This window comes from Thermobia domestica, chromosome 3 (assembly GCF_964235325.1).
Source record: "Thermobia domestica chromosome 3, izTheDome1.hap1.1, whole genome shotgun sequence".
Taxonomy (NCBI): domain Eukaryota; kingdom Metazoa; phylum Arthropoda; class Insecta; order Zygentoma; family Lepismatidae; genus Thermobia; species Thermobia domestica.
In genome coordinates, this window is record NC_137456.1 from 16198383 (window position 1) to 16342561 (window position 144179).

General features: G+C 36.1%; 1 protein-coding gene across 1 annotated transcript; it reads right to left on the bottom strand.

The window, feature by feature from the left end:
* Window positions 1-8244: 8244 nt before the first annotated feature.
* On the bottom strand, window positions 8245-94866 carry LOC145681390 (glycine receptor subunit alpha-2-like). The gene is made up of 6 exons (XM_081753041.1): window positions 94650-94866; window positions 76225-76307; window positions 60594-60743; window positions 56564-56762; window positions 11376-11667; window positions 8245-8655 (listed from the first exon to the last, which is right to left on the bottom strand). Exons 1-6 carry the CDS (start codon window positions 94793-94795, stop codon window positions 8431-8433), a joined length of 1095 nt encoding a protein of 364 aa, XP_081609167.1. The 5' UTR covers window positions 94796-94866; the 3' UTR covers window positions 8245-8430.
* Between the last annotated feature and the right edge of the window lie 49313 nt (window positions 94867-144179).

Sequence of the window (144179 nt, forward strand, 5' to 3'; positions counted from 1 at the left end):
TATGTAAAACATTAAGTCGGCATTATTAGTAGTAGTAATCCCTTCTCAGCTTCAAATATTGTTTTATTATTATGCAGAAATTATCAGACGGGCAAAAGAACACAACTTAAATTTTCTGAACTGAGTAGTTACTTCGATGATCCTCAATTCGACATGCTGGAACCTGATTTCGACATTCCATGTCGAACTGAGATTACAACTATCGGAGAATTATGCAACAAATAGCTTTATGAAAGACTTTGAACATACTTGTACGCTTAGATATTCAGTTAAAATTATATTTGCACTACTGAGCATGAATTCGACAACCTTGTCGAAATCCGGTTCACGTTACAAATAAAGGCTCGTGTTTTCGACAACCCCCCGTTCAGTTACATCACAACCTTTGTCATCACAGAAGAAAACAAAACGCACTGATTGAAACTCCTTTACATTAAAGTACCACTATTTGCTTGAAGCAAACCTAACTTTAATAAAAGTCTTACGAAAATAACTTGCCGTCTTATGATTTTCTTAAGATTGTGTTTTTTCTCGAAGAGTGTATCACACACATAACAATGCACTTATTTTCTCCATGCGTATGACTCATCTATTGTAACCGCACTTTTGACACGAGAAAAGACACTCCCATAATGTTGCCACTTCTATGCACGATCGCAGGGATGACATCTTACGCTTATTTCACAACATTTAAGCACAGGTATGTCGAATTCGGATGCCTATCGAATTCAGGTGCGTTTACCTTAGTCGTACGACGTGGACAGACATCATCCAGTGTAAGAGGCATTTCTTCTAAGCACTGGTCTACGTTTAAACTACGCGCGAAGTTATACGCAAAACTGCTCGTATCACATTTCGTGACCAAGAAGACATAGCAAACACATTAGATTATGACCGCTAATGAATAATTCAGCCCGTGGACTTGGCACAGCGGTTACTGTGCAAGTATAAACATATCTCAACTTGCACCAGTGATGCCAATTCCTTCATAGCCGTTTTCCCTTCACAAGCTTCAGAATTTCCCTTTCCCGGACAAAATTTCCCTTCATCCAAACCGTTCAAGTACTGCATTTAGTAAACGTATTTTTAATCGTTTTCCCCTCCACTCCATCTCCCCAATTTTATTACCACATACAAGCAGATACCTGACAGCCTTCCTTTGAACTTACGCAGAATTTGAACTTGAAGTTGGACTGATGATTTAATCGAGAAATATTTCATCTTATTCCATTGCATTTAATTGAACAATGGGAAGATTAATTTTGATAAAAGATTTTAAATAAGCATTGTTGTAATGTTTCGAATTTAACTGAATATGTTGATCGATGTGTAATGTTGATAAATATTAACGAATGCAAAGCAAGATAACTTGTGAGAATTTATGTGAAATATGTGCAACGGATTATGTTTGGAACAAATATGATGTTGAATTCATACTGAATTTTAGTGAGATTAATCAGATACGTAAATATATCTATCAACCTATAAATGATTGAAGAGAGGTTCAAATTTCCCTGCAATACTGAAAGATTACAAGCATTTTCCCTTTTCCCCAAAATTTACTCAAAATTTCCCTGCGTCAAGGGAAATTTCCCTTTAATTGGCATCACTGGCTTACACCAGGAAGCAGACTCCTGCGACACATGGGTGCGTTGTATTGCAAAACTTTCATAGTACTGTTTGTACAATATGTATCGCAGGGTTTGTTGTCCAATGGATTTTTTTTCTGTAATAAACACATTATTTGTTATGAGCATGTTTATAAATTATACAACATGAATTCGAAAGACATAATAAAGACTTTATTAACAGAACAAGTAGCGAAATGGACGTTGATAGTATTTACAAGTTTATAACAGGTGTAATTAGAATCATAAATAACTTCGTTGAATGCTTCAAGAACTACCATATATTCATCTCTAACAGAACGTAACTGTACAATTTATACATATTTAATTGAATGTTTTGCAAATTTACATAAATAACCATTATAAAACACTTTGGCACTTGCAAATTTGTTTGTGCTTCTTTTAATATGTACGTTTTTCATATAAATATTAATATTACAGTATTTTTGCATATTTCTCGGTAAGTTTTTAAATATTTATAGCTTTCTATATAACGCTTTTGCGAATTACAGAGTAAAATTAAGCACACGATCAGTGAGCCCTCGGTTTACGAACAATATTTCGGAGTACGAGCCTATACCGAGTTCCATGCGTGGGCCTTTTGTGCGTTTGCCGTAAACATTAAAGGCCTTATGCAGAGTCGTTTTGACGCGTGATTGGTAGGCTACCATACTAAAGAGATAGACTAACATATGTTTCCTGAAGTAGTCAGGTCTTTAGTATGACGCTAATCATACATCAAATCGACTCTGCATAAGGCGTCATAATTCTGTGTTCAAAATTACTTTTTGATCTGTTCTGAATTTGATTTCTAGCCCTCATACTGTTGTTTTCATGTATTATTGTTGGGTTACTTGACGGCGTAATTACTTGTTTTATATTCATCACAGAGAAACACTAGATGAAAAAAAGAAAAAATAGAACCATGTTTTTGTGGCTAGGACGGATTAGTACCTAGTCTTACCAACTTTTGAGCGTGGTTGTACTTCTGCCCATACAAGCGAGCGACGTCAAGAGCGGTATCGTGAAGCGTAAGTCATTGCTGCATGAGCTGAAGAAGTGTAAAGGTGTCAGTTGTAACTGTTCAAGATAGAATGGAGCAAGTATTAAAATTGTGTGGCCGTGATAGCATTACACAAGGTAGCCAAATCACCAGGGAGATTTTTTTAAACCTTCCAAGCTGCAAATTAGAAAAAAAAAAGTTTACGCACTATCCATCGCTTTGTTGAGACTGGAACTGTGAAAGAGCGCCCGCGGCAAGGAAGACCACGCACAATACGAACACCGAAGCCTGTGAAAGCAGTGGCAGCGGGTATCCGACGAATTCCAGTTAGGAAACACTGTCTGACACGTTAAACAGTGACCTGGAACTGCATACCTACAAACAATGCAAAGGACATCTGACAAGTGAACTGAATCGACACAGGCTCCTAAAAGCAAAGCGCTTACTTAAGCGTTACGCAGCAAATGGGCACCGTCGAATGCTTTTCACTGATAAAAATATTTTTCAGTATTGAGGAGACTTTCAAGGCCAAAGATGACAGGATATATGCCACATCCTCTGGAGAAGTTGGTGAAAAGACTCCAAGGATCCAGAGGGGTCAGCATCCTGCCTGTTATGGTATGGTAGAGTGTGAGCTAAGAGGGCACAACGGACCACCATTTCTGTCAGCTAAAGTGTACCAGGAGGTGGTGCTTGAGAGACTAGTTAAGAGTCTCACCAACACCCTCTTCCATGGATAGAACTGAAGCTTTCAGCAGGACTCAGCCTCAGCACACAGGGCACGAACAAGCCAGCAGTGGCTGGAGGCAAATGTTTCGGACTTCATTTCCATTTCAGATCTGCCTTTTACAAGTCCGGACCTAAGCGCTTTAGACTGAAAATTGTGGTCCAAGCTCCAGGAGATGGCTTACCACAAGAGACATCCCAATATTAAAAGTTTAAAGCGATGTCTTCATAAAGCAGCTGCAAATTTTCCAGTTGATGTGTTGCGTAATGCAATTGATGAGTGGCTACAAAGATTTAAGGACTCTGTGCATGCTAATGGTGGCCATCATAATGCATCCATGTAACTCAGCCTTTCCCAACCAGCGTGCCGCGAATGGGCCGCCGGTGTTCCGCAAGGAAATCGAAACAAAATTAATGATTCTGTAGCAACCAAATTGCAACACATACGGAAAAATGTATATTTGTATTTCACATTACTATGAAGCTACTGTGAGGAGGAGATAAATAATCACAGAAAACATTTCCGTGGTATTTTATATTTACAAATAATAATAATAATAATAATATAATGTATCTATGAATGTGCCGCGAGAATTCAAGTTACACAAGTAGTGTGCCGCAAAGGGTTGGGAAACGCTGATGTAACTTGTATTATTAGGATATTAAAATATCTCTAAGAATTTTGTGTCAATGTACTTTAAAATTTTGCGACAGTATTTATGGTAAAACTAGGTATTTACATTAATTTCAGATGAGGAAAAATAGTTCTGGTTTACGAACATTTTGGTTCACAAACAGTTACTAAACGCTTCTCAGTTTATATTCCGAGGGTTCACTGTATTAAAATAATGAATTTCAGAAAATAAACGATAAAATGTCATCAAAATTTAGGTATAATACTAACGTTGGTTCTTCATGTATTGTCAGTGTAAATTAAGGTGTATCGATGAAAACAGTTTTGTTTAAATCTTACATATGAATGACGGAAAAAATTGTTTAAACGACTGACAGTAAATAAGTTTGAATTGTACTACGTGTGTATAAAGGATTTTTATTTTAAACAGGTGTAATTAATATCTAATGCTTTATAAAATCGTATTAGTACAGTGAGATAATCTGTTGCGTCGTTAGGAAAATAAATTGACCCATTTTACAATGCTTCTTTAAACGAACGAAGCAATTTCAGAGCGGTTTTCCGATACACGGAAAAGTAGAATTCACCGTATGCAAGGTTACCAAATATCATGAAGTCAAAAAGAAGACATTAACGGACCATGGACCATTTTATTTACAAAATGCGAACAAGTATAAATAACCTTTTACGTTTTAATTGACATTTTCTTTACTGCTTTACACAATTTTAAACATAACTTCAGTTTCCGGTTATACACATCCACTTATATTGTTGCTGAGCAAATTATAACTGTCTCTTTCTTGTGCAGTATTAGCAGACGAGCGCCTTCCAAGTTGCGTTCGACAGTTAGGTACTTGCTTTGTGGTCGATAGATACAAATATTTGCAAAAAATCAAACTATTCATTTCACCTTTTTATGTTTCACGAGTCGTTAGAGAACACGGAATTTTGGTAACCTTAATCATACGATATTAAAAAGTATACATTAATTGCTCTGTTCGTTCATGCATGGTGGACACAATCTTTTGCTAGCGAGTATGCAGAAAGATACAGTGGTCATTGCTATTTGTGCTTCTAATTCTTCTAAAAATATATCCGTCAAGTTTTTACTTTGGTCATTTCATTCAATGAAACGTTCAGTCAATCGATTCGTAGGGAACTAGTTCCTCGAAACAGTTTTTCACCTAACCTAACATCAAAAGTAACTCATCACGTGACTCAATACCGGTAACGAATCTAGAAGAACAGATACCTTCTGAAAACCGGAACTAAAAGATTCAAATCACTGAATCGAATAAAATGAATGAAATGACCAAAGTAAAAACTTACCAAAAATACATTTTATTGTTAATAGATACAATTCCTTTTTTTCATTCTTCATCAATGCAATATTTTGGGGACCTCATCTTAAGCTTATAATTTTAACAAATTGTGACATCTGTAAATCTCTTCACTTCGTTATTAAGTATTATTTGGAGGTGAATATTCTGTATACAATTATTACAATATGACTGGTTTAGTGTTTGAGCACATACATTCTTTTATTTTTGTGTATAATTAGTGCATATGCATTGCTTAACCAAAGAAACGTTCGGTGGATAATGCATTTAAGAGACAGTTATACACAGGCGCGGATCCAAGGGGAGGGCTATAGCTCCCCTTGACGCTCAGATACACACCTGATAAAATAGACTCCAATCCTACTTTCTTTACATTGGATAAAGCGGCAAACTATGGTTTAGCCCCTCCCTTGATCATATCCTGGATCCGCGGCTGGACGTGTTAATTTTAATAGATGCACATCTGTAGTGTTATATAGAATATCACGAGGAGGCACAGGCAATAGTGAAGTTCAAAAGTAGATGAGCAGTACTTCAGTTATTGCTTCTAGAAACATAAAATATAACCATCATAGATACTGGCAAGTAGAACGAACGTGTGTATGTAACTTCCTTAAAACTAAAACATGGGTTTGTTTTGAAAGACATTTTTTTTACAGACACTATTTTGTCTCTTAAATATTAAGTAACGAATGCATTTCTATTGGCATTGAATCAAAATGAAGAAAAATATATATTCAATTTATTTTTATCAAATATATTCCGTTATGGTTTAAATTATCGTGTAATCTGTCAAGGATGTTATAAAATAGAGAATTTTCGCATGTATCTTCGTCCTATTAACTCATGAAGAAAAAACGAGCATCTTCTGATTGCCTATTCTCGTTTCCGCCATGAATGTTAGCTCAAAACATTGCGATCCTATTGGGCGGAGAGGGCAAAGAAGGGGTGCGAAACTGTGACGTATGGTTTCATGATTTTGTCGTGTAGGCAGCCGCAGATCCTGTTTTATAACACCCTTGTAATCTGTACTCTACCTGGAAAGCAACTTTTGTAAGATTTGAACCACAAATTAATTTCTAAACAGCGATAATAGATGAAATGGAAGAGGTGTATTTAATAACGATTACTTTTTAACAATTAAGTAATGGAAAACATTTTAACAGAGTTTTTTGTTTATAAAGCAGCCGTAGTACCAGTCATTTGCTAGCGAGTTTTAATGTAAATATTTTAATTCATTTAGGTTTCAAGTTTAACGCTTCTGAGAAAGGGCGATTCAAGCCTAAAAGCCCAGACAAAAAGAAAATATGATAGTATCCAATTTAAGATTTGTTTGTACATAATAGTATTTATTGTTTCAAAAATGGTTTAAAATCCCTACGCAAATTTATTTACATTTGTATTATTGGTTAGAAAGTTATTTTTCAATCTTTACGAGTTGTTAATTAACAAATCAAGACGTATGAGGAAGAGAAGATGGCGTCCAAGTAGATAAGTATAAGAGAGCCTTGCTCTCAATTTTACTACAATTTTTCACTTCAAACAATTTTTACTTTTGACAATTTTAGTTTAATACAATCTTTATAATATATAGTGCATTTTAAATATGCTGGACGCCGTTTCTCTCTCTAACATACAACAAAACCGTGAAAAAGAAGTAAAAACATTTTGTAAGAACAATTTTCATTTTTAAGAATATTTAGCGATATAATTGATCGACTAGAGTTACTTAAGCCACGACTTGCAATAATTATTATCCTCGCAATAGGATTCAAGACTTGTAAATATGGTGAATACAGTGTTGGACAGTTTCCATTGTTTTTAAACATATGTGAAAGATAACTTTCCATTTTCGAATTCAGGGTAAGACAATTATCTAATACTTGAGTAGTGACTGAAAACTCAATGGAAGAAATATTTAGAAAGAATTAAAAGAGCTAGTAACTAAAAATATGCGAGAGATAGGTCATTGTATAACAATTTTCATATTTGACAATGCTTTTGAATAGGAAATCATGGTTTTTGAGTCTTAGAAATTAATATAGATGTGAAAAGGCTCTTTCAGCTATATTCAATTCTATAAAAAGAAGCATACAGTAATTAGCAATATCTTACTAATCGAATATGCTTAAATTTCGTCTCTGGTGATAATTATAATGCCGACAAATTGATGTGTTGATAACATCTTTGTTCTTATAAATTAGTAATTTAAGCGTCATATTATTTTTCACATTGCGATTAGAATAAGATTTATATAATTAAATCCATTTCTGAAGTGACGCAAAATTTGGAGGTCACTCACGATAGTTTGCTCATAGAATACGAAGTGCAAGTTCAACGTATATACATATTCTCCTTTCTGGTACATTTTTTTTTTAAGTTTTATTTATTTATTTATTTTGTCTTAATCATTATTTCACTTAAATTATTCCTCTTTTTGTTTGGGTTAAGACCAGTAATTGATTGTTTGCATTATTTATTGCTTCAAATAGTCGTTTTTAATAAATTGTACGGGAAGTTTTAAATCGGGAATGTCAGTGTTTCATACTGCATTAGCCATAGTGCATCATGACCTGGCAATAGTGCTATTGCCACTAGGTTATAAATATCATGCTTCTCACAGTTCCGCTTAGAGCTTGTCTATCCTTACTGATTTATCCATTAACCTAAGGCTAGTCTCAAAATAATTTCCAAAAATACTAAACTATGACGTTGTAAGAATTATAAATAACAGTAATAGTGATATTTCATTTGAAATTGGCAAGGACCACTGTATCAGAAATTAAAAAAAATATATTGACATAATAGCCTTTGTACTTATGTAGAACAGTTTAATAATTGAGCGTTTAGGTTTGTTTAACTTAATTATTAAAAAAAAAAAAAAAGAAAATATTAAACGAAGTCTTTAAAATAAATGTTCGTTATGATAGGATACACGTTAGCGTATTTAACGGAGTAAAATCACTATCTTAATTCCCTTGCTTTCATCCAGCTTACATCTTCTATTCCATATTTCTGCGCCGTTCAATCCGCTTTAGAATAACGCTTTCAAAATGGATTAATTTAGTTGAGCTCTTCAAAGGACGCTGGTGAACTGTTTCATGTATCAGTTCCCATTCTTCTGTTAGCTTCTGTTATGTACGATACCCAGTAAGCTAGATTGAAAATTACAAAACAAAACGGAAAGAGTCCTAACGATATTTTATCTAATGTTCCTTGTTGAGAACCACAAAACAAGAAGCACCTGTCTCGTAACTCTTTCGCTTTGTGCCTCGTACTGCTAGCAGAAGACTCCTCAGATGCTGAAGGTGCTGCATAAGACTCCTGTAAAAGAATAAATATGTATTTAAGTATCCTATTACATACCGTATTGATTGTACTGTTTATTGCGTTCAGCGTGCCAAATATAATACAAATGCAAATTGAATTGTGGTATAGAAATAGTCAGAACAATATGATTAGTACATATTATGTTTACATATAGTTAATTGATGACAATATATGAACTATTTGCTTAAGTGATATTATGTAAAACAGATACGGGGCTGCGGTGACTCAGTGGTAGAACGTTCACCTTTTGTGCGTGTAGTCTTTGGTTCGATCGCAGCTCGCGCAAACTGAACTTCATAGTGGACAAACACCGTGTGCGTGGGTTTTCTCGAAATTTTGCCGTTTCCTATGATTTTCTTCATTCTGCTATTATCTTCAGTTTCATTATCACCGTTTCCCTTAACCTCGGTGCATAATTGTAGAACGCCATACAAACAAACAAAGAAGAAAATAATATCTATAGTTATTCTAAAACTATGGTTCATGTTCTTTATTAAAAAAAACTAATTGACAGAATAAATGCAACAATTGAATAGAGCTTTTCTTAACTCATTGATAGAATAAAATGCAACAATTGAATAGAGCTTTTCTTAACTCATTGATAGAATAAAATGCAACAATTGAATAGAGCTTTTCTTAACTCATTGATAGAATAAAATGTAACAATTGAATAGGGCTTTTCTTAACTCATTGATAGAATAAATGCAACAATTGAATAGAGCATTTCTTAACTCATTGATAGAACAAAATGCAACAACTGAATAGTGCTTTTCTTAACTCATTGATAAAATAAAATGCAACAATTGAATAGAGCAGTTCTTAACTCATTGATAGAATAAAATGTAACAATTGAATAGAGCTTTTCTTAAGTCACTGATAGAATAAAATGCAACAATTGAATAGAACTTTTCTTAACTCATTGATAGAATAAATGCAACAATTGAATAGAGCATTTCTTAACTCATTGATAGAACAAAATGCAACAATTGAATAGAGCTTTTCTTAACTCACTGATAGAATAAAATGCAACTTTTGAATAGAGCTTTTCTTAACTCATTGATAGAATAAAATGTAACAATTGAATAGAGCTTTTCTTAACTCATTGATAGAATAAAATGTAACAATTGAATAGAGCTTATCTTAACTCATTGATAGAATAAAATGTAACAATTGAATAGAGCTTTTCTTAACTCATTGATAGAATAAAATGCAACAATTGAATAGAACTTTTCTTAACTCATTGATAGAATAAATGCAGCAATTGAATAGAGCATTTCTTAACTCATTGATAGAACAAAATGCAACAATTGAATAGAGCATTTCTGAACTCATTGATAGAACAAAATGCAACAATTGAATAGAGCTTTTCTTAACTCACTAATAGAATAAAATGCAACAATTGAATAGAGCTTTTCTTAACTCATTGATAGAATAAATGCAACAATTGAATAGAGCTTTTCTTAACTCATTGATAGAATAAAATTCAACAATTGAATAGGGCTTTTCTTAACTCATTGATAGAATAAAATGCAACAATTGAATAGAGCTTTTCTCAACTCATTGATAGAATAAAATGCAACAATTGAATAGAGCTTTTCTTACTGTTCCTTTAACGTCTTTATTCAGTTTAATATTTTGTGGTAAGTGATTGAACAGTTCTATGGATGTCAAGATTTTCATACATGTTTCCAGTGTACATGAAGGGACATTAGCTCTTGTATTACGATTAACCCTATGTACATTTGCATTATTTGTTTTTTTTCTTGGTTTTGTTTTATGTACAGTACAGAGTGCAGTATGTAAAACAATGGAAGAATTAGTACATTTAATTTTCTAAATAATTTGCACTGGGTTCTTTGATTATTTCGTGTGATGATGCTGATAATTTTCTATCTTTAGTACGGCTGATCCCCTTCAAATGAATTTTAAATTGTACATGCTTCTTCGAGCAACGCTAAAAGGTTCAGTAGAAAACATATTTGACAAGGGATGAAAGTTGCGCGATCCAATTTCGCTATATACCTTTTTTGTAACTCAAATTGGATCCTTTTCAGCGGCATTGTCAGTTTTAGGGAATAGCCAAAAGTCACGTGAAGTTTTAAAAAAGGAAACCAGAAGATGATAATCATAATGCCTTATAATAATCATATATATATATATATTCCAGTACACTGTTGTTATCGTTAAAGGAAAATGTGAATGAAATAATGTGTGTATTAAGTAGTTAGATGTTCCTATGTTTCCTATTTCCCAAGGATGTTACATATTTAAATATTAAAATCTTCGTAGCAATTAATATATAAATTTTATCATATAGGTCAAGTATCAGATTGACGGCGACATCCTCATCAAATACGCTGAAATATAGGGCCTTATTCAGAGTCGTTTTCAAGCTCGATTAGTGCCATATTAAAGAGTTCGACTAACATAAGTCTCCTGCAGTAGTCAAAGTTTTAGTATGATGCTAATCATACGTCGAAACGACTCTGCATAAGGCGGATAAGGACTATCTTCACAACATGGCTGGACTAAGAATTTTGTCGATGTAAAATTTAACCTAATGAAAGTGAATATTTTAGTTGAACGTCCTGGTTTTATGTCATGTAGAAGGGATATGAAAATTGATATGGATGATGATCGAGCATTGGGTAGAAATTCGCATAGAATATCCTGGAATTGAATACGAGATCAAGTCAACTTAAAACTGTACTTACCCTAACATATGTTCTTTGAGCAGTGTTCCTCTCTTTGAGGTCGGCGCCATCTTCGTTGGAAGGGAATACTTTTGGCTGGAACAGCCGTAAATTCTCCACTCGATGTGTGTGCACATGGTTTACATGGTTTGCTACATCTTCCGGTTTCTTCTCCTTCTTCTGCCAATGTTTTTCATAGCGGATACCAAATAACACAACAAAATACTCCAACAGAGCGAAGAATACGAACAGAATACATGAGATAAGCCATACTTCAATACACTTCAACTCCAAAGCGTTTGGGGAGTTGTTCCTGTGAAAACATACAATAAAATATCCCTTAAGTATTACTACTAACTTAATTATTGTACCAAAAGTATCTTAATTGGTACTATCGTCAATTAAGGTAAACGCACCGGATTTCGACAGGTTAAAGACGTTTTTCAAGATCAATTGCCTATTGTGGCCATAATATTGGTCGGTGTTGGCCCATTTTTTCCCCTTGAAATGTACAGTCTCCACTAATACTAAAAGCCACTTCAAGGCTCAAATGCTAATGTTAAATTTTTTTATGAAACTGGAACTCGCCAATGGAATCCGAATTCGACACACTTCTCCTGGTTTCGACAGTTGCGTTATCTGAATTCAACACCTTCAATTATATCCATGTAAAACATTAAGTTGGCATTATTAGTAGTAGTAATCTCTTCTCAGCTTTAAATATTGTTTTATTATTATGCAGAAATTATCAGACGGGCAAAAGAACACAACTGAAATTTTCTGAACTGAATAGTTACTTCGATGATCATCAATTCGACATGCTGGAACCTGATTTCGACATTCCATGTCGAACTGAGGTGACAACTATCGGAGAATTATGCAACAAATAGCTTTATGAAAGACTTTGAACATACTTGTACGTTTAGATATTCAGTTAAAATTATATTTGCACTACTGAGCATGAATTCGACAACCTTGTCGAAATCCGGTTCAAGTTACAAATAAAGGCTCGTGTTTTCGACAACCCCCTGTTCATGTTACATCACAACCTTTGTCCTCACAGAAGAAAACAAAACGCACTGATTGAAACTCCTTTACAACATTAGAGTACCACTATTTGCTTGAAGCAAACCTAACTTGAATAAAAGTCTTACGAAAATAACCTGCCGTCTTATGATTTTCTTAAGATTATGTGATTTTTGTCGAATAGTGTATCATACACACAACAATGTACTTCTTTTCTCCATACATATGACTCATCTACTGTAACCGTGCTTTTGACAGGAGAAAAGACACTCCCATAATGTTGCCACTTCTATTCACGATCGCAGGGATGACATCTTACGCTTATTTCATAACATTTAAGCACACGTATGTCGAATTCGGGTGCCTGTCGAATTCAGGCGCGTTTACCTTACTTGTTTTGCTGGGTTAGAATAAGAAAAAATAGTAATATGTTCTCGTTAGTCAGTCACTTTTCACTATTACTGAAGCACTGTGTGATTGGATTTAAACGGCATCAAAAGTGTCACTGTTCGTCTCAGAGACCCCGAAAATTATGGATTCGGCACTATCTGTCATTTTCGATCATTTTGATATATGTGCCTCGTTCCTCAAGTTGTGGGGCTGAATTGGGATTTAAACAGCATTGGAAGCATGACTGTCCATTTGAGTGACCCCGAAAACTATCGATTCGACATCAATGTCGATCATTTCCGATTCTTTTTAAATATCTCCCGCCTCATATTGATAAATTATACATTAGAGTCCCGTTTAACCTAATTTGATATGACCAATGGTGCTTCGGTTGAACGAAAATTCGGTTAAATCGGAGTAAGCTTTTCAGTTTTATTTCTATACAAATTAATGAATATTTGAATACAAATCTCAACTGGCAGTTGTCTGTTGGCTTTTACAGCACAGCACAGCGCGTGTGATTACGCGCTTTTTTTTTTTTTTTTTTTTTTTTGCCGTAACCGCTGCACGCGGTACGAGGATTCCCTCATTCTAAAAATAACTGCCCGTAGATTTCTAGTTTAATGGGATTTTATTTAGAAATTTTACTACAGTATAGCCTATGTATCTATTTCTTAAAAACATCAAGAAAATTTCGTAATTGTTTTTGTGCAAGCGCCAAAAGAATCTTTTACAAATATGTTAAAATTGCAAAAGAAAGTTAATTTGTTTAAAACGTAAGCACACGCGGTGACGGGGATTGCTAGAACTTTAGAAATTTATTCTCCTCGTAGCCTCTACTACTGTTTTACAAAAGCTGTCTTTATTCTTACTTGAAACTACGTATGCAAAAGTAGATTATACTAAATGAAAACATACGAAACATTGCAATGTAAACACATTTAGAAAACTAGTATATTTGTAGATTCATGCACATCACTACACACGGAATCCGCAACACCTTCACGATCTGACATAGGGAACGATGGTTGTGGTGGTTCAGCTATGTCTTCAACTTCATATTATATTGAGTTAAACAGTTCTAAAACCCGTCTCTGCTCTTCTTCATACTCCATTTTGATCACAGATATAAGTAACACGAATGTAGTATGATCATTAAAAAATAGACACGCATGCACACGCGGTGAATGCATTTCCCCGCAAGACTTTATCATTCCACAACGAAAGTTAACAGAAAACTGAGCGTGTCATTTACACACAGAAGGAAACAAAGTAGGAAGATAGAAGGTGCATCACCTACGAGAATAAAGCAATTGTAAAGCAATTACTTTTTAAATGTAAATTAGGGAAATCCGTGCTAGCTCGTGTGCGTAAGTGTTAAAATAGACCAATATGAAGCAATGGGTGAGTATAGCCAACTCAACGTAATAGTCAACTTAGTTTTTGATATAATTGTTACCCCAAGACAAATACTGTAGTCGTTGTTGGTGTTTAAATATAATTCGCGTACGAGTAAAGTTTTTTTTTAAGTGATTCCATTAACTCGTAAATTCGGTTAAACAGGACTGTAGGGTTTGAGTGAAATGAAATCTTTGGGTTTTACGTCCCACGGTTATGCCAGTTAGGCTAAAGGAGACGGTGATGATGAGTAATAAATGAAATGGTGGAATGAAAAAAGTGGGAGAAAACGGGAGAACCCCGAGGAAACCCACGCACACGGTGTTCATCCACCACAAAGTTCACTTGGCTGGGGCTGGGATCGAACCCGGGACCCCAAGCACCATACTGTAGTGTTTTATAATAGTGAATCTATAGGAGAAAGAAAAGAAAACGTGCGTTGGCGACATACACTAAGGTCTGCATCAGAAAAAAAAACTTTCTCATTCCAGGAGAAGATTTGGATTGGAAGCATGTACACCCTCCATTCCAAAAGAAACCGAACGTTAAAAAAAAAAAAAAAGCAATGTAATTTTGGAACAAATTATTTTTATTAATCAATGTATTCCCCTTCTGCATCGATACACATATTTGGACGCTCCAACAAGTTGTCAAACGACTTCTCCATGTCCTTTATTGGAATGGTCTTTAGGACGGCGGTCGTCGCCTTCTCAATGGCATCAATCGATGCGTGCCACTTTCCTTTCATCGCCAAATGCAGTTTCGGGAACAGATAGAAATCGCACGGAGCGAGAGCTGGTGAATAGGGCGGATGATGCAACCGAATAATGTTATTTTTGACCAAAAATTCAGTTACAAGTCGCGAACGATGTGATGGTGCATTATCGTCCAAAAGAGTCCAACTGCCGATTTCGCGATATTCGGGCCGAATACGACGAATTCTTGCCAGCAAACGCTTCATGACGCCCAAGTAAAACTCTCCAGTGACTGTCTGGCCGGGCTGAACAAATTCTTTGTGGATAATTCCTTTTGAATCGTAAAAACAAATCAGCATCACCTTAACTTTTGACTTCACCAAGCGACTTTTTTTTGGGTGTTCCTTCATCTGGCGCTCTCCATTCAGCACTTTGCCGCTTGTTTCGGGCTCATATTCAAAACACCACGTCTCGTCACCAGTTACAATCGATTTCAAGAAGTTTCGATCTTGCCGAGCACTTTTAACGATGTCTTTGCAATGCGCAATTCGATCAACTTTTTGGTCTTCGGTGAGTTTGTGTGGTACAAACCGCGAATTAACCTTCTTAAGGCCCAAAACTTCGGTCAAAATGCGGTATGCGGTTGTTTGAGGAATGCCTAATTCCATTTCAATAACTTTCACCGACGATTTTTTGTTATGTTTGATGAATTCACGCACTTTTTCGATGTTTTCTTCCGATAATCCGGTTCTGGGACGGCCTGATCTTTCGTCATCATCCAGCGTCTCTCTACCGATTTGAATCGCCTGAACCACTCGTAAACTTGCGTACGGGATAGACACTCATCACCATATGCAGTTTGTAGCATTTGGTGCGTTTCACTAAAAGTTTTACCCAGTTTAACACAAAACTCAATTGCAGCTCGTTGTTTGAAACTCATTTTCCGACCGATGTACACAACACACTGACAGTTGAAACGCAATAACTTTGTTGCCGTGCATCCAAATGTCATGACATTTATACCAGTTGTCAATTAGGGGCTACGCCATCTACCGGTAAAATATTACAACAGATGGCACTAGTGGTACTATTTGTTTTCAAAAGTTCGGTTTCTTTTGGAATGGAGGGTGTATACGATGGTGCAGATTAATGATAGAACGTACGTACAAGCCTCTGTTCTGCCGAAAGGCTCTTCCGGAAGGACTTCCGTACACGAGCCGCCGTCCTGCCGGCAGGACGCATCTCTTCAACGGAAAAAAGTGAGTTTGTCCTTGCGGAACGACGGAAACCTTCCAGCAGTACGCATTTTAAAAATATACAATAAACAATATAAGATTTGGTTTAGTGTTTCCCTGCTTTCACCGAAATTCACTTTACTCCACACATGATTGGTGTCTAGTGAGTCAAAAAAAAAAAAAAAAAAAAAAGGGAGCGTAAACGTACACACGATCACCTTTAGAAAACATGTCGCAATTATTGATCTATAACAGTCATACCAACATGACATTTTTTGCACTAAAACTTAGGAGTTCATGCTCTTTCTACCAGGAAAACTCTCTGTCCTGCTGGACGTATACAAAGTACTTTAATTTATAGATAAATATGGTAGGACTTTTAGGAGGTTACGTCCTGCCGGAAGGACGTTGTACGTTCTAAGGTTAAGATTACGGGATCACTTTTCTAAATTTAAAGGTAAAATCTATTAGTTCATAAAAGAAGTGTAATAAGGAACTTGCGAAACATATATACGTCATCTTTGTAAGTAGAAACAGTGTTTGAAGTGTGGTTCATTCTTATGTAATTGTAAAGCAAGGCTAAGGGGTGCGATTTAAGTTAAGGTTACTGGCAAAAAGCATGCATAAAACGAAACCAACTCATTCAATCTTAATGAAAGTTTCACCTTTGCTCGTCAGAGTCTCACGAGTGTTCGCAAAGTGCAAACGCGTAAAAGTGAACGGGAAGCAAATGACAGCCGAACAGGCCAAGGTTGTCCGCGAACGGCTTATCCAATTCTACGAGAACCACTGCTCTCGTGACTTTACGGCTGCTTTAAACCATTTTAAGTGTGAATATCCTTATAGTACAGCGTATAGAATATTGAACAATTATGTGGAGACTGGTGGAGCATCAAGAAAGAAGAAATCTGGTTGCCTAATTTCAAAATGTACACAAAAAGTAAAAATTGCGATTAGACGAGAACTCTTGAAGAACCGTAACTTCTCAAACCGTCTTTTAGGACGAAAGTATAGACTTTCTGAATTCAGTGTAAGGAAGATCAAGATAGAACACGAATTTAAGGTTGAAACATGTAAAAGTGCACAATTTTACACAGACAAATAGAAGAGGCGCACAAAGACCAACTGCCGCAAAGTCTCCGACAAGAAGTTCGTGAACAAGATTGTGATCATGGATGATGAAATTTACTGATACCAAAACTTATCGTTCCCACCTGTTTCTAAGTATGTACACATTGATAAACGTCAGGTTAATCCTAGTAAGTTCGTAAAACCTAAAGACAGGTACGCGGAAATGTTTTTGAACTGGCAAATGGCAAAGTTTTGCGTGTTGTTGTTTGAAGTGGGACAATCAATGGTCACCGCTATTTAGAGTACATTGAAAAGGTTTCGATTCCATGTGTACATAAAGAATTCACCGGACATAACATTGTGTTTTGGCCCGATAAGCCATCCTTGCATTATGTGAAAAAAGTGCGCGACGCGCGATTACTGACGCTGTTATAGAGTTTGGCCGCAAAAACGAGAACGCGCTCAAAGTTCTTCTGGCTAACAGTTCAAAGTTCTGTGGACCCATTGAACATTTTTTGGGCTCTAGTTAAACGCGAAATGGCTAAAAAGCATATTTCTATCAAGAATATGAAAGATATGCAAATAAAAGTGGTCGGAAATATCAAAAGAATTGCCAAAAAGTAGTGGACAACGCTTTTCCGGAAGTTCCGGTTCTAGCTTCGAGAAATCGGCCGCAAGGGTGTCTATAGCATGAAATAGTAAACTACTTCTTTTTTCAGATATTATTTGTTTATTATATTAAGATGTGTTATGATTTCTCAAGAAGTAAAAAAGTTGTTACAACAATTCAAAGTTCTCTTAACTTAAATCACACTCCTTATCATGTAGTGGGCACCATGCCAGTGACGAAGTTAGAAGAGGCAAAGGGGTAGGACCCCGGCGGTGCCACTCTGTGCTTCTAGACAGCCTCTAACATGTATTATAAGGTAGGTCAAGCAATGTAAACCTATTAGTTTTGATATACAAAGAAGTAAACCCTTCATAAGAAATAGTTGCCATCTAAAAAAAAAAAAAAAAATACTCTGCCTCATCAATTGCTTCTTCTCCCCGCTGATATTAAAGTTACACCTGCGTCGTTCCTGTATCTTGCACAGGTTGGTGCACGCAGTGGCTTAGCCAGGAGGGCGGATTCTGCTTATATGCAGTATGTTCCATATATAGTTATGATGCTATTTTTTTATAATTTTTAACAAAAAATAGTTATTGTACACTCGTGTTAAAAGAAACTTACTTCTCAGATGTTCTATATTAACCCTTCATAAGATTTCAGCAAAATACTTATATTCTGTGTTCTTAGTCGTTTTCAGATCTTTCTCTGTAGCATATACATCAAAATTTACCATCTATCGGTGAACCGAACTCAAAAGCTCCCAGCGTGAGAAGCCGTGTTACACACAGTCGCCATTTGCCGAGACGAGCCTGTTTCAGGGCGAGCTCGACTACCAAACACTGTATATCGATCTAAATCGTTACACGATAGACTACTTGTCCACCAACTTTAGTTTAGATTCGGTTGGTAGTTACCGAAAAATGAGGTACTGCATGCAAGCCGTGCACTGCCACCGAATATAGCAACCTATTGCTTAGATTAAGATGGACAAACCTTTTAGCAGAGGGTCAAATAAAACTTTAGACGGGTAAATCTAATTTATTTAAAACAATAGTACATTTTACAAAATTATTCTAATACTAAGCCTTATTAGTGTTGGAAGTTTCTCATAATCCAGTTCGAACTGGGATGCATTGATTCTCAGAAATAAACTCGTCTGTCAGTCTGTTTCTAATACAGCTCATTCCAAGCAACCTTATTCTTAGGGAGATCTTAAGTTGACAAAACCAGAGCACCACACAATATGACGTCACTAAATGTGATAGTAAGTTGAGCAGTGTTTGCAACTGATTTGGTGTCAACTTATTAATTTTATACTAGAGTAACAGACCGGTAAAGAAAATACGTTTAAAAATGATTATCTGTTAATGAAGTAATATACTTAAATAGATATTTGTATATTTATATGAAAACATAGCATTTCCACACGCGATATTTGATTATGTGTTCTGCGAAAGATTTGTTGTCACAAAAAATGTGGAAATCCAGAATATATAATTGACATAAACATTAATGATAGGCCTACATGATATTAATATGTGACAGGCCCTTATCCATGGGGTCTAGGGGGGCGGGCCCCTCTAAATTTTTACGGTACTGGTCCCCTAAAATTTTCACAGTACGCTTGCAAATGAACTATAACAGGGTGCAAAATTTCAAAGTCAGACGCACTCGCCAATCCAAAAATATTGGTCGCCAGTACAAATTGAGATGTCCCCCCTCCCCAAACGGCTTTTGGTTTGACAAAGAAAGACTTCACATTCCGTGTTCTCTCTCACTCGGTGACAATTATTTTCTTACGATACAGAAAATGCGCTGCCCTCTGAGTTCAGGCAGAAACCATTCCTACTGAACACTGGTCGCCAGCTCTAAATTTCCAGTCGCCAATTTCTAGTCGAAACTTTGTACGCTGAGCTATAATATGATGATTAACTATAATATGTTTGGATCGGGACTCCCTCACAAACTTCGACTGGGCTTCCCCTAGATTTTTGGGCTGGCTACCAGCCTAGTATGTGATAAGTGACAGGGCCGTAACTTGAGGAGGGAGAGGGCAAATGCTTCCCCAAGGAAGCTTTCCACCGTTTGAGGGGACCCATTTTAAGACAACATTTTCTTACTCCGTATACGATACGAACATGAAATTATAAATGAAGCATCGAATATGCCCACTATATTACATAAACAAAACAACACATAAAAGGTAAATAAAACAAAAATGAGTCGTTGGCCCATTTCAATAAAAAAAAGTTTCGGCTTAACTTTAGAGTTGCCCCTCCAGTCCAGAGTTGCCCTTGGACTTTGCAACATACAAAAAACAGTGTTTAAAGTATTAAAAATTGTTACATTTCACTTAACTTCAGTACACCGTGGGTTTCACAAAAATTTAAAAGGTTTTCTTCATTATTTTTGCGCATCCGTTACATCTATTCGCCATGTTCGCCATATTTTACAACTACCATGCTGCTGACATCTTCCGCGAATGCTTCCGCATCTGGCAAATAGTACTAACTTCCACATATCTTTTCTCGTATTAAACATAACTCTCCTGGCGAAGTTATATTCGCAAACATCAAATAAAAACTTCAAGTTATCATTTCTTACTTCATTTCTCCTGTAAATTTTCCTGATTTTTATTAAAAGCGGAGGGGTAACTCTAAACTTAACCCAAAGTTTCTATTAGGGGCCCTAGAAGTAATGTTTATTCGTATGGCTTTGATATTTGTCAATATTGCCCCCTTAATTAATTTGTCGTGTATGGAACGGGATCAAAGGTGTAACTAACGAACGGGACTATAAAGAGTAAGAGAAAGATGGAAAGGGAGCCCAAGGTTAGAAAAACAACTTTTTCTAGGAGCACCAAATACGCGTCTTAATGTTTACCCCCCTCCCAAGAAAACAATCTAAGTTACGGCGCTGGATAAATGGATGCAGCTGTAGAATACATAAACATAAAAACAGTAATTTATGATTAAAATAATGACTGCGTGTGAAAGAAGACTGTACTACTAATTTTTAAAAATTATATAACGTTTACTGTACGTAGAAAACGATGGCGCTGTCCTATTTTATGAGTTTGAATTTGCAAAATTTACGAAAGAAGTATGTAATATATTTCTAGGGTTCTGTAGGATAACGTGGGACCAAAACTACGTAAAAACACAATGTTTATAGGTGGAATGAGGTCATGTTGCGGAAAGATAATTGATATTGCTATGTGAGTAATTTGTGAACTGAGTAGACTGGAAATGCCGTATGCTGAATGGAAAATGTTGTAATTACTATTTGCTATTAATTATTTGGTCTAGGAATTAATTCGTGCGGTTTTTAATAAAAATTGAAGCTTTATTTCAAAAACAAAGTAAATGAATACGTTAACAAAAATATTGTCCATCGCTAGCCACTACTTTCTCCCATCTTTCAGGCAATTTACGGATTCCGTGTCGAAAGAATTCCTCATCTTTTGACGCAATCTAATCAAAGATCCATTTTTCGATATTTTCTGAAGAAGTGAACCGCTGTCCAATCAAATCGTTATTCATGCATGTAATATACCATTACAGTTGAAAGTAATGGCAATTTTTTTTTACACACCCTGTACCTAGTAATTTTTTTTTATTCAATTTCGGTTTAGCTACACAATTTATTTACTCTCTCTACTTCGAATTAAATATAATGAACCCAAAGGTTTCGTTAGTAACCATATTCCCACTGTATAATATATTTATTTACATTTTGATTAAGTGTAAATCCCATTTTCTGATATATAAGTTGAAAAGTTTCCAGGTTTACCATTCTGACGTCATACCGAAACATAGTTCTGTCATTGGATATAAATTTTCTTAATTTCAGACCAATGTAGAATTTAGTCAGGTACCTAATTTTTCCCTCACCCCCTCTCAGTAGTCCATAGTCACTTTCAGATCCGGTTATATCTGGATTTACCAAATTTCCATTCGCTTTGTAATTTCCGCGGCTAAAGTTTTCTTTCTGATTGGAGGAATTCTCCTACCTCTGGCTTTTTCGGCGCAATGTTATTAGAATAATAGAAGACACCTTACGAGACGCAGCTTATATTTTCGCCTACCTATCTGCGTTAAAAGAACTAGGATTTTAATAGAATTCAGGTAAAAATATGATTTAATTTCATAATTGAACACTGAAGGCTGTGTAGGAGCCCCCAAAACAGTGAAAAAAGCTACATTTTCCGTAAAGAAACAATAAGTTAGTGAAGCATCCAGTTCTGTTTTTCTAGGAAGCCATGTTTGCTGCCCAGCTATAATAGCAGAAGTGAAAGAGTGACTTTATTTTTTTTTGTTATTCCAAATTCAATTAGGGATTAGGGACATTACGACCTGATTAGTGCATGTTGGTCGTGTATACAGTAAATGTGATTTATCATTATTTATTTCGTAATTGCATGTATGTAGTAGGTTTGATAGTATTGTAAATAATCATAATGGCAGCTTAAGTTAGCTTAAAAGGGCTCCTATCCCCTTTTCTAAATTGAACCGGTTCTAGCGGGGGAATGGGTTAGTTATTGTTCGTTTTAGGGCCTTTTCCCCTTTCAGGGGAAGGGTCCCTCCATAAACCTCGTTAAGGTGCCCCCAGGGCATCAATTTTTGGCAATCATTATGTAAACAATTGGTCAGGTCAATTGGACCTAGTGTTACCTTTCTCATTTTTGACCCCCTTTAAATTAAATAGAGCCGACTGTATATATCGACGAGGGAGTAATGTATTTTAAATTTAATGTGTTAGGTTATTTTCGTCAACATGCATGTAACTAAATGGTGCATGTTTAGTTTAGTTAGTTGTCTTTATGTATAGTACTAACAGTGGTGTATGTAGTTACCGTCAAGTGGGGTGAATAGGAACGGTTTTTCAACTTCCAACCAAATTATTTTAAAACTGCTTGGTCAATAAAAATAAAGTTTTGGTCTCAAATGACAGTCTTTATGGGGGCAATAGAACTGTGACAAATATTAAATCCCCTTTCCTTTTATTACATGTTTTATTTTAAAAAATATTGGTTGTTCCTATTCACCTGCCAAGTGGGGTGAATAGGAACAAGCATTTATTTTTTGCTTACTTTCCTATTGTACTGCCCGAAATATCAATAGGAACAAAAATAATAGTTTTTAAAAATATTTATTGAAAAAGGAATGATTCAAAGACATTTATATCACCAACATAAACATAATGAGAACTTGACAATACCGTACTATAGTTATAGTTCAGATACCAGCATTGCAATTGACGGGAAATATCATCATTCCTCTACAGTAAGGCTTGGGCAAGGGGAGTTTCCCTTTTACCTGCCCAAAATGAAAATCGGATGCATCTGGAACGTCGGGAAAACCATACACGAATCCACTGTGTTCCCTAGTAGATCTGCCGCGCAAGAACGTTGCTGTAAGACTTCCATTTCTTTTGGAAAGAACTTTACCGATGAACAACTTTTCAACATTAGCCCTCATAGCTTTTGATGTTTCAGCTACAGGAAAAGACACTAACAGCCAGTCGTCCTCTGAAATGTCGTCATAGTTAACATCTGTTACTACCGGTACAAACGTTTCCTGCTTCCCCTTGTCCTCCTCTTCATAGTCACTTTCGATTGCTTCTTCTTCTAGCTCAATATCGTCTTCTGAAGAATCTAGGTCATCTGGGTCTTCCTCATGAAGGGCAACACTTTTTCCGGCTTCAACAGACAATTTCTTCTTTGGAACTCTTTGTGGAATGCAACTCCCATATCGCATTTCTTTGAACATTTCCAACAGTGATCCGTCCAACGCTGCAATATTTCCTGAAGCTTCAGGATCTGCATCGGGAAGCTGCTTGAGAATCTGATCTCTGTCTATAGGAAATATTCCACATTTGCGAAAACCAGACTTTATACTTGCAGTAGAATGTTCTTCAATGGCTGTCAGAAGCTCTGCAAAAAGCCTTGGGAATATATCTTTCCGAAGAGCTGATTCTCGGATACCAGGGCCTTTTTTCCACTTGGAAATGAGTTCCCGCCATTTCCTCTTGAGAGGGGCAAAAAATGCAACATCAAGGGGTTGAGTTAAGTGTGTTGAATTGGAGGGAAGAAATATAAATTTTATGTTATTTTCAGAGCAAAGGCGAATTGATTCCACTGACAGATGTGACGAGAGATTGTCTCCGATGAGTGCTTTAGGACCATTTAACTTTCTGAAGTATGGGAGGGCGACAGTTTGTATCCAATCGTCAAAAGTGCGACTGTCAAACCAACTCGATCTGGTACAGTTATATCTTACTTCCGGACGTCCTCCGAGCTTCCATGTGTTGTACATGTTTACCGCTTTGTAGACAACGTATGGAGGCAGCAAAACTCCGCTTGCTGATGCTGCAAACATAACGGACGTAGCTGACTTACTATGATTCATCACCCTCTCCGGATACTTACATCCACGTTTAACAACAACTTTTGATCTTCCAGGATCATCTGTAAGATTACTTTCATCATAGTTTACAATGTTTTCAGCAGGAATCCTGTTAAGCTCCTTCTCCAAATTGTCAAAATATGCATTTATGACTTCAGGAGACACTGAAGCCCTAGCTTTCTTGATGTTTTGGCTTAGCCGAACTGCCAATTTTGCCGAATGACGTAGAAGAAAACCACGAGCAAATTCCTTCCCTGGAAAATTATTTTTGAACTTTGGAACTGTTTTCCCACATTTGTCCAGATATCCTTTGATCATAAGCCTTATGTCATATACTTCTAGGGGATAACCCCACTCTGCACACTTTACAATTCTGTCAACAATCATTTCTTCTTCATTTTTTGTTAGCACTGTTTGACCTCCTTGAGACTTCACGTAAGAATGTTTTACATGTCTGTGTAAAACTGTTGTGGGTATGTCGTATTTGTCACTTACACTTCTGTACGTTAATCTGTTAACGATAATGTCCCTTTTAGCCTTTTCCAACAGATCCTTTGGATATTTGCGATATTTTTTGGCACAGGTATCTGGTTTATAAACTCGAGGCATTCTGTTCCTATTCACCTGCCACTCTCAAAAATCCTGTTGTTATTTACAGAAGTGTGTTAAAATCAAATTATCTGATTTCGAAACTAGTTTTGCACGTTAAACCTCGAAGTGCGCTCATAAACAAATGATTTGAAGTAGCATACAACAAATTGCTTAGAGCGCCACCTCTGGAGTGAACAAAGTTAAGCTAAGTTCACAATTGTCAACAACAATGCGGCTAAAAATAGTTGCGGAGAAAAAAATATCAAAGCAAGCCGTAAAACCTATTATTGCACGTACAGCAAGGTTAGGCTATGAAGAGTGTCTCAGACAATTAAAATAGAGTTTATGTTGCATAAATGAAACGTAAGACTGAACAAATTAAAACATGAAAGTTTTGTTCCTATTCACCACACAGTTCCTATTCACCCCACTTGACGGTAGTAGTTTTGTGTGAGTGTGTGAATTTTCGATTTGGACAGTGTATAAATATGCTTTAATTTAGTACCATTTTTCTAACATAAATAAACCAGAGTAAATATTAAATTTCTGATTAATGAGTACAAGTATACATTTCAGTACACGGTAAATTATGCCTCCACTACAGCGCTATAGCGTCAGTTTTCGGTAGTCAATTGTTTGTTGACAGTACGACATCGCATGACTTAGTGATTTAGATTGTTTGATTTTGGACAGTTATTCTCAAATTACTTTCATTGGACATGGTTTTCGGTTCGGATGAGTATGCCTTCGTATAAAATAGCATGAGATCTTACTGTACTGAAAATTTCAGCTTGCTAGGTCCAGTAGTTAATGAATAATCCGCTGAAATAAAGAACACCTATTTTCTTAATAGAAGTAAAGCCCATATGCTGTTACTGTTTGTTTGAAAATGTAATATTAAATTCTCTTTTCCCGTGGCTGTAGAAAATTCCATTGTTGCTTCAGTTTTATCAACAAATCAGAAATAGATTAATCGTTGACAATTTAACTTTCCGTAAATACATGTATGATTTTTTTTTAAACCTGCAAGGTAAATACAATTTGGGTGCTTCGAAATAAAGAGTACGTGGTTCGATGAATGTGATCGTGTGGTGGTTTGAGCGTGATAGATTGTGATAGTTATATATATATATATTTATTACTGCGTAACGTAAATATGTGTATGGCCTGCGTGTAAAATGTACGAAATAGGGTGTTTATAAAATATTACTTCGTGCGAAAATTAGTAGATAATGAATGAATGTAATGATATGTTAATAATATGATATATAATATGAATGAAATGATGACCCCTATATTTAAATGGATAGGCCTAGTGAATTTTATATAGTGAAAATATGAATATGTTTACGAAGAAAGAAAGAGAGAAAAAAAAATCTCTCGCGTTTTGACTTCCACACCAGTGCATTCATCCAACCGAGTTTGCTACTTGGATAGTAAATTATAGTTGGGAATTGTGTGTTACTTTGCATTTATGTACCTCCTAACAACAGCCCCAGATCTTAAGCCTTTCAATAGATAGAGTAGCATCATGTGGGAATTACTTCTAAAGGTTGACAGAAATGATAATTAAGAAAACCAACTGCTATATCCTGTGATCATCGAAAAGTACAGGTTTCGGTCATTTGTACCTTTAGCATTCATTGCCTCTCCGAGATTTTTTTTTTTGTTGCTTACCTTATTTATTTATTGTGCAGTGTTCATATAACTCAGTTCGGACTATCCGATTAAATTAACTGCTACTGAATTTAGCGTACCCGGACGTCGACCCCTAGTCCCCTTAAGTATTTTCATGTCTTTTCTTAGTTTAATTAGATGAGGGAAATTAATGACGTCCCAGACGGTGGCATGTCTGCGCTGGGTAGCCATCGGTGATGTTTGGGTTATTGAAATCACCGATCCAAAATTCAGTTTATTTATTTAATTTTTTTTTTAATTTTGGCAAATCACTAATTAGGGATACCTTAGCTATTACTCTAATTTCATCCCTATTCTGGAATCTTCTAGTTTCCAAGAGGTCGGATGATTTTTTTTTCTTGAAATTCTAAATTAGCGCCTTCTCTAACCTTCCGGACGATTTCCGGGAACCTGCTGGTTTGGGCCGGATACGGGGATCGGATTTCAATCTTACAACCAAACTCTTGTGGGATTGGGATCTGATGGACACAGAACTTGCATCCTTGGCAGCAGGGCGTTCCTTGAGTCTACGTATTTGAGTAGACCACCCTTTTGGCATGTTAAGAATATTTTGGCTATGGATTTGTTGAGATAGAAATTCGACTTTTGTCTTTGTAGCGTTAGTTATTTCTCACTTAAGTCTTTGGCGCCCCTATTCTTCGTCTTCCTTCTTCTCTATCTCTCTCTGTCTTCATTACTTCGAGATTTTTTTTTTTAATTTTTCAACCTTGCCCCCCCCCCCGATTTCTGAAACTCATAAAAATGTACAATATTCCATATCACTTATTTCGATCGTATGTACTAACTGAGACATCGAGGGATGCAATTCGTGGAGGTATTGCAGCACATCTCGGGACCATTTTCGCGATATTCAATCCACCACTGGAGAAATTGATGGGAAGGTACACTATGCTTTTAGATTCCTAGAGACCTTTGTTATTCATTGATCATACAACTTATATCAAATGGATTACTGATTTCTGGTTTTTATTTCTATTGATTGGTCATATAGTGTGTATGTATTAATAGTTTGGGCCCACTAGTTTCGAATAACATTGATTTTTTTTGTTGTATATACATCTATATATATGTACTTACATAGTTTTAAAAGTTACGTGCCTGCTCTATTTGTTGCATTTTCCACTTCTTATGTCAACTTATTAAATAACACCAACATTTTTTTTTTCATATACGCGGATCTTTAGTAAATTGAAAATGATTATTGATTATCGGGTTTATACATATAAAATATAATGTTGCAACCTTATGAAGGAAAAAGGTGAATTTTGATAGTCAGGGTTTTTGTTTTGTCTTTGAGCCAAATAAATATAAATATTTATAAAATATGAATACTTGTCGAATATGAATGGTTATGTAGAAGTTAAACGTCGACGAAATATTAAGATAGATATTAAAGTGAAATTTATTGTATTGATTAATATGAATACATATATGTATATATATGCGAGTATGTATGTAATGGGCTCGATATTTACCCTGGTCTTGTTAGGTTGCCATAGATTTTGACACCCGGTATTAACCAACTATTTGTGATATATAGTATTACCGCGTAAATTGTCATAAATTACTTTTTGTTGAGTTGTTATTAATTTCTGTAACTATTAAAGTGGAATATAATGTTAAATACTGCATGTGAATAAAACAAGTAGCGGGTCGTAAGATAAATAAGAATAACCCTAATCCTTACCCAAATTTACTTTGCGAGTGAAATTAGCAACCTACGAAACAGTGCGCCCCTCCAACGACTTTTTCCATCAGTAAAACATGGAACAAATCCTTCCCCTACGATCGGACACCAAACTATTCAGTATCTAGAATTTTTGACTACAAGATCTATACTAGGGAAAAATTTAGTGATCTTAAATTCAACGAACTGAAATCTGTTTAATAAGTTAATGCGAATACCGGAATATGGAAATATGTTCCCAATATCTGTGACTGGATTTGATAAGTTTTCCTTAATATTGACAAACTTTGAAATTTTAGATAAAGTGCGTCGAGTGACGAAATGAGAAATATAGATATACATATATGTGATATGAAGCAATTAGTTGTCTATAGTTAAGACAAAAACAATTGAATACTCTCACGGACACAAACCACAGTGCATAAAGAGAGTTGAAAAGAAAGAAAAAAAAAAGGAGCTATTATCGACGTGAGAACAAAGACTCATAAAACAGTCGATACGTCTCCTATTGAGACAAAGACTCAATAAAATATTAGTAAAGTTTTTTTTTAATGATTAACCAATTATTTTTTTTCTTTTCCTGCAATGATATGTATTCATTGCACTGAGTTTTAAATATATATTGACCCTTGAATTTTTTTCTTGTCTCGTCTTTGGTTTAATTCTTTTTCATGTAATCCAACTTTTAATATATATATATAAAAAGAGAAATGTGTTATTTGATCTTGTTGAAAGTAGCGAATTTCTGTGCATGTTTATGAAACATTCTTTTCATGTATTAAATTTTTTTTCTCTGTTATGTCAAACTACATCTTCTTCTATTGAAATGTAATAAATGTCTATAGCATTGTAGTTAGGTTAGTTTAATTCAACCAAATACAACCCGAAGTATACATTGTCCTGTATGAATGTGTGTGTGAGTGAAATGTAGGTTTAGTATTAAGTGCACCAATTATCTTGTCATACATATGTGACTTATTATAATTATTGGTAGTTATCAATTGAACTCATTGAATGTTAATACTAACTTAAGTTGGCTCTATGAAGGAGATAAAAAGGACTGAAGTAGCCTGAACGAATGATCATCATGAGAGAACTGTGAAAGTCAAAATCTTCGACACATATGTGATACTCTGATTTTTTTTTCTTTCTGTGGTCGTTTCTAACATGCCATCAACTTCGTCGTTCATTTTTCAAATATTGAATATTAGTCTAGAACTTCTGGAAATATTAAAAAAAAAAAAAAAAAAGGTAAAATTAAACTTTCTCATCTATCTCCGAGCTAGATTGGGATAATTTGGTAGTTGGGGTCAAATGGATCTAGGTCGGGGATGTATGAGTTAACATGTGTCTACCGTTGATCACGTTAATACCAGATATTCAACTAATAGCTATTGGAAATGATCACAATTAGATAATTATTCGCTTTCCTTTACCATATTCCTTAAAATATCTAGTAACAGTTTTCCCTTTATCACCTTCTTACTTTACATCTTTCCTCGTCTATCTTCTTTCTTTTCTTCATCTTCTTCTTCTATTTTTTTTTAATAAAACTGGAAGGGGGGTCGTGACTGGGAATTCTATATGTAATAAACACGGTCATGTATTTATTTATTTTACTTTATTTTCTTTAGAAGTCCGAAAAAAAAGTTTTCTCGTTTCGATCGAACCTAGTATGTTCGAAATTAAGAAATGGAAATTATATTTCAATGTAATTAGGCATAAGCTGATAGCTTCATGAACATCCCCACCAGGGGTGAAGGGTTCCCACTCACGACTTATTTCTGTGCATCACCTTTGTTGCAGATTTTTTTTTTCTCAATCAGTTGTAGATTGACGCGCAGCGACAGGATTCGTTGTTATGGCAACAGTGGTTGCTGTGGCAACGGCCCCATAAGCCAGTTTTAGAATGGCGACCGTGACAGGACTGTTGCCATGGTAACGCATGTTTACTGTGGTAACGGATCTGAAAATGCTTATTGAATAATACCAGTTATCATGCCAATCAGTTTGAATTGGTGAACCGCGACAAGAATGGTTGTCATGGCAACGCTTGTTCCCATGGCAACGGATCTCCGTTTAAATGGCGACCGATAGATTTGAAATTTTTTAAGAATGTTAAAGAGTGAGGTTGAAGGCATGTTGAATTGATTACAACATTGAAATTAATACGAGAAATTTTATAGTGAAACAAGTAGAGTCGTTGGCTACTTTGTCATTTTTGTTTCCTTTTCTAAGGGGGAAAAAGAGAAGGAGTGTCAAAATTTTTCTAAAATAGAACTAAACGCTAGAAGGGTGTCAAGGAAGGAAAGAGAATGGGAGTCCTTTAATTTATGAATAATACTTGTCTGGATAGCGAATAAGTATTTTATAGTATATGTGTATTTCTGATATATATATCTTGTCTTTTGTAAAGTGTAAAGTGTCTCAAAACTATGGCAACAAAAAAGGTTGTTGTGTCACAGGACGAGTGTGATGTCACGTGCACTCAATGCATATTAAACGAAAAAGAGAAAAGATCTCGCGCCCCGCGGATACTTATAAGATGTACCGGTTGTGGACTAAAATGGATCCACTTTGCTTGTTCCAATTTGGACGATACTGCTGAAAATGCAGAAAAAGTTCAAACCGGCGAAATAGAAAAATATTGTGAGGACTGTGAAAAGGACCGAGGCCAAATATCTCCAGCGGAGATATCTGACCTCGACGATGAGGAAAAGAGTGGAAATCAAAGTGATTCTCGGGATCAGACGGCAAACCCGAAGGAAGGAATGTCATCTGGAGGGTCTGACGCGTCTGTATTAATTCGCCAGATGATGGAAATGATGCATGAAAAATTTTCTAACATGGAAGTTAAAATAGAACAGAACGGTGCAGAAATGAGGCGTGAGAATGCAGAAATGAGACGTGAAATAAATGAGAAGTTTGATACCTCGAAACGAGAGACCGACGCTCGATTCGAGGTATTAAACAATAAAATTGACCAGATCTGTTTGGACTTTGCTTCTTCGATGAGCAAATTGAAAGAGCAAACATCTACTGAACTGGAGCAGGTTAGATACCGGGCCCAACAGTCCACCGAGCAGCTCAGAGACGAAACAAATGAGAAATTCAACGAAATAGATATAAGGTTTGAGAGTACAAACAAAAGATTTGGTGACATCGAACAAAAAGTTGAACAGCAGCAGGCTGAAATAAGTAGATTGAATGTTGTAGTATCCGACCTATCAATAGAATCTAAACTAGAGTCGGTTGACCAAAGAATTAGTCGAATTCAAACCGAAGTAGACAGTATTAAGGGGAATATTACTAAATTGCAAATCGCCAAGTCTGATATCTCCTATCCTTTTCCTGATGGCGATTCTCCAGGGAAAATTTTCCCAGAAACAAGTAACGTCCTCCCGGGTAAGAGTCAAGTGTTGCCTGATGCACGGGACACAGCAATGTATTGCCCCCCGCATCAGCCAACCTCGAAATCATGGTTGAGTAATTTTGATGTACCGATGCAGTCGAGTGTTGTGACTACAACAGTCACTAGCGTAAATGCTCACTCTACCTTTGGAATGGTACAATCGTACAGCGTGCTGCCAGGAGGGGAAAGGAGATGTGCCGGACCGTCGGTTACTACCGTGGTGGGTCCTAAGTTTGAACCTTACATGGTCAACACAAATTATAAAACCTCTCTTGGTCATATGGGAGCGTTCAGTTCAGTGACCACTCCGTCGGTGGCAAATCCGGTGACAACCCCAACTGCTCAGGATAACGCGTTGATTCCACTGGATTATTTTCCTGCCCCGTATAGTATGAGCTCTAAAGTTTCCCTCCGGGATATTGAACGTTTTCCCACTTTCGATGGGAACATTACTAACGGGTTACCTCGAGTTTTCCTGCGGAGACTGCAGCAATATCTAGACATGTACAAACTTACTGATGGAGAACGCCTGCAGATAGTTGAAAAATGTTTGATCGCCGCTTCGGGCGCATGGTTTGCTTCGGTTAAATACCAAATCCGGACGTTCGGTGATTTTTTGATTCTTTTCAAAGAAGAATATTGTAATGAGCACATCGAACGGCTCCAAAAGAGAAACTTACAATCACTCCGGTATGATCGCTCCAAGTATGGGTCCCTCTTGGACTATGCTTGGAAAATTATCGAACTATATTATCAGATAGCTGAACATCCCTCTCAGGCCGAACTGGTAGATATTATAGTTAACGCTCTTCCACCCGATGAGTCCCGGGCCATAGCGTCCCACTTGTGCCAAACGGTGCGAGAAGTCACCTCACGTTTAGCTGCCTTGTGCGGTAAGGAAGTTGGTGGTCCACCAAAACGATACTTCGCCCGACAGGCAAAGATTCTAAAACCGACGAAGACGAAGGTAACGGCAAGTTGCCAGACGGATTTCCTGAGTTATACCCAAGCTGGATCTCGTTATCCTAGTGGGTATGGCTCAGAAAACAACAATAATGGCCGGCGACTATTTAGGAATCGGCCCATGTTCAACAATCGCCGGAGTTATCGTCCCTATGACCGTACCAACATGGAATCGAACCCGGGTAGGGGCGATAACACCAGGAGGAATTTTAACAGGGCGTACGGAAGAAGGGAGAACGGTAATAGTCAGAATAATAGTAACAATAATGTAAATCGACCCCAGAATTCAGTCCCTTCGCAAGTGCGTGGTAACGGTGAGCCTAGAACAATATTAAATGGGAGTGATAGTCGCGAAACGGCGGTAAAGTCGACAAACTAACGCCGCAGTTACCTGATGAAATGGGGGAGGATAACTGCGGGTACATACACCCCATTAACTACAAAACGCAATATCCTAATAATAATAAATCCGAGTTTCAGATACAAGAATACCCCTCATCGAATTCCTTAGAATTTATAATAAAATTCGTAATCGATGAAGAGCCATTTGCGGTGGGGGAAGAACGTTATTTCTCGGCATCTCCCAGCCTAAAAGGAAGTATCGGTGGCGTTGAACTTGTTGCTACCATTGATAGTGGTTCAGAGCTCTGCCTAATGGACTGGGAGGTGTGGAGAAGATTGAAACAGCGCTTCCCTTCTGCAAAATTAAGGCCGTACACGGGTCTTACACTGGGTGCATTTGCTGGGAAGGAAAGTTTTTCAGTTCAAGGGGTTCAAAATTTCAATCTTAATATTCAAGACCATATTTTTGAAATAGCTATTTTTGTTATTAAGTACTTGCGAACGGATTTAATCTTGGGTTGCCCATTCTTAGATAAGTTCCATTGTATCATCGACCGTGAAAAGAAAGAAATTCGTATGAAAGATAGTCTCGGGAATGCAGTTACTGTTTCAACTAATAAACCAAATGTAATGTTAGTGGGAATACAGGAAAGAGAGATTGCAATCGGTGAGTCAGGGCGGCCAGTGATGGATCAGCCCATGCTTGACCCCAGGTTTATCTGTCAAGCTGCCTGTGTAGCGACACCTCTCAATGGGGGAGAGGTTAACAGGGACGATCAGCTGGATCCATTCCTGAATGCCGAATGCAATGTCTCTCCACAAGACATCGACACTTACATTACTACTCGGGATGACTTACCACCACCAATTAGATCAGGTCTCCGTAAACTATTATTACAGTACAGATCTCTCTTCTCCGAGTACCCACGTCGTGTTAATGCGCCTCCATACAAAATTCAACTAAAAGATAACGAACCAGTTGTCGGACCTTGCTATTCTGTCCCACAAGCAATGCAACCCGAGTTTGAGGCCGAATTAAATAAATGGTTACGGTTAGGAATTGCTATAGAACAGATGTCCCCATACAGAAATCCTATTCATGTTGTCAGAAAGGCCTCTGGGGGCGTACGTCCCGTTTTGGACCTCAGGGCTACCAACTCAAAAATTATTTCTCCACAAGCACAGGTTGAACCGATAGACGATTTATTACATCGTGTTTCACAAGCCACTTGGTTCTCATCTTTTGATGCGTCTAGTGCCTATTATGGGATCAGTTTACACAAAGAATCATATCAATGTACTAGCTTCGTGTATAAAGGAAGGCAATATTGCCTTACCGTTTTGCCACAGGGATTGAAGAGTAGTCCTGCTGTTTTTCAATCCGTTATGACTAATTTTTTCAACGACTCAACTCGTTCTTTTGTAGTTTTATACCTTGATGATGTTATGGTAAAATCGGTCACGGAAGAAGAACACTTATCTCATTTAGAAAGAACCTTTGAAATTTTCAAGAGGGCAAATTTTTCCTTAAATTTTCAAAAATGTAAGTTCTTCGCACGGGAGATAAAATTTTTAGGTCATATTATTAGTGGCAAAACGATAAGGGTCGACCCTAAATTAAACGAACCCATTCGTTGTTTCCCGGTTCCGAAATCAAAGAAGGCATTACAAAAGTTCCTAGGCCTCATAGGGTGGAGGAGAAAGTTCGTACCAAACTTTTCTGGACTTACCGCTAAATTATATCAACTACTAAAAAAGGATCAAAAATTCACATGGAACGATGAAACATTGGAAACTTTCCATAAGTTAAAAGAGCTTATTAGCAATCCGCCTGCTCTAAGTCAGCCAGATTTCTCCTTGCCATTTCACATACACAGTGATGCGTGTATGGAAAATCTGGCTGGCTATCTTGCACAATATCCCCCAGGTCAAGAAGATCCTAATGTCATCGGATATGCTAGTCGACGGGTAAAGCCTTACGAATTGTCTCTGTCGATCTCTCAGTTGGAACTACTGTCCGTTCTGTTCCTATGTGAGCACTTTGAACAATATATTATGGGTCGTATCACGTATGTTCATACCGACAATGCAGCAGTTACTCATGCTTTCACTCAGAAGAACCTTGAACCAAGAACCACCAGGATCCTACTTAAATTACAAAAATTTGACTTAACATTTCAGCACTGTCCAGGCCGCGAGAACAATATCGCCGATACACTTAGTAGGTATCCGCCCGAGGTATTGCTTGAACCCGAAACCCATTATGTGCATTTCCTAACGAAAACACAATATGCTGACATTGATTTAAATCATATCAAGAAAAATCAAGAAACGGATGAATTATGTCAAACGTTCTTAAGGCAATTTGAAAATAGTGGTAATCAGAATAGAATCGCAATGCATTGTGGGTTAATGTACATAAAACCGTTGCGAGTTCAAAAATGGCTTTTAGTAATACCTCAGGCTTGTATTCACCAAATTATCAGTATTGTTCACTCCACAGGTCATTTTGGAGTTCAAAAATGTTATCGCTTTTGTCGCGCAATCTTTTATTGGAAAAATCAAAAGGCTACCATAAAAAATTTCATCCGAAACTGTATCCAATGTGCGGAAACAAAGTTCGCAAACCGAACCATAGCTCAGCAAGAATATCACATAAGAGCAAATGTACCCCATGAGACTCTGGGGGTGGACCTTATTGGGAAATTACCACCTAGCCAGGGATACTATTATATTTTATCACTAATAGATATTTACTCTCGTTTTGTTACTTTTCTTCCGCTCAGAAAAGCACATACTAAAGAAATAATAACGGTACTAGAGAGAAGATATTTTCACCTTTTACCATATCCTCAAGAATTCTTAAGCGACAGGGGCCCACAGTTCCAGTCCAAACTGTGGCAGGATTTCTGTGCTAAGTATAAAATTAAACACAAGAAAACAGCTAGCTATTCTCCTCAGGGTAACAGCATAACAGAGCGCAGCCATAAAGAGCTCAATAGGTTAGTTCGGTTATGGTGTAATGAAGATCAAACCACCTGGTATAGATATCTTGTAAAAATACAGGACCTTCTTAATAATTCTTATTGCTCAAGTATTGGTTGCACGCCGGCGGAACGCTTTCTGAGTTACTCTGCTGTTGACAACTACCGGAAGGTGTTCCCATGGCCAAAACAATTAGATTCCGTTGAAAATAGGTTTAAATTTACGGAGATAGATATAAATTCACGAAATTCTAGTAAACGGTCAACACATTCTGTTACTCTGGAAGAAGGTCAATTAGTAATGCTGAAATTACACAACTTATCGTCAATAATAAAGCAGGAATCCGCCAAATGGATGAAAATTTTCACTGGCCCGTTTATCGTGAAAAAATTATTAAAAAACTGCGCTGTTTTGTATAATCTCAAAGGTGAAAGTATCGGAACTCACAATTTCCGAAATTTAAAGATTTTCAATTGTACAGAAGATAAACGTAGTGAATTACTTGCGCAATACCCCAAGTAGATATAATATACTGTCCTAGAGTGACTGGTAACGTTTGAATGGGATGAATGAGTGTGTTAACTTAACAAGCATCATTAGTTGGTATTCCCAATTAGCAAAATTTTGTTATTCTAACAAAATTTTGTTAATGGGCCGGGGAAAACTGTAATATACCATTACAGTTGAAAGTAATGGCAATTTTTTTTTACACACCCTGTACCTAGTAATTTTTTTTTATTCAATTTCGGTTTAGCTACACAATTTATTTACTCTCTCTACTTCGAATTAAATATAATGAACCCAAAGGTTTCGTTAGTAACCATATTCCCACTGTATAATATATTTATTTACATTTTGATTAAGTGTAAATCCCATTTTCTGATATATAAGTTGAAAAGTTTCCAGGTTTACCATTCTGACGTCATACCGAAACATAGTTCTGTCATTGGATATAAATTTTCTTAATTTCAGACCAATGTAGAATTTAGTCAGGTACCTAATTTTTCCCTCACCCCCTCTCAGTAGTCCATAGTCACTTTCAGATCCGGTTATATCTGGATTTACCAAATTTCCATTCGCTTTGTAATTTCCGCGGCTAAAGTTTTCTTTCTGATTGGAGGAATTCTCCTACCTCTGGCTTTTTCGGCGCAATGTTATTAGAATAATAGAAGACACCTTACGAGACGCAGCTTATATTTTCGCCTACCTATCTGCGTTAAAAGAACTAGGATTTTAATAGAATTCAGGTAAAAATATGATTTAATTTCATAATTGAACACTGAAGGCTGTGTAGGAGCCCCCAAAACAGTGAAAAAAGCTACATTTTCCGTAAAGAAACAATAAGTTAGTGAAGCATCCAGTTCTGTTTTTCTAGGAAGCCATGTTTGCTGCCCAGCTATAATAGCAGAAGTGAAAGAGTGACTTTATTTTTTTTTGTTATTCCAAATTCAATTAGGGATTAGGGACATTACGACCTGATTAGTGCATGTTGGTCGTGTATACAGTAAATGTGATTTATCATTATTTATTTCGTAATTGCATGTATGTAGTAGGTTTGATAGTATTGTAAATAATCATAATGGCAGCTTAAGTTAGCTTAAAAGGGCTCCTATCCCCTTTTCTAAATTGAACCGGTTCTAGCGGGGGAATGGGTTAGTTATTGTTCGTTTTAGGGCCTTTTCCCCTTTCAGGGGAAGGGTCCCTCCATAAACCTCGTTAAGGTGCCCCCAGGGCATCAATTTTTGGCAATCATTATGTAAACAATTGGTCAGGTCAATTGGACCTAGTGTTACCTTTCTCATTTTTGACCCCCTTTAAATTAAATAGAGCCGACTGTATATATCGACGAGGGAGTAATGTATTTTAAATTTAATGTGTTAGGTTATTTTCGTCAACATGCATGTAACTAAATGGTGCATGTTTAGTTTAGTTAGTTGTCTTTATGTATAGTACTAACAGTGGTGTATGTAGTTAGTAGTTTTGTGTGAGTGTGTGAATTTTCGATTTGGACAGTGTATAAATATGCTTTAATTTAGTACCATTTTTCTAACATAAATAAACCAGAGTAAATATTAAATTTCTGATTAATGAGTACAAGTATACATTTCAGTACACGGTAAATTATGCCTCCACTACAGCGCTATAGCGTCAGTTTTCGGTAGTCAATTGTTTGTTGACAGTACGACATCGCATGACTTAGTGATTTAGATTGTTTGATTTTGGACAGTTATTCTCAAATTACTTTCATTGGACATGGTTTTCGGTTCGGATGAGTATGCCTTCGTATAAAATAGCATGAGATCTTACTGTACTGAAAATTTCAGCTTGCTAGGTCCAGTAGTTAATGAATAATCCGCTGAAATAAAGAACACCTATTTTCTTAATAGAAGTAAAGCCCATATGCTGTTACTGTTTGTTTGAAAATGTAATATTAAATTCTCTTTTCCCGTGGCTGTAGAAAATTCCATTGTTGCTTCAGTTTTATCAACAAATCAGAAATAGATTAATCGTTGACAATTTAACTTTCCGTAAATACATGTATGATTTTTTTTTAAACCTGCAAGGTAAATACAATTTGGGTGCTTCGAAATAAAGAGTACGTGGTTCGATGAATGTGATCGTGTGGTGGTTTGAGCGTGATAGATTGTGATAGTTATATATATATATATTTATTACTGCGTAACGTAAATATGTGTATGGCCTGCGTGTAAAATGTACGAAATAGGGTGTTTATAAAATATTACTTCGTGCGAAAATTAGTAGATAATGAATGAATGTAATGATATGTTAATAATATGATATATAATATGAATGAAATGATGACCCCTATATTTAAATGGATAGGCCTAGTGAATTTTATATAGTGAAAATATGAATATGTTTACGAAGAAAGAAAGAGAGAAAAAAAAAATCTCTCGCGTTTTGACTTCCACACCAGTGCATTCATCCAACCGAGTTTGCTACTTGGATAGTAAATTATAGTTGGGAATTGTGTGTTACTTTGCATTTATGTACCTCCTAACAACAGCCCCAGATCTTAAGCCTTTCAATAGATAGAGTAGCATCATGTGGGAATTACTTCTAAAGGTTGACAGAAATGATAATTAAGAAAACCAACTGCTATATCCTGTGATCATCGAAAAGTACAGGTTTCGGTCATTTGTACCTTTAGCATTCATTGCCTCTCCGAGATTTTTTTTTTTGTTGCTTACCTTATTTATTTATTGTGCAGTGTTCATATAACTCAGTTCGGACTATCCGATTAAATTAACTGCTACTAAATTTAGCGTACCCGGACGTCGACCCCTAGTCCCCTTAAGTATTTTCATGTCTTTTCTTAGTTTAATTAGATGAGGGAAATTAATGACGTCCCAGACGGTGGCATGTCTGCGCTGGGTAGCCATCGGTGATGTTTGGGTTATTGAAATCACCGATCCAAAATTCAGTTTATTTATTTAATTTTTTTTTTTAATTTTGGCAAATCACTAATTAGGGATACCTTAGCTATTACTCTAATTTCATCCCTATTCTGGAATCTTCTAGTTTCCAAGAGGTCGGATGATTTTTTTTTTCTTGAAATTCTAAATTAGCGCCTTCTCTAACCTTCCGGACGATTTCCGGGAACCTGCTGGTTTGGGCCGGATACGGGGATCGGATTTCAATCTTACAACCAAACTCTTGTGGGATTGGGATCTGATGGACACAGAACTTGCATCCTTGGCAGCAGGGCGTTCCTTGAGTCTACGTATTTGAGTAGACCACCCTTTTGGCATGTTAAGAATATTTTGGCTATGGATTTGTTGAGATAGAAATTCGACTTTTGTCTTTGTAGCGTTAGTTATTTCTCACTTAAGTCTTTGGCGCCCCTATTCTTCGTCTTCCTTCTTCTCTATCTCTCTCTGTCTTCATTACTTCGAGATTTTTTTTTTTTAATTTTTCAACCTTGCCCCCCCCCCGATTTCTGAAACTCATAAAAATGTACAATATTCCATATCACTTATTTCGATCGTATGTACTAACTGAGACATCGAGGGATGCAATTCGTGGAGGTATTGCAGCACATCTCGGGACCATTTTCGCGATATTCAATCCACCACTGGAGAAATTGATGGGAAGGTACACTATGCTTTTAGATTCCTAGAGACCTTTGTTATTCATTGATCATACAACTTATATCAAATGGATTACTGATTTCTGGTTTTTATTTCTATTGATTGGTCATATAGTGTGTATGTATTAATAGTTTGGGCCCACTAGTTTCGAATAACATTGATTTTTTTTTTGTTGTATATACATCTATATATATGTACTTACATAGTTTTAAAAGTTACGTGCCTGCTCTATTTGTTGCATTTTCCACTTCTTATGTCAACTTATTAAATAACACCAACATTTTTTTTTCATATACGCGGATCTTTAGTAAATTGAAAATGATTATTGATTATCGGGTTTATACATATAAAATATAATGTTGCAACCTTATGAAGGAAAAAGGTGAATTTTGATAGTCAGGGTTTTTGTTTTGTCTTTGAGCCAAATAAATATAAATATTTATAAAATATGAATACTTGTCGAATATGAATGGTTATGTAGAAGTTAAACGTCGACGAAATATTAAGATAGATATTAAAGTGAAATTTATTGTATTGATTAATATGAATACATATATGTATATATATGCGAGTATGTATGTAATGGGCTCGATATTTACCCTGGTCTTGTTAGGTTGCCATAGATTTTGACACCCGGTATTAACCAACTATTTGTGATATATAGTATTACCGCGTAAATTGTCATAAATTACTTTTTGTTGAGTTGTTATTAATTTCTGTAACTATTAAAGTGGAATATAATGTTAAATACTGCATGTGAATAAAACAAGTAGCGGGTCGTAAGATAAATAAGAATAACCCTAATCCTTACCCAAATTTACTTTGCGAGTGAAATTAGCAACCTACGAAACAGTGCGCCCCTCCAACGACTTTTTCCATCAGTAAAACATGGAACAAATCCTTCCCCTACGATCGGACACCAAACTATTCAGTATCTAGAATTTTTGACTACAAGATCTATACTAGGGAAAAATTTAGTGATCTTAAATTCAACGAACTGAAATCTGTTTAATAAGTTAATGCGAATACCGGAATATGGAAATATGTTCCCAATATCTGTGACTGGATTTGATAAGTTTTCCTTAATATTGACAAACTTTGAAATTTTAGATAAAGTGCGTCGAGTGACGAAATGAGAAATATAGATATACATATATGTGATATGAAGCAATTAGTTGTCTATAGTTAAGACAAAAACAATTGAATACTCTCACGGACACAAACCACAGTGCATAAAGAGAGTTGAAAAGAAAGAAAAAAAAAGGAGCTATTATCGACGTGAGAACAAAGACTCATAAAACAGTCGATACGTCTCCTATTGAGACAAAGACTCAATAAAATATTAGTAAAGTTTTTTTTTAATGATTAACCAATTATTTTTTTTCTTTTCCTGCAATGATATGTATTCATTGCACTGAGTTTTAAATATATATTGACCCTTGAATTTTTTTCTTGTCTCGTCTTTGGTTTAATTCTTTTTCATGTAATCCAACTTTTAATATATATATATAAAAAGAGAAATGTGTTATTTGATCTTGTTGAAAGTAGCGAATTTCTGTGCATGTTTATGAAACATTCTTTTCATGTATTAAATTTTTTTTCTCTGTTATGTCAAACTACATCTTCTTCTATTGAAATGTAATAAATGTCTATAGCATTGTAGTTAGGTTAGTTTAATTCAACCAAATACAACCCGAAGTATACATTGTCCTGTATGAATGTGTGTGTGAGTGAAATGTAGGTTTAGTATTAAGTGCACCAATTATCTTGTCATACATATGTGACTTATTATAATTATTGGTAGTTATCAATTGAACTCATTGAATGTTAATACTAACTTAAGTTGGCTCTATGAAGGAGATAAAAAGGACTGAAGTAGCCTGAACGAATGATCATCATGAGAGAACTGTGAAAGTCAAAATCTTCGACACATATGTGATACTCTGATTTTTTTTTCTTTCTGTGGTCGTTTCTAACATGCCATCAACTTCGTCGTTCATTTTTCAAATATTGAATATTAGTCTAGAACTTCTGGAAATATTAAAAAAAAAAAAAAAAAAAAAGGTAAAATTAAACTTTCTCATCTATCTCCGAGCTAGATTGGGATAATTTGGTAGTTGGGGTCAAATGGATCTAGGTCGGGGATGTATGAGTTAACATGTGTCTACCGTTGATCACGTTAATACCAGATATTCAACTAATAGCTATTGGAAATGATCACAATTAGATAATTATTCGCTTTCCTTTACCATATTCCTTAAAATATCTAGTAACAGTTTTCCCTTTATCACCTTCTTACTTTACATCTTTCCTCGTCTATCTTCTTTCTTTTCTTCATCTTCTTCTTCTATTTTTTTTTAATAAAACTGGAAGGGGGGTCGTGACTGGGAATTCTATATGTAATAAACACGGTCATGTATTTATTTATTTTACTTTATTTTCTTTAGAAGTCCGAAAAAAAAGTTTTCTCGTTTCGATCGAACCTAGTATGTTCGAAATTAAGAAATGGAAATTATATTTCAATGTAATTAGGCATAAGCTGATAGCTTCATGAACATCCCCACCAGGGGTGAAGGGTTCCCACTCACGACTTATTTCTGTGCATCACCTTTGTTGCAGATTTTTTTTTTTCTCAATCAGTTGTAGATTGACGCGCAGCGACAGGATTCGTTGTTATGGCAACAGTGGTTGCTGTGGCAACGGCCCCATAAGCCAGTTTTATGCAATCGATCAAGTAGTAGTCAGACGGAGCAGTGTCTGGTGAATATCGCGGGTGGAGTAACATTTTCCATCCGACATTTTCCAAATAGGTTTTGACCGGTTTTGCGACATGTGGTCGAGCGTTATCATCTTGATAAATAAGTTTATTATGCCTGTTATTCCATTCTGGTCGTTTTCAGGCCAGAGCTTGCTTCAAACGCATTAATTGTTGTCGATAGCGGTGTCCATTAATAGTTTCACCAAGTTTCAGAAGTTCATAGTACACCACACGTTTCAAATCCCACCATATATACAGCATAACCTTTGCACAATGAATATCTCGTTTCGGTTGTGAAGGACCTGGTTCACCTTGCTTCACCCAGGCCTTTTTTCGTTTAGGATTCTCGTAATGAATCCACTTCTCATCACCAGTTACAATTCGATGCAAAAATCCCTTCCTTTTCTGTCTTTGAAGCAGCAATTCGCAAACGGTTTTTCTTCTTTCAACGTCTTTCTTTTCAATTCATGTGAAACCCAATAAGACATCTTTTGAATCATTCCTATGGCTTTGAGACGTTTGGAAACTGTTGTTTGCTCAACTCCAAATGCTTCTGCAAGTTCGTCCTGCGTTTGACACGAATCCTGATCAAGCAATGCTCTCAATTCTTCATCTTCAAATTCTTTTGGCTGTCCAAATTGCTTTTGGTCTTCCAAGCTGAAATCACCACCTTTAAACCGTGCAAACCACTTCTGACACGTTCGCTCAGCTAGAGCATGGTCACCAAACACTTCCACTAAAATATGATGACTTGCGGTAGCACTTTTCTTCATGTTAAAGCAATGAAGAATAACTCCCCGCAAAAACACTTTATCAGGCACAAAATGCGCCATTTTCAGTTGAAGAAAAAATGTTGTTGTTTCCGCTTCAAGCAACTGACATATACTAAACAAGATGCTCAATGACAGTAGTTTTCAACGCATGTTTGGATCAACGAAACTATGGGACAATAAGCTAGTTACGCCATCTTTTGTAAAACCGCACGAATTAATTCCTAGACCAAATAGAATGGACAAATATAACGTGCATTGCGGCGTTCTAACCCGACTTCGCTTGCTAGCGCTCGCTCGTCAATATTTATTTATTTATTGATACAAGTCATGGCCATTACCGGCATCTATGGCCTTAAGCACGTCAGGTTGAAGTGATGACATCCTCGGCGAGCACACGATCACGGTACGGGGCAGGGATATAAGGAACGGATAAGGAAAGAAGCGGCCTGAGGCCTGTAAATTAGATACCATCCCGGCATTTACCTGGTGTGAATGAGGAAATCCCAGGAAAAACCTCATTTAGGATAGCTAGCCTGAAAAAGCTGTTACACCTTTTCGACCGACTGACCCTGCCGGAAATCGATCCCAGGACCAAAGGCGAGAGCATTAGCGACTACTCATGCTCAGCAATACTGTCTGAAACTCTTTAGTTAGTGGTATGTTTGGCTTTAGGTAGATTAACCTCAAAAACATTTAAGAAAACAGCAATGATTTTCAACAAAAAAAGCATTCTCCCAGTAATCCGACATATGGCTAGTTTTCAAAGCACATACTGAGAGAAAAAATGTAGGTAGCGTACTCAAAACGGTAGGTTACATGCGTAATTCCTGTAGTTTTTGGATTTAACATGCAGTAGACGTATAACTGAAAACGCATGTTTTATAATACTTTCTGCATAAGTGTTCAATGTATACGTGCTTTCCGTATGAAACAATATAGGCGTTCAGGATCTCACATACAAATCGACGCAGAATGTCCACAGCAGTAGTAGTAGTAGAATATAGCTGCAGAATGTAACATAGGTGATATACGGGAAACTGTTAGATGTCAGACATCCTGCAATGGCATGATGTAACATCTAAGGGCAGTGCGTATGTAGCATATGCTCCATACTGATTTCTGTAGTAAGCAAGAGGATTTTGTATATTTGTACAATATACCGCTGTCCGGATTTTTCTTAGTGTGCAGTTCATAAGCAAGGGCGCCCATGTTGTGGTTTCCAAGGGGGGCAAGTATAAGCGACGTTTCAAATATAGTTTCAAATTTTGCTGTAAGTAATGTAAAAATTCTATTGGGTTTTCAGTATTCCGAAGTACAATTTCCTCTTAGGGGGCGAACGCCCCATCTTGCCCCCCTTGATGGGCTCCCTTGTTCATAAGTAATGCAGTTATGTGGGTGCTGAACCTGTGGGTTCAGTATTTCTTGATAAATCCATTAAATGTTGTGCGTGTAATCCACAACACACACAGATATAGGCGGGAATTCATGTCACTTAAGGACTTCCACATTTTAAGGCAGTAATAAATGCGAAAATTGACGATAAGTGATTCGCCTACTTTGATTTTGCGAATAGTTCGTGCTATGTGCGACTTTGCCCATGCGGCGTCTAGGGTATGGTCGACGTCGATAAGCTAATAAAACGAAATACTTCAAAAGTTGAAACGGTGGGTGCGTAGACGTAAACCTCGTGTAGCTTAGGTATAGGCTGCATAATTACTTTATTACATCAGTGTTAATGTGCATCCTTAAATTGGGATAGAGCAGTTTCCGCAGTCCAGATCAATAATACGTGGACAAATTCATATTAGTTGAAACCCACATTTCTCGATGAAAATAATGTCATCACGCCTTCTAGACTGTACATGTGTTGGCGCATGCCAGTGATCCACCAGGAACAGGTAAAATTCAGGGGCGCTACAAGAGATAATTGTTCAAATATTACATTAATATATATATATATATATATATATATATATATATATATATATATATATATATATATATATATATGGGTGCACACTTAGTAATAGTAATAGTAGTAATGATAGTATAGTAGTAGTAAGGCAGTAGTAGTTTAGTAGTAGCCAGGCCCGCAACCAGAGGGGGGCCAGGCCCCTCTAAACTTTTTGTGGCCCCTCCACACTTCAATTCAAAATTTTATTATTAATACAAAAAACCCAATTTAGATATTTATAAGATAATTTTAAAGACTTGGCCCCCCGTAACATATTCACGGTCCTCCCAAACCTTTGTAGCTGGTTTCGGCCCTGGTAGTAGCAATGATAGTATAATAATAGGCTAGTAGCAGTAGTAGTAGTAGTATAGTAAGGCAGTAATGGTAGTAGTAATAATAATAGTATACTAGTGGTAGTAGAGTAGCAGTAATTCGGGTTAGGTTAGGGTAGATTCAGGCAGCGAAATAGTCATATTTAAAGTCCCTTGTACATTTGTTTGCAGCCCTGGAATAACGCCCTTATGGAGAGTTTTATAGAATTAAAACAACATCTTATTGCTGTATCTATGTTCACAGATGACTTACATATTCTGCGCCTTCATAAATAAATTCCCTAAACATTTGTCTTTTGTTCTGAATTAACACCTTTTACCTGTAAATTGTAATTTTAAAAATGTCCACGTATTCTTAATCCCGTTTCTGCCACTCCAAAACACTTATTAAACCTACAAGAGTTCATTTGGTGCTAAAATAAATTGATATATAATGAATGTCAGTACACTTAAAAAATAGAACATAACTGAGGAAACCTGAAATTTCAATCTTGATACACGTATCAGTGCGCAGCACGAAATGAGATTTTAAAAAAAATCCCGGCGTTCTCCCCGTCCTTGATGGGACAAGCCGCAATTATATACGCATTATTCAGTGCATTGTTTGTGCATAATCTTGTTTGTTTGTTGAATGTAAAACGCAACTCACACAACCGCTGTAACAACATAATGTGTTTTTTATTGTCCACCAGTACACGAACAAATTCCAGGTATGTCTTAAATTATAATCCACCTTGGCATATTATCTCAGCAGTAATACTGTCAACAGAGCTGCCTTGCTTATGGATACACTGCGCATTAAATGCTCAAGGGTAGTGACGACATTAAGTGACGTCATGTCCTGTTGCTGTGGCGGGCTGAACAAATTCTTTGTGGATAATTCCTTTTGAATCGTAAAAACAAATCAGCATCACCTTAACTTTTGACTTCACCAAGCGACTTTTTTTTGGGTGTTCCTTCATCTGGCGCTCTCCATTCAGCACTTTGCCGCTTGTTTCGGGCTCATATTCAAAACACCACGTCTCGTCACCAGTTACAATCGATTTCAAGAAGTTTCGATCTTGCCGAGCACTTTTAACGATGTCTTTGCAATGCGCAATTCGATCAACTTTTTGGTCTTCGGTGAGTTTGTGTGGTACAAACCGCGAATTAACCTTCTTAAGGCCCAAAACTTCGGTCAAAATGCGGTATGCGGTTGTTTGAGGAATGCCTAATTCCATTTCAATAACTTTCACCGACGATTTTTTGTTATGTTTGATGAATTCACGCACTTTTTCGATGTTTTCTTCCGATAATCCGGTTCTGGGACGGCCTGATCTTTCGTCATCATCCAGCGTCTCTCTACCGATTTGAATCGCCTGAACCACTCGTAAACTTGCGTACGGGATAGACACTCATCACCATATGCAGTTTGTAGCATTTGGTGCGTTTCACTAAAAGTTTTACCCAGTTTAACACAAAACTCAATTGCAGCTCGTTGTTTGAAACTCATTTTCCGACCGATGTACACAACACACTGACAGTTGAAACGCAATAACTTTGTTGCCGTGCATCCAAATGTCATGACATTTATACCAGTTGTCAATTAGGGGCTACGCCATCTACCGGTAAAATATTACAACAGATGGCACTAGTGGTACTATTTGTTTTCAAAAGTTCGGTTTCTTTTGGAATGGAGGGTGTATACGATGGTGCAGATTAATGATGGGAGTTCTTAAGTTGACATAACCACAGCAACAGGACATGACCTCACTTAATGTCGTCACTACCCTTGAGCATTTAATGCGCAGTGTATCCATAAGCAAGGCAGCTCTGTTGACAGTATTACTGCTGAGATAATATGCCAAGGTGGATTATAATTTAAGACATACCTGGAATTTGTTCGTGTACTGGTGGACAATAAAAAACACATTATGTTGTTACAGCGGTTGTGTGAGTTGCGTTTTACATTCAACAAACAAACAAGATTATGCACAAACAATGCACTGAATAATGCGTATATAATTGCGGCTTGTCCCATCAAGGGCGGGGAGAACGCCGGGATTTTTTTTTTAAATCTCATTTCGTGCTGCGCACTGATACGTGTATCAAGATTGAAATTTCAGGTTTCCTCAGTTATGTTCTATTTTTTAAGTGTACTGACATTCATTATATATCAATTTATTTTAGCACCAAATGAACTCTTGTAGGTTTAATAAGTGTTTTGGAGTGGCAGAAACGGGATTAAGAATACGTGGACATTTTTAAAATTACAATTTACAGGTAAAAGGTGTTAATTCAGAACAAAAGACAAATGTTTAGGGAATTTATTTATGAAGGCGCAGAATATGTAAGTCATCTGTGAACATAGATACAGCAATAAGATGTTGTTTTAATTCTATAAAACTCTCCATAAGGGCGTTATTCCAGGGCTGCAAACAAATGTACAAGGGACTTTAAATATGACTATTTCGCTGCCTGAATCTACCCTAACCTAACCCGAATTACTGCTACTCTACTACCACTAGTATACTATTATTATTACTACTACCATTACTGCCTTACTATACTACTACTACTACTGCTACTAGCCTATTATTATACTATCATTGCTACTACCAGGGCCGAAACCAGCTACAAAGGTTTGGGAGGACCGTGAATATGTTACGGGGGGCCAAGTCTTTAAAATTATCTTATAAATATCTAAATTGGGTTTTTTGTATTAATAATAAAATTTTGAATTGAAGTGTGGAGGGGCCACAAAAAGTTTAGAGGGGCCTGGCCCCCCTCTGGTTGCGGGCCTGGCTACTACTAAACTACTACTGCCTTACTACTACTATACTATCATTACTACTATTACTATTACTAAGTGTGCACCCATATATATATATATATATATATATATATATATATATATATATATATATATATATATATATATATTAATGTAATATTTGAACAATTATCTCTTGTAGCGCCCCTGAATTTTACCTGTTCCTGGTGGATCACTGGCATGCGCCAACACATGTACAGTCTAGAAGGCGTGATGACATTATTTTCATCGAGAAATGTGGGTTTCAACTAATATGAATTTGTCCACGTATTATTGATCTGGACTGCGGAAACTGCTCTATCCCAATTTAAGGATGCACATTAACACTGATGTAATAAAGTAATTATGCAGCCTATACCTAAGCTACACGAGGTTTACGTCTACGCACCCACCGTTTCAACTTTTGAAGTATTTCGTTTTATTAGCTTATCGACGTCGACCATACCCTAGACGCCGCATGGGCAAAGTCGCACATAGCACGAACTATTCGCAAAATCAAAGTAGGCGAATCACTTATCGTCAATTTTCGCATTTATTACTGCCTTAAAATGTGGAAGTCCTTAAGTGACATGAATTCCCGCCTATATCTGTGTGTGTTGTGGATTACACGCACAACATTTAATGGATTTATCAAGAAATACTGAACCCACAGGTTCAGCACCCACATAACTGCATTACTTATGAACAAGGGAGCCCATCAAGGGGGGCAAGATGGGGCGTTCGCCCCCTAAGAGGAAATTGTACTTGGGAATACTGAAAACCCAATAGAATTTTTACATTACTTACAGCAAAATTTGAAACTATATTTGAAACGTCGCTTATACTTGCCCCCCTTGGAAACCACAACATGGGCGCCCTTGCTTATGAACTGCACACTAAGAAAAATCCGGACAGCGGTATATTGTACAAATATACAAAATCCTCTTGCTTACTACAGAAATCAGTATGGAGCATATGCTACATACGCACTGCCCTTAGATGTTACATCATGCCATTGCAGGATGTCTGACATCTAACAGTTTCCCGTATATCACCTATGTTACATTCTGCAGCTATATTCTACTACTACTACTGCTGTGGACATTCTGCGTCGATTTGTATGTGAGATCCTGAACGCCTATATTGTTTCATACGGAAAGCACGTATACATTGAACACTTATGCAGAAAGTATTATAAAACATGCGTTTTCAGTTATACGTCTACTGCATGTTAAATCCAAAAACTACAGGAATTACGCATGTAACCTACCGTTTTGAGTACGCTACCTACATTTTTTCTCTCAGTATGTGCTTTGAAAACTAGCCATATGTCGGATTACTGGGAGAATGCTTTTTTTGTTGAAAATCATTGCTGTTTTCTTAAATGTTTTTGAGGTTAATCTACCTAAAGCCAAACATACCACTAACTAAAGAGTTTCAGACAGTATTGCTGAGCATGAGTAGTCGCTAATGCTCTCGCCTTTGGTCCTGGGATCGATTTCCGGCAGGGTCAGTCGGTCGAAAAGGTGTAACAGCTTTTTCAGGCTAGCTATCCTAAATGAGGTTTTTCCTGGGATTTCCTCATTCACACCAGGTAAATGCCGGGATGGTATCTAATTTACAGGCCTCAGGCCGCTTCTTTCCTTATCCGTTCCTTATATCCCTGCCCCGTACCGTGATCGTGTGCTCGCCGAGGATGTCATCACTTCAACCTGACGTGCTTAAGGCCATAGATGCCGGTAATGGCCATGACTTGTATCAATAAATAAATAAATATTGACGAGCGAGCGCTAGCAAGCGAAGTCGGGTTAGAACGCCGCAATGCACGTTATATTTGTCCATTCTATATAATTAATAGCAAATAGTAATTACAACATTTTCCATTCAGCATACGGCATTTCCAGTCTACTCAGTTCACAAATTACTCACATAGCAATATCAATTATCTTTCCGCAACATGACCTCATTCCACCTATAAACATTGTGTTTTTACGTAGTTTTGGTCCCACGTTATCCTACAGAACCCGAGAAATATATTACATACTTCTTTCGTAAATTTTGCAAATTCAAACTCATAAAATAGGACAGCGCCATCGTTTTCTACGTACAGTAAACGTTATATAATTTTTAAAAATTAGTAGTACAGTCTTCTTTCACACGCAGTCATTATTTTAATCATAAATTACTGTTTTTATGTTTATGTATTCTACAGCTGCATCCATTTATCCAGCGCCGTAACTTAGATTGTTTTCTTGGGAGGGGGGTAAACATTAAGACGCGTATTTGGTGCTCCTAGAAAAAGTTGTTTTTCTAACCTTGGGCTCCCTTTCCATCTTTCTCTTACTCTTTATAGTCCCGTTCGTTAGTTACACCTTTGATCCCGTTCCATACACGACAAATTAATTAAGGGGGCAATATTGACAAATATCAAAGCCATACGAATAAACATTACTTCTAGAGCCCCTAATAGAAACTTTGGGTTAAGTTTAGAGTTACCCCTCCGCTTTTAATAAAAATCAGGAAAATTTACAGGAGAAATGAAGTAAGAAATGATAACTTGAAGTTTTTATTTGATGTTTGCGAATATAACTTCGCCAGGAGAGTTATGTTTAATACGAGAAAAGATATGTGGAAGTTAGTACTATTTGCCAGATGCGGAAGCATTCGCGGAAGATGTCAGCAGCATGGTAGTTGTAAAATATGGCGAACATGGCGAATAGATGTAACGGATGCGCAAAAATAATGAAGAAAACCTTTTAAATTTTTGTGAAACCCACGGTGTACTGAAGTTAAGTGAAATGTAACAATTTTTAATACTTTAAACACTGTTTTTTGTATGTTGCAAAGTCCAAGGGCAACTCTGGACTGGAGGGGCAACTCTAAAGTTAAGCCGAAACTTTTTTTTATTGAAATGGGCCAACGACTCATTTTTGTTTTATTTACCTTTTATGTGTTGTTTTGTTTATGTAATATAGTGGGCATATTCGATGCTTCATTTATAATTTCATGTTCGTATCGTATACGGAGTAAGAAAATGTTGTCTTAAAATGGGTCCCCTCAAACGGTGGAAAGCTTCCTTGGGGAAGCATTTGCCCTCTCCCTCCTCAAGTTACGGCCCTGTCACTTATCACATACTAGGCTGGTAGCCAGCCCAAAAATCTAGGGGAAGCCCAGTCGAAGTTTGTGAGGGAGTCCCGATCCAAACATATTATAGTTAATCATCATATTATAGCTCAGCGTACAAAGTTTCGACTAGAAATTGGCGACTGGAAATTTAGAGCTGGCGACCAGTGTTCAGTAGGAATGGTTTCTGCCTGAACTCAGAGGGCAGCGCATTTTCTGTATCGTAAGAAAATAATTGTCACCGAGTGAGAGAGAACACGGAATGTGAAGTCTTTCTTTGTCAAACCAAAAGCCGTTTGGGGAGGGGGGACATCTCAATTTGTACTGGCGACCAATATTTTTGGATTGGCGAGTGCGTCTGACTTTGAAATTTTGCACCCTGTTATAGTTCATTTGCAAGCGTACTGTGAAAATTTTAGGGGACCAGTACCGTAAAAATTTAGAGGGGCCCGCCCCCCTAGACCCCATGGATAAGGGCCTGTCACATATTAATATCATGTAGGCCTATCATTAATGTTTATGTCAATTATATATTCTGGATTTCCACATTTTTTGTGACAACAAATCTTTCGCAGAACTCATAATCAAATATCGCGTGTGGAAATGCTATGTTTTCATATAAATATACAAATATCTATTTAAGTATATTACTTCATTAACAGATAATCATTTTTAAACGTATTTTCTTTACCGGTCTGTTACTCTAGTATAAAATTAATAAGTTGACACCAAATCAGTTGCAAACACTGCTCAACTTACTATCACATTTAGTGACGTCATATTGTGTGGTGCTCTGGTTTTGTCAACTTAAGATCTCCCGCCTATCCCTAGCCCTGCTCGACCACCAAATATAGCGATCTTTATTCCTTACACGTGGGCTACTCTCCCACAAAATGGTTCAAGTAGTAGTGGAAGCTTTATTGCTTAATGGCTCCCGGATCAGCACCCATGGTCTCTGGTACGGGATCAATGACCTAGGACCAACCATCTTGATTTTGGAAGGGGTACTTTGGCCTATTCCCTAAACTTTGGGAGGCGTATCTAGAACCACTTTTATTGTTGGGCCGACTGTTTTTGTTGATAAGAAAGTCGGAAAATTAATGATAGAAATAGCAGTGTATACTCTACAGTCAAGAAAATCAGTGATGGAATTCACATAATGTATTTTGACTTGAAATTGCCGGCTGGTCTACTTAAGCTCTTGGTTCATGCACATATTTAGCTTAGCTTTAGTATGATGATAAACGTAGAGTTTTACAATTGACCAGGGGTGTAAATAACCCCTCGCCCGGGGCGAGTGGTTCATCGGTGCGGGCGAGTTTTTAGTATCACTATTAAAATACCGAAGATGAGTAAATTATTTATATTGTAGGATGTAGGCTAGTAGCTTTTTTCTTGGACTAGTAATATTTTGTTGCTAATTTGCATCCCGTCAAGTTTTTTTCAATTGTTCACTTTTCTGAGTTAGAAACTTGTATTAAGACATTTTGCACTCTTCTTTTTCTGCTATGTGGACAAGTAATTGGGTACAGATCGTAATATGAGCAAACTGATGTGCAATGAAAATGATTATGCATGGACAAAACTCGTGCCAACGTGTGGTGGGGTACAGTAGAATAGAGTAAGGTAGATTAGTAGAGTAGGATATGATAGATTATTTTAAGTTAGTAGAGTTGGTTTGTTTAGGTTAGGTTAATAAAGCAAGAAAGGTCAGATTAAGTTAGTACAATGGTAGGTTAAATTGCATATATTTTAATCATGCTCGACCCTAGTCATAGGAACTAAATACACAGTTCTGATTGGTTGGAGTTATGGAAAATTTCTCGACACGTAGCATACACAAAGCAAATACCAGACGCTGTCGACCCTCATAGCCCAGTGTGGTACCGAACGGGCTAGTAATGAAAATCACTTTTAGCGTGGGTTCAAACCCGGTTCAAGGGAATTTTTTCTTAACTTTTTAAAAATTTCATAACACTTCTTTCACTAAAATAAGATGAAAATAATACTAATTTTCCCTTATACTCAATATACAATGCATAAATTGTGCTTTTTCCACTATCTACCTAGAAATTTCTGATAGCCCTTTTAAACAATGACGTTATAAACCAACAGGAGAGAAAGAAATGGGGTCCTCGCCGATCGAGGGGTTGTAGGGAGTAGTTGCGAGATAGAGAGGTGAAGGTGCCAGAGGCACCAGGAGGGGGAAAGACTTTGCACACACAACTTTATTGATAAAATAAAAAGTGATTTACTTAGCTACGTTACAAAACATAGGTGACCGAGCGTCATCGAGGAAGGGGGGTTAGAAGCTCCGCAGGACTCGTTTTGTTCTACCTAGACCCCCATGTTAATATGTCACACTCAGGTGATGTAACTTCGATGTAAATCTAACCTCACCTGCTTCCTTGTGACCAACTTAAAACAGTTGGCTAGGGTAGCGCGTAAAAATATGCAGTTAGATTAGGTTAGTGCTTTTATGTTGTCTACAAGTACTTTTGCTGTGGTTTTCCAAGCGATATAAGTTACTATAACGTTTGTAGTGGGCATTTTCGCTGATCACAAGCGTTTCAGTATTCGTGCGTTACCCTGAATTTTTTCGCGCGCTACTCTAGCCTGCTGTTTTAAGTTGGTCATATAAAATGTAGGAAAAAAATTAGGTAACTCTTTAATTTCACATTTGATGTCGAGAACAGAACCCAACCAACGCCTGCGGAGCTTCTAACCCGTTCCTCCTCCTCCTCGTCCTCCTCCTACTACTATTGAGTATTATTTTCAATCTTATTTTAATGAAAAAAGTGTTATGAAAACTTAAAAAAATAGAAAAAATCCTTGGGCCGGGTTTGAACAGATGCCAAAAGTGATTTCCATTACTTGCCCGGTCGACTACGATGGCCGACAGCAGCTGGCGATAGTTTTCTGCTATATGTATGTCAGACTCTTGATGTCCTATCTGTATCAGCCAATAAGATCAGACGATACCTGAAACGCTTGGGATCCGCGAATATGCTTGTAGTGATTTGACACTAGTACGGTAATCCTGCTCTTGTAAATATAAAGTATAGCTTCCCTATATTGTAAAGAAATTCTTCGCCAGCGAGAATTAATATCTTAGTCAGTCCATTTTGATAAGGACTCACTAATTTTAACCCAAAATAATACCATTTTCTTGTGATGGCCTATTGTAAAACTGTACTGTGTAAATATACCCATACTTTTCTTTTCTTTTCTTTTCACGAATAATGTTTGCTTATGCTTATCTGAAATTAGAATTATCAAAGATGTTTTGAAAAGAAATGTTTGAAATCGTTGTAAACATACATATAGCAAAACGACGTACAGTTCTTTATTAGCTATCCAGTTAAGAATGCAAATTGAGAAATATTACTGTATAACTTGCTCTAGTGACTGTTAAAAAGAATTTTTCATGAACATGATCATTTCTTTGGCGATTTATGTGGAAATGAGAGTTCAATTTACATGTGAAGGGAATTGTCACCTTGAAAATATTGATCACATCCATCTCAACAAATAACAGAATGAAAAAAGAAATTCTTTATTGCCAGCTACATACTTTTAGAAGATTAAAATCCACTTTAAGGTAACTCACATGAACACTGTAGCAATATTAAAATAATTTGTTTGTGGAAAAAAGTAAACAGAGATTTTTAATTGATGTCAAGCATAATTTCGTGCTACTGGTATTAATTTTCGATATTTATGAAAGGAAAAAGATGAATTCCACTTATAAATGAGGACTTCTATTTTAATAGTGAAATTTTGAGAACGTGAAATAAAACATAATACATAAATAAACGTTATGTGCAACAAGCTTTGGGCGTTCAGGGTACATTTAAAAAAGATGGCAATAAATGTAGGTTTACGATTGGCACTTGTTGCCTCACACCGTGGGACAAAGAGCGACAGCTGTCTTATTACTAAGTGCTTATTTATTTTTCCTATTCGATTTCCGGCGCGAGTTCATGTGGATCGGACCCCATGTTAAACTGTAAGTTCACGTTTCGTATAGCCTCGCTGCTAAAAGAGACGCTAAACTTAAACTCAACTCAAAACTGACCGCACAATATCAACACAAAAGAGAAATATCGGAGTCGAATCCTGATGTTTCCAAAACCCATGACAACAATATTTGGCTTGCCCGTGTAGGAAATTTAGTGGTTTAGGACCTCGAGTCCCCCCACCCTGAAGTTAGTGACTGCGGAACACCTACCAATTAGAATATTAATACTAACAATTTAAAAAAAAAAGTCTCTCTTTGCTCTGAGAACAACATGATTTTTCCTTTTCCTTGTCACTTACAACACAACCTGCCAATAGGTTGCTACTAAATAATAAAACCAAATCTTGTAAGTATATTTCAATAATAGCACTTGCAAATATTTAAATACTAATATGTACAGTATGTATGGTGAGTTATTAATACTTTCATATTGTGAAAGAAGACGTTTGGTTTGCTTTTACTATGTAAAAACCTTGTTCCACTGAAAAAATAATTAACCCTTATAGAAATACTTGCTGTCCATATCGCTGATACAAAAAGGGTTTTCTGGGTGAAGAGCGATAATAATTTTGGAGTTAAGAGTTGGCAATATCGATAATCTGTATCTGAACTTCTGCAAACTTGTTTCTATAATCCAGTTCTATCATTCAATAGGGGAACGATTATTTTTAATGCGTTACAGAAAAGAATCTGATAAATATTTTACGTTGTGTAAAAAAATCAATACATCTAATGAACGGAAAACGAATAAAAGGTAAAGAAAAAAATGTTAGAAGAAAATGCGAAACTTATTCTGTATGTTGAATAAAACGAATCGTACTTTTTCTTTAATTACCTGACTGTATCGAACATAGTGACTAAACTGAGCAATGTAGTGACAAGAAGCACCATTCGACCTGGCACCACTTCTGGTATAATAACAAATCCTCCCCAAGACATGACTACGAATAAAGAACTTGGAAGGTACGTTTCTAGGAGATGGCTTCTAATTTCACGACTCAGATCTATGATAAGTCTTGCCGTTGAGTGATTACCTATTAAAGAGAAACAAAATTAGTTACAATACATGAATATATACTACATAAATACACAATACATAAATACATACCTAGGTAGAATAATGATTTCAGGACACCAGGGCCGAATCAATATGTTCATTTGCCCCCGGCGGGAAAGAGAAAAGTTAGGCCCCCTTTCAAATGTTTAAAATAGCAATAACATCTGCATCTGACAGGTTTAAGATCATTATAAAAGTTTATTAAATTTTAAAATTAATAAAAGGGAAAATTTATAGAAGGGAAAAACGTGATTTTTCCACGAGACGAATTTAAAGTCATGTTACATTTATCAGCTATGAGGTTTTCGACTTAAGCTTTATATTACTGAAAAGAGTAGGTAAAATTGCCTATAGATCAATAATAATAATAATAATAATAAACTTTCTGGGTTAAAAGAATTACAAATAAACACTGGATCATTTATCCTTGAAGTACAGATATACTCACCAATGACGACGCCACAGGAAGCAAGGGGCGGGCGCTCATTATGGCTACGTCTATCCGCTAGACATGTATTGAATGTAGGTCCAGTACTTTTTCATTATCCCTTGGGTGTGATACACACACACACACACAAAAAGCTACCTCCAAAAAATATCTGTCCCTTCGCCTGGCCCCCGAAGAAATTAAAGCCAGCGCCGTCACTGATGCACACTGACTTTAAAGTCGCAAATCATTTTATTACTTGAATTTTATTAGTTGATGTTAAGGAAATGTGATATACAGTGTGTTTGAAAAAGAACTCCCTAGTTTTAATGTTTTCTAGAATCTGTACAAAGTGACATACATTATTCTAGTTTGTGGTGTTTGATTCATCAACTCTCCAAGTTTGGCTCCTCTGCAGTTGGCAGGCCTGCTTGACCTTGAGACGGCACCAGTTCTGCTTTTCCCCCTCTGTACACTCAATTTCCAGGAAGGTGGATAGGCAGGGCTGGCCCAATACCTTGGCCACCACGAAGCCCAGACTTAACCCCACTGGACCTTTTCTTTTGGGGTCACATAAAAAATGTTGTGTTCAGTGAAAAGATCAGAGACATCAATCATTTACGGGAAAGAATCGTTGCGGTGGTTGGGACAGTTACAGCTGAAATGTTGGTGAATACGTGGCGAGAAGTGGAATGTCGTCTCGACGTGTGCAGGGCCATTAATGGATCCCACGTTGAAGTCTACCAACATTAAACAAAACTTGAAGGATTCCTCTTTCATGATATGTACTTATTGGTGTAAGTTTTCATCCATTTCCCAATTAAATTTATACTTAAAACTAGAGAGTTCTTTTTCAAACATCCTGTATAAAAGAAATACACTCTAGATACAATGAAGGTCCAATTATACTGATTAATGAGTTTCGAATGTAATCCCGATATGTATAAATCCGGGTAATAGGGAACATAATCAAAAACACATTATGTTCTGAGACAAAACAAGAGTTCTAGGAAACCTAAAAATGGATCAAAAGATTGCGATCTTAGACAATAACTAGTTTTTGAGTCAGAGGCCACGAAATTTTTGAACGGTCCCTAAATCGAGTTTTCGTATTTCTACGGAATAAGCACACTATACTGAGTTAACTGATAGTTTGAGTTTGCTATATGTAGTTCTCCAGGTATAAGGCCTATAAGAAAAAAAATGATTGAAATATATTCGATATTTTTGATTCAAAAATCTCTAAAATTGCTCTCGTTTAAGAAAAAGGTCGGCTTAATGTATATTGAAAATATCATTTTTAGTACAAATATTGGAAAAGTACAGAATATTTCAATTAAATGTAAATGTAAATTTAAGGTAGGTTTAAATAGCAATTTCAAAGTTTTTTTTTCTTTTTAACAAAAGAAATAAATACTGTTTGGATTTCAGTAAGTTATTTTTAAATGTATTGAAAGTAGGTTTTTGAAAATTTCCTATATCGATGAGAATAATTGGATATCCAGATGGCTAGAGTTGGGTAGGGCTGCCATATTCTGAAATTCGAAAATGCATACATACTTGCATTTGCCTAACGCGTCATCTAAACGTTAACTTTCGAAAGAGAATGTTCGGTTTATATTTTAGTTTGAAGTTCACTTTTAACAGACTATGAAAAATATATTGAAATCCATGCTGGTTTTACCTAAATATATTTTTCAGTAGATCTGATCTTTCTTTTGATAATTCCTTCTTTGCATACAAATTGCAAAACATACCGTAAAGAAGTCTCAAATTGAATTGACAAAACACTTGAACTTAGAAAATGCGGAGAAATCAAGGACTTTCGGAAAATATATGCGTACGGAAATTTTTCTCTCAAAATGTGGACATGTCCGCATAAACGCTGACGTAGCAAAATGATGACAAAAACTCAGTCCTTCCTACCCACACTCTTCTCTATAATAAAACAAACATTCTAAAGTGATTCTTCGACATTTTGATGTAAGCATAAGCATATCATCAAAGTTAATATTGTGTCCAATATCTCATATTCGATGTTAGTTAAAATTAGGTGGTTTATTTGTGATTGTGCCATACTGATTTTTAATTCATTGTAGTATTTTCGTTTTAGAAAATAAACGCGTATTGCATTCGCTAATAACAACCATCGAAAGAAAAATGTTTTAGTTTGAAAATGATAAATCGACGTAACTATTTTTTTTTTTTTGAAATATAAGTTCTTTTCTGAGTATTTTTATAAAATAATTTCTATTAACTAATATTAAGAAACAAGGGAAAGAGGCTCCTTAAATATTCGGGCCCCCAGCGGTGGTTGGGCTTACATTTACCTCAAGATGACCCTACAAGAAATCCTTCCTGGTAACGTTAAATTCAGTATTTCATAGTGGGTGGTAATTCGTTGTTGTGAGGAGGAACTATTTTGAAAAGTAACACTATTTCTTGATTTTCTAAGGAATGCATTTTGAGAATAGCGCAGCATACATTATTATAGCTACAAATATAGTGTTTTGTTGCAAACCTCTTCTGATAGTGTCATATATGTAGACAGCATATTAATATATTTTCATTTTGTTATTTATACACGAAGAAATTTGTTTCATAAGCGAATGGGACACCAAATATAATGCTTTGTGATAAAATTGATCCCTTAGTTCTTTTTATCGGATATATGGCAGTGAACTTATATTTTACGAGTAAATGAAAAGCCATGACGGAATTTAGTTGTTGATAGCAGTTTAACATATCTTTCTACAGATCAGTAGTCAGACCCATGGCCCGGTGACAAGGATAGTTGCGTAACTCGGACAGACCCATGAACCAGAATGACACGGTGACAGAGTGTGAAACATTGTCATAGAAACACGATTCTCTCCAGTCTATTTTCTACTAAATCTATAATTTTCTTTCTCGCTTGTTGTTTAGGTCTCTCTGTGTGTATATATTGCACTGAAAGGTAACTACAGTTTTATCAGTATAAACGTGTGATACACACAGAATCACAGAAAATATAGCTTACATGTTTTTTCTTATGGGAGATCGTCGAAGTTTAATCGAGTGAATCTGTAAAACGTGTCATTTAGAATCTGAAAGATATCGCTAAGCAGAAATAATTTCTTTGAACTACCTACCAAAATTTTTGAAATAAACTGCAAGATGTTTATAGCAGTATATTTATTTTACATGACTTCGAGGAAATAGTATTACTTCTTATTATTTTCTACGATTTTTTTAAAAACACTAATCTACTAAAAATTACTTTCTGGAAAATTTCAATAATTAAATTTAAAATTAACGAAATTTCAAATTGACTAATCATATTTTTTTTAAAAACGTATTAACTAGAAAACTGGTACAAGATAAAGAGAAAAAAAATCTTACCTTCTCCGTAGTAAACAACTTGCATTTCATCGTCCGGGTGGAAGTTTACAACGTATTTTGGCAATCTGTACCCGTCTTCAAAGCCACTTGGAAATGATAATGGGGGATCATTTCTCCATTGAAATTTCATTTCATTAATAGTGTATTTGTCTATTGAAATAATAATAAATAACACCATTGTATTGAAAGCATCAATACAAAAAATTCTAATTTGAATTAAATACAGTATTATTTCAATGCTTAAACATTAATACATTCTAATATTATACACTAGAAAAAAAATAAAGATATATTATTATATTAGTTTCGTCATATCTAGTTAAACTGTCACCACCACTTTCTAAGTTCTTTATCTATTTATTATCCAACAAATTAACTGCTGGCCATATCTTGCGAATTATTTCTCTAACATACGTAGGGCCAAGTGGGGTAATTGTGAAACGGAAAACCATACTTTTCAGTGTAAAGCAAATTGCTTGGGTTAGAAACATGAAAAAAACACACTATTACAGACATGTTCAAATTATTAGATTCAACATTCCGTTTCTGAATATTTTACTGTTCTCCCAATATTACGTGAGAAAATACGTTCGAACTTATTCCAAATTACTACTTTGTAACTTTGTCCTAATTTCTAGTGGGTGTGGCATATGCTTTTCAATATCAATAAAACAAATGCGTACGTAACATTTAAATATAATTACTATAAAGTGTGTATATCCAAATTGGAAACAAAAAAAGAAATGGAATACTTACAAGAAAATTATCTCTCACACAAAGATTAATATTTCTTATGAAATCCCGTATTCTTTGTTAAGTCTCTTATCCTTTGTGGCATCCTATGCGCGAGTTTAGCATATTTTGCCTTCAATTCAGCATCGTGATACCACAAATTGTTGATCTCGTTGATCAATTGAAGTTTGGTTCTGATGTGCTTCTTCTCTAGCTTTTCTTTCTTGGAGCTCTAAAAGTTTTCAATCGGGTTCATATCAGGACTAGTGCCTGGCCACGGAAGAACACTAATTTCGTTGTCCTCAAAGAATTTTGTTACAGCTTTGGCCCGGTGGCATGGGGCTCCATCATGTATAAAGATTAATTGTACGTCATCAAACCAGAGTGCAGTCTGGGAAAGCAATTCTTCTTGAAGAACTTGTATGTATTAGTCGTGCTTCACTGTTTTCCAGGCCCGAAGACAGAGATCACACCCCAGACCATGACTGAAGTAGGATACTTCACGGTTTATTAAAGACATTCCAATTTGAATTCCTTCCAGGTCAACGTCGCACATATTGTGAACATTCATCAGACACAAAGATATATATGATTCATCACTGAAATACAGTATTCTCCAATCGTCAGCAGTCCAATATTCTAGGCCTCGTGCCCATTCGAGGGGCTTCTTTGCCATGAATGAAGTAGACTCTAATTTTTGTTTTCTTTCTTGACCGGTGCTTTTATTCCCTCAGCCCAAAGAATCTTTCGAACACTTTCAGGCCACATGTCTGCGTCATACTCAGCCACTTTTATGCTTAAGACTATTAGAAGTTGCACTTCTGTTTCCCAGAGCCAATCTTCTTTAGTTTTCTGATACCTCTTAGCGATAGCTTTGGTTTTCGCTCACACTTGCCAACCCTATTTTTGCTCTTGTTCATTTCAACAGAGATTCTACTCATAGAATTTTGTTCTATACCAGGTCTACTAGCAATGTATCAGTGTATATCTTATTTCCATCTAAAGTATTTTGTTAACTTCTATTTTACGCGGAGAAAGGTCTTTTGCTTTTCCCATTATGCTGCAATTACAGGACTATACAAAATAAAAGATTAATACACGAAACAAGTCACAATCATTTTAAACTGGCCCATTCGAACTGTTGAACGCTTTGAATGTCGTTAACTTGTTACGACAGCAACCACAACACTTTAGACTGTAATTTGTTGATAGGAACCATAATAGCTATCTATAACTGAAACACCACTTTCAGAATTCCTCCGACAGCAACCACAACACTTTAGACTGTAACTTGTTGATAAGAACCATAATAGCTATCTATAACTGAAACACCACTTTCAGAATTCCCCCCCTCCCCTTCAGTAATACCATCTGCTGTTCAACTGTACAGTAAACAAATGAAGCATCCTTTATTGGTGGTTTAACCATTAAATTAAATGTTCTAGAACTCTGAAATCATGACTCCTACAATCAATTTTGCATTTTTCGAGCGTGAGTCTAATAATTTAAATACGTCTGTACAATACACAAACATCTTTGAAAGTAACACAGAAGCTTTTCGTTATTACATGTAGTTTTCCTAGAAAAAAAAAATGAAAACATGTGTTTCAAAATAGCCCCTGCATGGGGCTATTTTGAAACAGCAATGGGGCTATTGTGAAACATCCACATAACTTACAGGATTGAAGACTAAAGAATACTGGCTGCTATAATAACATGATTTGGGTGTAATGTTTCACTGGATTTGGTTGAGCTGCTACACCGACGCCATCTTGAAATCCAATAGGCAATGTCCAAGAATACCCTTTTGGCACAAAAATGAAAAAGATTTTGGTAGATCTGACTTTGATATTGTAAACCGGGATAGAGCATCTATATGTGGGAGTACTTCCAGTGCATGATCGTCATTTTGAAAGGCGCCATATTGAATCGCGGTCAAATATGATAAATAGCAAGGGGGTCGTGTGGGGTATCAAATAGCACTGGAATTTACTTCTGAATCCATTTCCGTAATTAAAGTTTACGTATGTGTTTTCTCTTCAGAGTTAAGAGCTCTCTCGCCCACAGGAACATATAAAAACTGTGCGAGTTAGATTTGTGTTATGAAACACGGTCGTGCGAGCAAATGCAGGGTTTCAACTAATGCAGTAGTAGTCACTTGATCTCCAATAGCCATTATACCAATCAGATCTTGAGCCTAGTGAGAGAAATCGTTAATTAAATTGAAATGAATGTAGTGAAAAATGGAATAGCAGCACTAACAAATTATACATATTTCAAAGTGGGGTGGAATAGACTGGTGGTCGATGAAACACATGTTTAATAGTACTGATGAGCAGATAATACCAAATTTATTGTTCGGATATATATTAGAAAATCCACTATAATCAGTAGGTCCACGTCTTCTTTAGCGTAGGAGGCATAAATGTGGGATGTTGAACTCAATCAAACCAAAAGTCTATTTTAGGCAATTTTACATCGTCCATTATTGTGTTAAGTTTTCTTCTCCAATCTTGAAACCTTACACAAAGACCATCATTGTTGCAGAATATTGCGTTCTTTTCCAATACTCATACTTGACAACCTATAATTTACCGTGCATATTACGAAGTTAAAATACTTTAATGTATTTATTGTCAGTTTATCTAAATACAATCGATTTCTCGCTGACGCAGTGAACAATGAAGGGACTTAAATTATCAGTTCACAGCCTATTCTTAGAATATACATCTGGAAACTTAGAATTCTATTTTTCTTGAGTCTGTTCTGCTATTAGTGATAAGAGAATGCATACATACCTGCCAAGAATAGATGGCAATAAAGATTATTACAAGATTCAATTTCAAGTTGCAATCCATAAAACAAACCTCTTTCTTGCTTTTTCCTTCAATATTAAATAATTAAATATCTGCATCTTCCCACCTTTAACGATAAAACACTCGCTTAAAAGGGCAAGACTAGTTTTCATATCAAAACTGTGATAAATAACTAATTGTAACAGGTGTTTCGAGGATTTATTTATTATTTAAATCACGTACTTGACAACTCAAGAAATTCATTTTGGGACTTGTTTTCATGTGCTTTAACACTCACAATGATATATACTGATCTTTTTTTTTGTGTTTGAGATATTCTATGGGAATGTGGTGAATTCCCCCAATATTGTTACTCTGTATTATTAAAAACTAACAAAGTAGTAGAGTTATTAGTTCTCTTGACTTTAGACTATTGTTTAGGGTTTTAAGACACAGCACGCAGAATTTAGAATGTTTCCTACAGGCAATTGCAACATGGGTGTGCAGTGAGGTGTGTCTCCGAATGACAAACGGTAGTAGTACAGAAAATTTGGTTCGGGTCAGTGAAGCCATATCTAGCATCATGGTGCTAGATCTAGCATAATTTACATGCATTTAGCATCTAGCTTCTTGATTTTAGCATCCTGGCCAAATCTAGCATAATTTCATTCTTCCCTCTGGTGAACAGAAAAAGAACGAAAATTTAGATGGTTCAAGGACAGTCTGGAATTATTATTCTTAGTTGAAGCGATGGTTGGAGCAATGAAACCAGTCTATTTATGCGGTTATAATTTATTGTTGAATTCAGAGAAATGTCCAAAAATAGCAAAACGTGACTCTACAAAACATATTTACTTACCCATAGTTTTATTACTGTCAACTCAAACCTGAATGTGTGGTTATCTGGAATGTTTCTGTCCCTTTCAATTTACAACTTGAGAGGGGACGGATATGAGCGTCAGAGGATAGCTAGTAATATACTAAAAGTAATGCTTCAGAGCTGTGTCGGAAGCGGCATGTTGTGTATATGTTTTTTAAAATGTTATCCATTCATAAAATATAAATTCGACCTTCTCCCCTATAATGTGTCATTTACCAATTTATTTCATTATCAGTCCTGACAGCGTCATATTAGTTTTGTACATGAATACAGTTGAAACACTTCATTAAAATAATGAATATAAGTAGGGGCGGGTCTTTAAAATTAGTTAGGAAAGATAATTTGAAAATCTGGCATAATTTACAAAAATCTAGCATAATTCAGATCCGTGTTTGGCATCATCGCGAGTCTCAAGTGTGGCAACCCTGGTGCGGGCAGGCGTGTGACGTTCGGTACGAACGCATTTGTTGGACCAGTGAAACATTCGTTCCGTGCATAAAATGCAAACAATTAATCCGATAAACGTAGTCAACATCAGTGAAGCCATATCTAGCATCTTGGTGCTAGATCTAGCATAATTCATACGCATTTAGCATCTAGCATCTTGACTTTAGCATCTTGGCCAAATCTAGCATAATTTCATTCTTCCCTCTAGAGAACAGAAATAGAGGGAAGAGGGTATGAGCGTCAGGGGACCACTAGTAATAAACCTCTAAAAGAAATGCTTCAGTGCTGTGTCGGAAGCGGCATGTTTTGTATATATTTCTTAAAATGTTATCCATTCATAAAATATAAATTCTCTCTTCCTCCGCTGATTCTCTTTCCAATACAGAGAACCGATTCTTTAAATGAAGAAAGAACCCTGAACCCTCCCCGAAAATGCTAAAAGCAATGATGCGTGCACATGACAAATCTGTAGATGAATCAAATAATGCAGATACATGGGAAGATGATGAGGAAGTTTGTTTGAGGAAACAGTGTTTGATGCAGAGAAAGTCCACCAGATGTAAACAGATTTGAGAGGTTCATATTTGTGTACGTGTACGTGTATATGTGCTTGTTTCTGAGTATTTATACGTATGCCTTGTTATATTAATATCCACTAGATTAAGTGAAAATATAAAATAGATTTGATGGCTGTCATTTCACGTCATCTCGGTAAGTCATTATTTTTTAATATTTAATGATATTAAATTAGGTTATAGTGTAGAGTCGCTTTCAGGAGCAAAGCTCTACAAGACGCAAACTTACAGCTTAACGTCGGATTTGAAACACATGAGCTCCTACCGGGAATTACTCTCCGTTCACAAAAGACGCATACTCTAACCACATAGCAACAGGGAGCTCAACATTTAGTAATATGTATATTAAGTTGTAAAATTGCATTTGTATAACTTTCACTAATATAATCTTCACAATGTGAAGCCTTCGCAAGGCACGTTACGTTGTTTAAAAACAAAGCCCATCTCTTATGTTTTAGTCTCGGGTTGGACTGAGGGATGATAGAAATTCGAATTAGATGTTTTTATTTTATTTTGTTCAGTAATCTCCGTGTCTAATAAGAATGCCCCCTGGCTCACGAAAATGTATACGTAATATAGCAAACCACCAGACATAATATAGCAACCATGGAGATGCTCCCCTAGAAAATTTTCTTCGGGCGCCCATGTCTGGAGGTACACTATTTCGCAACTCAGTGGATACGATGTGAATGTATTTAAAGTCTACTGATTTACCCATGAAACTTAAATTTTGTAAAAATATTTTCTGTGAATACTAACCTGAGGATAACATTCTTTTAATTCGATCACTAAAGGGATTTGTTGTTGTTGTTGTTTCCGCAAAGTCGTTGTTGTCTGAAGTTTCCAGAAATGTTTCCCCAGGCTGCCAGGCTGTTAACAAGGCAAGTTTTTTTTTCTTTTTGAGAAACGGATCCTCCAGAAACTTTATTTCGGGGGTACTTAGGGAAGGTATATGTATGTATGTATACATAACAGGGGCAGGTCTTTAAAATTAGTACGGAAAGATAATTTGAAAATCTGGCATAATTTGCAAAAATCTAGCATAATTCAGGCCCGTGTTTGGCATAATCGCGAGTCTCGAGTGTGGCAACCCTGGTCAACATTTTAAATCAAGCAGTGGTGGGAAAATATAGTGTCGTGAGTGAGAATGGGGTAGAAGATAAGACATTTGCAGGTACATTGCTTGTAAAATGATATAAGCAAATATGAGCAAATATGATGGTAACGTTTCTCTAACAGTTAGTGACACATTAGATGTATACATTGACACAGAGAGTGAGCATGAATATTCGACAAACGAAATGGATTTGGAACAGATAACTAGTCCATCAATTAGTGACAGTGAGCCTTCTACGAGCGAGTTTGAGATGTCATCTCCAAGCCGGACCAAATCTGTACGTGTAACAGAAGCTGTCGTTAACAAATACAAACAAATTCAGGAGCAGGTTGCATTATTGAAAAAGAATGCTAAACGTAACACCATTGCAGCTGAAGCGAAGAATTTCAAATGCAATACGACGTTTGTGTATAAGGCTTTGAAATTCCATAACAAACCTCCTCACTCTCATGTCATGTCACTACTAAAATACGAAGTACTAAAGACGTTCAACCTAATCGCACTAAAGGACTTACGGTACATGATTATCATTTAAAAGCGTGGATGTTACTGACAGCGAGGGTGGTTTCATTAACAAACTTGAAAAAAGCACACAGGATTCGCTCACGAATGATTACTCAATTTGTAACGAAGAAAGATGAAAACGAAGGTGAATTACTTGATAATGCCCAAAATTTTGTGATTAAAATTCAGCGGCGTAGCGTAAAGTAACGCCGGTATGCCCGGCATCCCCTGTTAATAAGAAAAAGTACGTATTTCATTATAAATAAATTGTTAACTTTCTATTATCACAAGTATTTGCACTGCAATGTTCTGAATGCCCTCTCTCGCCTTACTTTGATAAGAGGAACCTACGCATGCGCGTCATTCAGCTGCACATTTTCTGTCTTTCCTCCTATCGTATGCTATGTTCCTTGGGCTTCCGGGCCTACTGCAAGCATCGGGATTTTCGTCTGCTTTCTGTCGAATGCGCATGCTCAACTACTTACTTTCTCACTCCTCCTCACCCCTTGCAACTCTACATTTTGCTTTAGATATAAGCTGGCATATTCTTAAGTATTTCCAACTCCATCTGTTTTGAACTAAGCTATAGTTTCCGTACGAGCGCTAACGTCAAGGAAATAGAACAAAACAGAAATGGCTACTTCAATGCCTCTTTGAAGCATGTCGGTTATGTAAATAATAATATAAAAATAGTTATGCTTTAATCGTAATTATAATCGTAATTAAAGGCAAACTATTAATCTTCATCATAAATAAATAGTATGCCCAGCGGCGTAGCCAGAAACTCTTTGAGGGAGCTCACACCACCATAAATATAAAGCATTCTGCAGAATCACTGTCACCGATCTGATAGGTCATGAGAACCAGCACTCCCCACTCCTCGCAAAGATTGCTTGGGCCCTTCAATCTCTGGATATCTGGCAATGAAATAGACACACAGGAACAGACTCCCTGAGTTATTTTAAGTGTTTTCTATTTGCATCTTCAAATGCTATACGTATACACTCAGGCCATATTCACGAACGGGCGTCTGAGTTCCGGACCCAAGATGACAAATTTCTAGGCCCGATATATATTTAAAAAAAATAAATAAAAAAAGAACGAGATTGAAGTATGGTATGCGGAGAAAGAAGCTGCCCACGAGAAATAAAGGGAATTATACTGAAAACAATGTTCATAAAACAGTGGGGCGGAATTTTCTCGTCACAACGCAGTGGTAGGGGGCCGCGGTGGCTCAGTGGTAGAGCGTTCACCTCTGGTGCTTGGGGTCCCGGGTTCGATCCCAGCCCCCGCCAAGTGAACTTTGTGGTGGACAAACACCGTGTGCGTGGGTTTTCTCGGGGTTCTCCCGTTTCCTCCCACTTTCTTCATTCCACCATTTCATCCATTACTCATCATCACCGTCTCCTTTAGCCTAACCGGCATAACCGTGGGACGTAAAACTCAAAGATTTCATTTCATTTTCAACGTAGTGGTAAGAAGGGGCTGAGACAATTGCATATTGGCTTCTAACGTAATCCTCGCAATTAGTTCTGTATGCTCCACTAGGCCACCAAAGAGGGTGGCCTGCCCTCCCTAAATTTTTCATAATCCTATATTTCCCCTCGTAATAGCTATACATTACTGATTTCAGCACTATTGTATCACACAAGTGACTAACTTTGGCATTCCCATTTCGGAATACTACGCTACGCTACTGTTAAAATTAATAAAATAATACATGAGAAACCGTACAACAGTGAATGCACCTTTAATAATGATCAGTCTAGGTTTGAGTACGAAATGACCTCTGGTAGAACTCTGTCAGAAATAGGTGAGAAACATACTACAGCAGTCGTTCAGTCTTTGGCCTCAGTCTTCCACGCATATATTATTCAAATTCACATTTCCCCAGTACGGCTAGGCACACACACATACATGTTTCCAGGAGCCTAAAGGCGTGTTCGGACCCAAAGTGAAACAACAGTTAGCTAGACAGCAGCGTTGCCAGACTCACAGCTCGGAATTATTCCAAAACCTGATCGAAATTATGCTAGATTTGGTCAAATTATGCTAGATCCTCATAATTACTAATTCAGTAGTTTTAAAAGAAAAAAACGAAGTTGAGATACGATAACGTAACTTAAAATACGCAGAGCGCAAGAATGCGTGGGTAGAACTCAATACTTCACGCACCAAAGCTTTAAGTCAACTAAACTAGTGCAGTCGTTGCTAGACTCAATGGCGTATATATCATATAAATTAATGCAAAGTGCTTGTTTACATATTTTGAAAGAAAATTACCTCGCAGCATAAACGGAGTTGGGAATTGTCTGCTGGGGGGCAGATTTTTGGTCGGTCTCAGAAGACCTTTCATTTCAGGAATAAAAATGGTCATGAAGTCAGAAATAAATATGGTGAAGCTGTCAAAAAGTTGGGGGAAGAATGACCCCCTATAGCTTCGCCCATGCCTCGCAGTTAGAGGAAGGACTAGAAAACCCTGGGTGGAGCCAAAAAAAAAAAAAGCCGTTTCTAACTTGCTTCGGAAAATAAGACTGCCTGTATGGTTTACCGACTGTATGAATCAATGGGAGAGGATACATTTCTGCCGTTCTTTTTCTTCCCACGACCAGCTTCTTTCTCATCTCCAGGTTTTGCGGCTTTTTGATAAACTTGCTGAAATTATGCTAGATTTGGGCAGGATGTTAAAAGCAAGATGCTAAATGCTAAAAGCATGCAAATTATGCTAGATCTAGCATCATTATGCTAGATCTGGCAACGCTGCTAGACAGACACTTTTCAACATTGATATTGATGCGAACAAATCAACTAAACTCACTCGCGAACACGTCAAACGGTGGCTAAAAGACGTGTTTATTCCTGATGTGAAAGAGGATTCTCTGCTGTTGCTTGACTCGTGGAGTGGACAGACGGGTGAAGACGTGCAGAATTTGTTACATGGGAAAAACATTCGTGTTGAAGTTATATCCCCAATGACCACCAAATTTATTCAGTCTCTTGATGTATACTTTTTTGGCAATATAAGCTGGTAATTCGGAGACTTGAGGATTATTTTCGACATAAATTCATTGTTTGTGGTACACCGAACAAGATATATGACAGAATTTTCATAATGAAAATGCATTCTGTTGTGTATCCAATTTTGTGCGTCAGTCCTAAAGAATATGCTTGCATATGCATGGCAGAAATGTGGGTAGTAGTTGATTCATTTACAAATGTTCTGGAGACTATGTTGCAAGTAGAAAATAGTGTCTGTGGTCATGAAGATTGTGACGAAATTGCACTTGTTAAGTGTTTGTACTGCTCCATGATGCTGTGACCTAATCACTTCGTTATGGATCTCCATCATCACAACTGAAGAGCAAAAGGTTAGTAGGTTAATATTTGCTTATGTGCACCAGTTTATATTATTTTTCTCATAATTTTTCTATTAATTTTCTAATAACTTCAAGACATATGTGCAGTTGCACATAACTTATATTACAGCATTTAAATGCTATGCATAATCGCAACACACACAGTCTCATATATCTAGCGCACTTCGAAATAGCTATAATTTGTTACACTGCCACTATTCCATTTTTCACTACATCCATTTCAATTTAATTAATGATTTCTCTCATTAGGCTCAAGATCTGATAGGTATAGTGGCTATTGTAGATCAAGTGATACTACTGCATTAGTTAAAATCCTGCATTTGCTCGCACGACCGTGTTTCATAACACAAATTTAACTTGCACGGTTTTTATATGTTCGTGTGGGTGAGAGAGCTCTTAACTCTGACGTGAAATTCCAGTGCTATTTGATATCCCACATGACCCCCTTGCCATTTATCATATTTGACCGCGATTCAATATGGCGCCTTTCAAGATGGCGATCATGCACTGGAAGTACTCCTACATATAAATGTCCCATCCCAGTTTACAACGTTGAAGTCAGATCTACCAAAATCTTTTTCATTTTTGTGCCAAAAGGGTATTCCTGGACATTGCCTATTGGATTTCAAGATGGCTTCGGTGTAGCAGCTCAACGAAGCATTTGCACATCGAGTGACTATCACTATGTTACTTAGCATCTAGAACTAAATCCTGTCACTAACTTTCATCAAAATTCAACTCCCACGGTTTATGGACCTTCCTTGTTAGTATAATTATCTCTGATAGTTACTCGGTTATTCCATATTAAAAAATTAAATGAGTAATAACTTGTAGTTTTGGTACTTATTTTATCAGTAATAACTTTGCAAATGATGATGGGGAGCAGGCTTGGAGTTAAGAAAAAATATTTTCATGTTCTGTCCTCACCAAAAATTCCTTTGTTTCCATAAAAAGCCGCATATCACGCAGAAAACATCAATTATAAAATATACCGTTTTCGTGATTGAACATGATCCCATTAAACGCGGAAAAATAAAAAGAAGATGAACCTGCTGAAGAAGAAACATAGGCACATTCCTGTTGCATAATATGTAAAGGTCCAAGAATATCATGTTCGCATTCGAGTAACTACAAGCAGTTCTAGGTTTTACACTTCAAACACATCAACAATCTTTTCAAAAAGCACTTACTGTATATCTATCACCAGACATTACCATTGCGAAACTAGGCAAAATTCCAATGATATCCAACTCTTTATTGAATAAAATGTCAGTTTCAACAGGTTTAAACATATTCCTGTTCACATCTGATTTAAGGCCCATAACTTCAAATTCGTCATGTGGGAGGACTCTTAATACCATAACAATACGAGGGGTGTTGTGAAAGTCATGTCTAATTACATCTATTTTTCTTTATTTAGGTGAATGAAAGCAACCTGGCCATAAAGGACAAGCATATTTAAGAAGGTGGACAAGATTTCAAGATAAAATGTCAAGTGTTCGGGTTACCAGTGCCTCCACAAGTGCAGAAGTTGAACAAAACCCAGAAAACACTAATTTAGAACAGAGGCATGTGCTTCGTTTCTTATTTCGTAAGGGCGTGAGTGTTAATGAAATTGATCAAAACTTGTCGGAAGTGTATGGTGATGATGCACTGTCGCATCGATAGGTAACACGATGGATAAGCTCATTTAAGTGTAGTAAAACAAACGTCGAAGATGAGCCTAGGAGTGGTAGACCAAAAACAGCAACTCCACCTGAAGTCGTGGAAATTGTACAAAAATTGGTAATGTCCGCGATCGACGAAAAAAAGATTAGAGAAACAGCGGAGGAAGTAAGTAAGTATTGATATTCATAGTTTTTGGGATACTCTACACCAACACCTTCGGCTCACAAAGGTCTGTTTCAGATGGGTTCCTCACAATTTGAATTTTTCAGAAGCAAACTCTGGTGCAAACATGTCAGAAAACCTTATGGAAGGAGATAACAACTTCTACCAACATGTAGTGACAGGGGATGAAAGATGGGCTCACTGGTATGGCCCAGAATCTAAATAAGAAACCATGCAGTGGAAGCATCAGGGGTCACCAACTCCAAAAATATTCAGGGCAAAGAAATCGGTTAGCAAGGTTATGGTAACTGTTACTAGGACAGGGACTACTTAAAAAAAATTAAAAAGAAAAAAAAAAACAATTGAAGATTTACGCCGAGCAGCTCAGAATAAACGACGCGGAAGTGCAAATCGTCGAATTTTGCTTCTTCGTGACAATGAGTCTGGACACACATCTCATCTTGCGCAGACTGCATCAGAACGGAATGACTCAACTTTTTCTTCTACCCTGCAGTCTTGACCTAGCCCCAAGTGATTATTATCTGTTTCATCATTTGAAAAAAAAAATACCTCAGGGGCCAGCGATTTTCAAGCAACAAACAGGTAATGGATGCTGTGATTCAGTTCTTTGACTCCGAGGAGAAATCTTTTTATGTTGAAGGCATTGAGTCACTTGGAACAAAATGCAGACGATGTGTAGAACTGGAAGGTGATTACTCTGTAAATTATTGCGCTTTTTTTCCCAGCTCATTGGTTTTCTTGTTAGCCCGCCATAGACATGACTTTCCCAACACTCGTCGTATAACTATATATGGTACTATTTCGGCGATATCCTTTAAAACTGGCAAGAACAAAGTATTCTGGTCTAATGCACTCTTTTTCAGGGTCCTCTATTTCGACGAAATGTCGGGTTGTGGATCACCTAAATTATCATTGTCAGAAGATGATGTCAGACAAGCAAGCATTCTTTCGCAAGCTTCAGTAAGATATTCTTCGTCGCTGCTCGAAGAGTCTATTGTTTATTCTTAGATGCCCTTTGACATAGTGGCACTGAAACATCATAGTTAGCGTGCAGTACTTCATATATTTAAATGTTATCAGTTTCTCACGTTTCATAATACCCTCACACAATGTTTCATAATAGTCTCTTGACTTTTGACCCATTTTGACCCTCCACCATGCATCATTTTACACATTACTTACATGGCCTGGAAAGTCCGAAACATCCTCTACAAGAATATATATTTAGTTAGTTAGTGAGGAATTTGGTATACGATATATAACAAAAGCTTGGCAAGGATTTTTTTTTTCGTTGAAAAATTGATGTTTTCAGATTATACATATTTTTTTTCTATCAAAAACTGTCACACTTCAGATATTTGAAATATATGCAATACATATAGCAATAAATTTACTGTCCTGTCGTATTTTTCTTGAGATTTCAAAGTCACAGAGCTCTGAAAAAATATGAATGTTTCACAATTACCCCACTTTTTCGGTGTTTCACAATTACCCTACCTGACCCTATATTCTCTCCTGCGTCACCAATATTAAATTCATGCATGTGAATAAAAGACATGTTTGAGCAAGAAGCTTCCATATGTAGAATTTTGCCACGGTTTGTCCAATGATTTTTACCGATAGTAGTGAATGTTTCCTCTTTACTACAATACTTTGTTGTGAACGTTCAAAAGACGTATAAATGAATAAAAAAATGACATTTTGTATATCAGCAAGTGCTTCTATGCCAAATTTTGTGTCGTAGGGCACGGGCGTTGTTAGCGGGGTCGGAGGACGCGTCCCCCAGATTTTTCCATACTTCCAGTGGTTTGAAAGAATGTTGTAAAACTGATTCGGGAGATAAAATTTTCAAACTTGTGGTGCCTATAATATAACTTATGCACCTACCAATTATAATCATATCAAAAATTATTCCTGTTATCAAAAATACATGCTTCAGAATCCTGCAGTACATCCGCAACAATTTTTATAGAGGTATTTAGTGAGTACTTCAGATTGTATGCCCGTAACCAAACTGCCTGTACAAAAATTGTTGCGTGAGTACCTTAGGATTCTGGAACATGTATTTTTGGATAGAGCACATATTAGTTTCCAAGTAAAGTCTTAACCCGCCTACGGTAGGTCCCATAGTTTTGGAGCTACGAACCTTTGAAGTTCATATTTTCGGCAGCCTACAACTCCGAAAGGAACCATTTGTGCACTCAGGTTGGTCTATACTTTTTGGCTTATTTTGGAGTCAGGAATCACCATCCAAACGTTGTCGGTGTTGTTTTGAAACACCCTGTATTACTAGCAGATTGTCCGTTCTTCGTACAAAAGAATACATTTTATTTTGAACAAAAAGGACTTTGGAGGTTGAATTTGGATGTAAACGGCATCGAACATGTCACTGTTCATCTCAGCGCCGGAAACTATGGATTCGACAGTAATGTCGGCCATTTTTGATTATTTTTAAATATCTCCCCCTCCCTTAAATTGTACTGTCAAAGTGAAATGATATAAACCATCGAAGGCCCGAACCTCATCTATGTTGAAAATTTGATGGAGATGGGTCGGGTGGTTCAAGAGTTATGACGTCACAAACATAGTCAATTTCAATTTTATATTCACTCATTTCCTTATATTCAATTTAATATTCATTCATTTCTTTTATATTCAATTTAATATTCACTCATTTCTTTATATTCAATTTAATATTCACTCATTTCTTTATATTCAATTTAATATTCATTCATTTCTTTTATATTCAATTTAATATTCACTCATTTCTTTATATTCAATTTAATATTCACTCATTTCTTTATATTCAATTTTATATTCATTCATTTCTTTATATTCAATTTTATATTCACTCATTTCTTTATATTCAATTTAATATTCACTCATTTCTTTATATTCAATTTAATCACTCATTTCTTTATATTCAATTTAATATTCACTCATTTCTTTATATTCAATTTAATATTCACTCATTTCTTTATATTCAATTTAATATTCACTCATTTCTTTATATTCAATTTTATATTCATTCATTTCTTTATATTCAATTTTATATTCACTCATTTCTTTATATTCAATTTTATATTCACTCATTTCTTTATATTCAATTTTATATTCACTCATTTCTTTATATTCAATTTTATATTCACTCATTTCTTTATATTTAATTTTATATTCACTCATTTCTTTATATTCAATTTTATATCCACTCATTTCTTTATATTCAATTTTATATTCATTCATTCTCACTCTCAGAAATTAACCATGAACCTTATCCTCTCTGTGCAAAAGAACGGCCATTTCAGCTGAATATTATTTAATAATGTGAATAATAAATTTCTGCTTATACTTACAACTGCTAAAATCTACAGGACATCTTTGTACGTCGAGAGGGTAGAGAGCAAAATCCATTTCGCATTTTATCACAATTGTGGCCCTGTAAAGCATAAAAAAACAAAGAAAATTACTATAAGACACAACCTCCAAGATCACTTATGAAACAAATTATTGACGAGCAAAAATTGTAACTTTATCAAAACGGTTTATAAACAAAGACACTTTAGTTACTAAATTCCTTTCACGTACTTTATATACTGCAAAACTGTCTCACTTTTTTAGGTATCACATTTATCGTTCTTTTTTTTCTATCCTAAAATTAAAAAAAAAAGAGTTTTCAAATATTTACTGATAGGACCGGAAATTAGTTGATTGCTTCGAATCGGGCCTCGAACCCTTGTGACGCGGACAAATAACCTCGATGTTGAAGTCTTTATTAAACCTTAATCAATCAAAAATCTGAAGTGGTCCAACGCTAGAGTGTAATCTACTCTCGGTTGCCAAATGCTTAATATAATGCATTGCAATGTATCGCTTTTGTTGATAGCCCTGTGTTCCTTTTCGTCACGAAAATTCTGTCTCGTCTCGAAAACTAAATTTGTTTCTATTAAAAAAAGCTTCTTCTCATTTTGAATCATATCAGGAAAATTTATCTCGTCTCGAAAATTTAATTTACTTCCATCGAAAAATTGTCTCGTCTCGAACCTCGTTACGAAAATTATGTCTCGTCTCGAACCTCGTTACGAAAATTATGTCTCGTCTCGAAAATTGAATGTTTTTTATTGAAAACGCTCTGTCTCGTCTCGAATCTCGTTACGAAAATTCTGTCTTGTGTCGAATCTCGTTTTAAAAAATTTGTCTTGTCTCAAAAAGTGTATCTATTGCTATTGAAAAAGCTTCGTCTCATTCTGAATGGTGACACGAAAATTCTGTCTCCTCTCAAAAACTGAATTTATTTCTAATGAAGAAGATCTCGTTTGCAATCTTGTTACGAAAATTCTGTCTCGTCTCGAAAACTGAATTTATTTCCATCGAAAAAGCTCTGTCTCGTTTCGATTTTCGTTAGGAAAATTTTCTCTCGTCTCGAAAACTGAATATGTTTCTATTGAGAAAACTACGTCTCATTTTGAATCGTGTCGCGAAAATGCTGTTTTGTCTTGAAAATTGAATTAATTTCTATTGAAAAAAACCGTCTCGTCTCGAATCTCGTTACGAAAATTCTGTCTCGTCTCGAAAATTGAATTAATTTCTATTGAAAAAACTTAGTCTTATTTTGAATCGTGTCACGAAAATTCTTTCTCGTCTCGAAAATTAAATTTATTTCTGTTGAAAAAGCTCTGTCTCGTCTCGAATGTCGTTACGAAAATTTTGTCTCGTCTCAAAAACAATCCGTTTCTTTTTAAAGAAGTTCTGTCTCGTCTCCAATCTTTTTACGAAAATTCCGTCTCGACTCGAGAAATGTATCTGTTGATATTGAAAGAAGTACGTCTCAACTCGAATTTTGTCACGAAAATTTTATCTCGTAGTCGACTTTACATTTTTGTCAATGCGAATCAACTAAAACATAAACTTTCTCCTAATAATATCATCTATTAAAAGAAAAATAAATCCCAATGAGTTTTACACATGAAGCAACGATGTTGATAACTTTGCGACTTAGGAATGAGTTTGTGAGAACAAAGTTTTTTTAATATTTCCCCTGTGAGTCATTTAATTCCTCTCTTTCTCTCGTGAGTAATCAAAACATCACCTGATCATATCAGGCTTTTAAAACAAGAGTCAACGACCGAGCTCTTTGATCTTTTTCCATTTTATTTAACATCTACGTTTACTTTCATTTCTTAATTCTATATCTTATACTAAACAAAGAAAAAAGAAAACAAAATCTCCGTTTAGCGAATCAATAACTCTATTAAGTTCCATTACTAATTCAGCTGAGTAAGTTAGTGTTCAAATCAAAATCTTTTCGAGTAGAAGCGTGTGAAAATATAGTTAGTTTGGGCTGCTTATATATATATATATATATATATATATATATATATATATATATATATATATATATATATATATATATATATATATATCCCAGAGTATGAAATATACCACATGTTTATATAAAATCTGTATTAATTTGCGCTCTTTGTATCGTAGAGTATAAAATACAACACATATTTATGTCAAATCTGTATTAGTTTGAACTGTCTAAATCACAGTTTGAAATACAACACGTTTATCTAAAATCTGTATTAATTTGGGCTGTTTATATCCCAGAGTATGAAATATAACACGCGTTTATATAAAGTCAGCATTAGTTTGGACTGTCTATATCCCAGAGTGTGAAATAACACATATTGATGTAAAATATGCATTAATTTCAGCTGTCTATATCCCAGAGTATGAAATAACACATGGTTATATAAAATCGACATTAGTTTGGACTGTTTATATCCCAGAGTATGAAATAGAACACATGTTTATATAAAAATTGTATTAATTTGGACTTTCCGTATCCCAGAGTTTGAAATAATACATATTTATGTAAAATGTGCATTAGTTTAGTGTCGGATCAGGGGGGGGGGCAATCGGGGCGATCGTCCCCCCCCAGAAGAGGAAACTTTCTTATTTTATAAAACCTATTCCAGAGTTTGGAGCTCTTAAAAGTCGCTCTAAATAGAAGTATCACAACCCACCGCCCCCCAGAAGTCCGTCCTGGATCCGCCCCTGCATTAGTTTTTGCTGTTTATATCCCAGAATATGAAATGAAACCCCACATATTTGTGTAAAATCTGCATTAGTTTGAACTGTCTATATCACAGAGTGTGAAATACAGCACATACTTATATAAAAATCTGTATTAATTTGGGCTGTTTATATCCCAGAGTTTGAAATGCAGCACATGTTTATATAAAATTTGCATTAGTTTGGACCGTCTATATCCCAGAAAATGAAATGCAACACGAGCAAGTCTATAACAAATTTCATTGTTTGTATTTACGTTTAGTATTATTTTATTTTATCAATCATTGTACAGAGAATTTAAAAAGTAACTAGCTAGTTTTGCAACTTACTAATCTTTAAAATAGTTAATATTTTCTTATTGTTGTTTTAGATTTGAGAGCTAAAATCTTGTAAGCTTTGATATTTTTGTTGTTGTTTTCTTTATTTCTATTTCCATTCGCTCTGGGTCATCGGGTCACTTGTTATTATAGCACTATTCGGGTCATTTCAGGTCATCGGGTCACTTGGGGTCATGAGTCTATCCGGTCACTCCAGATCATCGGACCACTCGTGGTCATAGAACTTTCCGGGTCATTCCAGGTCAACGGGCCACATGGGGTCACTTAGGGCCATGGGTATATCTGGATCTCGGGTCTGATGGGTCAAGGATCGTATTGTATCAGGGTCACTAGTGGAATTTCATTGTTGTTTATCACACCTTAAATGATGTTTTATGAACTTTGAGTGATGTTGTTTGAAATCAAACGAAATGTTACAAGAAATTCACTTATAAAAATTTGAAACTTCCATTATTTATGGTTTAACCACTCAAGCGAATGTTTACATTTTTTCCATTATTACTACTCGAAGTTTGTTGTCCTAGGTTGTTAAACATCTATAGTCTGGATGTTGATTTTGACACTGTTTGCAGATGCTTTGCCATTGTTCTTTTGTTAAAGCATAACCAAACAGTGCTATAAATGTTATCTACAGCAGAATCTCTCGAAATCTCTACTTTATCACTCAACGATCACCTTCACAGCATGAAAAGCTGTAAACATGTGGCACTCACAACAACAAACGTTTCTCCTTTTGAACAGTTTATATCTGTTGTTAATTGTCCTGCCAACAATTTGATTTTTTATTCCTCAGATTAGTCTCTAGTAGCGTTTCTCAAACTGTGAGCCTCAATGTCTGCCATTATAGCCTTCTTAGATTCAACATTGTTTTTTTAAAAAATCAAGTGAATTGTGTATCACATACTATAGTTTAGAACAGCGTTTCCCAACCTTTTTCAACTTGTGGCACGCTACGGGTGTTACTTGGATTCTCGCGGCACACTTATAGATATTGTTATTTGTAAATATAAAACATAGTGGAATTTTTCTGTGATTGTTGATCTTCTTACACAGAAGAAAGCACTATCAGTAGTTTTTCCTCATAGTAAATCATTATGCTTATTTTTCATTTTATTTTAAAAATAGAAAACAAATTGCAATGAAATATTGGACTCAAGTTTTTAAAAATATGCTTTCTTTTTTTTTAAAAAAAAAAAAAAAACTGTATCCAACCTTTTACTAAGAAGGAAGATCACTAAATAACGAACGAACAAACAAATCTCCTATACTTTTAAAACACAAATGTAGGTAATTTGTATGCATGTTTGCTTTATCGAAAGGATTGAATGATATTTTAAAATTTCAAGTTGCGAAATAGACTGCAACAATAAAGAAGCAATAATGGTCATAACAATGACAACAAATACTTTTTTCAACATTAGAAATGTACAGAACAGTAACACGGTATGAAACGTAAAATTGTAGATTCATAGTAGAGTTTCATAGTAATGTGAAATACAAATATACATTTTTCCCTACGTTTTACAATTTGATTGCTATAAAATTAATAATTTTGTTTCGATTCCTCGCAGCACACCAGCGGCCCATTCACGGCACATCGGTTGAGAAACGCTGGTTTAGAATATCAAATAAATTATAGAAGGATCTCTAGATATCTCGATAGGCTCTCTAGAGAGATCCATGGTATAATCTAGAAACATAATACCGTTTATAATTGATTCTTCAAGCCGATCTGCATTCAACACATACGAATGGTATCAGTTGTGATAGAAAGGAAATACGCGTATATTTCGTATTCTTTGGATATCTAATGTTTGTCCAGAAAAAGAAACACAAATGTAAGGTCCCAAAGAAGGATAGAAGAGCTCTCCAATCGAAAGTGATATTTATTTAAAGATATTTTTAAAAATAAGTAAGTTTCAATCTTTAAAAAAACCTATTGAAATATAAATATATGAAGGACATTCATTGACATTATAACTTGGCAGCAGAAACAATTTAATAGAGACACAACACGCAGTCATATTTCTTTTCACCAATCGGGTAGTGTCTACAAGAGAAGTTGAGGTCTAAAAATAGCAAATAAAAGTTATTTTTAGAACAAAGGCTTTTTTGTCTTATATATATATATATATATATATATATATATATATATATATATATATATATATATATATATATATATATATATATATATATATATATATATATATACTAGCAGCGTTCACCCCGCTTCGCTGCGGTCACCCCGGAACGCAATAAACTTTGTTACTTAGATAATTTTTACTTTTTCGCTTTCAAGTGATATGATAAAAACCATAGAAGATTGCAGTAAATCTTAACATTATATCGCCTGTCATTTATGTTAACCCGCCCCGCTTCGCTGCGGTCACCCCGGAAGTTTTCGCTTTCAAGTGATATGATAAAAACCATAGTAGATTGCAGTAAATGTTAACATTATATCGCCTGTCATTTATGTTAACCCGCCGAGTGACACGGTCATGCGGGTTGCATATAAATACGTTTATTTTTACCTATGATGAACTAACAAAGGATTTGTACGTTATGGACACTTGAATGGTCAATTATCTCAAGACACTGGTAATTGAAAATTAAAGTGATATGATAAAAACCATCTAGGGTCCAAATCCTAATAACCCCCCAAAAATGAAATAAATTGGTTCAGCCAAGGATTTGTGCGTTCTCTTTTATATATATATATATATATATATATATATATATATATATATATATATATATATATATATATATATATATATATACAAAGAAAGAAAAATGCCGCTTAGGAATTGCTGTTTATGTTTTGTTTGAAATGGAGTTAATGGAAGTTCTCCTTTTAAGTGGAAACTATTGATCGGCTGTAAGTATACAAACGAGTTATTGGATACAAAGATGTAATTTTAGAACAATGTTTCTCAACATTTTCTAGTATTGCTCCCACTCGAAAAAATATTAAATTTCACAGGAAAAATCTTAATACTTCCCAAGCTAAATAATGAAATATCTTTATACAGAGGGAGTGAATGTGAGTTGCGGTCCTCCTATTGTTTCGTATGTATATTTTGAATCACGCTCGACTCTAGTCATAGGAGCTAAATACACGGTTCTGATTGGTTGAAGTTGTCCGTTTCTCGCTATGTAGCCTACATATAGCACAAATCAAACGTCAGCTGCTATCGCTTCTGGTGGCCGAGTATGCTCTCGTACGGGGCTGGCTAGTAATGAAAATTGCTTTGTGACCCTGGTTTAGACTAACCCCAAGGGACTTTTTTATTTTTTAAATTTTCATAAAACTTTTATCATTAAAATAAGATATAAATAATACTCATTTAACCTTGTACGTAATTAATAATGAATAAAAAGTGATTTACTTACGTTACGAAACATAGCTGAGGGAGCGAATGGGGTTAGAAGGCTCGCAGGTCTCGTTTCGTTCCACCTTGACCCCCATAATAATACCACGTGACATTACGTCACACTCAGGTGGAGCATTTTCTATGTAAATCTAACCTCACGCGCTTCCTTGTGACCAACTTCAAACATTTGGCTAGGGTAGGGCGTAAAAAAAATATTTGCGTTTTGTATGCCACGGAAGTTGTGCTCAATGATGATTAAATCAAGTAGTTCGCAAAATGCATAAAGGGTCTTCCTGTAGTTCGTTTTCAATTCAACATATTATACTATAAGAACATACTGTGTTTAAAAAGTCAAAGACATGAAGGATAGGAGATTGAAATTTGGATTAAACTGTAGACAAGTGTTGAAAGAGTACTAACAATCATAGGACCGTAAATGATTCTTAGTTTGCCTACCACCCAGGGGCGTTACTTAGGGCTCCAGGGGGACAATTACCCCTCCCCCTGACTTTGACGTTTATATACATTTTAATCCATAAGATAATAATGAAGTTGGATCTCGATAACCCTCGAATTTTTTCCACATACTCTGGAACTCTCCATAACACACAATGTTAAAATAACCTCGGTAAGTCGAATTTTAAAGGTTTCATAATCATATTTAAAAACTTCGGTAACTCGAACTTTCGTATCTGCGAACCTCTACAAGTAAAAGTTTGCCTCTATAAGTCGAATTTTTCTTGATGTGACCTCGATAACTAGAAGGTATAGCACTGGTGTCGTTAGCTTTTTAAATCTGAGGAGGGGGGGGGTCGGATGAATCAAAATCAAAATTTTCTTTCCGACAAAAGTTGTATATACAAAGTAGTATAGTTTCTTGTGTTGGAAGAGTGTTGGAAGAGTACTAACAATCATAGGACCGTAAATGATTCTTTTAGAGATGGTACCGAGACCGAGATAATTCGAGACGAGACCGAGACAGAGACGGACTTTTATATACCGAGACGAGACCGAGACGGACTTCTACATACCGAGACGAGACCGAGACAGACCTCTATAAATCGAGACGAGACCTTGGTCAGTCTCGAAAGTCTCAGTCTCGTCTCGAATATTGATAGTTATTATGCCTTTACTTAAAATTTGTTTCGTTGCTGTGTGAGCTAATATGGGAACGGTTGACTGATGTATAGTGGCGTATTTAGGGGGTAGGTATCGGGCTCAAGGCCCTCTCGAAATAAATTTATGATCATTTTTTCGCATTGCACGTACAACACAAATGTTTCTTACACGTTCCTCAAGCCTCTCCCGAGACAAAATCCACTGCTGTTGTATATAATATCCTCTCTCTCTCGATCCAAGATATGGTCATGGAAGGGGCTAAACCATACTTTACCTCTTTATCCAGTGTAAAGTAGGATTGAAGCTCATTTTATTCAGTGTATACCTGAGCGTTGAGGGAGGATATAGCCCCTTGGATCCACGCCTATATATATTTAAAATGCTGAAATAATTTTGTACCATGTTGTGTGAAATATTGAAGGGAAAATTCTTCTAGATACTCTGCAATACCACTAAATAAACAAGCAGTGTTGCTAACGCAAAATAAAGTTGTATTTTCTCAAATTGCACTATGTAAAGTATTACCTAGTGCCCCTATTTCTAATTTAGATTTTAAATAAAACCACAATACCACATACATTATTCAGTGTAACAAAGGACAATACAGTATCACTAACATTAACATTTTGGAGATCTCTAATAACTTAAATGGCATGGTGCAGTGCTCATTTTTTGTATCTTAGCGTCAAATACTATGATCATGGCATAATGCATTTCGAAGGAACAAAGTTACAAGAAATGAAAAAAATAACTTTTTCTAAAGACTTTACTTCGAAAACGTGCTGACATATCACGTTTCATCATGTAGATGCTTCCAAAAGACTTAGGTGATCATAATGTCATTTACAACAATTGTTATTTCAAACCGTTTCAGAGATACCAAACACATGGATAGTGATTGTTATATTGCTTAAAATAACGTATTTGTGTTAAATTTTTATAATGATTGTTGCTTTAGTTTGCTTCTATAACATTACAACAATAGTTTTTGGTGGTTTTAATTACAACAAGTCACAGTTCCATTATTTTAAGCAGTGTTGCCATCTTAAATAAATGCTAAATATTAGAGGAAAGGGGGGCAAAGTGGATATATGAGGCAAAGCGAATAACGCAATTTACAGTCAACTGAAAACAGAGGGCAGGAAATGTTTGCCCCAGTTTATGACGTCACTAGTGAAAGAAGAGAAGGACGTTACTGTTTTGTGTGTACGTGTTGTTGTTTAGACGAGAGAGGAGAAAAAAAGAAAATACGCATTTTGCTAAAAAATTCAAGACGTAAGGATTTTGAAATATTTTCTTACTATTCCGTTGAATGTTTGCGAGCACACTATGCATGGACAGGGTGGGATCTTACTTTTGTTATCATGTTTGAGAATTATCGTAAATACGTCGTCCATATGCTGTAGACAGTCTTTTGTGTCATGTGGTAGTGTGGGGCAAAGAGAATAATTTTAGAAGGGGCAAAGCGAATAGCGATTCACTTTGCCCCAAGCATAATGCAGTACTGTTTTAGGACATCTGTTTGGCACTAAATAGGTACGTATACGTTGCAACACAGCTAATTTGAATATTGAAATTCATTTTGTTCCGTTAACATTCAAAATCACCAGAAGGAGACGGTAGTTACCAATGCAAGTTCTGTAATGAATATTATTCAGATCCACTCAATGAAGACTGGATTCAGTGTTCTATTTGTCTGTCATGGTTTCACGAAAGCTGTAACGATTATTATAAGGGACAAGACATTTACATTTGTGATCTGTGTAAACCAAGCGTGTGATGTGATATTATTTTCAGCCTTAAGCCTTATTATTGTTTTTTTTTTTCAATCTGTTTGCTGCTATGTAGATTGTACTCATTAGGATTACTATAGATTGAAAGAAACTAGATACTAGATGCCTACTTGATAAGAAAAAATACTTCTATGGACTTGAGCTTTTTAAACATATTTAGGGATCATGTACATGCAAGCTTTGTCTAGACTTAATTCTATATTTAAATGTGTTAGGCTAATACTCACAAAATATTAAACATTTTGATCTTCTGGTAGGTAAAGTAGTTCATTTAGGTGTCATTCTTTTATGATCTTAGACTGTGTACATATATATTGTTCTCCTATACAATTTCTATTTTGCATATCTGTATTAAACCTGACTTTTAATGTATGAGTTTTTGCTTATTCACTTTGCCCCACTATCATGATCCGCTTTGCCCTACCGGTGGGGCAAAGTGAATAAATTGCAGTAGTTCAGTAATTAAGCAATATCATTTATGTATATGCAATTCTCGCTACTATTGTATTGTTATTTGAAAGTTTAATAATCATAAAATATTTCCTCAAAATTTTGGTTTCCTAGTCTTAATTTTAGTTGCCATTTGAGGCCCTTGAAGTTAAGTGATCCGCTTTGCCCTCCTTTCCTATATTCTAAATATAGTGCAAATAACGTAGCTAAACTGCAAAATATTTTAAAATTACTCGTAATTTGTTTTACGGTGCAAGAATGTTTTCAAAATACGACGTTTTTCATAGTCTTTATAATATTAATGTTAATGTCAAAGTTTTGGTTCCAGCAATACATGTAAGTGCAAATTGTAACTGAAATTAAATGTAACTGATAACTTTTCAGTAACGCTAGTTGTTCTCTTAAGCCTTAGGCCTTATGTACAAAAAACCATGCTTAATTAAAAGTTCCAATTACACCCTAGTTACATTTTGGGTGTACACTTGTTTTAGTTTGACCACCGACCACCACAAACTCGATCCATACCATATAGCTATATGCAGATTATTCAAGGACTTACAGTTGGTAATACACATTGTGTTGATTTTTGGTTTGGTTTGTTTTAGTTTAACGTCCTTATGATTATGCTAGGGCGTCTAAAGGAGAGGTGGAGCTAATGATTATAATGGAATCCGAACCACTTCGGTTGTTCAACTGTACCCCCACCGGAAATTGAATTCGGGACCACGCGAAACGAACTCAAGCGTGCTAGCCGCTAGACCAAATGGAGATTCTCACATTGTGTTGATTTAAATCATTGAGTCAATGTTGTCACATTCGAAGATCAAAAACTAGCTTGTTTGTGCTCCAAAAATAGCGGATTTGAACTATTTGTAGGCCAAATATATACAGTAGAAATGAATTATTTGGCAATTAATGACTGGTACTAATAAAATAATTTTTAGCATGGGCTGGAAAATGTGCTGGATATATTGCAAGAAATTATGATCGATAGACAAAAACAATTCTAGACGGGATACCACGAGATAAAAACAACCTAGGAAACGTCCTTATACAAGAAGGTTTGACGAAATCAAGAACAACTGGGGAGTGACCTGGAAAAAATTGCTGAAGATAGATAGTTTTGTAGAAGTCTTGGAAAGACCTTCATCTAGCAGTGGATTGATAATGATTGATTATGATTATGGCTATAATTTTATTATATCTGGACCTCAGAGGTAAACTAAACCAAGTCGCAATTTAGTAATTTTACAAGAAAAGCGAAAATCCGGTTCCTTATGTAAGACCTATAGTACTGTTTTCAAACTATACTAAGTAGTTACAAAGCAATAGGTTGCTTTTAGACTTACATTATTACACAACTGGAAAGAACATAGTCTATTTAAAAAAGTATTTTTAACTCAATTTCGACCAAAAAGTGACTTAGCAAAGTCTACCTCTAAAGTTCCAATATCCAAAATCTAGATATATATCCAAAATCTAACGAAATTCGTACAGCGAAAAGAAAAATATTTTTGATACTTCATATTGCAGCAAAATTACGAAAATTAATACAAAAGAAAACTATAAAGTTAAGAATCACTTGTTTTGCCGGAACAAGGAAAATAGATGTAGATAGCTCGAATTATTTATATACTTATACAGGTAATACACATTGTGTACTATCAATATGTATGTTCATGTTTCGCAAGTAATTTTCAATCAATATAAAATTTCAGCGTAATAAACGCATAATTAGTTTTATCTAATAAAGATAACATGCAGCGCTGAGAGCTCAGGAATAAGCTTAATCTATGTTACGGCACTGGATATATGCTTATGTAATACATTACGACATTATGAACTTATATAAAAAACAGCATGTACTTAAAGCGAGACGCGAATTATACGAAACATCAGACTTTGAATCTAACTTGTTTGGTGATCCAACCCGAGACCACAGACAGCAAAGATGAGTGCCGTAGCTTTCACCACAAGGTTAAGGAAGTGCCTGTTTTAAAGTGTCAATTAAACACTGGGATGTAAAACGGTAATAAAGCATTTGATCAATTTGAAACAAAATATATTGTAGTAATAATTTACTCTATTTGTTAAGATAATGAACGTTATATTCTGTTTTTAAAATGACAGTCAAAGCAGAATGTATTGGATAATAACTGAGAAATTGTAAAATTTCAATTTCGGTATGATTAAATACATTCGTGTTGCTATGTGTTGCGTTATCCGTTAAGAGGTATTGAACAACTCTGTTTCAAAGGAAGGAAATAGACTACTGTATAGTACTGGAGTTAATTTAATATATTTTAATTGTAAAGGGAGTACTGACAAGGGAACATATTGATAGTAGCATTGCCCAATCAAACAATGCACAATTGATAGAGGAGTGAAGAAAAGTGAGAAATCCAAAGTTTTACGGGCCGACACCAAGAAATACAGGAGATACAGAGGAAAGAAGAATCTAGAATAGCAATCCAAAAGATACACTGACACAGAAAGAACTTCAAAATGATTAAAGCAATCAAAATGACATTTACACAACAGTATAATAAGCAAACATTGTACCCACAGACATGCTTCATAACATCATATGTAATGTAGTGTTGCCAACTGAGCACAAAATGAAGTTTTGTTAAATGGCACGGAACACAAATTATAACATGTAGAAAATCTAATTATGTTTAGAACCATACCTGTGAAGTCATGAGGTACCCTGTTGCCAACATTTGAAGATAGACCTATATGAATTCCTACATGAATTTCGGATGTAGAAGAGTACATACATTACCATCACATTGCGGAGTGTTTTATCAACAGCAACACTGAAAAATTGACTACAATATTACGCGCATCAGAAACGTGAGCCTGCTAATCAGTTGTCAATCCAAGAGCATGTATCATTTCAGTTTTGTGTGTTGTGTTTGATACTATTCTGATTTTCTACTTGGGCAAACCTGCTTCGACACTGTGCTTCGTCCCTTATTTTCGTGCTTCAATGATTATATTATTGTTTGTGGTCTCATATTTTGATTTTAATTAGTTAGAATCGTGTACTGTATGTTCTCTTTTACATCCGATATTCAAATAGCAATTCATATAGGCCTATCTTCAAACGTTGGCAACACTGTACATCATGACTTCACTGGTATGGTTCTACTCATAATTAGATTTTCTACATGTTATAATTTGTGTTCCATGCCATTTAACAAAACTTCATTTTGTCCTCAGTTGGCAACACTGCACTACATATGATGTTATTGGGCATGTCTGTGGGTACAATGTTTGTTTACTATACTGTTGTGTAAATGTCATTTTGATTGCTTTAATCATTTTGAAGTTCTTTCTGTGTCAATGTATCTTTTGGATTGCTATCTTCCCATGATTCTAGATTCTTCTTTCCTCTGTATCTCCTGTGTTTCTGGGTGTCGGCCCGTAAAACTTTGGATTTCTCACTTTTCTTCATTCCTCTATCGATTGCACATTGTTTAATTTGGCAACGCTACTATCAAAATAAGATGTTCCCTTGTGAGGCTATATGAGACAAAGTCTATTGCTGAAAGTGAAATATGGGTTACTATTAACTTTTTATCCCCAGTATGTTATACCCACTGATGATTGGACCTGGAACACACGCATGGAAAGCATTAGCGCTAGCAAATTAGCTACGAAGAGGTACATCATACCATAATTCTAAGTCAAGAATGAAGGCAAAAAATAAGAAGCGAAAACGACAGACTGTACGATAATAAATCTTTCATAATTTTAAATTCACACTATTTATTTCGAGACTTTCGAGACGAGACCCGAGACGAGACCGAGAGTTGGCCTTCGAGACCGAGACCGAGATCGAGACAAGCATCTGTTGACCGAGACGAGACCGAGACCGAGACGGCGATTTTTGAGTCGAGACGAGATCGAGACCGAGACCGCTACTTATCAACCGAGACGAGACCGAGACCGCTACTTATCAACCGAGACGAGACCGAGACTGTACAAAGTCTCGTCTCGTCTCGTCTCGATACCATCCCTAGATTCTTTATTTGCCTACCACCCAGGGGCGTTATTTAGGGCTCCTGGGGGACAATTGCCCCCCTGACTTCGACATTTATATACATTTTAATCCATAAGATAATAATAAAGTTGGACCTCGATAACTCGATTTTTTTTCACATACTCTGGAACTCTCCATAACATACAATGTTAACCTCGGTAAGTCGAATTTTAAAGGTTTCATAATCATATTTAAAAACTTCGGTAACTTGAACTTTCGTATCAGCGAACCTCTACAAATAAAAGTTTACCTCTATAAGTCGGATTTTTCTTGATGTGATCACGATAACTAGAAGCTATAGCACTGGCATCGTTAGCTTTTTAAATCGGGGGGAAGGGGTAAATTAATCAAAATCATCTTTCCGTCAAATATATACAAAGTAATATAGTTCATTTAAATATATTTAACTATAATCTGGGGGGACGCGTCTCCCTCCGCTAACGACGCTCGTAGCCATAGCTCTGTGCTTTTAAGTAAAAAAAAAAAAAAAAAAAAAAAACTTCAAGTTATAGAAGTCATATTGTTATATAGCCTAGTAACTTTTTATAAGGAACGCGGAATCTCGATATTTGCTGTGGTCACCTTGATAAGTCGAACATTGATTACTCGAAAAATTCGATAATTCGAATTTTTATCTATTCCTTTCAGCTTCGAATTACCAAGGTCCCATTATATATCAATGAAAAAGCTGGTAATCAACTAACCTCTAGTGTTTTGCTCCCACCTCCGAAGCAAATTCTGAAATGTTGCTGCTGCTAACACCACTGTCATTAACAATGTCATGTTTCTTAGTTTGGTCTTGGTCTCTATGTTGTCTGTTCTACAAGCTGGTATGTCTGCAGATTGTGCTCATGGAGGAAAGAGGAAAAGAAGATTCAAGTTAACATGTTCAACTCTTCAACTTGAGAGGGAAGCATCAGTTATTTATCCAGAATTTAGAATTTAGGGGCGTGTTCAAAAAATCTGAGGGTGTGCAATCTTGCACTTTTTTTTTCAAATTTTAAAATTCGTCAATGCAACGAACGATTACATTGGGTTTCCTTCCTCAGCCAGAGCCAATTAGCGTCGACTTTCTCATGCTTGGCGTGACGTCGAGACGAAATCGTTGATCAAATGTTGTTGTGACGGTCACAGCCGTGTAAAGGTTGATTCCCATTCAATCTTGCGTTGCGTGCTTTGCTTGAAAATTTATCTTGTCGAAAGTAAGTTGTTTTATTCTATTGGCGCTTAAAAACAAGAACTCAAAATCTTTTAAAAAGCAAAATACCAAGATTTTTAACGGTATATTCCCGTTCTGCCTAAAGCCCCTCTAGCACTTTGTAGAAAACATTTTAAATTATCTTATCTTTAGGCAGAACGGGAATTCTTGTTCTGTCTAATTTTCGAGACGAGGAATTCTGTCTAGGGAGTGATTTCTTCAAGAAAATTTTTCTTTGTAATTGTAACAGATTCTGTAAGAAGAATAACTATTTCTTTAAGTTTTATCATAAATTTTAGATCTTATTCTAATTGTTCTTCTCGGAAAAATGACTAGATACAGTTGTGTTATTAACAGTGTTATTCACATCTACTTCAGTAAAAATGAATGTGATTTAAATAGAAAGAAAAAAGCTACCTGCAGAAAATGGAGAATTGATTGACTCAGTTGCAAGAAAGCCGTTTGACATTGTAGCTGAAACGAAAATAAAACAAACATAATTCGGTCTAGTATCAAGTCATTTCACAACAAAATTTTATTCAGTTTGCCAGCAGTTCACCTCCAACGTGCTAAGGCTCGCAGTCAAAGGCGGCTTTGGGATTTTAATTTTGGGTAGGCCCTCTCTCGCGCGTATGGATACATATGCACATTTTATATGTATCCAAATTACTTTTACAGGAGTGGTTGGTGCTGTTTATTAAATAATTATTTACCATTAATATAAAAAGTGGAAAGTATATTTAGTCTTTATTGTATCTTTCAGTGTCTATAAATTGTTTCAAAACTTTTGCCTTCCCGCTAAAACCGCCACTGCTCGCAGTACGTAAAAGGTGCCACAGTTGACATCCTCAAAGCACGTTTGGCCATATATTAAGCAAACAATGTAAAAGGATGCGTAAGACGGTTCTTATCCCCGAATATCTGACCTTTTGATTTTATTGAAACTACAAAAAACATATAAGTATTTCAATATTGATATTGGTATTTTGTATTGCTACTATTTACATTACCAATATAAAATATGAAAATAGAAGTATATATGATACTATTGCATATAGAATTATGTATATAAGACAAATCAGCTGATAAGGTAATACCGAAAAACGAGTTGTGCTGTAGAACACTAACTTCTTTCTTAAGAGTCGTCTTATGTATCCTCTTGCATTGTTTATTTAATATATGGCTAAAAATATCTTGAAGATGTGAACTGTGGCACTTTTACGTACTGCGACTTTTAGCATGTTAGAGATGAACTACTGAAAAAGTGAATATAATTTTGATGTGAAATAATTTGATATTATACCGAATTAAGTTTATTTTATGTTTGTTTCAGTTACAATGTCAAACGGCTTTCTTGCAACTGAGTCAATCAATTTTCCATTTGCCCGCAGGTATTTTTTTTTAAATCACATTCATCTTTACCAAAGTAGATGTGAATAACACTGCTGATAAAGAACTGTATCCTCGTAATTTTTCCGAGAAGAACAAGAAAAAAAACATCTAAAATTTATGATGAAACTTGAAGAAATAGTTATTCTTTTTACAGCCTTTGTTAGAATTACCAAACAGATTATTACGAATGCAGGACAAAATTCAAGAGGACAAACGGCAAACCCCATGGAAAATTCAGACGAAACGGACTAAATTCAAGTGACAGAATCATAGGCGCAGATTAATAAAAGAATGACTATGAAGTAGCACGTTCGGTGAACACAAACAATTTCAGATCCAAATTAAAAGAAAGTATGTTTGTTACTCTCAATCTCTTGAACCACCCGACCGATCTCGATCAAATTTTTTTATGTAGATGTAGTTCTGGCCTGGGAGTGCTTTTAACTATTCACTTTGACGGTAAAACTTAGGGAAGGGGGAACCAAACGACCAATCTCGATTAAATTTTCAACATAGATGACATTTGTGCCTGAGATGGATTTTATCATTTCACTTTGACGGAACAACGTAGGGGTTGAGGACGAGGGCGAGATACACAAAAATCAATAAATATAAAAATAAAAGTAACCATGTTCGTGAGTTAATAATCCTTGAACCACCCGACCGATCTCGATCAAATTTTTTATGTAGATGCAGTTCTGGCCTGGAAGTGCTTTTAGCTATTCACTTTGACGGTAAAACTTAGGGAAGGGGTAGGAGGGACATTTATAAAAAATAAATAAAACGTAATAACTCTTGAACCAAACGACCAATCTCGATTAAATTTTCAACATAGATGACGTTTGTGCCTGGGATGGATTTTACCATTTCACTTTGACGGAACAACGCAGGGGTTGAGGACGAGGGAAGATACACAAAAAATGATAAATATAAAAATAAAAGTGACCATGTTCGTGAGTTAATAACTCTTGAACCACCCGATCGATCTCAATCAAATTTTCAACATAGATGAAGTTCACACCTGGGATTTTGTTGTTATTTCATTTTGATGGTAGAACTTAGGAGAGGGGAGGGGACGGGAGGAGAGTAAATATATGAAAATGACCGATCTCGATTAAACTTTCAACATAGATAAGGTTCGGACCTGGGATGTTTTCTTCATTTTGCTTTGACCGCACAATGTAGGGGAGAGGAAGGGGATATGAGTAAAAAAAAATAGAAATAAAAGTGACTTACTTTATGACTTCATCACACTTAAACCACCGAATTGATCTTAATCAAATTATCAACATAGATGAGGTTCGGACCTGGGGTGGTTTTCATCATATCCGTTTGACGGTAGAACTTAGGGTAGGAGGAGGGAGGGGAGAGATATATAAAAATAAATAAAACTTAATAAGTCTTGAACCACCTGATCGATCTCAATCAAATTTTTAGTATAGATAACCTTCAAGCTTGGAAGATTTTTTAAAAAATATTTTCACTTTGACGGTAGAACCTAGGTGAGGGGAAGGAAAAGAGGAGGTTAATATATCAAAATTCAATCATTCAGACAACAATAGTGTACTGCGTTTGCGCAGGACTTGCGGGTTTGTTAGTATTTAATAAATGTCAAAAGGTCAAAATGTCAGTTTCATCAAGTCCTTCTTACAAAAACAATCTATATCTAAAAATCTTACCTGAATAGGATTTTGAAACAGAATTCTATTCTCAGTTGCATTTCTGGGATAATGAGACAGGTCTACTGTGCTGCCACCTACTGACAAATGTAGGTATCGTATTTAAAAGTGGTTCCTACAATCTTCACTAGATGTCATTAGTATGTCAGGTGCAGAAATATAGCGTAGCGTAGCTGCTTATGGCAGTTGCTACGTTCCTCTTTCCGTCATGATTACACTGCTTTACTGAGCATGAAAACAACAGGCTGTTATTACAAAGCATTGTGTTCAGAAATGGCTCAATATCTATGAGTAAAAGACACTACTCACCCAGTGCTAACCCGTATTGTACCATTTCTGTAAATTCGAACGGAGCTGATCTCCTGAAATACGGAGAGGACCTTCATGGACTGCAGCTGTCGAATGTAGAGATCAGGAATCCACAGCAACTGTCGGTCATCCCACGTCAGCTCCATGTGGTCACTGCTGCTCGTCAGGTTCAGGGGAGTCAGTCGCTCGTCTTCCCAGTATACGCGGAGGAATACGTCCAATGATATCTCCTGCAAAGACAGTTCCAGCAAAAATATGATATTAGTTTATACTTTTATATATAAACTAAAACATTAGCCTATATATTGCTTATTTCGGATCGTAACAAGTCTTATGCGAGAGTAGTAAGAAATTGGGGATGCACTGATGAACTAACATTTGATCGAATTAAATGAAAAGATTCAAGCTTATACTTTTTACATACGAATTTATTCCTTTCCTACTGACAAATTAGTCTAATGGCCTAAGATGAAAGTCATATCATACTCAGGGAGACTTTGTGTACATACCTCTTTTCCTGTCCATACGGGGCCCACTAGTTCTCCTTTTGTAGGACGTCTTTTCACTTGGATCACTAAGACAACGGACAGAGGTTCTAACGAGAATCGTCCTTAGCCTTACTGTAGTCTGGATTTTATTCAGAAGTCACTTGCTAGGTTCAATTCAGCCGTTTCCTATCATTGAACCCGGCAGTACACTAAAGAATGCGGAATCCAGACAGGGTGGTATGATCAGGACAGAGCAATGTACTCATAGAAAATACTGTAGAACTTCAATGGATCGTTCTCTCCAAGTATGATACAGACAATATATTGCAAAGATATAGTTCTGCTTTTCGTAGTCTACACGAGTGCAATTGGCATAAAAACGAACGGAATACACAGTGCTTATTAAGAAGCAGCTGGCAGAAGTTTTTGAGAGCATGTGAACATGAATTTCCCTACTCGGAATTTACTTTGGGATTCGTCTAAACACACCTTAATTAATCTACCTGCCTCGATATTTCAGATTCTGTAAGAATGATGTATGGAAAAGTGCAAAAGTGCATTACCACCTGCAATTCTCCCTCTTCTGCAACAGTAGGCAACCCAAAAAGCACGGTCGTTGCAGTGGTTGAAAATTACAAAGGCATTCGACCAAAAGTCAATTTCGATACATATATAGCAGCGTGGCAAACTGCAAATAAAAGAATAAAATAAATTGTTAAGAAAGACACCTTTTTTATCCTGAGGGCAATGGATGACGTAAAAAGTTCCAAATGTTCTTATTTAAGCAGTTTAAACAAGACGAATGGTAAGAAATACATATAAGAGGAAAGCAGTTTCTCTAATTTTTCCAAAAGAATTTCTTAAAAAAGAAAAAAAAGGTTACATAATATAAAGGCTTAATATAAAAGATTAACAGCTTAAAAATAAGCATGCACATTAAACAGAAAGATAGACAAACAGAATAAGGGACACTAGTGGCGTAGCAGACTTGCGGTCCTCAGATGCAAGATAAATAGATGGGCCAATAGTTGTAAACCCAATTGTTATAATAATAATAATTATTATTATTATTATTATTGTTATTGTTATTATTATTATTAAAAACTCGTTTCCTTTTCAAAATTTCTGACTTTGCTTAAGAGCGTGTGTGCATACAGCGGTCATGTGTGCATTTTTTGTCAATGAGCGGCCTCAAAGGCCAAAAGGGATGCAAATCTCCGAGAGAGAAAAAAGAAAATTTCTTAACAAAAATTCTAGGTAGCATTTGCTTTTGACACGCGCCTTATTTATTTCACTTTTTTCGCAAACAAAATTTCTGGCGGCAAAGAAGTTATAGTATATAATATTGCAAATTTGCAAGTGGATTTATTTACATTGCAATTTGTGGTCATAAAAAAATTGTCATTAGAAGACATTATTGTAAAAATTAAGTTTTATTTCTTCATCTATCTATCGCAAGTCTTCGGAGCTCCCTATACGTCTTTCCCCGAATATCGATATCGAAAATTTAGGATGATAATATATTGATGTCGATATATTCCCGATATCGAATGTTGATATATGCCAATCTCAATATCGACGATAAAGATATATCGACATATCGCATAGGCCTAGGTCCGAGAAATAATACAATAATAATAATAATAATAATAATAATAATAATAATAATAATAATAATAATAATAATAATAATAATAATAATAATATACGAATATATAGAGGATGCTTGAAACAACATTAAGTCACTTTCAAAATGAATCGGAAACGTGGTGGTCAAATAAAACACTCGACTTCCAGTAGATCTCCGAGAAACATCTAGATAGTGTCAAACGTTTGACACATGCTTTGTTTCCGCATGCTTCGGTTGCAAATTCGGGATAGTTCATTGGACGTACTCAAGTGTGCCCATCCTGAGGGGCGCAGGCCCAAAAAAAGCTCATGTGGAGTCCCATGTATTTTTATGAATATGTATTTTTCTTGTATTTTTATTCTTATATGTATTTTTTATGGATGGGCCCCCCACAAAGTTACAGAGAAATCGGCGCCCTTGGACGTACTGATAAGAAGTATATTCTAATAAACCTAGTAGGGAGTGTAGGCCATACCTTCCATTCCACACTACTAATGCAAACTGAACTAAAAGGAAGAACGAAAGAAAGAAATGAAAAAGAAAGAAAGAGAAAATGAATGAGTACTACTTTACTGCTAAATTTCTTTCAGAAACACCCTTTATTGAAAGTCCAAACTGTATTATAATGAAAAGTTAAAAGTGTTCAAAAGCATAATTGGATGTTTCTTATAGATGTAGCAGACCTTGCATGTTTCAAATTTCAAATGTGAATAAAACACATTGAATTATAGGATGGAAACAAATTTTGTGTCAAACTAATAAAATTAAATCTTGTTTTGAAATATCCAAGGAAAGGGACATTTTCTAGTCATCTCGGAAGAGTTATCTGTTCCAAACATCCAGTGTCGATTTCATCTATTGCGGATATAACGTTGTAATTCGCATATTGCAGCCATTATTTTATGCGAAGAAACGATACTACCTGGCGGGGAATCGAACCGAGATTTTCCACGTGAAGTCTTGCACGATAATCACTATTTCGCTAATTGCTCTACCCAAACTTTGCTTAACAAATGGTGTGGTGGTGTTTCTTTCTGAGAACAATAACACGTAAAGTGCTGCTGATCAAGGAAGTGTTTCCAATGTCCTGGGAATTTCCTTGCTCTTTCTCAACTATCATTCGTAAATCGTCTCTATCATCATGCAGCTGTTTGCTTCCATATCCTTAAGTATTGCTCGTCTAGTATGGGAAGTCGATTCTTCACGATCAGTTTGTTAAAAAAGGGACGTATGCGTGAATAGGATTTGAACCTAAGTTGGATAACGGTACTACTTGTAAGTACGCTACATTACTCCTACACTATCATGCCACATTAAACTAAACCCCAAATATTACTAACTCCAGCTTTGGAACGAACCTGCTTTTTCTTGTAACATTATTTACACCAAAATGCACAACGAAATTCATTTATTGGACGACCAGGAAGAAATTAGTGCCCACTAATAAACAAAACAGCATACAATCCAGGAAAATTACATAAATAATAACATATTATACAGTAATTTCCCCATGCACGTTCAAAAGTAGGCGAATAATAATAATAATAATAATAATAATAATAATAATAATAATAATAATAATAATAATAATAATAATAATATAGAAGAAAAATTCCGTATGAGGACAAATTGCATTAATATCTGTAAAATCGGCCCTAACATCAGGCAAAGTTACAACATTGTCGGAATTGGAGAGAAGTGTCCGGATCACCTGAACATACTCCCTGGATTAAAAGTTAGAAGCTTATTATCGCTCAGATCATACCATTATAAGCAGAAACGAGACTTTTGGCAAGAATATTTCGGTTTTGATCAATGTTGCCAGCGAGAAGAAGAATTTCTCATCTCGTTTCTAAAACAAAAGAAGCAAAATCGAGACGAGAATTAACATTTTACATTAGAGACGGGACAAAGCTAATTCATATTATTGTCTCGCTTTGGAGATGAGACGAAAACACTTGTAAACCTTTTCCCTCTTATCTCGATTCCCGAAACAGAGTAAGTACGTTCCTTAAGTAACAATTGCTCTGTAGACTGAATCTTATACTATATTTTGTTACTTTGTATTTCGGAGCTCATTGAATTATGGTCTGTGCAGTTTTTTGTAGCAAAGCTTTTATAATTAACTTAGCATATCCTCAAAGTTACCGTATTTTATTATATGCCTTATTGTTCAGTAATATTCAGCTATTTTTATTTCAGTTATATTCCTTAGAACGTACAATAGAACACTTTCTACATGAAACTTTAGTGGTTTGGTTTAAAATTTTGGTAGCTCCAGAGGAGTACCTTGGAATTATAGACCTCCCTCCCCAAAATCCCGACTTTTCTGTAAGTTTTGCCCAATTTTAGGGCAACTTTAAAAAAATTAAAACCATTATTATAATTATTATTAGTATTTTTATTATTACTGACGTTTTGTGAATTTAATGGTTCAACCTGTTCTATCCAACTCCCACGCAGTGGGTATTGTACTGAACAAACGCCGTGTGTGTAGATTTCCTCGAAGTTCTGTTTCCTCCCATTTTTTTATTTTATATTTCTTTCATTCTCGTCATCGACGTCTCCTTTAGCTTAGCCGCCATAACCATGGAACGTAAAACTTAAAAACAATTCTTTTACGTCTATTGTGGGTTCAATATCCGAACTTTCTGCATGAAATTTGCCTGGAAACCTTTCGTTTAACATTTAGCTAGTTATAGGGACGTACGCAGAGAGTATGTTGAGATGGTCCGAAAACTTCTCTCCAATTTTGACTATGTTGTAACTTTTGCCTAATGTTTTGGGCGATTTTAAAGACATTAATGCATTCTGTACTCGTACGGAATTTTTCTTCTGTATTATTATTATTATTATTATTATTATTATTATTATTATTATTATTATTATTATTATTATTATTATTATTATTATTATTCGCCTACTTCTGAACTTGTACGGCGAAATTACTGTATATGTTATTATTTCTGTAATTTTCTTGGATTGTATGCTGTTTCGTTTATTAGTGGACACTAATTTCTTTCTGGTCGTCGAATAAATGAGTTTCGTTGTGCATTTTGGTGTAAATAATGTTACAAGAAAAAGCAGGTTCGTTCCAAAGCTGGAGTTAGTAATATTTGGGGTTTAGTTTAATGTAGCATGATAGTGTAGGAGTAATGTAGCGTACTTACAAGTAGTACCGTTATCCAATCTAGGTTCAAATCCTGTTCACGCATACGTCCCTTTTTTAACAAAGTGATCGTGAAGAATCGACTTCCCATACTAGACGAGCAATACTTAAGGATGTGGAAGCAAAGAGCTGCATAGTGATAGAGACGATTTACGAATGATAGTTGAGAAAGAGCAAGGAAATTCCCAGGACATTGGAAACACTTCCTTGATCAGCAGCACTTTACGTGTTATTGTTCTCAGAAAGAAACACCACCACACCATTTGTTAAGCAAAGTTTGGGTAGAGCAATTAGCGGAATTGTGATTATCGTCCAAGACTTCACGTGGAAAATCTCCGTTCGATTCCCCGCCAGGTAGTATCGTTTCTTCGCATAAAATAATGGCTGCAATATGCGAATTACAACGTTATATCCGCAATAGATGAAATCGACACTGGATGTTTGGAACAAATAACTCTTCCGAGATGACTAGAAAATGTCCCTTTCCTTGGATATTTCAAAACAAGATTTAATTTTATTAGTTTGACACAAAATTTGTTTCCATCCTATAATTCAATGTGTTTTATTCACATTTGAAATTTAAAACATGCAAGGTCTGCTACATCTATAAGGAACATCCAATTATGCTTTTGAACACTTTTAACTTTTCTTTATGATACAGTTTGGACTTTCAATAAAGGGTGTTTCTGAAAGAAATTTAGTAGTCAAGTAGCACTCATTTATTTTCTCTTTATTTTCAATTTCTTTTCTTTCTTTCGTTCTTTCTTTTTGTTCAGTTTGCATTATTAGTATGGAATGGAAGGTATGGCCTACGCTCTCTACTGGGTTTATTATAATGTATTTCGGATCAGTACGTCCAATGAACACTACCAAATTTGCAACTGAACCACGCGGAAACAAAGCATGTGTTAAACATTTGAAACTATCTGGATGCGTCTCGGAGATCTATCGTTCTACTGGAAGTTGAGTATTTTATTTGACCACCAAGTTTCCTATTCATTTTGAAAGTGACTTAATGAATGTTTCAAGCAGCCTCTATATATTCGGATTATATTATTATTTTTATTATTGCATTATTTCTCGGATCTAGGCCTGTGCGTTATGTCGATATATCTATATCGTCGATATTGAGGTTGACATATCTCAGCATTCGATATCGGGAATATATCGATATCAATATATCAACATCCTAAATATTTGATATCAATATTCGGGGAAGAGGTATAGGGGACCCCGAAGACTTGCGATGAATGAAGAAATTAATTTTTACAATAATGTCTTCTAATGACAATTTCTTTATGACCACAAATTGCAATGTAAATAAATCCACTTGCAAATTTGCAGTATTATATACTGTAACTTGTTTGCCGCCAGAACTTTTCTGTTTCCGAAAAAAAGATAAATAGAAAAGCACGTGTCAAAAGCAAGTGTTTTGAACTTTGACCTAGAATTTTTGTTAAGAATTTTTTTGTTCCTCTTTCTCGGAGATTTCTATCCCTTTTGGCCTTTGGGGCCGCTCATTGACAAAAAGTGCACACACGATCGCTATATGCACACACGCTCTTAGGAAAAGTCAGAAATTTTGAAAAGGAAACGAGTGAATGCCTTTCTAATCCTCAACCACCCCAACGACCGTGTGTTTTGGGTTGCCTACTGTTGCAGGAGGGGAAGAATTGCAGGTGGTAATGCATTTTTGGGTCGTGTATACACTTTTTCCTTCTAACGAAGTCGTATGCCTTTCTAAAATTAATAAATAATTAATGTACTGGAGTATTGTATTTCCATTTCTTTTAGAGTATTTGTTGAATAGTAAATATTTGGTCGATAGTTGATCGATTTCGCCTAAACTGCATTGATAATATTCAATAATTTCATCTGCATATGGGATCAATCTTGTTAATATAAGTTTGAGAGAATTTTGTAGGGTGTTGACAGAAGAAAAATACCTTAATAATTCTTACAATAATTATAGCGATTGCTGCTTCTGTTCGGTTAGGTTCTGGAATGTGTGGTTCTGCGGAATATGCGTATCCTATGGGTGTGGAGGTTGAATAGGTTTACATTTTTTCGCAAAAGATAACGGCTACACCGTTTGAAATGTATTGTTGGAGACAGCACTTGGCTGAAACTGTTTATTTTAAACACATAACTACGAGGGTGATTTAAACATTAGAAACCTTAAGAATGCTATAGTAAGCCGAAAAGTTGTATGATGGAATTGGTATTTGACAGTAGTGTTCCTTCAGTTTTACAAATGACCGGGATGTGGTAGAGTGACCTACAGCACAGGAGAGAACGCCATTAGTATGAACATGACCTCGCCACTGGCAACATACACCGCGTTAGAGCAGCGATCTGTGATACGTTGAGTAGCGTGGGTGTCCGCTGCTGAAAGGGAGGTTAAACTCAAAATCAAATCAAATATTGAAATTCATCGCAGGTTGACAGCACAGTATTGTGATTCGTGTTTGTTCCTACTGCAAGTGTACAAGTGGTGTAGAAAGTTTAAAAATGGAGTAACGTTTGTGGAGGATGCTCGACGATCGGGGAAGACTCGCCACGTAATGACGAACTAAACAGTGCTTTAGTGAAAGAGCTTATAAAGGATAACAGGCGTATTACGCTAAAAGAAATAACCACCATTTTGAACATTAGTGTTGGTTCAGCGCAAAATATTGTCCACAACGTCTGTAAGATGAGTGCCACGTCACTTGACAGGTGAACTGAAAAAGTCGTCGCAGCGATGCCTGTAAAGAACTGTTGCGTCGTTTCTATGTCGATGGTGATTCAAAGTGATTCAATTTTGGAAAGAATCGTTACAGGTGATGAGACCTGGGTTCACTATCACCAACCAGAAACATAAAGATCAGAAAGGATTGGCGCCATAGCTCATTACTGAAACCCTAAAAATTCCGCACTCAACCGTCAGCGAGAAAAATCATGCTCACTTCTTTTGGGATGCAAAGGGAGTCATTTTGGAAAAATGAAATGAAATCTTTAAGTTTTACGTCCCACGGTTATGCCGGTTAGACTAAAGGAGACGGTGATGATGAGAGATGAGTGAAATGGTGGAATGAAGAAAGTGGGAGGAAACGGAAGAACCCCGAGAAAACCCACGGGCACGGTGTTTGTCCACCACAAAGTTCACTTGGCGGGGGCTGGGATCGAACCCGGGACCCCAAGCACCAGAGGTGAACGCTCTACCACTGAGCCACCGCGCCAACCGGAGTCATTTTGGAATATTACATGGATAGGGGGAAGCAGTAACCAGTACTTCTTATTCATATCTGTTCACAAACCAACACTGCCCGGCAGTAAATGACGAGGACTTCTGACTTCAGATGTATTGTTACAGCATGACGACGCTTGATCGCATAATACCAGTTTGACAGTTGAGATTACCCAGGATTTGAAATTTGAATGTCTTCCACACACCTTATTTACCAGATCTCGCCCCTAGTGACTTTCATGTGTTTGGATCGCTAAAGAAGTGTTGGGAGGCAAGTATTTCAGAAGCGATGAAGAGGTGAAAACCGCGTTGCACGAATGGCTACTGACACGATCAAAACATTTTTTAAAAAAAACTTGGTAGTTTTTTTTCTTAATTGTTATAATATAATATTTAGAGCATTTTTAAGTTTTTCATTTGAATCACCCTCCTGTATTTCGACTCATATAAGAATCCTAAAGGAAAAGGAAATCGGGATAAAAAAAAATACCTTTCAAACTTTTTCTATGAACTTATTTCTCCCCTGCGAAGAACGGGCATTTCAGCGAATCTTTTAAATGAAATCTTGTTTGCGATCATATTGCAGAAAGATAGTTGAATCGTTTGAATTGAATTTTAGAATATAGTTATCACCCATCTCCAACGGAGGTTTTATTTTATTACTTTGATTAAAATGTTAAGGAGAGAGGAAGTTTCAAGGTTGATGCCAAAAATAAAATATCCCACGACATTCTTAACTTAGGAAGACGAAACTCGGTACATAAACCCATCTTCCTTTAAGTGTAACGTCCCACTATTATGCTCTTTAGGCTAAGAGAGACGATAAGTAAAACAAGTGAATGATGATAAAAGTATTTGTGGAATGAGAAAGTGGGAGGGAACAAAGAGTACCCCGTGCAAACCCCTGGACACAATGTTGTCTATCACAACCTTACTTGGCCGGGTATCGAATCAAGAAACCCGTGCACCAGAGGTCATACACACTCGTCATTAAAATTCAGGTTAAGACGTGTTCGAGCGTATTCGAAAATTCCAGTTTTAAAAAAGTAGATAGGATAGAAGAAGAAATTTCTACATTATTTTAATTTTCTACTTATCGTTCCTAAAATATCAAAAGTAAGGAAACGATTGCAAAGTTAAAATGACTCTTTGAACACAATTAGTGTTGTCTTTTGGTTTTGTCTTTACACTATGATTAAAATGGGTAACCTAAAGCAGTGGTTCTCAACCGATGTGTCACGACACACTGGTGTGTCACACAGTCCCCTAAGGTGTGTTGCGAAATTTTAGACTGTAAAATTTATAAAGAATTTAATAGTAATTAGTTAAAATGGAGACAGACTGTACCAGCCAACACTTCCAGCGGTAGCAATAATGTACGGTGCTTATCGAGTCATTATAAAAACTAATTGGCTTCACTTTTATAATAATAATAATAATAATAATAATAATAATTATTATTATTATTATTATTATTATTATTATTATTATTATTATCGATCCCATTTGGAATTTGCTAGTTTAATCTGGAATCGCAATCTTACTAGTACCAGTTCAGTTCTGGAGTCAGTCCAGATTTCTTTCTTAGCTTGGTTAAAATATAAATTTAAATTATATGATATGACTATTAGGGAGATTCTTGCTAAACTGGATTTACTAGTTCTTGAAGTTCGGCGAAATTTGAGGCAAATCAAATTTTTTCGTGATATAATATACGCTAGAATAAATTTAATTGAATATTTATATATCAAAGTTCCCCTGTATAAGTTTAGGGTTTACCGTTCCATATTATGTAATAATCAATTGGTTGGTTCTCCACTATTTACTAGTGTTCACAATATGAATAAAAAATCTCTTAAAATTGATTTCTTTGATTCGAATTTTACAATACTCAAAAAACAATATTTTGAATGTTTTATTTAATAAATATACAAAATTCACCATGGTTTGGTATATTTATTGTCTGTTGAATTTTCATTGTTTTTTTTACTCACATTGTTTATATTTGTCATGTGTATTATTATAAATCCTTTTCTAATTTGTTTATTTATATTACGTACAAAATATTTAAGTTCTTAATAATAAGGAAGTGTTCATTAGCTTGTTAGGAATGCAGTTTTTCTAACCCAATAGTCAGGAAACAGGAAAAGAGATCATTTAACTTCGTGTTCCTCAAATCCGTAAACAATGTTCGTTTTAAGATTTCATTATGTAGAAGAAAAAGAATAAAAAGACCATAAGTGACCTAAAAGTTACCTTAAAATATTAAAAATTGACCTGAAACTTCAAAACGGCAAATTGTGACCAAAAGTTGACCCTAAAAAAATATATTTTTAGAACCAAGAGTTGATCGATAATGTTTTTATTTGAACTTGCCTTGTCCTATGCGTTACAGAAAAAAGTTGACTTGTCAACAAGATCTGGGCCCTGTTTATCAGCCATTTTGGAGATATTTCGCCTTTAAGACAGTGGCGGATCTAGAAGGTAAAAAGTAGGGGGACGAACCAAAACCCAGACTATGATAGTTATATCATAACTTTACTGCAAACTTTAAAATATATATCAGGTTTATAGATAATAACTACAATGATTTTTTGACACTCCAAAAACTGGGGGCCTAGGCTCCTCTCAGCAAGGGCGCCGATTTCTCTCTAAATTTGGGGGGGAGGCATTCAGATGCAGAAAGCATATATGAGGCAAAAAGTGACCAAAAGTTGACCCAAAAGTCAAATATTGTAAATTTACAAATACCATGAAGAGGTCCACATGAGCTTTGGGGGGCCCGGGCCCCCTCGGTCCCCCAGGATTGGCGCCCTTGTCTCCCAGCCCGGGACTAGATTCGCCATTGCTTTAAGATTTCTATCTCAAGCTCCTTTCATGAGCTTACAAGATTCATGTCCAGTTATTGTAAATAACTACTTTTATATTGTATCAAGTAAAAAAAAAAAAAAAAAAAAAAGTCAACTTTGCGTGTAATATGCATTCCGTGCAAACTTTACGTCTATTTTTGTCACAACTGTGATAATTAAATTTGACTCCCTTGTGTTCTGAACTCTCCATTTCTGAATGTTCAGGTTATTTTGAGCTTATGTTGGCCTTACGAATATTAAGCATACTTTTACCTCGTTCTCTGTGTAATTTCAATGAAGCCATTTGGGTAATGAAGTCGCCCCTCCCTTCCTCTGGGGAGTCCGAGCAAAAGAAAAGCACATTAGTGAAATAGATTTTATAAATATATAACTATCATAATAAGGAAACGTGACGTGTAGAGTAGAATGGGTACAGAGCCTGCAGCAAATGGGAATACTTCGAATCAAAGAGGACATTAAATGACGTAAGCATATTTTATGTTTATTTTTATTTTTTAAAAGTGAATTTACTGTCTGTCCTTAATACGTTTATCAATCAATTGCTAACAAAGTTTTGTGTCCTTACAATCAACGAAGTTTTTTATTTTTCAGATTAACAATATACGAGGGTCATCCAGAAAATAAAGACTTTAGATATTCAAAATGAAAAACACAATATTTATTTTAAAAGAAAACAAAACAAAAACAATTCTGTTACTTACCTAAAGCTTTCATCACTTCTATATCTGATCACTATCTTCATTTAAACATTTGCTATATCTGTTCGTGACCTTCAGAATTCACATGTTATGTTCTTCTGCTACCAGTTCATAAAGGCAGATGGTCTCTGCATTCTCCAACTCTTCAGTACTTCCAAAACGCTTACCGACCAGAAACGGTTTCAGCTTAGGGAAATAGTGGAAATCGCTAGGAGCAAGGTCTGTACTGTAGGGTGGATCAAAATTTTCCTATCCGAATCGATCCAGCAATTCTTGAGTTGCAGCAGCAGTGTGAGGCGTTGTCGTGAAGAAGCACAATTCATTTTCTTCAGAAAGCATTCCTTGCCTCCTGTTCTGGGTGGCTCGCGTAGTTTTGTTCGAGTCTCACAATAATGATTTGCATTGATCGTAGTGTATTTTGGCATGAAATCCACCAAAAGAACACCTTTACAATCCAAAAAGACCGTGTTTAAAAACTTGTTTGAATTTTCTCGGGTTTTTGGGTGTTGAGGGATGATGCCACTCAAGTGATTGGCGCTTGCTCTCTCGGCAGCAGAATATAACATTTGAATTCTGAAGCTCGCGAACAGAAACGACAAATGTTTAAACTGAGGATGCCAATTGTATTGAGAAGTAAAGGAAGCCTCAGCTATGCAGCAGAATTGTTTTTTTTTTAAATAAATATTGTGTTTTGCATTTTGCATAACTAAACGGCCTTTATTTTCTGTGTAACCCTCGTATAAATACAGGGGTTGCACAAAATAATATCAACGGGAAAGTGACAGTTCACTGATAGAGCGTTGGCTTCTGATGAGAGGGATGACTGGTTCGAACCCCGGCAACACGAGTTTGTGGTAGACTACGTCGTGTTGGTGACGTTACTTGAGCTTCTTCCGTTTCCCCAGAAATTTCCATCCCACCAGTTACGGTATTTCTTTTTATTTTCATTAATTAATTTGTCTGCTTTAACCTAATGGCATAACTGTGAAACGTTAGAAAACTACAAATTTCATTTAATTTCCTCTGAAATAATGTGACAGCCGTGAAAAAAAAAAAACACTTCTAAATTTCTGTCATTAATTTACTTCATATGTTTCATACTGCTATTATTTTTTTCATTAATTTTCTATGAGAATTGTGATTAATTGTTATTAATTTAGTGCGAATGAAATGTCCGCTTTGAGATTTAATAGGAAACTCGCCGCAGGAAGACAACATAGAGATGGAATAGGCGCGCACGCAGAATTTTTTGTTGGGAGGAATCCAAAGCTTTTGGGAAGGTCCAATACTACAATGTGCTTCAGTATTGAACCGATGTTATTCTACACCCGGAAGAAGATAAGTAATTTATAATCACTACCACATATATGCTCAGAAAAATATAGAATTAGATTGTGTTTGTAACGAAGATGATAGATGAAGTAGGCCTATAAGATGATAGATGAAGTATAAGATGATAGATGAAGTATAAGATCATAGATGAAGTATAAGATGATAGATGAAGTATAAGATCATAGATGAAGTATAAAATCATAGATGAAGTAAAAGATCATAGATGAAGTATAAGATCATAGATGAAGTATAAGATCATAGATGAAGTATAAGATCATAGATGAAGTATAAGATCATAGATGAAGTATAAGATGATAGATGAAGTGTAAGATCATAGATGAAGTATAAGATGATAGATGAAGTATAAGATGATAGATGAAGTATAAGATGATAGATGAAGTATAAGATCATAGATGAAGTATAAGATGATAGATGAAGTATAAGATCACAGATGAAGTATAAGATGATAGATGAAGTATAAGATCATAGATGAAGTATAAGATAATAGATGAAGTATAAGATGATAGATGAAGTATAAGATGATATATGAAGTATAAGATCATAGATGAAGTATAAGATCATAGATGAAGTATAGAAGATGATAGATGAAGTATAAGATGATAGATGAAGTATAAGATCAACAATTCTCTGTTGAACAAGGATAGCTTTATTAAGGAAACGTACAAATGTATTTCAAGTTATGAGCTTCTTTTAGGGGGTCCGTACTCGATGGACCTCCGTGGATGCGTTCCTGGACGGTCACCCGTCTAACGTCCAGCAAACAGGTTGGGATTCTCAGACCGTCAGGAAGGAGCCAGTCCGTTGTTTTATCAGGATCGTATGGAGGTGCATCATGGAAAACACACATTTGCGAATATTTTCTCTTTTGCGAATTCAAAGTGTGACAGTTTCCAAAGCATGCCGAAAAAAAACTCAGCGATGAATGGCTAATTAATGCACCATTTACAACGACTTATCAAGGATAGTCGTTAACCTGGTTCGGCTAAGTAAGATATACAAATTTCGAGTGGTAGTATTTCTTTGCATGTAAAAATTATCTTCAATAATTATATACGATTATTCTCACCTTTACTATTAGAATCATAAAGTCGGTGAACGGTGTTAAAAATGGTTTATTAGTTGATATACTTTATAATATCTTTTTCTTAAAACTGTCAAGCACACAAACTTGCTGACTAGGTATCCATAAACATGTACATAGCAACAACCATCCCATAATAATACTTTACATATCTTAAAAACATTCTTCTTTTGTTAATATGAAATTAACATTCTACTAAGTATAGTGCACATGTATGAACACTTTCTGCCCAAGGTACAGGTAATTATTAATCTAACCAAAGTATTTTGTTATATAAAATGTCGCCCGACAATTGGACTGAATATAAAAGTCATGAGTAAGCTTGGCTTTTATCTTCAAGAACCACTGGTCCGTTTACAATAGTGTTCTTACATTGCATATGTCCATCACATTTTGATCGCACCTCGTATATCTCTTCATTACATTTCACATATATATATTTTTAACAAATCTTACACTTCATCAATACTTATCTTTTATTACAATAATTATATTTATTTCATTATTATTCACTATATTATTATTATATTTTCTTATTAAAAATATCGTCGCTCATTTAATTAATCGTTGAAGGGTGCGAATTCAAAAATCGTAAAGGACAAACATGAGTTACAAATAGTCAGGGCGCATTATATAATAAATAAGTTAGATGTTTTAAAATAAACATTGGATTCCTAAGGTATCAAAACATAGAAGAATCTCATTCAAGATAGTCGTTGAATAATTAGTTTTATAGAATGGATCTTATTCTTAACATAATCTTTGTCAATTAGGTTTTCAACACAAATCAATCTAATATAAATAATCTTTGCTTTTAATCATTTATGAATTAAATTATAATTCTTACATATATTAAAAACATTTGAGAATTATCATTGATTAATGAGAATTAAAGAGAATTAAATTGAATAAAAATAAAATAAATGTTCATGAAAATCTATAGCTGATATGGATTTAACCAAATTTCATTAACGGTAATCAGGTTACATTCGTACTTGCATACGATTCTAATAAAGTACATTGTACTGCGCAATCATGATGAGGTTCTACAATATGTTGTACATGTATTTCATCGTGGTTCTGATTTTGATATGAAATGCCATCTCTTGATCTCCAATTACGTCTATCCACGTAGTTCGTTGTATTCCTGTAATTTCGCTCAGTACTTCGATTGTTTTTATATCTACTGCTGTTGGGTGATCTGACATCATGATTACCATGATTAGTTAGGTTAGGCGGATTCCCTACATAACTTTGCCTATTTTGCGCGTTTTGATTGCTAGAAAATACTCGGCTTAGGTTAGGTTTCGTATTATTCACACTTCGGATATCTAAATTCCGAACAGGCACCAAATGATCAGAATTATTCTTATTTTTACCCATTCCTGTTTGTTGATTCAGGGCATGGTATTGAGTTTCATAGCATTGGACAAGCATTAATAAATGGTTGAAACTCATACACTGGGTGGAAAATAAGATCTGTTGTAACTTAAATGGAAGCAAATTTCGAATCGATGCTATTATTCTCGATTCCGATTGCAATGGATTAACGACCTTTAATTCGTTGTATGTATTTACAACAAACTCTACAACAGATTTATGCAATCGAGGATTGAAGTGTTGATTTCTAATGGTGGCATCTCTATTTGCCAGCAAAAAGTCATTTTCATAATTTGCGATTAGTGCCGCTTTGAATTCTTCATAAGTACTGATGTGATCACGTACTGCTTTAAACCATAATGAACAAGGTGGGAGTAATACATGAGGGATTAATTTCATATATTGTGATCTATCTATACACATAATATTCCACTCGTCCAGGAATTTTTCTAAGAAAGAAGTAGCATTCTCGTTACACTTACCACTGAATTTACTCATAGCTCGTATTTCACTCATCTTAACACTTAATTTTACCTTCCTTTTATCATTCCGTGTACTTGTTGAGTGATAGTTCCTATCCATTACGTGATGTGTTGTTACACCATCTATGTTTCGCCCATCTGTACTCTTCGGATGTATTTCGTCCAATATAATATCCTCATCAGACCCCGGCGAAGGTGAGTTCATCACTGGTGAGTGGGGAAACTCCAAGCGATCACTACCCAAGTTATTACGGTATGTGTTGTCCTTAACCTGTAGCGTTCTAATCTCTTCCTGTATAGTAGCTAACAATTGCGTATTTACACGTATGTTGTTAGAATTGTTGATGACCTGGATCTTTTGCTGTTGAACGGAAGATTCTATTACTTCTAAATCTTTTTTTACAGCACTGATTTCTTGGTTTTGGTGATTGTGCTTCTCCTGACAATCATCGGATATTCTTTTTAACTTTTCCTCGAACTGTGAGGATATGTCATTCACCACCTGGACAATTGTCTGTCTCGTTTCATCTGACTTCTGTTCTATCAGTCTACTTAATTCTTCATATTGCTTGTTAGATTCGTCAAACTTCTGTTCCATTCGTCTACTTAATTCTTCATATTGCTTGTTAGATTCATCAGACTTCTGTTCTATGGTCTGCTTTATCTCGGTAGACATCTGAATCAATTGTCGCTGTAAAGCTAACAAGATTCGGTCTTCCGATGTCAATCCTGGTGTTACACTAGTTTCACCGTTGTCACTATTATTTGATTCATGCTCCGTTGTTTCGTTGACCATTTTTCTTACAATTATTTTACCACTTTTTAATACGGTCAAATTTGTATTCATTAACTAAAAAAGTAAATTCACTCCTACTATGCTTCGGGATGATAATTTACAGTATATCCCTGGTGAGGTAAACCAAAATTTTTACAACGACTTATCAAGGATAGTCGTTAACCTGGTTCGGCTAAGTAAGATATACAAATTTCGAGTGGTAGTATTTCTTTGCATGTAAAAATTATCTTCAATAATTATATACGATTATTCTCACCTTTACTATTAGAATCATAAAGTCGGTGAACGGTGTTAAAAATGGTTTATTAGTTGATATACTTTATAATATCTTTTTCTTAAAACTGTCAAGCACACAAACTTGCTGACTAGGTATCCATAAACATGTACATAGCAACAACCATCCCATAATAATACTTTACATACCTTAAAAACATTCTTCTTTTGTTAATATGAAATTAACATTCTACTAAGTATAGTGCACATGTATGAGCACTTTCTGCCCAAGGTACAGGTAATTATTAATCTAACCAAAGTATTTTGTTATACATTCGCCGTTGATTCCTCAATTTTGTTCCGGCGACAAAAAACTGGAAAATGAGCCTCGTTGGCACCGAGCAACATGATGTTCAGATGAGCTACTCATAAACACCATGAAAGCAGATCCTTCAGAAAGTGTTCGTACCACTATCATTGTCAGATCCATTTGATGAAAAATGGGTCTGATAGGACGATCGTAAACTTTCAGGGTCTTGATCAAAGTTTAGGACGGTTTCCAAAACCTCTGGAAGGTGTCGTTTATGGTGGGCTGGTATATCGTGGTTTTCGCCGTCGAGGCGAAATCATTACTGAGGATCGTTACAGTAGTGAGCTCCATGAAATACACCACAAGTTTAACCGCATGGATCCAAAAATGTTTAAAATACATGGGTCCTCATTTTATACGACAATATATAAGCAAATGCCACTCAAAGGATTCTGCAGACTCTCCGTGAATTGCAGTATGAAAGATTTTCTCATCCACCGTGCTATCCTAACGTCCCTTACTGATTACCATCTCTTCCGGCATCTTAAGCACTTCTTGGAAGTGTAGACATTTCCTGCTGATCGGACGGTTGAGAACGAATTCTCATCGCAGTTCCCAGTGACTGAGTGTGTGGTAGTGGTGACAGGTATTTTACTTTTCATTTCTTCGGTCTTTGGATATGACGCACTTGAGATGGACATTTCATTGGCACTAAACCAGTTTTTGTTATCAATTCATACATAGGTGCAGTGGTGCTGTGTTATTGCGTCATTATGCTTGACTTTGAACACACCTTCAAAATGGATAAATTATTGGTCCACTCCTATTTAGTGCGTCAGTGCCAATAGTTGCACGTGAACTGCGAGCATCACAATATACTGGGCCAAATGCCATTCGAGCGTACAGTGTGAATAGGAGAGTTTCTTTTCGCGAAAAAATGTAGGTGGCGTACTTAAAAAGATAAGTTACATGCGTAATTCCTGTAGTTTTTGGACTTAACGTACAGCAGACGTATAACTGAAAACGCATGTTTTGTAATACTTTCTGTATAAGTATTCCATCTATACGTAGTTTCTGCATGAAACAATGTAGGCAGTCAGGATCTTACATACAAATGGACGTATATAACATATAGCTGACGAAGCTAACATAAGTATATGTATGTAATATCCGGAAAACTGTTAGATGTCAGACATCCTGCAACGGCATGATGTAACATCTAAGGGCAGTGCCTATGTAGCATCCGGATAATGTATGTTCCGTACTGATTTCTATAGTAAACAAGAGGATACCGTATATTTGTATAATATACCGCTGTCCGGAGAACGGATTTTTCTATGTGTATTATTGGGCAAAATTCCAAATTCTCTGATAGCGACAGGAGTTCATGAAAGCGGTTGTCATCACAAGGAAGAGAACATTTGGCGCATAACTCAACTGCCACATAAAGAATCCAATGTTTATGAAAACAGTGCGGCGAAAACTCACCCTAATGAATTGGTACGGGCGAAGGCTATTAATGTCAAACTTCTCATGATACCGGTAATTCCCACTAAGGGACTACAATGGTTCAACGCTCGCAGGAAACGTAATGCTAGCAATGTTAAAGTTAATTCACACATAGTGTGCCGTTCCCATGACGTGCCCAGTCCGTACGGTGGTCCAAAAAGTTTCTTTTCAACTTTGACATTAAAAATTCATTTGGTCGTCTTTTTCTTTTTAATTCACACGTGATGTGCTGTGCCCCGATAGGTCGTCTTGAAGAGAAACCCTCCCAGTCGTGGGCTAATCGGCCGTTGTCCTTAGGCTTCCTTCGGAGCGTACGAAGCGACACAAAGTTGAGAAACAGTGTTGAACGTCGCGAGACATTCTGACCAAGACAATCTCGACCTCGCACAAGCCAGTCTGACGACAGTCTGCACCAATCCCACGGAAATGCCAACTTCAGAGGTGATGTGTTCCACATTCATTCGGCGATCCTCCTAAACAATTTTTTCCACTCGTTCGATCATATTGTCAGATCGGTTTGTGCGAGGCCAAGATTGTTTTTGTTTGTTGTCACACGACGTTCTGCCTTCTTTGAACTGTCGACCCACGAACGCACACTAGACACATCCATGACATCATCATCATAGGTCTCACTCAACTGGCGATGAATTTTAAGCGGTATCACACCATGCAAGTGGAGAAGAGGAATCATTATGCGCTGTTCTTGTAATTTAAACGTCGCCATTTTAGAAGTATCGTAAGTAAGTATCAGAAACAGTCATCACTCTCACCGCTGCCGCTCGAGTTCTATGTACCGTACGGTGTTGCCATTTCTGTCACGTATTGACAACGAATGCTCGCGTCTTTAAAACAAACAGCACATTTGTATCTATTTACAGTCCTGAGGGAAAAAAATGAAGATGTTATAAATTGAATGCACCTCGTATCTCATTATCGTTTGTTGGAAGGGTTTAGGTGTAACTTAACTGAAATTTCGAACCAAGCAATTATTATAATGTTACAACTGCAGATCATATTAAAGCAATAAGATGGCCTGTAAGAAGAAGGCACAAGTGACGGTGCCAGATTTAATTTCTTGGGAGAGGGCAAGTAAAAGGTCTGAGAAAGTTTTAATGGGACAGGTAATTTTTGTACACAGAAAAAATAGTTTTATAGTACCTGTCATACATGACATTAAAAGTATCTCGAGAGGAAGGGGAGTTTGCTTCCTTCCCCCAACTCTTTGGCATCGTCACTGAATAGTACCCATTCAACCCTTTGTAGGTAAGCAGATACTATATAATATTTATATACGTACAACCAGGGGCGGATCCAGGACCAATTTCTGGGGGGGGGCGGTGGGTTGAAAATACTGCTACTTTTAAGGGCTCCAAACTTTGGGATGGGTTTTATTTATATATATAAAATAAGAAAGTTTCCTCTTCTGGGGGGGAGAGCGATCGCCCCCTGGATCTGCCCCTGCACAACACATTATTGAACTTACCCCTTTGCTTTCGTCGACAGCCGACACTCGATTGATGAACAGCGATATCCACACTGTGATGTTTTCGCCTGCGGAGAAAGTAAGAGAGTAGAGTTTTTATGATATCACAACGTTTTTAGTACTTAATAAGCGTAAATACAGAGTGTAAAACAACAGTAATAAAAAATTGCAATAAAAAAGAAGGGAAAAAAGTGCGGCTTCATACCTGTAATGCATTAAACTAACATTTAACATTGAAACATTAGTTGCGGTACAAGTTAACATGTTTTCAGTAACGATACATAAATTATCAATACAAAGGTTATATAAAATCCTGAAATGAACATTTACATTCATTCGTAATGCAAACACGTAACACTGGGTCAGAGATGGAGTTGGTAAGTAGATCGTGATTCAAGTGGCTCCAGATTTACGAGTGGGATTAGTGGATCGTGAGATAACAGGACGTGACCCACTGTGACCCACCACCCACTCTGACCAACTGACCCACTCTGCTCAGCGCATTATTGACAGCATCTTCTGAACATTGGTGAATTTGTTTACGTTTTACTTTCAAGAGAAGTAGCTCAGGAGAGTAATGCTCCCGGAAGTAGAAACGAGAAACACAGTTCTGATTGGTTGGCGTTATCCACTTCTTGCCACGTTGCATTGAAATACCAGAAATCAAACGCTTTCTGCGGTCTGTCTTCATGGCCGAGTGGGCTAGCGCAATATACTAGTAACAAAAGTATTTTTTGGCATGAGTTCAAACCCGGCCCGGGGAAAGTTTTTTTTTACATTTTTTTACATTTTTATAACACTTATTAAATTAAAATAATATGAAAATAATACTCAAAAAAGTGATTTATTTACTTTTGTGCAGATAAGTAGTAGTAGTAGTAGGGACGGGTTAGAAGCCCCGCAGGGCTCATTTTCTTCCCCTTGTACTCCATGATATAGGGCTCGTTTTGTTCCCCTTGTACTCCGTGATATAAATTTTGTGACCAACTTAAAACAACTGGCTAGGATAGTGCGTAAAACAGCTGGCTAGAAAGAATTTCGGACACTTTTGGATATTGATATTTGTAATTGTAATAATTCTAATATGACTTTCTACTTGCCTTATAGAAACAGTCGAATTTTGCACTTTTTTTTTCGTTTACGTTCGTCTACTTTACCTTCATTTGAGATTTTGAAATTTTATCCCATTTTCCACTGAAAAGTACCTGTAATTCAACAAGGAAATAATTATATATGATAGTTAAATTAAAATTCATCGTAATATGGCCGATGACAAACACTTTGTCATTTTATATCGTAACAGAGCGCGTTAGAGGGATTGACCGTAGAAAGTCAAATTAAGATTAATAATAATTTTATAGCCTATATATATAACAAATGTAAACTGTAGTCAGTGGATAAGAGGGTGTGAATCGTGGGTCAGAGTTGATGACGATGGCTTTTGGTGGGTCAGCATGGGTAATCGTGGATCATGGGTCACGGTGGGGCATGGATCACGATAGGTGATGGGTCAGTGAGTAAAGTTTTCATTTACCCACACCATCTTTGTAGCGGGTAGCTATATAAAGATAGCACCCTTTCTTCATTTTCATTGGGCTCCGCGGCTGACCATCCTGACAGATTTTTAACAGTGAACTTCCATAGTTCTACCAAGCGAAGCAGGGTTGGATTAGCCCATCTGGAGACCCGGGGCTAGAAAAAATATGTGGTCCCTGCCAGGCACGTAGCCAGGATTTCGAAATAGGGGGGGTCCGTGACGAAATACCGTGGTTATCACACCAGGGGCTCGATCATTCTAAATTATTTTAGTGGCAACATATATTCGTTCGTTTAGCCAGGATTTCGTAATCGGAAGGGGGGGGGGTGACATTAAATACTATGGTTACACACAAGAGGATCGAGCAATCTAAACTATTTTACTGAAAACATACCCATATTGGTCTTTTAGGACAATAAAATGAGGACATGTTAGTAAGTATTTTAAGAAGAAAAGCTATGAAGAAATCTTGAGTAAAAGAAAATAAAAAAAGTATTGAAAAAGATATAGACTTCCGAGGTCATTCGAACTTGGTTCTACTTGTCTTCTTTCTTCTTCTTTTTCTTATCTTCGTTTAATGCCATCAAGGATAGCAACGAGATACTCTTTTGGGAGTAAAGACATCCTATAAAATGGATTAGAGGTGCCGCGAAATTCAAAATGGCTCATATTATTGGTGATTCTTTCCATTTCTTAAGTTCTACCTGAGTGTCGATGTTATCTATGCAGATAGATGGAATTCGGAATGCTTCGTTATAATAATACCAATTTTCAACTCCCCCCCCCCCCGGTTTCCTCCACACAAAGCTCCTCATAAGAAAGAGTAACCAAACACTTATTGTAGCTTTATATTTTTGACGCTGATTAATCTTTTTCTCGTTTCTTTTTGTTTCATCCTTCCTTAACATTTTTCATTTCTGGATCCGAATGGGGGTGGGGGTCCGGACCCCCCGGACCCACCCCTTGGCTACGTGCCTGTCCCTGCTGACTTCATCTAATACATTTCTGTGAAAGTACGTTCGAAAGTTAAGGGAATATGTTTAATAGTTTTGGTCATATTTTATTTTATGATGACAATTGTATCTTCATGATTCTTTTTAGATAGCCAGTTGAGATTTTGATCAGTGTGGAGGCCCCTATCCAACTCCAGGCCCAGAGCTATAGGCCCCGTAAACCCCTCCCTTAATCCGGCCCTGAAGCGAAGAGTGGAGAAGTGCGGGTTTAAATAAAACGTAGTAGTCTATTTTCTTCTCACTTTTCATTTAAAATTCTTTCTAGTGTAAAGTTGCTGTTTTGAACCTTTCATTCATTTTGAGGTATGGAAGAGAATGTTGATTTATAGGTCCCATTACCACGAAGGTTGTACTTCGAAAGCAGGTCCTTAGTATGATGAATAGCCGAAGTCTGTGACAGCCAGATATGCAGGACTGTATTTAGGTAAGGTCTATTCTGTGCTCGAATACAGGGCGGCAAAATTTTGGGTTTTTAAAAAAGATTCACAATAAAGTAATAAGGTAACTGCAGGTATATGCGCCAGTGCAGCTAAATACGCCAAGTGTTCAGTGTCAGGACGCTTCCGACGAAATCTGCTAAAATGCGCCGCAAGTATGTGCCACGGTCTTGGACAAGTCCGATTTGACGAATTCTCCGGGAGATCGCTGAGACCGCCACGCCGTGCACTGTCGTTTGCTTCGGAAATGTTCGGAAGGACGTTATTATTTCAATAGAGGTAAGAATCCGTTATTAGTGTCGTGCTAACTAAGAAAATTGCCGATTGTTTACAGCAATGTACGTCTTATTTCGTGTCCATCTAGGAACACACTGTTTTGGAACGGTAATTTCAGCATTTGTGATTCCATGGCTACTAAATCAATACCAAGCATGGCACAGCGAAATACATCAGAGCTTGTGCAGGATTCACTGCAGAAGACAAAGGTGGTTTCATTTGTCCCACATGTTCCATATAATATCGGTATAGTTTTTTAAAGTCATAGTACAGTGACACTGTTTATCTTCTTATGGTCTAAAACTTTTCAGTTTGGAACTTCATTTCAACTTTGGAGAGTATCGTTTTTACATTTTATCATTTTATCTTCATCTTGCACTTTGGTTATTCTATTTTTTGCTTCAGCTATGTTGTATAGTAATATTTGAGTTCGTATAATACAGACGATATAAGTAGTTGAGGTGATTCATTACAGGTTTCTAGTAGTATCTTAAACTTGGCGTAATTACCTGCACGTGTTGGCAAATACTCCACGTTGTAATACTGTTTTCTTTTATCTTGGGTACAAAATATAATTGAGTCGCATCATTGCCACATTTTTTTTTTCTGCACACGGAAACGCTATTTTGCAACGCACATGTCTTGTTCTTTGTGTTTCATGAAAATTAAGGCTATAAGAAATACAACACCCTTAACATGGCGTATTTATCTTCATCTACCTCATTTAAAACTAACAATCCGCAGTCCCGCCCAAGCGCAAGAAAATATGTTAATATGTTTAATTCGCTTTAATTACAGTAGTTACTAATTAGCTAGCTTACCTGATTCTTTTTAAAAAGACATCCTCTCCCACTTTCAACCCAAGGGGTGAAGATGAACTTGAACATCATGAAAAGTGATACCGTTAAACCCAGGAACCTCGAAAACTATGAATTCAACAGTAATATCTGTCGTCCCCTCCTTGGGGAGTGGAATATGACCTTGACATTGAATTGGATTAAAACTGTCACTATTCATCTCAGCGACCCCAAAAACTATGAATTCAACTCTAATATTGGTCGTTTTCGATTATTTTTAAAATACCTCAATGTTATTCTTTAGCTGGTGTGTTTGCAAAATCACGGCTTGTTTCCTTGTTTGAGACATAAGTTTTGAGGAAGGGGGGGGGGAATTATTGAGAGCACAGGGGACGCATGATATATAAATACGGACCTACAGAGATGTAACAAATTTTGGAGAGCTCAACCCTGCTGAAAGACAATACTTATGGCGGGTGGAAAATGTAGCTGTTTCCAGCCAATGAACGTAGCTATTTCTACTATTGCACACAAGACAAGAAAAAACGTTGTGGAAGTCTCGTCTCGTCTCGATCTTCGATGAATCGATAATTTTGTGTCGATTATCGAAAAAAAAACTTTAATCGTCTCGACTCAAAAATGTTTCGTTTCATTCTGTAAATTATGTACAAAATAACAGTGTGATACAAAAACGTTTAAACTACATGCATATTTATTATTGGAATATATTGTGTGACGACTTACGTGTCTTTAAATGTTGCTAAATCATCTTCATTGGGTTCGTACAATTAATTTATCAATTGATAGTTTTTTATACTATAAATCATCCTTCGTGGCTAAGCGGTTAGCTTACGTGCCTTTGGCGTGCGTGACGCGGGTTAGATTCCCGGCGGGAGCTCATGTGGTTCGGATTCCACGTCAATCAGTAGGTCCCGTGTCATATAGCCTCGCTGCTTAAAGGGACGTTAAATCAACTCAACAATAAATCACGTAACTAAAACAATGTTTGAAATTTAAGTTCATTTAAGGCTTACGAGCTACAAGACTCGTGAAATTTCTCGTTTCAACTCCATAACAAGACGAGAGAGAATTATCACGGTTTTTGTCTCATCTGCTTCTCTTGTCGACTTTTATCTTATTTTCGAGACAAAACTTGAAACAAGACGAGAAATTCTTGTCTCATGGGTACCATTAACCTTTTCCAACTTAAGAGTCTTCATCCCGGCGAAATTAAAATACCGCTAATTTTACAGTAATTATGTGATATCTTCAATAAGATAAAAGATAATCGAAATGTGGAACAAGAGCGCCCTAGACAATATTATTTTACATGAGAAACCATTATCACGACTCACTTATCTGCTTTCGATTTCGAGCGATTTTGTAAATCGGCATTTATTTTCGCGTTTCTAACCAGCTGAAAACGGAAAGCCACTACAGCAGATTTCAGATGGGAAGCGGCATGGCCTTGAGTTGGCTTTACGCGGCGTCCAATTGGCTTTGAGCGGTGTTGACAATTCGCGACAAGCAGTTCTGCACGCTGACTTCTCGCGCTACTGCGAATCTTGACAATAGCAGAGGCGCTTATTAGAAATATTGTATTAGCACATTAACTGCTCACTTTACGAAGTAGAGAAAAGAATTACGAACACATACGTGAAAACTACATCTTTTTATGACAACTGGTTGTCATGATACACGCTTTGAAAGGTTTCCATATAAAACAATTAGTAAAACGAGCGTTGAGTCCCGTCTAATTTCCAGTGGATTTTTCTTCGATTTGGAAATGGAATTCAACTTTTATTAAAGGATAATCAGGGGTGTAACCAACAGGTTGTTCTAGGAGAACATTACTTTCAGGGGGAGGAAAGCTTTTCACACATTAAAAACAGAACAAATGACCTCTTTCAGAATATGAAAGCATTTTAACTCACCATGTATACTATACACATATTATGTTTTCTCGACGCTACCTTAACAAAAGACGGATCTTGACAGTACTGAAGTTGAAAAGCGGATTGTAAGAGATAAATCAATAAGCTATTCATAAGAAAACAAATGCTGTTTCTAGCAGTCTGTTTATCCGACTTTGTGTTTATGTAGGTTAAAATACTAAAAGGAAAAAACTCGAAAAAATATCAACTCAGATATTATTATGCAATAATATAGTAGTGAGAGATCCTGGGGGGACTGAGGGAGCCAGGGCCCCTCATTTTATTTGTAAATGTGCAATATTAGGCATAATTTGAACGCAATTTGTCTTAAAATCATCATATATGCTTTCTGCATCTGAATGCACCCCCCCCCCCAATTTACAGAGAAATCAGTGTCCTTGTAATTAGGCACAGAAACTGTATTGATGATGTTTTCTTTTTTTTAAATCTTATTTTATTATAAACGTTCCTAATTTGCATTAACTATTAAATAAGTTTACTAAACATATACTAGATGAACCTCATTTCGGGGCTGGAAATAGTTTGGAAAGTCAAGGCCCTCTTTTCCCCCGTTTCTACACCCTTGAGAATAGTAAGCGATCGAATTAAATAACAAGCCTCTGCAATTTGATTCATATATATATATATATATATATATATATATATATATATATATATATATATTCGATTCCCGGCGGGAGCTCATGTGGAAGAACAGAAGGTATGGGACATTCGTAATATTGTTTTGAAATTGCCTTCATGCAAGATTCTTCCCTATTCGACAGAAGAAACGCAGTATGATTTTTTTTCTTTGTTTCAATACCTTACGTATGTGTGGCCAATTACGTACTCCTTCTTTACTCCTCTAGCAGGGATGCAAAAGCACCAGGCGTCTGAATGGTGTCATAAATTATTGTAACCCAAAACAAACTCGACCATATCGTGTTGCTTACGAATCAGATGGATTGTTGTTGTGAGACCTACATCAAGTATAAGAGTATGTTATTATAGGAACAGACATGGAAGCAAAGGAGCTGATTGTGTGTGTAGGAACGCAACTTCTCTTCTTCTAGCATAAACAGAATTCATCAGTGTCTAGGTTGCTTTCTTTCGTGGTAGTTCATTTGTTCTCCAAAATTATAGTTGACAATGTCTTTAAGGAAACCGAGTACAAGTGCGGAATTTTCTTTAAAAAAAAAAAAAAAAGTGCTACGAAGTGAAGTTCGAAGAATTATTTTTTGTGTTTACAATTTTTGGAACTCATAATAAAAAATTTTACAAGAGTCAGATTCAGACAATGGCGAAATATTAATTGACATAGACGATAGTGAAAGTAGTGTTGAAGACGAACGTTTAGCAGTTCCACTGGAATAAGTTAATAGGTAGGTTATTCAGTTGCTATATATACTTCTAGGATACACAGCCAAAATCTTTGAGTTTGCTGGAATAGTATATTTAAATTGTGAATAATGTTGCCAATGTATGTGTAATAATCTCAACTAGAGGAAGAGCGAGAAGGGAAAGGGGAGTCCGAAATCCGGCAACACCGCGCGGAATATCGCACAGCATTGGCTACTGCCCGTGATGCTTTACATCTGAAAAACACAATAGGTGACTTGTGATAACGGTACCTCACGCAAAATAATATTGTCTAGGGCGCTCTTGTTCCATATTTCAATTATCTTTTATCTATTTGAAGATATCACATAATTACTGTAAAATTAGCGGTATTTTAATTTCGCCGGGATGAAGACTCTTAAAGCTCTGTGATGCCATAGCGTTCTGCTACGTACCATTCTTACGTTAGTAAGCCATACAGAGCGAACAAGGAATTCACAGGAATTTTGACGTTGATCAAAGACAGTGGTGTAATGATATTGTGTCGGTTATTGAAAAAAAAAAGAAAGAAACAAATTTTTTAAATCTAGGTACAACTTTCAAAATGTAGGACATGTTTACCTGTTGAGATCCTGTGTCGAAAATGTCTATTTAAGAATAACAGGACAGTTTCCCATTCCAAAATAGTTTTGCGTTAAGGAAAGAAAGAAAAAGGTAAACACAGAAAGAGAAACAGGTACTGTCCTACAAATGAAGGATGTAAAAGTGAAAAGAAGGACCTATATAAGTTTTCAACAGAGGTATTGAAGAGGTCTTTTTGGAAAGGAGTGTTAGGGAGATTCACATTGACTATACGCTAGGCTGCTCTTGGTGATAGTCGAATCACTGCATTCAGAAGGGACAGGATGGCGAAGATATTCCTTTTGTAAGTTTACCTTTATGTTAACAGCAATATCTATTCTATCAAAATAGAAGCTCACATAGAAACAGAATGACAGGTCTCCTAATCAAAAGTTTAAAATGATAAAATAGATTTTATTGTAAATCATTTTGTGGTAAAGGTCATGTAAAAATTGATATTCAATAGCCTAATAAAATTTCATTTTTGGTGATGGGAGTCATACTTTTCATAAACGGCTCCTCTGAATTTATAAAAATTGAAAAAAGAAAAAAAAACTAGTTAAATTAAAAATACAGTTTGACATTTTGAGACACTAGGCTACCTTGGAACTCGTCTTCTCTTTGTTATAACTTTATTCTTTCCAACTAAAGAAATAGTTACCAAATAAAAATTAAGAAAGACAAAAAGCAAGAATAAGAAGGGACGAAACAGTGGTGAAACGAAACAACATTACGTTCCTTGTGTACCCATCAGTCCTTAGAGGGCACGGTGTGTCAGTAGTAAGCCGGTGGAAGTAGCCGAGCTGTCTCAGGCGTTAGGCTGACAATTGTGAAGTGAAGCCATGGTCGGAATATTAAGCGGTGAAGCCATGTCTTCGATATTTCTGTGTTCTTGTCCGTGTCGTCTTTGGAATACGTAGAAACAATATGAGATGGCCATGGCGAACAATACCGTGGATGGGGCATTTTCTTTCAAATATGATAGAGCGCTTGCCTTTTGAACGTGGGGTCTGGTTCGATCCCCGGTTAAGGAAGTTTGTGCTGGACAACATCGTGTCCGTGGGTTTTCTCGAGGCAGTACTCAACCGCCATTTTGTCCGTCCATCAATTTCTCTGTTCCATGATAACTCCAGTAAAAATTTAAAGATTTTGATGGAACTTGGTATGTTCCTTCTCCCATCATTATGAAATAACACTATTGTTTGCGGTACTAATACAAGACGAATAAGAGAATAAAATGTGTTTCTTACTTTACATAAAGAGGCTACATACAAAACAATTTCCTGGTATAAACTACATAAAATGTATTTGTTTTTGATAGAATCGGATGTGTGTATTCCACGTGCGCACTCCAGAAATTTTTTGTTCGGAGGATTGAGTTGATTTTGAGTTTAACGTCCCGTTCAGCAGCGAGGCTATATGAGACGTGGATCTACTGATTAACGTGGAATCCGAACCACATGAGCTCCCGCCGGGAATCGAGCCCGGGTCTCCCACGCGAAAGGCGCGTATGCTAACCGCTTAGCCACGAAGGAGCTCTTTGTGTTCGGAGGGGTCCAGGTTTTTTTGGGGGGGTCAATACTACAAGTTACTACGTCTATGTAATATTGAACGGGTATTATTCTGCACCCGAAAAGACGATAAGTAATTGTAAAATAGTTCCATCTATATTTTCAGGAAAAAACTGATAGAACTACAATATTTTTCTATGTAAGAGAACGATCAAATTTTCATGCTGTATCAATCATTTTCCTGATAAACAATTTAATTTTATTGAGAAAGTGTACTGGATTACGAAGTTTTGGGGTCCGGGGTGGGGTCCGGGCAGGTTAGACCCCCGTAAGTGCGCCCCTGATATATTCCTATGAATCTTTCCGGGAATAAAATCAGTCAATAATGGGGGAGAGAAGTTAGCTTCCCCTCCCGTTTAAAAGATAGACGTTCCACGAAATTTTCGTACAAAAATGTCCAAGTTTTATGAAACATAATGAAATTGGTAAAGGATAAGGCGATGAAAATCCTCATTAATAATAATAATAATAATATAATAATAATAATAATAATAATAATAATAATAATAATAATAATAATAATAATAATAATAATAATAATAATATAAATTTAAGTGATATGAACAGCTCATAAGCAAAAATGCAGCACTATGTTAAAACCATTGTATAATCATTTTAAACAGGCCACAAAATTTATAATATACAATAAATAAGAGCAAGTTAAGGCGTTTGTCAGACGATTAATATATTCCAATTATAAGATTCCAATTGATTTACAAAACAAGATTCAAATTTTAAATTTTAAATTTCAATTTCATAATATACCAGTAACAGAACTATGCTAATTGAGGTTTCATTCAACTACCATTTAAAAGAATGAGTCAACCTTGCTTAAAATTGCATATCCGGCTCGCAAAAAAAAAAAAAAAAAAAAAGAAAAAAAAGAAAAAAAACTTGGTCACTTATTGTCATAGATTCAACATAAAAGATTTTAATGTAAAGATACAGTGAAAATACATAATAACAATAAAATCAAGATTGGCAGCCAGATCCTTGTTATAAAGTTAAAAGAGTTTAATTTCTTGTAGGAATTGTTCTGTTATTTCTCTTAACATATTTTCATTTTAAATTACAGTAAGACATTGACACTTTTCTCAGTATTTCAGGTTTATAATTTAGTGCTATTAATGTCGATCGTCAATAATACAATAATAATAATAATAATAATAATAATAATATAATAATTGTTATTATTATTATAATAATATAATAATAATAATAACTTTTGATCGCTCTTACAATGTACAACATCTACCAGTTTAATCATTGGAAATCGATTGCTCCAAAAGTTTTTAAAAAACAACTTTAGAAATTTCCATATTTCAAGACTGGCTGTACTAGGCCATCAGATTTTACGATCATCGTAACCTTTTTCTCTTAAGTTACATTTTTTTGATTAGAATCTTTGTTGCCATAAACAAAACCACTTAATTGTAGAGGTGTAGAACGTCTTGTGTATCAGTTGAAAGGCCACATGCTCATTGAAGGCGGTGATTTGGTTGTGCGTGTGTTCTCATATGTTAATTTTTGATTATATGCATCTGTGCCATCGGTTGTTATTCTGTGTTGACCTTTTTATTATTATTATCATCATTAGTTCAACGATTGATCAATGCGTATTGCAGTTCGTAAATTGAAGGTACCAAGAAATTCTACAATATTGCATACGAGGGTTTACCGAAAAATAATTCAGCGTCCAAAGATGAAACATATATCAATTCCGAGACCTTTTGAAGTAAATAAAATGACCTCGACAAGTGTATAACCTCATGTGTAGTTTTTGATAAAATGATGAGAAAAAACAATTAATTTGTAAAGCTAAAAATAATTACGCATCGCAAAATAGCCATAGTTTTATTAACCTACTAGCGTTGATTAGCACTTTGCTGGCTTGAAATAAAAATTTTAAATGCAGAACTCCTTTACATATCACCCCTTCCCCTCCCGCAAATTGCAGGGCTGAATTTGGATCTAAACGACATCGGAAGTGTCAGTGTTCATCTAAGCGAGCCCCCCGAAAACTATGAATTTGACAAAGGTATCGGTCATTTTCCATCATTTTCATATCTCCCCCTCCCTCAAGTTATGGAGGTGAATTTGGATTTAAACTTCAACGGAAGTGTCACTGCTCATCTCAGCGAGCTCGAAAACTATGAATTTGACAAAGGTATCGGTCATTTTCCATCATTTTCATATCTCCCCCTCCCTTACCCTAAGTTACACATTCAGGCCCGAAATTCATCTATGTTGAAAATTTGATCGAGATTTGTTGGGTGATTAAGTCACAAACATAGGAACTTGCATTTATATATATATATATATATATATATATATATATATATATATATATATATTAGGATTTAACAATGAAGATTAAAATATACGTATATATGTATGGGTAGGATTCTTATTACTAGAGCAAGAAATTGTAGATACAAAATTTTGGTTAAAAACTGCAACATATGGATTTGGAAAGGCGCTAAATTTTGAGAAAAAAGATATGCAAATTTCATGTGTAAATATTTATACAAACAACAATTAAAAAAAAGCTAACTTGTAACCATGGGCGCCCGCAGGATATTTTCCAAGGGGGGAGGGGAAACACACACACAACAATTGCTAGAATGAAACCCAGCAAAACAAAACTTCATTGCTATCAGCACCACGTCAGCAAAAGAAACAACAAAGAGCGAAATTATCTTTTCAAGTCAACTGACGGATACCATCATTCAAAATACTTAGCATTGCATGCAGCATCAGGCTGAATATAATTATTACTGAAGAAATATGAAACATCACATGGGGGAGAGAACTAGATTAAAATCTTGGGGATGGATTTGACTAAATTTTGTTACTCTAAATCATTTAGTGAATGTTGATTTTAAAAGTATACTATTGTCACCAGAAGAGCCTATAAATGTTAACCTTTTTTGAAAATCCAGGGAGGGGCAATTGCCCCTTCTTGCCCCTCTCTGTGGGCGCCCATGCTTGTAATTAATCTTATATCAGAGCTAAAAATTGCACTCATGTATTAAAAAGTCTGCCTGCAACAAGTTCCAGAAAACAACGTGATCAAAATCACAAATCCACAGAATTGTTAGAACAGATAAAAATTGAATATTTTAATGAACTAACTAACTAACTCTATGGCCTATGGAACCCGGAGGTTCAGTGCCGCGTTCACAAAAGCTCTCCACTGACTTCTATCCTTAGCTAATTGGATCCAGTTTCTACTTTGTATTCCAATCTCTGTGAGATCCATCTTAATATTGTCCTCCCATCTGCGCCTAGGTCTTCCTAATGGTCGTTTTCCTATGGGTCTACCAGTCAAGACTTTGAAAGCGTTTCTACTTTCTTCCATTCTAGCTACATGACCTGCCCACTTAAGCCTCCTAGACTTGACGACCCTAACAATGTTGGGTAAACCGTATAAATTATGTAGTTCCTCGTTATGAAGCTTCCGCCATTCCCCATTCTTGTTCCTCTTGGGTCCGAATATTCTTCGATCCTGTTCTCAAATACTTTCAGTCTATGTTCTTCCCTCAGAGTAAGCGACCATGTTTCGCAACCATACAGAACAACAGGCATGATTATCGTTTTATATATTTTAAGCTTCAAATTCCTCGACAGAATTCGCGACGACAAGAGATTTTGAACCGAGTAGTAACACGAATTCCCTGCTTTTAGTCGATATTTAATGAAATTTACACGCCCGGAAAACGGTTTTCAATCCTTTTTTTTCAGCGAATGTGCATCTTTGGCCATTAAGTAAATATTTCATCCAGAAAAGCTTTCAACCATACCGATTGGTGATAGCCATAATTGGTCAGTTTAATATTGTCACCTCCCTTAACTTCATATTTATGGTTTTCCCGTAACGGATATGCACTGTAGCGAAAGTAACTTGATGTTCTTTGCTTAATTATTTTGGTAATAACTAGGGATGGGTAAAACCGGTTTTTATAAAAACCGGAAACCGGTTTCTAGAAAAACCGAAACCCAAAAAAGACATTTCGGTTTTCTCCAGAAACGGTTCGGTTTTTCACGGAAACCGGTTTCGGTTTTCTTCAAAACCGGTTTCGGTAAAACCTTTTGGAAAAGACAAATTATTTCTGTGGAAACAGATTCGGTTTCCGGAGAACAACGAAACACTATTCTGGTCAGAAATAGAACAAATTTTGAAAAAAAAAAACGGAACCAGTTTTGAAGAAAACTGAAACCGGATCCGGTAAAAAAAAACGAACCTGTTTTGGAGGAAACCGATAGCTGGTTTCGGTGAAAACCGAACCGGCTTTGAAAAAAACCGAAACCGGTTTCGGTGAAAAACCGAACCGGTTTTTCTAAAAACCGAAGACCGAAAAAACGGTTTTTGTGTCAACCACTAGTAATAACATGCAGCAAAGGAATCGAAAAAAGAAATTATGTGAAAATGAAATATTTCAGTCTAACGTTCTACGATTATGCCTGTTAGGATAAGGAGGACAATGATTAAGGCAAGCGAATCATGATGATGATGATGATGGAAGAATTGGTGGAATGAGAAAGTGGGAGGAAACGGGAGTACCGGGAGAAAACCCACGGATACGATGTCGTCCATCACGATCTTACTTGGCCGGGGATCGAACCAGATACCCTAAACACCAGAGGTAAGCGATGTACCGCTGAGCCGCCGTGCCTCCTCAAAAGATAAGTGCAAAATGGTGATTAAATTGAGTAAAAGTACAAAAAGATACCTGCATTGAAAAGAGGTACAACTAAAACACAATTAACAGTGTTTATTGAATGTTTTGTTTGCAAGACAAGCGAGTTTATTAACAAAGAAAAATTAAGGTGTAGCACCTAAAATTCCTAGCTCTATTCATCATCATAACTACACTACATTTGATACAACTTGTCCCTTCTGACAGTTGCCTTCCTCTGTTTTTTAACTTCCTGCACGTAGTCACAACAATCAGCCAAGAAGAACTGTTTCTATGGCAACAACACGTTAAGCCAATTATAGTGGCTTATTTCTCTCGCTCTACAATGGTAAACATTTCACCCTTTCCGCACGTTGCCAATTTGAACATAAACAAATGCAGATTGTTTTAGTCAAATGTCAACTTGAATCGTGGACCTGCTAGTTGTTGAGAAGATTCTTTTTAGTTCTTTTCGGTGTCATTTAATTTTATAAAACTAAGATTTACTTGCAGTGAATAGTTTCCTGTTTCCATACCCGACGCAAAAGCTGGCAACAACTTCATTGAGCGCCATGTACGAGCAGCGAACTGTCAGAAAGGACAAATAGTATCAATTGCAGTGGGTTCTGACATTAATAGCAGGTTACATGGCCACAAGCTGAGAAGCTTCCATGTATCTCAATCTTCAATTAACTCTTCTTTAAAATTTCTGTTTTGATACTGTCCATCAAATGTAACCGTTTTCGCCCCCCTATTTCTTCTTCGTGCCTCCGTACCTTCTACCAGGTTCTCTATAATATAGTGTCTTCTCAGCAATGTTCTAATCAGTTTCTCTTCCTCTTTCTAATTACATCTTAAAATTCTTCTTATCTCTCTCACTATTAATAACACATCCTCATTCGTTTACCGTTCGAGCCAGATAATTCGTTCCATTCTTCTCTACACAAATATTTCGAAAGCTTCCACTTTGTTTTCATGCTTTTGCTGCAAATGTTTCTGTCTCACAGAGTACAATACGAAACACTTTATGAGTCTTCTTCATTTTTTTATTGAAGGGAAGCAAAAAATGGTCTTTTCTTCTTCTTAAGTCTTCTTTCGCCGTTTGTATTCTTACTTTTATTTCACGTTCACACTTGATGTTCACACTAATAATACTTTCCCAGGTATAGAAAAATAGTCACCTGTTCTGCTTGCTCCCTTCCTACTTTGATACCAACAGCTTTGTTCCAATTACAATTGTTTTAATCCTTCTTACATATTTTCATCCCATATTCTCCGCAGCTTTTCTTCGAGTTTTCTAACTTCTTACTAGTTTTCTTTTCTTATTCCTTAAGGGGGCAGACTACTAAATATTTTTGAAAAACTAATAATTTTTCTTTTGCCCGTTTTTCGTAAGTGGAAAGAGGTAATAAAATGTAACTTACCACAATAATAAATAATGTTATTCTACACTCGAAAACACGAATCGGAAGAATTTTCAGTGTTGCAATCCATAGAAATTACAGTGTGATCATAATTTGAATTACTCAAAAATCTAGGTAAAGGCAGCGACTAGAAAAATGAACTCAACGGTAATTGATGACTTATCATGCTGTCTATGTTCTTTGTTTACTACTTTTGAAATAATGTTTCTATTTATTTTGTAATGATTTATTTATTTTTTAATAATTTATGTAAGGTTTATAAAATAAATAGAAATATTATTTAAAAAGTAATAAACAAGGAACATAGACACCATGATAAGTCATCAATTACCGTTGAGTTCATTTTTCTAGTCGCTCCCTTAACCTAGATTTTTTAGTAATTCAAATTATGGTCACACTGTAATTTCTATGAATGGCAACACTGAAAATTCTTCCGATTCGTATTTTCGGGTGTAGACTAATATTATCTATTACTGTGGTAAGTTACATTTTATTACCTCTTTCCACTCACGAAAAACGGGCAAAAGAAAAAAATATTACTTTTTCAATAATATTTAGTAGTCTGCAGCCTTAAGAAGCGCTAAATAATAAACAAACCAAACTGCTTTCAGGCTTTCAAATAATAATCGTATCGAATACAAAAGCACGTCAAGAAAATTATAATTTTTATTAAAGGAAAACGCACGGACGACTATGTTAAACAAACCCAGTGGCGTACGCAAATTTAATCAAAGAAGGAGTTCAGGCCCCAAGCTCAATCTTCCCATCACGCGTGCAATTTTCATATTCATGTCTGAATATGGTAAATTTATATATTTGCACAATATCTTGGAGAAGGAGGAGCGTTAAAAGTTGGTAAGCTCTATCTTGCATACTCCACTGAGTACAAATAACTGACTGATACACCTACTCTACGTGCCAAAAAGCTACCAAAGCAGCACGATTATAAAACACAAAGTAACTGCTGTCGAGGAAAGGGTTACCTACTGTCAATAGTTCCTTCAGTTCATTACACGCATCCCAGACATTTTGCAAATCAAATGGTTTACAGACGAAACATGGTTCCAATTGTCTGGCTACGTGAACTCTCAGAACATGTGCATGTGGACATCAGAAAATCCACATGAGCTGACTGAGGTACCGCCCCTGCATCTCAAAACTGAAGTATGGTTTGCTGTGTCCGTAACACCAATAATAGGACTCATTTTTTTCAAGGGGAAAGGAATACAGCTCTTTATATCGATATTCTAAATGAATTTGTCCCTCAACAAGATGACAAACAAGTAACAGAAGGTTGTTATCAGCACAATGACCCTGATCAACAGTTACTTTGGTATCGTTTCTAAGAACTTGTGACATTCAAGGTCTCCCGATTAATGTCCCCAGATTAATTTCTATGAGGTTATCTAAAGTGTCGTGTGTACCGTACATACAGTGGAACACTTACGAGCTAACATCACAAGAGAAGTTGGAAACATAACCCAAGATACATTACGAACTACTGTAGCGAACATGGAGCGAAGGGTTCGACTATGCCTAAGGGAAGATGGAGGTTCTTTCTAACATTTGCTTCAAAAGGAAAATGACTGCGATCCTTCCTACATAAAATTGTCATCCTTCCTGAGTAATTTGAAACAAACTACATTCAAATTGGGCAACTTTTACAGATTATGACCGAATGTAATTTACCTCTTCTAAAGAATCACAATGTGTAGCAAATATAGAGTAATATATATAAACTATTATTCCGATTTAACAGGATTTTCGTTCAACAGAAGCATCATTGATTTCATCGAATTCGGTTACACGGGATTCTAGTATAATTATATAAATATGTATAACTCATAACAAAAAAAGTAACAAAAGTGCTACAAGATACAATAAAAACGTATTATAGACAATTAATAATTCAACATTTTAATTTTCATTAGCAGAAACTGCGCTCTCTACACAATTCATCATTGGCATATGACCAAGAATCTCCTTGTCATTCCTCACAATATTTGTACATGTCCCTGTACAGACACAAGTGAAAGATGTCTTGATAAAGATCGGCAAGCGGTACCATAGAAGAGAGATATATTTTCGATTGTTTCTCTCTTATATCGCACTCCTTTTAATATGAAACGGTGAGACAGGTGTTAATAAAAAACAAACTAGAATGTATCAAAGGATAAAAGAAATATCCTAGTTTCAACTGCAGGATCCCAGACGGGGTCCAACTCAAAATTTTCAAGCGCCAAGGGGAGTAAATAAGCACATCATGTGAAAGCTCGTGTTAAACAATACAGAATTGGACATTGGATAAGTCTCGACTGTCGATAAGCATTGCAAAATGGCATGAGTCATTTCCTTTGATACATTCTAGTTTTTGTTTTGTTTTGTTTTGTTTTTACACTTGTCTCACCACTTCAGATTAATAAGAGTGGCAATAGACTTTCTCATCAAGAGTCGAGACTTGTTTTCTCTTCTTTCACTTAACATAAGCTTTCATACGATACTCAATTTGAACCCCTTTCCATTTCAACAATTTGAGTTGGACCCCGTCTGGAACCCTGCGAGGGACCGTGGAACGTTTTCTTTTTACTTTAAATCATTATACTTTTGAAATCATATTCGTGTTGTTGTTTCTACACCTATTCCACCGTTTCAGATTCATACGAATGGCCATAGACTTTGCAATAAAGATTGTGTTGATATTTTGACCCACCGCTATTTTTCACAGGCGTATCGTAGAGAGTCGCGACTTGATTTGTCTTCTTTTATTTGACACCAACTTTCATACGATATGCAAGTTGACCCCCTTTCCATTTAAAAGTTTTGAGTTGGACCCCATCTGGGATCCTGCGAGGAACCCTGGGACATTTATTTTACTTTGATACGTTATACTTTTGAAATGATGAAAGACATGTTTTTCTGTTTTCATATTTGTCCCACCGTTTGGGCATTTTTCGGGGTTGCAACGGACTTTAAGACACGCTTCAAGGTGTTAATAAAAATGAGTAACGTGCTGCCCTCAAGTGGAATGCTTCAGACCTCCCCAATTTTGGTAAACGGTTTTGATCTTACCTTGACTCAAGCTTTCAGGAAATATATACATCACCCCACTTTGTGGATTCAGGATCAAGTACATTCCGTGTTAGACTAGAGAAATGGTTATCCTTCGTTTTTCATTATCATTTGGGCATGAAACAAACGCCTGAGATATATAAACCCTTATATACAAATGTGTGATGTTGGAATGTATAGCTCGTAGGATATGATGCTTTAATTTTTTAAAATTTCAACACTTCGAGTGTACCCCTAAAAATGTAATAAAGAAATAACGGACATGATTTTTAAATAATCAATTAGAACTGAAAAATTTACACAAAATTTACAATCGATCAGTAAAAACGGCACCTTTCTAGAGCCTATAGTTCCCGACAGCTCACGGTCGAAAGGATTGGCCACAAACATAGAAACGTCTTCAAACATATAAGCTTTTCTTGACCACAAACATATAAACCTAAGATTTTAATATATAGATTGTTAAGAAAGTAAAATAAATGAATGTTATATTATTTTACTAATTTGCGATGTGTATAATGCCAGTTCCTAACTACGGCATTTTATAGCATCTGGATTGTATACCTATAACAAAAGGAAGAAAGAAAGAAAGAAACACAAAAAAATGTTGCTTTTGCTGAATATTTTGAACAGTAGTCATTTATTTTGAATTTTGAAATGAGAAAGTGTTGGATTTTGTTTTTATTTCTATCATATTGTCATGTATGCAGCCGACTCTGAATTTTAAGAAAAGCAAGGCGCATGCATATTATCACTTATTGTCATGCATCCACTGCAGTCAACAGCTGCAAGTCGGCATCGGTTCCGGTTGTTAAAGATGTGGTCATATCTACTTTAGTGCACTAAAACATAGATTATAAAAAATAAAAATTAAAGAGGAGAAAATGTAAGTGAACGACCTTTTAACAGGATGTGTGATAAACAGTTGCGGAAGGAAAGATGCATTTTAATATGAGTGCATGAACTTCACGTGAAGTAGAAGATGAATTCGTTAGGTGCTTCTCATTGCGATGGAGCTATTTTCTCTTTTTATAGTTTCGTACAAGCAAGGATAGGTGTACACGTATGTGTGTCCATATGGTCGTTTCAAAAACAAGGAGCCAGCAATTTCTATACTAACATGAAAGGCGTTTAGCTGCCAACTAAACGACACGCGTTTGATCCCGGTTGGAAGCGCGAAATTTTATTCATCCTACTCTCGTTCCAATGAGGCATTGAGGATCACTCAGCTTTTTTCAAATGAGTATCTGCGGCAGTGACGACTCCACAGGGGCGGCGAAGGGACGAGCCATCCCCTGGTAGCTGTGCTTTCCCTTCTCTAGGGTTGCCAACCGTCCGGTACAATCCAAGCCCAATCCCAATCCAGCCCAAATGTACACTCATGTCCAAAATTATTGTCGCATATCTATAAATATGTTGTTGTAGGAATATAATTTGATAACGAATTCGCCCGGTATTTCTTATAATGTTAGTATGTGTATAATCGGCAAAGACATATATGGGACAAATTTCATGTGAAAAAAGCAGTAAATAAGAACAATAAAACGAAAATAAAACTTTCTTGTCCATTTAGCAACATTTTGTTTTACTCATTCTAATTTCCGTATTTATAATTCTTTCCCTATGAAATTTACGACAAATATACATTTCCCGATTATACACATAGTATCAGTGTTAAAAGTACCCTGCAAAATCATTATCAAATGATATTCTTACAAGAAGACAGTTATAGATATGCGGCACTCATTTTGGACATGAGTGTACCTAGGCCCGGCCCAGCCCGGACCCGAAAAGTTTTGGAGAATTTCGGCCCGAGCCCGGCCCGGCCCGATAAGATTTTTTAATTCTTGGCCCAAGGTCGGCCCGGGCCCGATAAATTTTAAAAGTTTTTTGCCCGACCCCGGCCCGATAACTTTTTTAAAAATTTAGCTCGAGTCCCAATCTTTCTCAAAATTTAGTATTAAACTTGACTTAACCCTCAGCAACATTTTCTAAACTCTGGTTCAGAACCTGACGCTTGCTTCCTGAATGGTACCATTGCCTCCTAGAACTTTGCTTGTCATCGAGAGAACAAAAATTCCATTTCCTGTAACAAAAATCTAACTTAATTGATTTTTAGTATAAAGTGAAGATGACAATATTGTTTAGCGACAGGCAAAACTTTCCCACCCCTTCTTGTCATATTTTGGGTTCAGTGAAGGTCAAGGTCAGAGCTCAATTTACCGCGCAATCCTCTATAGTGAAAGTGGAGCCGCTAAGCAACACAAACTGTAAATAGCTATTGCATTCTTTGTAACATTTTCACGGACACACTTCTTCAACGTTTGGCTTTATTCCAATTATCGTTTAACGAAAGTAATTAATTATTAAAGAATTGCAATTAATCGGCCCCAGCCCGGCCCGACCTGAAGAGAAATCAGTGTTGGCCCGCCCAAGCCCGTGCAGGTCTCTACCGGTACTTTACCGTATAGTTTGTTTTTTGCCTCCTTGTCCGGTGTCCGGTACGACCTAAAAACTGGACGCTAAATGCCCGGTAATTTTGCCTCTTACTAGCCATATTCTCTGTTCTGTTCACAGAATTTTGGAGTGACGAAAGGAATAGTTTGTCAATGAACATGTTTAAAACAGAGCTTATAATTCACTTTGATATCGACCTGTCGTGTGTAAGGATGCGCATGAGACAAGTCTAGACAGGATTTTCCTGACAAAATTCGAGTCAAGACACGGCTCTTCCAATAGAGAAATATACATTTTTCGAGTCGAGACATCACTTTCACAGCACATTTTCGAGACGAGACAGTCACAAATGTTGTCTCGTGCGCATCCCTAGTCGTGTGTAGAATTTGCTGAAGAGTTGAAGGTAGGAAAATTTACTGAACTTATCAAAACTGCTAAAGATCAACAAAAGTACGGTACATTTTCAACAGCGCAGCTAGCAATGCTTCATCCTCAGCTACATCTTCCAATTAAATAATAGATCCAGATTCAGTAAAAGTATGTGGGCATTATGAGACATTACCAGCCCCAGCGAAGCTGTTAAGACTTGTTTTTAAGTATATTTTGTGCATGTCATAATTACATTCCCAAATTATATTTGCTTTCCTGTTTTAAATACAATGTATTATTGATGGTAGACTATAAAAACTACATGTGCCGACTCAACCAAAACTGGAATAATAAGTTTAATATATGCTTCAAAAGTAACGAAAGTTATTAAATTCGAACTTCGAATCCCTCAATTTTATGCGAAATAACCACTTTCAGGTTGTTCTCACTTTTAACGAGCGATGATGTCACAATCTTAAGAGTATATTTACTCCAGGGGGGTGTCCGATATTTCCATTTTCAAAAACTGGCAACCCTATTCTTCTCCCGACGGTAACTCCAAGCGTGTTGTATAATAATATACTGTAAGTCAAGTGATATAAAGCTACCCTTTCCAGTATACAAATATAATAATAATAATAATAATAATAATAATAATAATAATAATAATAATAATAATAATAATAATAATAATAATAATAATAATAATAATTCTTTTCCCCAGTTCCCCCTTAATTAAAACCGGTGGCCGCAACCTGAGACTCACCTCTATGTCACTACACTGCTACATTTGTTCTTTGAGTTGGTAGTGAAGGAAGTATGGGATCTTTATCTCCACACACAGCTCTCGAGCCTTCATGGCTTGTCCCGAGAGAGCTCTATACCATTATCAGCACCTGCTGCTTTTTGAATGAAGTCGTTGTGTTGTCGTACGAGGCACGGGCCATAGTAGAATTGCTCGTCAGATGGTAACAGGAATCTCTCTCTCTTTCAATCAATCAATCTGATGCTTGTGCGTAGAATGGGGAAGAGTGGCAATATACCAGAGTTCGTAAAGGACCAGATTGTGATGGTCAGATGACAGGAAACTGCGGGACTTGTTTTGTGTTCGCGATCTGTTGTCGCTAATCTCTTCGAAAGGTGAAAAAAGAGCGGCGAAACTATTACAAACTGCAAAACCATACTTCATTAAACATGTCGAACGTCGTAGTGTGTCGAGGTCGGTACAGCAGGATAGGGCGCGAACTGTAGCACATTTAACAGAGTTTAACAGGCTTTAACAGTTAACAAATCATGCAGTGTCTGAGCACACAAGTCACCGTATTCTCTTACACATTGGCCTTCGCAGCTGACGTCCCATACGTGAACGAATGTTAAACGCACGACGTTTTCGATAATGACTAGAATGAATACATGGTCATCGTCATTGGGCCGTTGTAAAATGGCACAACGTTGCATGGTCGAATGATTTACGATAATGCCTTCATCACATCGATAGTCGGGTCAGATAACGTCGCCTTCCAGGAGAACAGCGGCTCAAGACGTACATAGTAGGTTCACAACAGGCTGGTGGTGGCTCCTTTATGATTATGTTAAGCTTCATATGGTTCTAGCTATCGGCAAGTTATAGCTAATCACGTATAACCATTTACGTCGGCAATATTTCCAGCTGAGAGCATTTTCGAGTAGGACAACTGTCCTTGTCACAAGTCTAACGTTCTACTGCAGTGTTCGGGAACACAGTGGTAAGTTTCAATTTGTGCAATGGCTCAAAAACTCACAAATGGTAGATAAGAATTTGACAAAGTGCTCACTTTCAAATATCTAGGATGAACATTAACAGACTTAAACCATATCCACGAAGAAAACAAATGCCAACTGAAAACAGAAAATCCGTGTTATTATTCAGTGCAAACTCCTTTAAAATCTAAAATATATCAAACGATAATTATGCCTGATGTACTGATTGTGAACCATGATCGCTTGAAAAAAGTATTTGAAACTTAAGTCTTAAGGTGAATATTCGGACCCAATAGGAATGGGAATATCGAATGGTGGAAATTTCATAACGAGGAACTGTATAATTTATACAGTTTATCTAACATTGTTACGCGCATAAAGTATAGGAGGCTTTTGTGAGCAAGTGATGTAGCCTACCCAGAAGGGAAGAAAGCAGCAACACTTCCAAAATTTTAACAAAGAAACTTGATCGGAAAAAAGGCCATTAGGAAGAGCTAGTTGTGGATGGGAGGACAATCTCGTTGGAAATGAGGATATATGGCTACGGACACATAATGTTACTGAATAATGGCACATATATATTAAATATGTGTTCTAGGTTAGGTTCTGTGCAAACAAATCATGTTGGACTGCAATCAGATCAAGATGGATTAGGACTCAGGGAATCTCTTATATTTTCTCATGTAGTGGAATCTCTTTCTCCCATTATGTTGATATAGGTCATATGAGGATGAGTTGGTGCATAATTAGAAACAGATGCTCTATTGTAGAATATGGAAGTAGGGAGTAATAAATATCTCTTAAGTAGGTCTAAATAGCGACTTTACGTTTGGTTTTGTGCTGATCCTGAAGCCTAACTCAGAACGATGGAACGTACTCCTATTCCCTGTTCAGCGTAAGCTCTAAACTCTGATAAACAAAATATTTGTATCCTTCCGCTCGTCACAAATACGATTGGCTAGTGATGTATCACTCCCACTCCCCACGGGGAGGAGCAAATTATACACGTGCATTCTGACAATACTTCCTCGTGTTGTCCAGATATTTAGGGCAGCAGCAGAAAAGAAAGAAAAAGACTTGAAAAATAAGTTTAAATTTATCTGGTAAGCAATTGTTGCTTAGTGAGGATAGGTTTCCCGTGTTGGTGTTTCACCACAACACTCGCGGAACTGGGATTCATGTGAGATCTTTCAAACTTAAAAGCAGAATACGCTTATACAGTTGAATTGGCGCCATAATTACTGCACATGCTTAGTGTTTATTTCTATTGTTTCATTAACCACTCTCGATTACAGTATTATTAGATAATCTGTATTATATTTTTGTCATTTATAATAATGTAGTAGTTTTATATGGAGATTCATAGTAAAAGTAATAATCAAATCATATGAACTATTTTGCGGAGGAGTACAAGCGTTTGTAGGCCAACAGCAAATCAGCGAGATTTAGTTTCACGTGGCTTTGTTTATCGCAGTTTAGAGCTTACGCCGAACAGGGTTTAGGAATGTTGAGGTACTCAGTTCTGAATGTAAGTTATGAATAATTGGGGCACAGTTATTGTTTATACATTCCGGTAAAAGTTTTAACAAATATTAAGATGGATCTTTCAGAAATAGTAATACGAAGTAGAAACAGAATCTATAAGTAGTTGGTTCAAGAAATAAGCTAATAGCCCGCTTTTGTGAACGCGGGTTCCGTAGGTCAACAGCACGGTATATAAAATAACAGGTAGCCCCAGTTCCCGTTTAGCGTTCTGATTGGCTCTCTGTCCGTGACGTTATGTGGAGGACTTTTGCCCATCTTAAAAGACAATATACCAACTAGCGTAATTGCGTATGCAGTATTTCACTTTTTGTCTTGAACGATACCTAGCGATACCCAAGGATGTTATAAAATAGAGGCTATGCCCATATGTATCTTCATCCTATTAACTGAATGAAGCAAAATAAATAAATAAATAAAATAAACTAGCATTGGCACGTCTGATTGGCTACTCTCGCTTCCACCATATACGTTGGCTCAAAACACTGCGATCTTCATATGTAGACAGTGTCTGTCTTATTTTTATTTAAGTCATTGTTTTATATTTATATTATACAATGGTTACAGGCTGCACTTAATATTATGGGTGTACAAATAGGAGTGAGAAGAAATTACCCGGAATAACCGTTCACAGGTAAGAAAATCAGCAATCATAGGCTAGTATGACTGTGACGTATGGTTTCACGATTTTGTGCTATGGGCAGATCCTCTATTTTACAACATCCTTGGAGATAGCTTCACGTGGCGTCACCGTCCGCAAAGTATCCCGGGAAAAATGAGACCAGAAAGGCTGAGATAACGGTCAACACTGAAAACAAAGAAGAATATTTTGAAAAATTCTGAACTATACACTGTATTGCTTAGTATTACTTGACTGAAATTAGCGTGAAGCAAATTGACTCAGGTAGACTTCACTGCAGAAATCTGTTATCTGCTATCAAATCACTTCTATCTGCCAGAGACTATTAAAAGTTAGCGCTACATCAAGCAACATTTAAGTTAAAAATAATTTACGAATTAGAAGGAAAGTTGTTTCCGTCCTTCAGAGGTAAAGGCAGCACAGAGTAACTTTTCTCATTAAAGGAAAACAAGTTAATGAAAAGTTAAAATAGTTTGTGCGTTTCTTTTCTTCTTAAGAAATTCGTAGCACGCACGATATGTATGTGGGTATAGCTATATTTTTGTTCAATAAAATGTAATTTTAAAGAAAAAATTATGGTCAAATGTCCAACTGATCTTTATCTTTCAAAGATTTTTCCTTTTTTTTTTAATTTCCTTTCCCACGTGACTAGATCCAAAATGTCAAAGGTTAACTTGAAACTTGGTCAAATTATGAGGTTTTTTTTTATATGTTTGTATGTTTATCACGCAAATTAATGTTTTTTTTTTCTTTTGCCTTGATTCAAATCACGGCATGAGTTGTGATCTTGGGAAACTCTAGCAAATGGTGCATACCGACCCGTTTCCACACACACTTGCAAGCACAAACGACACAAACCACTACCATCTTGTACGTGAATGAAATCTGCTTCTATATGTATTGATTGTGCAGAAACTAAGTAATTTTATGGCTTCGGCATCCCTTACTCCCGCTGTACTTTGAATTATGGTTAGTAACTGAAATAGGCTGCACTAATCTCACAATACTGATAACGCATAACATAAAAAAAAATCAAATAAATGAAACCGTTAAGTTTAACGTCCCACGATTACGTCTTTCAGGATAAGGAAGACGGATGATTAAGCAAGTGAATCATGATGGTGGAATGAGATGTGGGAGAAAACGGGAAAGGATGGAAGGATTGAACCAGGGACCACACGCAGCAGAAGTAAGAGCTCTAGCACTGAGCCACCGTCATCTCCCAAAAGGAAGTCCAAACTTGAAACATATATCTCTGGTGCGTAGGGTCCCTGGTTCGATCTCAGCTCACGCCAAGTGGGCTTGGTGGTGGACCAACACCGTGTGCGTGGGTTTTCTCGGGGTTCTCTCGTTTCCTCCCACTTTATTCTTCCACCATTCCATTAATTTCTCATCATCACCATCTCCTTTAGCCCAGTTGGCATAATCGTGGGACGTAAAACTGGAAGATTTCTTTTTCTATTTTTTTTTTGAAACATATACCACTCTATAGACCGATCCAGAGATTAAGAGAAACGTGTTCTTCTGTCATCCTGAGAATATATTCTTGGCGATACTAGTGACTGAGAGCTAATATATACGGTAGTTGGGTTACAGTAAGATGTTGAAAGCTAGGAATCAACAGACAAAGTGGCAATCTGTTGGAACTTTTATACCTCCCTCAATACATTTCGATGCCAAGGACTGCACCGAGCTGATCGATTGGACGAAAATGAAATCTTTGAGTTTTACGTCCCACGGCTAAAGGAGACGGTGATGATGAGTGATGAATGAAAATGGTGGAATGAAGAAAGTGGGAGGAAACGGGAGAACCCCGAGAAAACCCACGCACACGGTGTTTGTCCACCACAAAGTTCTCTTGGCGGGGGCTGCGATCGAACCCGGAACCCCAAGCACCAGAAGTGAACGCTCTACCACTGAGCCACCGCGGCTCCACTCGATTGGACGAATATGCACCTAGAGGAAGACAGACGGCGATGATGAACATGTAATAATGGAGGAATAACATTTGCTGGAGAGGAAACAAGAAAATCCCGAAAAATCCCTGTTAAAGCCCACGTACACGGTGTTTGTTCACCAATATGACCATTTGGTGCGGACTGGGATCGAACCAGGGATTCCATTCGTCAGAGATGAGCGAAGAATGAAATTCATTTCCGAGTACAATTAATAAATCAGTATTGCTATCACTTTAACGGATGTCCGAAGTTTTTTTTAAGTATTTTGTACATAACAATCCAAAGAAATAAATTATTGTTCAATTTGATAAGAATTTATAAATTATTACTAAATATATTTTAATATAAGAAGACACACTAAATTTCTACCTCTTGCGGTTGGATTAGAACAGTGCTTTCCAAACTGGTGGAAGAAGAGGGAGCAACGGGGGAGGGGTAAGCTACTAACAGAAATAAACCCTGAAATTATGAAGAAAACACTACTTGTAATCACCATTAGTTTAGCAAATTCTACAGAGCTCATGTTTGACTTTAAATACTAAATACTTACGCATATCTATCTAAAGGGTGTTTTTTTTTTTTAATTTTTTTAGAGGCGGAGAAGTTTTAGCTGGCAACACTGTTTTCTGTGACAGCTGATATTACAGTTTTCGGTTGTCTTGGGGTTAGTTTGGTTTGGCAATTCATCATAAATGGCTCATGTTTTCTAAATTTATTGCATTTTTTAAGAGTTGCGATTTGTTAGTTCATGAATAATGTTGTGATAAGCATCCAGTAATCTATCAGAATTTTGAAGACTTGTAATGTAATTATTTATTTCCTATACCTGCCCTTCAAAAACTCGTTTACTGACATGAATCATCGCACAACGAAACAACTCCAACTTTCCATTCAGCGGTAATACCGAAGACGTAGCTTGTAATGGATAGTAGATGAGAGACGACAAATCAAATGAAAATTCATTTCAAAAAGGAAAACGAAATATGATTGTTGTGTAAATCAATGGTCTTTTGTTTTGTTTTATATTTATTTCTTTATTATTTATTTATTTATTCATTTATTTTCTATGGCAATTTTTTTTTAGCTAGTCAGACAAAAGTGTCATTCGTTTTCTAGCGATTGTTGTCGAAGGATTATATTTCTAAGATTTATAATCAGTTTTGATCGGGAACTCGATTAAGTTACACATCTTTATAAACAAGTTACCTGTTTTCATATTATGTTCATGGCACAAAGAGCGTGTTGGGAACAGTCATATTATGCCTCTTTGGTATTTTCTATCATTGCTGCTGTTCTTTTAAAGTTGTATTTATTAAAAATATTTTATTGTTTTTCGTTTGCGTAACATATACTCTATATTTTCTGATAATTTTGTGTTCATAAAATAACAATTTGTTATAATTTCATTTGTATTTCTTTAGGTCACATAGGTCCATA

Bases quoted from the DNA above. Each gene is read 5' to 3' on its own strand.
- LOC145681390 (XM_081753041.1), bottom strand. From the start codon at position 94,795: ATGGAGCTGACGTGGGATGACCGACAGTTGCTGTGGATTCCTGATCTC. The intron at 56,763-60,593 runs GTAAGATTTTTT...TCTCTTTAATAG, and splicing joins AGTTGTTTACTACGGAGAAG to GTAATCACTCAACGGCAAGA. The intron at 8,656-11,375 runs GTAAGTACAGTT...ATTCTTTTACAG, and splicing joins CTCAAAGAACATATGTTAGG to GAGTCTTATGCAGCACCTTC.